Raw genomic sequence first — 144,179 nt, forward strand, 5'->3', positions numbered from 1 at the left:
CCTGAGCTGACAAGGTACAAATCTGTCGTTCTGCCCCCGAACAGGCAGTTAACCCACTGTTCCTAGGCCGTCATTGAAAATAAGAATTTGTTCTTAACTGACTTGCCTAGTTAAATAAAAGGTTATATTAAATAAAAAAAAATTAAAAAAAACTGTCGCTTATTGTTTTGAATAAATTGTTATTATCAGTTATCATTACTGAACGACATTACATTACACGAAACCCTAAATCATGAATCAGCGATATACAAATTGGCTTAATTATTTATTTACTAACTAACTAAATAATCACACAGAATTACATAACAGATAAACAGTGTATATTTGGATTACTGCATGATACAATGACAAAAGTCCCTAGCTGGACGAAGCCGATATGACGGCTTGGTAGACAAAGGAAACGGGTGGGGACTGAGAAAAGAGCGGGAAAGACAACATGGATTCACTACACACAGAGGATAATTGTACTCATGGACATGCTAATACTTTGCACGTGAACGGCCGCTCATTCTGAAAGAAATTGCAATGTACATATTTACGCTTTTATGTCGTCGTTGTTGTCTCTCTGTTGAAACTCTCCGTTGGTTAACTTTCCCAGAAGTCACAATGTCTTTCGTGGTTGTAGGTGGTTAGAATGGGTACTTCAGAGTACCATTCAGAAATGTTCTCATAGGGTAGATGCTTCGGCGGTTGTTGGTATTCTCGTTCTAGGTTTACGTCATTTCTAGCTTCAGACTAGTAATTTGTTTTTTCTAGAATTTATTTTACCTTTATTTAACCAGGCAAGTCAGTTAAGAACAAATTCTTATTTTCAATGACGGCCTAGGAACAGTGGGTTAACTGCCTGTTCAGGGGCAGAACGACAGATTTGTACCTTGTCAGCTCGGGGATTTGAACTTGCAACCTTCCGGTTACTAGTCCAACGCTCTAACCGCCTAGTGATCGATAGTGATTGATAGTCTCAGTTTAAACCTTTCCAGCTGTGTAGCCAAAATTACAGCTGTATGGTCTATAGACTTGTAGCCATTCCAACGTGGGGACTCTGTCCCGGCGTTCTCTGACTTATTTTAGGAAGTGGGTTTTATACTCTGTGGAAAAAAGGGGTGGTTCTATTACACCTGATGTAAAGTCTGGACTCACGGGGGGTGTGGCCACTGACCAGTGAAACTTTATAACTAAACAAGTATCTCGTTTAGAAGGCCAACATGACATTACATCTTCTCACAAATAGTTTCATATGAAATCATATTTTTTACACAACATTCAGGTAGAAAACTAATAACTGAGAAATGTACACTTCCAAAGATACAGTTATTCTGTACTACTTCTTCCTGATGTCACAAAATAAAACAACTTTGACATGATTGTTCTTTAAATACCCACGGACCATTCCCACATTCTCAAAATTAGAAATATTGTTTCATCTTTCAATCTTGGGAAATAGAGGTTAGGTTTATTCCCCCTCTCTTTCTGCATGACCAGGGGGAGAGAGTCTCTGCCAGGAATTTATGACCATAAAACTTGTGGTGGGAGAGAGAGAATGAGAGAGGAGGAGCCACGAAAAACACCCCAAAGGACCAGGTCGTGACCCCCCCCCCCCCCCCCCCCCCCCAGAATGAGAGAGCGGTGGGGAGCCACGATATACACCACAAAGGACCACGTCGTGACCCCCCCCAGAATGAGAGAGGGGTGGGGAGACACGATATACACCCCAAAGGGCCACGTCTTGACAGTGTACTAGTCTTCAAACTAAAGGTGTATGAAAATGTGATGACGTTGTTCTGATAACATTGATAAGAGTTGTTGACATGAAGAAGATGCACTTGCTGCCTCATCGATGTATTAATCCACCATGTCAGAGGAAGAAAACACAGGTGCTGATTGTAAAAAGCATTTGATTGATGCAACATTTTTTTTTTTGTCTGAATAAAAATCAAATGTGGAACGCCGCTAGTACACATTCATTATATACACTGAATTACAAAACATTATGAACACCTGCTCTTTCCATGACACAGCCCACCTACACAAGCTACTTTATATTCGTAAAATATTCCAATCAGATTCCACCATTATACCCATTAGTATACCGTGTATTCAGAAAGTATTCAGACCCCTTGACTTCTTCCCAGATTTTGTTACATCACAGCTAACATTGATTCAATCGTTTTTTTCCATCAATCAAAAAAACACAATACCCTATAATGACATCACAATACCCCATAATGATACCACAATACCCTATAATGACATCACAATACCCCATAATGACAAAGCAAAAGCAGGTTTTTATATAAAAATAAATAAATCCAATATCATATTTACAAAGTATACAGACCTTTACTCAGTACTTTGTTGAAACAACTTTGGCAGTGATTACAGCCTTGAGTCTTCATGGGTATGAGGCTTCAAGCTTGGCACACCTGTATTTGGGAAGTTTCTCCAATTTTCTGCAGATCCTATTCTTCTCTGAAGAGTGGCTGGGCCACTCAAGGACATTCAGAGACCTGTCCCGATTCACAATAAACCCCAGGAAGAGTAGCTGCTGCCTTGGCAGGAACTAATGGGGATCCATAATAAACCCCAGGAAGAGTAGCTGCTGCCTTGGCAGGAACTAATGGGGATCCATAATAAACCCCAGGAAGAGTAGCTGCTGCCTTGGCAGGAACTAATGGGGATCCATAATAAACCCCAGGAAGAGTAGCTGCTGCCTTGGCAGGAACTAATGGAGATCCATAATAAACCCCAGGAAGAGTAGCTGCTGCCTTGACAGGAACTAATGGGGATCCATAATAAACCCCAGGAAGAGTAGCTGCTGAGGAGGGAAAACAATGCTCTAACCACCAGGCGAGTCCTTCTCTGCTGCTGGATTCTGACTTGACTCTAAACCCACCATTGGCTTGTGTTGCCAAGGAGCTCTATGTTCAACCCGATCTCTTAGCGTTTGTATTACATTAAAACAAAAAAATGTTTTCCAACAATATAGCAAAGTATTGGAATTATTTAATTTTTGACAGTCATTTTTTTCCCCTCATCTTTATCAAGGGTGTCAATAACTGTAGGTGTTTATTTTGATCATATCTATGTATCTATGTATTATATCTGAACTAATCAATCAACACTTGTTGCTCTTTGTATGTGTTGATATAATATTCATATTTAATGGAGAGGGAAAAAACGTTTCCCTGAACTGCTTTATAATATAATTCAATGAATAAAAGAAAAAGTTTTCCCTCCTCAACTGCGTTTCCTCCCTCCAGACAGCAGATGGCGATATGTGTCTTTCAGGCGATGTTTCTACTGTGACGTATAATCTAGTGGACGGAACGCTTCTTCAACAACTGCAGCCACCTCGGTAGCTCGCTAGACAACAACGTCGGAACATTCAAGTTCTTTAGACAATTTCCTGGTTTAATTTGCAACTATGTTTTAAACATACTTCTGTGTGAAAGAACTAGTTATCCCAGTTAATTTCATATTGACGTTGTTGCTGTTAGCTGTCTGGTTAAGTTAACACTAGTCTAGTCGCTAATGCTAATGAGCTAACATCCCCGACCATGAGTTTACTAAGCTACACTGAGAATTGCTTGACGGAGAAAGGAAATCTCATGGAAGAGGAGACTGTTACCGTCAAGAAAGAAGTAGAAGGTGAGGCTGTTACAGTGAAAGAAGAAGGGGAAGAGGCTTTCAGCGTGAAAGAGGAGGAGGATGATACAGTGAAGGAAGAGGAAGATACCGTTTTTGTAATGAAGGAGGAGGATGGGGAGATGACTGTCACAGTGAAAGAGGAGGAAGACGTTTTTGGAGTGAAGAAGGAAGAGGGGGAGATTACTGTCACATTGGAGGAGGACGAAGAACAGAAGACTGGAGAACTGATTAACACCAGTAAGTACAGTGAGTACTATCTTATAAAACAGGGACATTGATCTGATTAACACCAGTAATTACAGTGAGTACTATCTTATAAAACAGGGACATTGATCTGATTAACACCAGTAAATACAGTGAGTACTATCTTATAAAACAGGGACATTGATCTGATTAACACCAGTAAGTACAGTGAGTACTATCTTATAAAACAGGGACATTGATCTGATTAACACCAGTAAATACAGAGAGTACTATCTTATAAAACAGGGACATTGATCTGATTAACACCAGTAAATACAGTGAGTACTATCTTATAAAACAGGGACATTGATCTGATTAACACCAGTAAGGACAAACTCTGCAGTTAGTGAAATAATGTGTGGTTTTAAAAGACAATTCTACACTTGAATATGTTGTTCTGTAGGTATTGTTATACATCCTCCAGTGATTTGTTGTTGTTGTAACTTTTCCTGTTGAAAAGCTTTATATAAATGTGAATACAGTAAATTACACAAACAAAAGGGTAAACAAATAAAAAATGTTTCGAGCAAAATTAAGTTAACTTTAACTTAAAGGAGTTGGTCTGATGAGAAATGGTGATGTCATTCTTCATTTGCTTGAGGAACAAATAGAGGAACTTGTGTCACGACTTACCTGGACCACCTGTTGAGATGTCATGACTTACCTGGACCACCTGTTGAGATGTCATGACTTACCTGGGCCACCTGTTGAGATGTCATGACTTACCTGGACCACCTGTTGAGATGCCATGACTTACCTGGACCACCTGTTGAGATATGCCATGACTTACCTGGACCACCTGTTGAGATGTCATGACTTACCCGGACCACCTGTTGAGATGTGCCATGACTTACCTGGACCACCTGTTGAGATGTGCCATGACTTACCTGGACCACCTGTTGAGATGTGCCATGACTTACCTGGACCACCTGTTGAGATGTGCCATGACTTACCTGGACCACCTGTTGAGATGTGCCATGACTTACCTGGACCACCTGTTGAGATGTGCCATGACTTACCTGGACCACCTGTTGAGATGTGACATGACTTACCTGGACCACCTGTTGAGATGTGCCATGACTTACCTGGACCACCTGTTGAGATGTGCCATGACTTACCTGGACCACCTGTTGAGATGTCATGACTTACCTGGACCACCTGTTGAGATGCCATGACTTACCTGGACCACCTGTTGAGATGGCATGACATACCTGGACCACCTGTTGAGATGTGCCATGACTTACCTGGACCACCTGTTGAGATGTGCCATGACTTACCTGGACCACCTGTTGAGATGTGACATGACTTACCTGGACCACCTGTTGAGATGTGCCATGACTTACCTGGACCACCTGTTGAGATGTGCCATGACTTACCTGGACCACCTGTTGAGATGTGCCATGACTTACCTGGACCACCTGTTGAGATGCCATGACTTACCTGGACCACCTGTTGAGATGGCATGACATACCTGGACCACCTGTTGAGATGTCACGACTTACCTGGACCAACTGTTAAGATGTCATGATTTATCTGGACCACCTGTTGAGATGTGTCATTACTTACCTGGACCACCTGTTGAGATGTTTCATTACTTACCTGGACCACCTGTTGAGATGTGTCATTACTTACCTGGACCACCTGTTGAGATGTGTCATTACTTACCTGGACCACCTGTTGAGATGTGTCATTACTTACCTGGACCACCTGTTGAGATGTGTCATGTCATTGACTTACCTGGACCACCTGTTGAGATGTCATGTCACGACTTACCTGGACCGCCTGTTGAGATATGTCATGACTTACCTGGACCACCTGTTGAAATGTGTCATGTCATGACTTACCTGGACCACCTGTTGAAATGTGTCATGTCATGACTTACCTGGACCACCTGTTGAGATGTGTCATGACTTACCTGGACCACCTGTTGAGATGTGTCATGTCATGACTTACCTGGACCACCTGTTGAGATGTGCCTTGTGTTCAGTAAATCAGGTGTTAAAGGAGACTACCGCTATAAAGCTTCCATGAGTTTGATCCTCCAAGAAAACGTTAATGGATTAAATGCTTCCCAATATATATTTTTATGGGCGATTCCATGTAAAAGTCCAACTGAGCATGTGCACATATAAAGTTATTCATTTTCAAATGAAACCACATGCATCGTTATCCTTAAGATCTTGGTCTATATGTTGGAGTTCAGGCAAGTTTAAATAGGACATTGCATAAAAATCTTATATTTGTCTAAATTAAACTGGTTAACTTTTTTATATACAGTACCTGCCAAAAGTTTGGACACACCTGTTAATTGAAATGCATTCCAGGTGACTACCTCATGAAGCTGGTTGAGAGAATGCCAAGTGTGCAATGCTGTCATCAGGACAAAGGGGTGGCTATATGCAGAATCTCAAATATAAAATATATTTTGATTTGTTTAACACTTGTTTTGGTTACTACATTATTCCATATGTGTTATTTCATAGTTTTGATGTCTTCACTATTATTCTACAATGTAGAAAATAGTAAAAATAAAGAAAAACCTTTTAATGAGTAGGTATTCTAAAATGGTTGACCGGTAGTGTATTTACAAAAAATATATAAATTCAAATGCCTCACAAAGAAGGTCACCTATTGGTGTGTTTAACAACAACAAGAAGCAGACATGTAATATCCCTTTGAGCTTGAGGTGAAGTTATTAATTACACTTTAGATTAGGACTGGACGATATGGTCAAAATGTTCTATCATGGTATTTTAACATAAATTGACGGTATTTGACTGAATCGTTTTTTAATAATAAAACTTCTACATTTGCTTTATGAGTAGTGAGTGATATTAGGGTGGCAGCACATATATTCCAAGTGATTTCAATTAGTTTTTCTCCATTCTGATTGGTTTATACTGTTCAATTCAACTTCAACCCCCCCCCCCCCCCCCAAAAAAAAAGTCATCATGTTAACCAATTCCTGCATTTGAGATCATTTCCACACCGCCACGTAGGAATGCTCAATATGGGCTAGATATCTGGGCCTTATTTTTAACCAAATCTTGCAATTTGACTTGCGATTTAGAGCAAAACACTTGGGTTAACTGTTGGAATCATGGGACTAGAATGTCTATTCTAATTATATAGTTAGAATATAATAGTGGGCACTTTGAATACAGCGTTTGACATAACAACGAATGAAAATGCCAGGGACGTTGTGACAGGGTAGGAACTAATGTGTTGATAGGTGTTTCCTAGGGGGACCCTATAATCTTTGGCAACATTGAATGTTTTCTCTTAGCTTCTTCATGTAGCTTATTCTTGCTTTTGCGTTGTACCTCTTTTAATTTAGAAGACACTGTTGCTCGAACAACATGCTGATTTAGGTCTACACCGTCACTGGTGTTATCAGGCTGTATTGCTAATTATAATAACTTCCTTATCATTTGCACTCGCTGTATATAGACTTTTTGTTTTCTTTTGTTCTACTGTATTATTGACTGTATGTTTGTTTTACTCCATGTGTAACTCTGTGTTGTTGTTTGTGGTCTCACTGCTTTGCTTTATCTTGGCCAGGTCGCAGTTGTAAATGAGAACTTGTTAAGCCTACCTGGTTAAATAAAGGTGAAATAAATAACATTACGCTTGCTCTTACTCAGTACATTTATTAGCTAAGTTAGCGATTAGCATTAGCGGCTAACAAGATCGAGGAACAATTTGCTAATAAAAGACAAACTAGCTGTTTGCAGATGCAAGAAACACAAGCTAATAGTGTAAGTATATAAAATGCTAGTAGATTTATATTTAAGAAGCAAAGTGACAACTGCATGGTTGTTATCAACCATTGACCATGCAGACTGAACGCAAGTGTCTCGTTGTTGACGAACATCCAAATGCGCTCCTGTGACAGAGGGACGTGGTCTCTGTGGACGTGGGATGTGGAAAGCCGCATAGAGAGAGAGAGATGAGTCAAGTATCGAACTATAAAAATGGACGTTACACACTGCGTATCACATTTTAACAAACCAAACATTCAAAATACCGGTATAGAAGGTCAAGTTAAAAACCCAAACCGGTCCGCGCTTCAATATCGGTATTTCGCAAAAAACTGTATACCACCCAACCCTACTTTAGATCTATCAATACACCCAGTCACTACAAAGATACTTGCGTCCTACCTAACCCAGTTGCCATAGAGGAAGGAAACTGCTCAGGGATTTCACCATGAAGCCAATGGTGGCTTTAAAACAAAAGTTGAATGGCTGTGATCGGAGCTAGAGTATCTACGCTCAAGTTGGGCAACGTTTATGTCCACGTGTAGCCTTCATCTGTAGGGTACACTTAACAATAAATATAAATGCGACATGTAAAGTGTAGGTCCCATGTTTCAGGAGCTGAAATAAAATATTTCAGAAATGTTCCATATGTATCCAACGCTTATTTCTCTCTAATTTTGTGTTTCCATCCCTGTTAGTGAGCATCTCTCCTTTGCCAAGATAATCCATCCACCTGACAGGTGTGGCATATCAAAAAAGCTGATTAAACAACATGATCATTACACAGGTGCACCTTGTGCTGGGGGACAATAAAAGACCACTGATATGTACAGTTTTGTCACACAACACAATGCCACAGATGTCTCAAGTTTTGAGGGAGCGTGCAATTGGCATGCTGACTGCAGGAATGTCCACCAGAGCTGTTGCTAGAGAATTTAATGTTAATTTCTCTACCATAAGCCGCCTCCAATGTCGTTTTTTTGAGAATTTGGCAGTACATCCAACCGGCCTCATAACTGCCGACCACGTGTGACCAGCCCAGGACCAGCTTCTTCATTTAAGACCAGCCTCCCGGACAGCTGATGAAACAGTGGGTTTGCGCAACTGTAGATTTTCTGCACAAACTGTCAGAAACCGTCTCCGGGATGCTCATCTGCGTGCTCGTCGTCCTCACCGGGGTCTTGACCTGAGATTTCTCTGTCAAATCAGTTAGCTGACAGCAGCTAGCTAGCATAGCTTTGTGATAGAGAGGATACCCAGCTGCAGCTATCACCAAGCTATGCTAGCTAGCTGCTGTCAGCTAACTGATTTGACAGAAATACCACCAAGAGAGCATAGCCAGCTGCAGCTATCACCAAGCTATGCTAGCTAGCTGCTGTCAGCGAACTGATTTGACAGAGAAATATTAACTAGAGAGGATTGCCAGCTGCAGCTACCACCAAGCTATGCTAGCTGCTGTCAGCTTGGCTAAACACAAGGTCTAGCCTTTAGCCTACACGTAGAACTGAATTAGAGATGGTGAGTCAGTGAGAAGGGGAGAAGTCCTCAACTTCAAAACGTTATTCTCTTCAGCAAAACTAGCTTACCTCATTTTACTCACTACTAGACTAGAAGAATGGGGTAATAATGTCTAGATTCTTTTTTCCAGGGGAGATTAGTTTATGAATTTCCTGGCTAGGCTATGGGACAGTGGAGATTAGTTTATAAATTGGCTGTGGGATTGTGGAGATTAGTTTATAAATTGCCTGGCAGGTCCTTGGGACAGTGGTTGTATAGGGATAATTCAAATATAATTGTTAACAGGCATTACCCAGGGATCATCATGAATAACTAACGGCTATTAACCAATCAGTATCCACGATCCAAATGTACTGTTTTATAATGAGGGATCTAGTCTCTAGATTAAACCTCATAGGAAGACAGGTTTTATCATGAGGATATTTCATTCAGGTCTCTCAGTTTAACCAAATACTCTTTGTTTTTGGCAGGAAAGAGACCAGCCTCTCACTCTGACAGACGGAAGAGTCCTTCAGGGGAACCAGACACAGAGACTCCCAAACCAGCGAGACGACATCACTGCTCCCTGTGTAATATGAGTTTTAAGTGGTCATGGAAGCTGAAAGAGCATAAAAGGACACACGTAGGAGAAAAGCCATTCCAATGCTCCCAGTGTGGAAAGAGTTTTACTTTGTTAGGGAGCCTGAACAAACATAAGAGAATACACACAGGAGAAAAGCCTTATCACTGCTCCCAATGTGGAAATAGTTTTATGTGGTTAGGGAGCCTGAACAAACATAAGAGAATACACTCTGGAGAGAAACCGTACCCCTGTTCCCATTGTGGAAAGAATTTTAGGTTGTTAGATACCCTGAAGGAGCACGAGAGGACACACACAGGGGAAAAACCGTACCATTGCTCCCAGTGTGGAAATAGTTTTTCCCAGTTAGGGAACCTAAACAAACACAAAAAAATACACTCTGGAGAGAAACCGTACCCCTGTTCCCATTGTGGAAAGAATTTTAGGTTGTTAGATAATCTGAAAGAGCATGAGAGAACACACACAGGGGAGAAACCTTACCAATGCTCCCAGTGTGGAAAGGATTTTACCCAGTTAGGGAACCTAAAAAAGCATGAGATAATCCACTCTAGAGATAAGCCTTACCACTGCGCCCATTGTGAAAAGAGATTTACCCAGTTAGGGAGCCTGAACAAACATAAGAGAATACACTCTGGAGAGAAGCCTTACCCTTGTTCCCATTGTGGAAAGAATTTTAGGTTGTTAGATAATCTGAAGGAGCATGAGAGGACACACACAGGGGAGAAACCTTACCATTGCGCCCAGTGTGGAAAGGATTTTACCAAGTTAGGGAACCTAAAAGAGCATGAGAGGACACACACAGGGGAGAAGCCTTATCACTGCTCCCATTGTGGAAAGAGTTTTATCCAGCTAGGGAACCTGAATAAACATAAGAGAATACACTCTGGAGAGAAGCCTTACCCCTGTTCCCAGTGCGGAAAGAGTTTTACCCAGTTGGGGAACTTAAACAAACATAAGAGAATACACTCTGCAGAGAAGCCTTAACATTGTTCCAAGTTAGGGAACCTGAAAAGGCATGAGAACATAAACACAGTTTGGATAGAGTTTGGATAGAGTTTTAGTTCGGGAACCTAATTGTGGAAAGACATTTTCCCGGACAGAGAATCTGAAATCACATGAGAGCATAGACAAGGCTAGTGTTCTGGCTTATGTTTGAGTGTTGTTTTTATCAAATCTCCCCCAAAAAGTCCTACTTTAGTTTTTTCCTCTTGAGACATGATTACAATTACAATAAAGTTACAATTTAAAATGTGGATTTGATTTTGGATGAACCCTCAGATGTTAATGATATGATTTGGAAAGTTGTAAAATGTAATTATTAAATGGAGGAATATAAAACAGATCCGTGAGCTGATACATTATATATAATAATCCATTTGACATTTTAAAACAGGTTCTCTGGCAGAAAATGCGTATCCGCTAATTACAATCAGGGATTTACTTGCAGGCTAAATTGAAGCGGTTCTCATCAGATAACATGGCACACGTTACAGCCCTATGCTTGTGTTGGTTACAGGACCAGTACACTGCTGTTTCCTGCTTGTGTTGGTTGCAGGAGCAGTACACTGCTGTTTCCTGCTTGTGTTGGTTATAGGACCAGTACGCTGCTGTTTCCTGCTTGTGTTGGTTACAGGACCAGTACACTGCTGTTTCCTGCTTGTGTTGGTTACAGGAGCAGTACACTGCTGTTTCCTGCTTGTGTTGGTTGCAGGAGCAGTACACTGCTGTTTCCTGCTTGTGTTGGTTACAGGACCAGTACACTGCTGTTTCCTGCTTGTGTTGGTTGCAGGAGCAGTACACTGCTGTTTCCTGCTCGGCAAAGATCTCAGAAAAAGTACAAATGTGTCACATACGAAGTAGATGTAAGCCCACAACTCAAATGTATCACATAAGAAGTAGATGTGAGACAACCCAAATGTATCACATAAGAAGTAGATGTGAGCCCACAACTAAAATGTATCACATAAGAAGTAGATGTGAGCCCACAACCCAAATGTATCACATAAGAAGTAGATGGCGTATCTCACATCTACACAAGTGACAAAGTTGATTATTTTCATAGGTTTGTGATATTCCACACAGTTGTATCTAGCGCGGCAGTGAATGGGGGGGAACCCTGTGATGTATCTCTCCCTGAGTGAGAGAGGTGGGCACTTTGACAGAGTCCAACATTGTGTTCGAGGGGTTAGAGACATTTGACAAATTTGCCAATATTCCCCTTCTAGACTGTTGATTCGAGTCCTCCTGACTCGAGATAAACGTCTTTAAAGAACTGCAATACTGCCATCTGTAGGGTGATAATGAGACTGCCATCTGTAGGGTGATAATGAGACAGCCATCTGTAGGGTGATAATGAGACTGCCATCTGTAGGGTGATAATGAGACTGCCATCTGTAGGATGATAATGAGACTGCCATCTGTAGGATGATAATGAGCCTGCAATACTGCCATCTGTAGGGTGATAATGAGACTGCCATCTGTAGGGTGATAATGATACTGCCATCTGTAGGATGATAATGAGACTGCAATACTGCCATCTGTAGGATGATAATGAGACTGCAATACTACCATCTGTAGGATGATAATGAGCCTGCAATACCACCATCTGTAGGATAATGAGCCTGCAATACTACCATCTGTAGGATGATAATGAGCCTGCAATACTACCATCTGTAGGATGATAATGAGCCTGCAGTGAGCCATCTGTAGGGTGATAATGAGACTGCCATCTGTAGGATGATAATGAGCCTGCAATACTGCCATCTGTAGGGTGATAATGAGACAGCCATCTGTAGGGTGATAATGAGACTGCCATCTGTAGGATGATAATGAGCCTGCAATACTGCCATCTGTAGGATGATAATGAGACTGCCATCTGTAGGATGATAATGAGCCTGCAATACTGCCATCTGTATGATGATAATGAGACAGCCATCTGTAGGATGATAATGAGCCTGCAGTGAGCCATCTGTAGGGTGATAATGAGACTGCCATCTGTAGGATGATAATGCGCCTGCAATACTGCCATCTGTAGGATGATAATGAGCCTGCAGTGAGCCATCTGTAGGATGATAATGAGACTGCCATCTGTAGGATGATAATGAGCCTGCAATACTGCCATCTGTAGGATGATAATGAGCCTGCAGTGAGCCACCTGTAGGATGATAATGAGACTGCCATCTGTAGGATGATAATGAGCCTGCAATACTGCCATCTGTAGGATGATCATGATACTAGAATACTGCCATCTGTAGGGTGATAATGAGACTGCCATCGGTAGGATGATAATTAGCCTGCCATCTGTAGGGTGATAATGAGACTGCAATACTGCCATCTGTAGGACGATAATGAGACAGCCATCTGTAGGGGGATAATGAGACTGCCATCGGTAGGATGATAATGAGACTGCCATCGGTAGGATGATAATGATACTGCAATACTGCCATCTGTAGGATGATAATGAGACTACAATACTGCCATCTGTAGGATGATAATGACTGCCTTCTGTAGGATGATAATGAGACTGGAATACTGCCATCTGTAGGATACTAATGAGACTGCAATACTGCCATCTGTAGGGTGATAATGAGACTGCAATACTGCCATCTGTAGGATGATAATGAGACTGCAATACTGCCATCTGTAGGATGATAATGAGACTGCCATCGGTAGGATGATAATGAGACTGCCATCGGTAGGATGATAATGAGACTGCAATACTGCCATCTGTAGGATGATAATGAGACTACAATACTGCCGTCTGTAGGATGATAATGACTGCCATCTGTAGGATGATAATGAGACTGGAATACTGCCATCAGATGTAGGATGCTAATGAGACTGCAATACTGCCATATGTAGGATGCTAATGAGACTGCAATACTGCCATCTGTAGGATGATAATGAGACTGCAATACTGCCATCTGTAGGATGATAATGAGACAGCCATCTGTAGGATGATAATGAGACTGCAATACCGCCATCTGTAGGGTGATAATGGGACTGCAATACTGCCATCTGTTGGATGATAATGAGACTGCAATACTGCCATCTGTAGGGTGATAATGAGACTGCAATACTGCCATCTGTAGGGTGATAATGGGACTGCAATACTGCCATCTGTTGGATGATAATGAGAGTTAAACCTGTAAACATACCATATTCTAAACATTGGGTTTTAGGCTGGGTTTCTGTACAGCACTTTGAGATATCAGCTGATATAAGAAGGGCCATATAAATAAATACATTTGATTTGATTTGGTTCTTTCCACAATCTGGATATTAGGCAATATCAACGTTGTCGGTCCTACATTTTGGTGTTCCTGTAATATAGTCTATTCAATATGGATATTAGGCAATAGCACTGTGTTTGTGTTTAAGGCTGAAGAAAGAGGTAGTTCCTTATTCAATTCACTCTTCAGTAAATTTAGGATTTTAATTTCCTGATCAGCATTTTGTGCCGGAGAACCTGTTTTTAAAATGGAAACGGTTGCTTATGTTTCGAAAGCATGGACCCAGTGTGTATTTCTTAATTATAACCTTCATGAATTTAGTATTTTGGTTTCATTGAGTTAATTTGTGCACCAGGGCTCTATTCAGTCTGTACAGCTGAAGTGTTACAGATTCCGCTATAAAAATATAAAAGGTCATTTCGGATTGAGCCGACACGTGCAGGGTTTACCTTGAATGCATTGCCTTTACATTTCAATCACGCTGTAAAGCTGAACTTGGGCGTAGTGGATTCAATAGAGCCCTTAGTCTTCAAGCTAAAGTTGTATGAAAATGTGATAACGTAGTTCGGATAACGATGATAAGTTGCTGACAAAAAAAACATTTCCTAGCTACTCCATGAATGTTCCCATTGGTATTATTAAAACATTTCCTAGCTACTTTTTGAATGTTCCCATCAGTGTTATTACAACATTTCCCTGCTACTTCATGAATGTTTCCCATTAGTATCCTAGGGTAGCCTAGTGGTTAGAGTGTTAGTAACCGGAAGGTTGCAAGTTCAAACCCCCGAGCTGACAAGGTACAAATCTGTCTGCCCCTGAACAGGCAGTTAACCCACTGTTCCTAGGCCGTCATTGAAAATAAGAATTTGTTCTTAACTGACTTGCCTAGTTAAAGAAAGGTAAAATAAAAAATATTCAACATTTTTGTATCTGAATAAAGATTAAATGAATATTTTTGAACTATGTTAGCCACTAGTGAACATTCATTATCTACATCTATGTACTTACAGAAATGAGTTATTCTGAATGGAGGGCTGGAAGGTAGATAACGTGTCAGGACAGGTCTGAGTGGGTGAATGGAGGGCTGGAAGGTAGATAACAACGTGTCAGGACAGGTCTGAGTGGGTGAATGGAGGGCTGGAAGGTAGATAACAACATGTCAGGACAGGTCTGAGTGGACTGTATACAGCCACATCTATGGGCAGTGCCATGTTAAATTGCCAGAAATCAGCAGATTGTGGTGTTGAGTTTTCACATGGAGAGTGAATCGAAGAGAGTGAGACAACTTCAACAGGAGAAAGAGCAGAATCAGGAGAAGAACAGAGCATTAGAGGAGAGGATCAGACTGTTGGTGGAGGAGAGGTTGAGGGGGATGGAGGAGAGGGTGAGGGGGATGGAGGAGAGGGTGAGGGGGACGGAGGAGAGGTTGAGGGGGACGGCGTGTGACAGAGAACAACCCACTAGAGAGGTGGCCACCCCCACAGAGAAGCCAGCAGAACAGCCCACCTCAGCACCTGACAAAAGTCTCGACACCACAGCAGAACAGTCCACACCAGACCCTGACCATAGAGTCGACATCACAGCAGAACAGACAAACGAAGAACCACAAGCCCAGCGGCTCTCACCCCCTCTGAACACCCCCCCTGTCAGCCACCCTGATAGCCCTTCTGACAACCCCCTCACACCCACTGAGTACAAACACAAGACACAGATTATACTACTTATGGACTCAAATGGGAAATATATAGAAAAAAAAAACATTTTCACAAACACAGTGTGTCTAAACTCTGGTGTCCAAACACCCAGCGTGCCCTTGACCTTCTGTCTGAGGACCAACTAGGTTCACCCAGCCACATAATAATACACACAGGCACAAACGACCTGAGAGCACAGCAGGAAAGGGTGGCCACAGCACTGAAGGGAGTGATTGAAAAGGCTTCTTCTACTTTCCCCAACGCACAAGTGGTTATCTCCACCCTGCTACCACGAAAAGACTTCCACCCTGCCACAATACATCGGGTAAACGCAAGTATTTCCCGTGACTGTGCCTCAAAACCAAATGTTTTCCTGACCCACCACTCCACCCTGGACTTGAACAGCCTCTATGACCAGGTCCACCTCTACAAGGTAGCAGTGCCCACCTTTGCCCGGACTCTAAAGGACATCGCTCTCAAACGTATCCCCAACACTTCACACAGGAGCAACAGATCAATAGACACCCCACCCAGACCAGCGAGACACCCTCCCAGACCTGCAGGACCCCTCCCTGGACCTACACATAGAGGACCCACGCCAAGAGGAATTACATCCAGACCACAGTACACCCAGACACATCCACACCCCCACCCCAACCAATCAACACCCCCCCCACGTCAACCATGCCCACACCCCATTTAGGCCCCCTCAGATCAGACCTATGCCACTCCTGCCCACCCCATGCACCCCACCCCCGCAAAGAGGGCCTCAACATGGAAGCCACACATACGCCCAGGTAGTGAGCGGGCAAACAGTCCCAACCCCCACTCTCACACTCGCCCAAGCCAATGGCATGTACCAGATGCTCAGCAGGCTCTGCTCACACTTACTGGCCTGAGGCCAAACCACGAGCAACAACATTGGACACTCTATGGAACAAAAAGCCTTCACTATATCATCCTGGAATATCCAAGGCCTGAGGTCATCTGCCTTTGGCCTAAAGAGCAGAAACCCGGACTTCACCAAAGAAATCGGTAATACAGACATTGTCATCCTGCAAGAAACCTGGTATAGAGGAGACGGACCCACTGGTTGCCCTCTAGGTTACAGAGAGCTGGTAGTCCCATCCACCAAACTACCAGGTGTGAAACAGGGAAGGGACTCAGGGGGTATGCTAATTTGGTATAGAGCAGACCTAACTCACTCCATTAAATTAATCAAAACAGGAACATTCTACATTTGGCTAGAAATTCAAAAGGAAATTATCCTAACAGAGAAAAATGGCCTCCTGTGTGCTACCTATATCCCCCCACTAGAATCGCCATATTTTAATGAAGACAGCTTCTCCAACCTGGAGGGGGAAATCAATAATTTCCAGGCCCAGGGATATGTACTAGTCTGTGGCGACCTAAATGCCAGAACCGGACAAGAACCTGACACCCTCAGCACACAGGGGGACAAACACCTGCCTGGAGGTGACAGCATTCCCTCCCACATATGCCCCCCTAGGCACAACTATGACAACATAACCAACAAAAATGGGTCACAACTCCTGCAGCTCTGTCGCACGCTGGGTATGTACATAGTCAACGGTAGGCTTCGAGGGGACTCCTATGGTAGGTACACCTATAGCTCATCTCTTGGCAGTAGTACTGTAGACTACTTTATCACTGAACTCAACCCAGAGTCTCTCAGAGCGTTCACAGTCAGCCCACTGACACCCCTATCAGACCACAGCAAAATCACAGTCTACTTAAACAGAGCAATACTCAATCATGAGGCATCAAAGCCAAAGGAACTGAGTAACATTAAGAAATGCTATAGATGGAAGGAATGCAGTTTGGAAACCTACCAAAAAACAATTAGGCAACAACAAATTCAATCCCTTTTAGACAATTTCCTGGGTAAAACGTTCCACTGTAATAGTGAAGGTGTAAACTTGGCAGTAGAAAATCTCAACAGTATATTTGACCTCTCAGCTTCCCTATCAAATCTAAAAATCTCAAATAGAAAACCAAAGAAAATTAACAATAATGACAAATGGTTTGATGAAGAATGCAAAAATCTAAGAAAGAAATTGAGAAACCTGTCCAACCAAAAACATAGAGACCCGGAAAACCTGAGTCTACGCCTTCACTATGGTGAATCACTAAAACAATACAGAAATACACGACGGAAAAAGAAGGAACAGCAGGTCAGAAATCAGCTCAATGCAATTGAAGAATCCATAGACTCTAACCACTTCTGGGAAAATGGGAAAACACTAAACAAACAACAACACGAAGAATTATCTATCCAAAATGGAGATGAATGGGTAAACCACTTCTCCAATCTTTTTGTCTCTATAACAAAGAATAAAGAGCAAAAACATATACATGATCAAATACAGATCTTAGAATCAACTATTAAAGACTACCAGAACCCACTGGATTCTACAATTACATTGAATGAGTTACAGGACAAAATAAAAACCCTCCAACCCAAAAAGGCCTGTGGTGTTGATGGTATACTTAATGAAATGATCAAATATACAGACAACAAATTCCAATTGGCTATACTAAAACTCTTTAACATCATACTTAGCTCTGGCATCTTCCCCAATATTTGGAACCAAGGACTGATCACCCCAATCCACAAAAGTGGAGACAAATTTGACCCCAATAACTACCGTGGAATATGTGTCAACAGTAACCTTGGGAAAATCCTCTGCATTATCATTAACAGCAGACTTGTACATTTCCTTAATGAAAACAATGTACTGAGCAAATGTCAAATTGGCTTTTTACCAAATTACCGTACAACAGACCATGTATTCACCCTGCACACCCTAATTGACAACCAAACAAACCAAAACAAAGGCAAAGTCTTCTCATGCTTTGTTGATTTCAAAAAAGCCTTCGGCTCAATTTGGCATGAGGGTCTGCTGTACAAACTGATGGAAAGTGGTGTTGGGGGTAAAACATACGACATTATAAAATCCATGTACACAAACAACAAGTGTGCGGTTAAAATTGGCCAAAAACACACACATTTCTTCACACAGGGTCGTGGGGTTAGACAGGGATGCAGCTTAAGCTCCACCCTCTTCAACATATATATCAACGAATTGGCGCGGGCACTAGAAAAGTCTGCAGCACCCGGCCTCCCCCTGCTAGAATCCGAAGTCAAATGTCTACTGTTTGCTGATGATCTGGTGCTTCTGTCACCAACCAAGGAGGGCCTACAGCAGCACCTAGATCTTATGCACAGATTCTGTCAGACCTGGGCCCTGACAGTAAATCTCAGTAAGACCAAAATAATGGTGTTCCAAAAAAGGTCCAGTCACCAGGACCACAAATACAAATTCCATCTAGACACTGTTGCCCTAGAGCACACAAAAAACTATACATACCTTGGCCTAAACATCAGCGCCACAGGTAACTTCCACAAAGCTGTGAACGATCTGAGAGACAAGGCAAGAAGGGCATTCTATGCCATCAAAAGGAACATAAATTTCAACATACCAATTAGGATTTGGCTAAAAATACTTGAATCAGTCATAGAGCCCATTGCCCTTTATGGTTGTGAGGTCTGGGGTCCGCTCACCAACCAAGACTTCACAAAATGGGACAAACACCAAATTGAGACTCTGCACGCAGAATTCTGCAAAAATATCCTCCGTGTACAACGTAGAACACCAAATAATGCATGCAGAGCAGAATTAGGCCGATACCCACTAATTATCAAAATCCAGAAAAGAGCCGTTAAATTCTACAACCACCTTTTTTTATTTTTTTTTATTTCACCTTTATTTAACCAGGTAGGCTAGTTGAGAACAAGTTCTCATTTGCAACTGCGACCTGGCCAAGATAAAGCATAGCAGTGTGAGCATACAACAAAGAGTTACACATGGAGTAAACAATTAACAAGTCAATAACACAGTAGAAAACAAAGGGGGGGTCTATATACAATGTGTGCAAAAGGCATGAGGAGGTAGGCAAATAATTAAAATTTTGCAGATTAACACTGGAGTGATAAATGATCAGATGGTCATGTACAGGTAGAGAGATATTGGTGTGCAGAAGAGCAGAAAAGTAAATAAATAAAAACAGTATGGGGATGAGGTAGGTGAAAAGGGTGGGCTATTTACCAATAGACTATGTACAGCTGCAGCGATCGGTTAGCTGCTCAGCTAGCTGATGTTTGAAGTTGGTGAGGGAGATAAAAGTCTCCAACTTCAGCGATTTTTGCAATTCGTTCCAGTCACAGGCAGCAGAGTACTGGAACGAAAGGCGGCCAAATGAGGTGTTGGCTTTAGGGATGATCAGTGAGATACACCTGCTGGAGCGCGTGCTACGGATGGGTGTTGCCATCGTGACCAGTGAGCTGAGATAAGGCGGAGCTTTACCTAGCATAGACTTGTAGATGACCTGGAGCCAGTGGGTCTGGCGACGAATATGTAGCGAGGGCCAGCCGACTAGAGCATACAAGTCGCAGTGGTGGGTGGTATAAGGTGCTTTAGTGACAAAACGGATGGCACTGTGATAGACTGCATCCAGTTTGCTGAGTAGAGTGTTGGAAGCCATTTTGTAGATGACATCGCCGAAGTCGAGGATCGGTAGGATAGTCAGTTTTACTAGGGTAAGCTTGGCGGCTTGAGTGAAGGAGGCTTTGTTGCGGAATAGAAAGCCGACTCTTGATTTGATTTTCGATTGGAGATGTTTGATATGAGTCTGGAAGGAGAGTTTGCAGTCTAGCCAGACACCTAGGTACTTATAGACGTCCACATATTCTAGGTCGGAACCATCCAGGGTGGTGATGCTAGTCGGGCATGCAGGTGCAGGCAGCGACCGGTTGAAAAGCATGCATTTGGTTTTACTAGCGTTTAAGAGCAGTTGGAGGCCACGGAAGGAGTGTTGTATGGCATTGAAGCTTGTTTGGAGGTTAGATAGCACAGTGTCCAAAGACGGGCCGAAAGTATATAGAATGGTGTCGTCTGCGTAGAGGTGGATCAGGGAATCGCCCGCAGCAAGAGCAACATCATTGATATACACAGAGAAAAGAGTCGGCCCGAGAATTGAACCCTGTGGCACCCCCATAGAGACTGCCAGAGGACCGGACAGCATGCCCTCCGATTTGACACACTGAACTCTGTCTTTTATCGATGGCGGTTATGATATCGTTTAGTACCTTGAGTGTGGCTGAGGTGCACCCATGACCGGCTCGGAAACCAGATTGCACAGCGGAGAAGGTACGGTGGGATTCGAGATGGTCAGTGACCTGTTTGTTGACTTGGCTTTCGAAGACCTTAGATAGGCAGGGCAGGATGGATATAGGTCTGTAACAGTTTGGGTCCAGGGTGTCTCCCCCTTTGAAGAGGGGGATGACTGCGGCAGCTTTCCAATCCTTGGGGATCTCAGACGAGATGAAAGAGAGGTTGAACAGGCTGGTAATAGGGGTTGCGACAATGGTGGCAGATAGTTTCAGAAATAGAGGGTCCAGATTGTCAAGCCCAGCTGATTTGTACGGGTCCAGGTTTTGCAGCTCTTTCAGAACATCTGCTATCTGGATTTGGGTAAAGGAGAACCTGGAGAGGCTTGGGCGAGGAGCTGCGGGGGGGCGGAGCTGTTGGCCGAGGTTGAAGTAGCCAGGCGGAAGGCATGGCCAGCCGTTGAGAAATGCTTATTGAAGTTTTCGATAATCATGGATTTATCAGTGGTGACCGTGTTACCTAGCCTCAGTGCAGTGGGCAGCTGGGAGGAGGTGCTCTTGTTCTCCATGGACTTCACAGTGTCCCAGAACTTTTTGGAGTTGGAGCTACAGGATGCAAACTTCTGCCTGAAGAAGCTGGCCTTAGCTTTCCTGACTGACTGCGTGTATTGGTTCCGGACTTCCCTGAACAGTTGCATATCACGGGGACTATTCGATGCTATTGCAGTCCGCCACAGGATGTTTTTGTGCTGGTCGAGGGCAGTCAGGTCTGGGGTGAACCAAGGGCTGTATCTGTTCTTAGTTCTGCATTTTTTGAACGGAGCATGCTTATCTAAAATGGTGAGGAAGTTACTTTTTAAAGAATGACCAGGCATCCTCAACTGACGGGATGAGGTCAATGTCCTTCCAGGATACCCGGGCCAGGTCGATTAGAAAGGCCTGCTCACAGAAGTGTTTTAGGGAGCGTTTGACAGTGATGAGGGGTGGTCGTTTGACTGCGGCTCCGTAGCGGATACAGGCAATGAGGCAGTGATCGCTGAGATCCTGGTTGAAGACAGCGGAGGTGTATTTGGAGGGCCAGTCGGTCAGGATGACGTCTATGAGGGTGCCCTTGTTTACAGAGTTAGGGTTGTACCTGGTGGGTTCCTTGATGATTTGTGTGAGATTGAGGGCATCTAGCTTAGATTGTAGGACTGGCGGGGTGTTAAGCATATCCCAGTTTAGGTCACCTAACAGAACAAACTCTGAAGCTAGATGGGGGGCAATCAATTCACAAATGGTGTCCAGGGCACAGCTGGGAGCTGAGGGGGGTCGGTAGCAGGCGGCAACCGTGAGAGACTTATTTCTGGAGAGAGTAAATTTCAAAATTAGTAGTTCGAACTGTTTGGGTATGGACCTGGAAAGTATGACATTACTTTGCAGGCTATCTCTGCAGTAAACTGCAACTCCTCCCCCTTTGGCAGTTCTATCTTGACGGAAGATGTTATAGTTGGGTATGGAAACCTAAAAGGAAGCGATTCCCAAACCTTCCATAACAAAGCCATCACCTACAGAGAGATGAACCTGGAGAAGAGTCCCCTAAGCAAGCTGGTCCTGGGGCTCTGTTCACAAACACAAACACACCCTACAGAGCCCCAGGTCAACAGTACAATTAGACCCAACCAAATCACGAGAAAACAAAAAGATAAATACTTGACACATTGGAAAGAATTAACAAATAAACAGAGCAAACTAGAATGCTATTTGGCCCTACACAGAGAGTACACAGTGGCAGAATACCTGACCACAGTGACTGACCCAAACTTAAGAAAAGCTTTGACTATGTACAGACTCAGTGAGCATAGCCTTGCTATTGAGAAAGGCCGCCGTAGGCAGACATGGCTCTCAAGAGAAGACAGGCTATGTGCTCACTGCCCACAAAATGAGGTGGAAACTGAGCTGCACTTCCTAACCTCCTGCCCAATGTATTACCATATTAGAGAGATATATTTCCCTCAGATTACACAGATCCACAAAGAATTCAAAAACAAATCCAATTTTGAAAAACTCCCATATCTACTGGGTGAAATTCCACAGTGTGCCATCACAGCAGCAAGATTTGTGACCTGTTGCCACAAGAAAAGGGCAACCAGTGAAGAACAAACACCATTATAAATACAACCCATATTTATGCTTATTTATTTTATCTTGTGTCCCTTAACCATTTGTACATTGTTAAAACACTGTATATATAATATGACATTTGTAATGTCTTTATTGTTTTGAAACTTCTGTATGTGTAATGTTTACTGTTAATTTTTGTTGTTTTTCACTTTATATATTCACTTTGTATGTTGTCTACCTCACTTGCTTTGGCAATGTTAACACATGTTTCCCATGCCAATAAAGCCCTGGAATTGAATTGAATTGAGTGAGGTTAGGTGGCAGACAACAAAGATGGCAACAACACGTAGTAATTCAAACATGAACTGTATAGCGCCAGGCTGTATGAATTGGCTCCAAACAAAATCCCCGTCGGCTGCTCAAGGACCCACAACGTTTTGAAGACCTGAAGAGGAAGGAAGTGCCAGCTCGAGTTAGCAGGATCTGCAGACAGCACTTCGTGGAGGAAGACTTCGCGACGAAGGGCACTTTCAATGCGGCAACCGGGAGTTTTCCGATTGGAAAGGAGTCATAGGCCTACTTTGAAGCCCTCTGCTGGCGCCTACATTTTAAATGTCGGGGGTTACGGACCGATCAACATCACTATATACTATCGATCACTTTGGGGGAAGCAGGCTGGTGTTCCCTGATATGGAGGAGCAGGCTGGTGTTCCCTGATATGGAGAAGGAGAAGGCTGGTGTTCCCTGATATGGAGAAGGAGAAGGCTGGCGTTCCCTGATATGGAGGAGGAGAAGGCTGGTGTTCCCTGATATGGAGGAGGAGAAGGCTGGTGTTCCCTGATATGGAGGAGGAGAAGGCTGGTGTTCCCTGATATGGAGAAGGCTAGTGTTCCCTGATATGGAGGAGAAGGCTGGTGTTCCCTGATATGGAGGAGGAGAAGGCTAGTGTTCCCTGATATGGAGGAGGAGAAGGCTGGTGTTCCCAGATATGGAGGAGGAGAAGGCTGGTGTTCGCAGATATGGAGGAGGAGAAGGCTGGTGTTCCCTGATATGGAGAAGGCTAGTGTTCCCTGATATGGAGGAGGAGAAGGCTGGTGTTCCCTGATATGGAGGAGGAGAAGGCTGGTGTTCCCAGATATGGAGGAGGAGAAGGCTGGTGTTCCCTGATATGGAGGAGGAGAAGGCTAGTGTTCCCTGATATGGAGGAGGAGAAGGCTGGTGTTCCCTGATATGGAGGAGGAGAAGGCTAGCGTTCCCTGATATGGAGGAGGAGAAGGCTAGTGTTCCCTGATATGGAGGAGGAGAAGGCTGGTATTCCCTGATATGGAGGAGGAGAAGGCTGGTGTTCCCTGATATGGAGGAGGAGAAGGCTAGTGTTCCCTGATATGGAGGAGGAGAAGGCTGGTGTTCCCTGATATGGAGGAGGAGAAGGCTGGTGTTCCCAGATATGGAGGAGGAGAAGGCTGGTGTTCCCTGATATGGAGGAGGAGAAGGCTAGTGTTCCCTGATATGGAGAAGGCTGGTGTTCCCTGATATGGAGGAGGAGAAGGCTGGTGTTCCCAGATATGGAGGAGGAGAAGGCTGGTGTTCCCTGATATGGAGGAGGAGAAGGCTGGTGTTCCCTGATATGGAGGAGGAGAAGGCTGGTGTTCCCTGATATGGAGAAGGCTGGTGTTCCCTGATATGGAGGAGGAGAAGGCTGGTGTTCCCTGATATGGAGGAGGAGAAGGCTGGTGTTCCCAGATATGGAGGAGGAGAAGGCTAGTGTTCCCTGATATGGAGAAGGCTGGTGTTCCCAGATATGGAGGAGGAGAAGGCTGGTGTTCCTTAATATGGAGGAGAAGTCCTGTGTTAACTTAACCGGTCCTGTTGTTTTACCTGTTTCAGCGGATGTGTTGACTTGTCATGTTGTTTTACCCGTGATCATGTTTGTTTTTGGCTCTCTCTCTCTCAATCTATGAATGCTCTGCTATGAAAAGCCAACTGACAGTTGCTCCTGAGGCGTTGAACTGCTGCACCCTCTATAGTTATTATTTTGATGTAAAATACATTTGATTGATTGTTTGCTGTGCTGGATGCTGTGTTTTCACTAACTGTCTGAGTAATGGGACATTTGTATCTATAACATATTTTGGTATGTATTTAATCTGCATCTTGAAACCTCTTAAAGTGTCTATCAGTAGTAGGAACAATATAGTGTCACCTTGTTCCTCTTTCGATAAAAAGCTGAGGGCTGGAGAAATGTAACCACTCTCAAATTCATAGACAGACTAATAGAGGCAAGGACTGATCAATAAGAGGCAAGGACTGATCAATAAGAGGCAAGGACTGACCAATAAGAGGCAAGGACTGACCAATAAGAGGCAAGGACTGATCAATAAGAGGCAAGGACTGATCAATAAGAGGCAAGGACTGACCAATAGAGGCAAGGACTGACCAATAGAAGCGAGGACTGACCAATAGAGGCGAGGACTGACCAATAGAGGCAAGGACTGACCAATAGAGGCGAGGACTGACCAATAAGAGGCGAGGACTGACCAATAGAGGCAAGGACTGACCAATAAGAGGCGAGGACTGACCAATAGAGGCAAGGACTGACCAATAGAGGCAAGGACTGACCAATAAGAGGCGAGGACTGACCAATAGAGGCAAGGACTGACCAATAGAGGCGAGGACTGACCAATAGAGGCGAGGACTGACCAATAGAGGCAAGGACTGACCAATAAGAGGCGAGGACTGACCAATAGAGGCAAGGACTGACCATCCATGAGATCAACATTCTAATCCTGTTTCTAGGATCTGTTTCCACAACCATGTAGCCAGTTTCGCTTTAGATAAAAGGCATCTGCTAAATGGTATATATTATTAAAAGCCTACTTTGACAACTAGCTGTCCAGTGTAGGTACCATTCATTTCCACTAGATGGGAGCCAAAGTTAGTTGAAGTCCCTACTCTAGCGACAGTGACACGGGATTAGTGCGCGTTGAAAGTAATTTAGTCTCCAACGCCAAGTTTATCTGGTTACGCTTGAATCTGTTGTTATAGAGGACACGCTAACTAATAGTAATTTTTACATAAGGCGCAGGCATTAGGTCGATGTCTTGAATAACATTACAGCAGGCTAGATTTACTAAATGAACTGTTTTTTATTCAAACTCACTATGTTAAATTCCTTTGATTCTGGGTATTGCGCGCTTCATAGATGAGACGATACGCAGGGATGACGCGCCGTATACCCCCTTCTCGGATAAACTGCCAGCCGGTACGCTCTGCAAACAAAATCACAACACAAAATTGAGTCTGATACCGAAACTAAATCACAATGTATTTATAATGAGCACGTCCCATTATTTGGTTAGAATGACATTTTATTAATCATGATGCTGTCTGCGATTCCAACTCCGGTCGTCGAATCAAAAAGGTTGACTGTGTTACCAGGACGACAAACAGCACTGGTGACAATGTTTTTACGGTTGTAGTGAAATACTTGTGAAAAACAACTTTTCATTTCTGTATTAAAATATGTAGCCCTTTGGAACCAGAGGACGATGCCCATCCACCAACGTAGAAATAGAAACAGAACAGATTTACCTCTTCTTAGACTAGCTTTCAATGAGAATGACAGATCTATAACACATAGAACAGATTTACCTCTTCTTAGACTGGATTTCAATAAGAATGACATATCTATAACACATATTTCTATGTGAATTTAGTTGTTGCGACCAAAAAAAAGTGCCATTCCAGCTTTGTCTTTCCTAAACTGCGTTTACGACACTCCAGTCAGCAGGAGAGATAGCGGATGTGCGTCTGTGACGTATAATCCAGTGGACGGGGTGTTTCTCCACCGTCATCAACAACAGCCAGTCAGACACCTCGGGAGTTTTCTAGCCGAAACAAAACCGAAACATTAGAGCTCTTGAGACGCTTTCAGTGTATATTATTCACTGTGTTTTAAAACAAATTTCGGTCGTATAGATAGTTACACCCACTTTCCATTTAATTTAATATGTACGTTACTAATAAGCAAGCTGAATAGCTAAAATAGCCTAGCACTAGGCTAGTCGCACATGTTAACTAGCTATTTTGTTTATTTCACCAGGTAGTTAGCTAACATCCCCGAACATGAGCTCACTAAACTTCTCTCCTCCTGTTAAAGAAGAGGAGGATGTCTGCTGGACAGAGAAAGAGGGTCTGTGGCTGAACCATGTCGTGAAAGAGGAGGAAGAAGCTCTGGTCAAAGAGGAGGAGGAAGAGGAGGCTGTTACAATACAAAAACAGGTAGAGGGTGAGACTGTTGCCGTGAAAGAGGAAGAGAAAGACGTTTCAGTTAAAGAAGAGGAAGACGAGTTCAGAGTGAAAGAGGAAGAGGAGGATTTTACGGTAAAAGAAGAGGAGATGAAAGTTACAGTGAAAGAAGAGGAAGACGAGTTCAGAGTGACAGAGGAAGAGGAGAAGGTTACTGAGGAGGAAGAGGAATATGAGTTCAGAATGACAGAGGAGGAGGAGGTTACTAAGGAAGAAGAGGAAGACGAGTTCAGAGTGACAGAGGAGGAGGTTACTGAGGAGGAAGTGGATGCACCATTGAGAGCATCCTGTCGGGCTGTATCACAGCTTGGTACGGCAACGCCCACAACTGCAAGAGGGTGGTGCGGTCTGCCCAACGCATCACCGGGGGCAAACTACCTGCCCTCCAGGACACCTACACCATCCGATGTCACAGGAAGGCCAAAAATATCACCAAGGACAACAGCCACCCGAAACACTGTCTGTTCACCCCGCTATCATCCAGAAGGCGAGGTCAGTACAGGTGCATCAAAGCTGAGAGACTGAAAAACAGCTTGTATCTCAAGGCCATTTGACTGTTCAATAGCCATCACTAGCACATTAGAGGCTGCTGCCCTATAGGCATAGACTAGGAATCCCTGGCCACTTTAATAAATGGAACACTGGTCACTTTAATAATGTTTACACATCTGGCACTACTCATCTCATATGTATATACTGTATTCTATCCTATTCTACTGTATCTCAGTCTATGCATTACTCATCTCATATGTATATACTGTATTCTATCCTATTCTACTGTATCTCAGTCTATGCATTACTCATCTCATATGTATATACTGTATTCTATCCTATTCTACTGTATCTCAGTCTATGCATTACTCATCTCATATGTATATACTGTATTCTATCCTATTCTACTGTATCTCAGTCTATGCATTACTCATCTCATATGTATATACTGTATTCTATTCTACTGTATCTCAGTCTATGCATTACTCATCTCATATGTATATACTGTATTCTATCCTATTCTACTGTATCTCAGTCTATGCATTACTCATCTCATATGTATATACTGTATTCTATCCTATTCTACTGTATCTCAGTCTATGCATTACTCATCTCATATGTATATACTGTATTCTATCCTATTCTACTGTATCTCAGTCTATGCATTACTCATCTCATATGTATATACTGTATTCTATCCTATTCTACTGTATCTCAGTCTATGCATTACTCATCTCATATGTATATACTGTATTCTATCCTATTCTACTGTATCTCAGTCTATGCATTACTCATCTCATATGTATATACTGTATTCTATCCTATTCTACTGTATCTCAGTCTATGCATTACTCATCTCATATGTATATACTGTATTCTATCCTATTCTACTGTATCTCAGTCTATGCATTACTCATCTCATATGTATATACTGTATTCTATCCTATTCTACTGTATCTCAGTCTATGCATTACTCATCTCATATGTATATACTGTATTCTATCCTATTCTACTGTATCTCAGTCTATGCATTACTCATCTCATATGTATATACTGTATTCTATCCTATTCTACTGTATCTCAGTCTATGCATTACTCATCTCATATGTATATACTGTATTCTATCCTATTCTACTGTATCTCAGTCTATGCTGCTCTGACGTCGCTCGTCCATATATTTATATATTCTTAATTCCCTTCCTTTACATTGTGTGTATTGTTAGATATTAGTGCACTGTCAGAGCTAGAAACACAAGCATTTCACTACACCCGCAATAACATCTGCTGAACACCTGTATGTGACAAATAACATCTGCTGAACACCTGTATGTGACAAATAACATCTGCTGAACAGGTGTATGTAACAAATAACATCTGCTGAACACCTGTATGTGACAAATAACATCTGCTGAACACCTGTATGTGACAAATAACATCTGCTGAACACCTGTATGTGACAAATAACATGTGATTTGATTTATAGGATGCAGTGTTTGGAGTGAAGGAGGAGGAGGGAGAGATAACTGGTAAGTTGGTGGAAGAGGAGGAGACCTGAGTAACTCCAGTATGTTCTGTTTTTAAAACAGTTCTGGAACTAGAATAGATTCAACTCCAGGCTGACAACAGAGGAGTGTTTTAGTGGGGAGGATGAGTGTTTTAGTGGGGAGGATGAGTGTTTTAGTGGGGAGGATGAGTGTTTTAGTGGGGAGGAGGAGTGTTTTAGTGGGGAGGAGGAGTGTTTTAGTGGGAGGAGGAGTGTTTTAGTGGGAGGAGGAGTGTTTTAGTGGGGAGGATGAGTGTTTTAGTGGGGAGGATGAGTGTTTTAGTGGGAGGAGGAGTGTTTTAGTGGGAGGAGGAGTGTTTTAGTGGGAGGAGGAGTGTTTTAGTGGGGAGGATGAGTGTTTTAGTGGGAGGAGGAGTGTTTTAGTGGGAGGAGGAGTGTTTTAGTGGGAGGAGGAGTGTTTTAGTGGGGAGGAGGAGTGTTTTAGTGGGAGGATGAGTGTTTTAGTGGGGAGGAGGAGTGTTTTAGTGGGAGGAGGAGTGTTTTTAGTGGGGAGGAGGAGTGTTTTAGTGGGGAGGAGGAGTGTTTTAGTGGGGAGGAGGAGTGTTTTAGTGGGGAGGAGGAGTGTTTAGTGGGAGGAGGAGTGTTTAGTGGGGAGGAGGGAGTGTTTAGTGGGGAGGAGGAGTGTTTTAAGTGGGAGGAGGAGTGTTTTAAGTGGGGAGGAGGAGTGTTTTAAGTGGGGAGGAGGAGTGTTTTAGGTGGGGAGGAGGAGTGTTTTAGTGGGGAGGAGGAGTGTTTTAGTGGGGAGGAGGAGTGTTTTAGAGTGGGGAGGAGGAGTGTTTTAGTGGGGAGGATGAGTGTTTTAGTGGGGAGGAGGAGTGTTTAGTGGGGAGGAGGAGTGTTTTAGTGGGAGGAGGAGTGTTTAGTGGGGAGGATGAGTGTTTTAGTGGGGAGGAGGAGTGTTTTAGTGGGGAGGAAGAGTGTTTTAGTGGGAGGAGGACTGTTTTAGTGGGAGGATGAGTGTTTTAGTGGGAGGAGGAGTGTTTTAGTGGGGAGGAGGAGTGTTTTAGTGGGAGGAGGAGTGTTTAGTGGGGAGGAGGAGTGTTTTAGTGGGAGGAGAGTGTTTTAGTGGGAGGAGGAGTGTTTTTAGTGGGAGGAGGAGTGTTTTTAGTGGGAGGAGGAGTGTTTTAGTGGGGGAGGAGGAGTGTTTTAGTGGGGAGGAGGAGTGTTTTAGTGGGGAGGAGATGTTTTTAGTGGGAGAGAGTGAGTGTTTTAGTGGGAGGATGAGTGTTTTAGTGGGAGGAGGAGTGTTTTATAGTGGGGAGGAGGAGTGTTTTAGTGGGGAGGAGGAGTGTTTTAGTGGGGAGGAGGAGTGTTTTAGTGGGAGGAGGAGTGTTTAGTGGGGAGGAGGATGTTTTAGTGAGGGAGAGTGTTTTAGTGGGGTAGGAGGAGTGTTTTAGTGGGGGAGGAGGAGTGTTTTAGTGGGAGGAGGAGTGTTTTAGTGGGAGGAGGAGTGTTTCGTGGGAGGAGGAGTGTTTAGTGGGGAGGAGGAGTGTTTTAGTGGGAGAGGAGTGTTTTAGTGGGGAGGAGGAGTGTTTTAGTGGGGAGGAGGAGTGTTTAGTGGGGAGGAGGAGTGTTTTAGTGGGAGGAGGAGTGTTTTAGTGGGAGGAGGAGTGTTTTAGTGGGAGGAGGAGTGTTTTAGTGGGAGGAGGAGTGTTTTAGTGGGAGGATGAGTGTTTTAGTGGGAGGAGGAGTGTGTTAGTGGGGAGGAGGAGTGTTTTAGTGGGAGGAGGAGTGTTTTAGTGGGAGGAGGAGTGTTTTAGTGGGAGGAGGAGTGTTTTTAGTGGAGGAGGAGTGTTTTAGTGGGGAGAGGAGTGTTTTAGTGGGAGGAGGAGTGTTTTAGTGGGAGGAGGAGTGTTTAGTGGGAGGAGGAGTGTTTTAGGGGGAGGAGGAGTGTTTTAGTGGGGAGGAGGAGTGTTTTAGTGGGGAGGAGGAGTGTTTTAGTGGGGAGGAGGAGTGTTTTAGTGGGGAGGAGGAGTGTTTTAGTGGGGAGGAGGAGTGTTTTAGTGGGAGGAGGAGTGTTTAGTGGGGAGGAGGAGTGTTTTAGTGGAGGAGGAGTGTTTTTAGTGGGAGGAGGAGTGTAGTGGGAGAGGAGTGTTTTAGTGGGAGGAGGAGTGTTTCTAGTGGGGAGGAGGAGTGTTTTTTTAGTGGGAGGAGGAGTGTTTTAGTGGGGAGGAGGAGGCTGGTTTCTAGTGGGGAGTGAGGACGTGTTTTAAGTGGGGAGGAGGGAGTTGTTTTAGTGGGGAGGAGGAGTGTTTTAGTGGGAGGAGGAGTGTTTAGTGGGGGGAGGAGTGTTTAGTGGGGAGGAGGAGTGTTTGTTAGTGGGGGAGAGGAGTGTTTTCAGTGCGGAGGAGGAGTGGTTTTAGTGGGAGGGAGGAGTGTCTTTAGTGGGCGAGGAGGAGTGTTTTCAGTGGGGAGGAGGAGTGGTTTTCAGTGGGAGGAGGACTGTTTTACGTGGGAGGAGGGAGTGTTTTAGTGGGGAGGAGGATGTGTTTTAGTGGGAGGAGGAGTGTTTTTAAGGTGGGAGGAAGGGAGTGGTTTTACGTGGGAGGAGGGAGTGTTTTAGTGTGAGGAGGCAGTTGTTTCTAGTGGGGAGGAGGAGTGTTTTAGTGGAGGAGGAGTGTTTTAGTGGGAGGAGTGTTTAGTGGGAGGAGGAGTGTTTTAGTGGGAGGAGGAGGTGTTTTAGTGGGAGGAGAGGTGTTTAGTGGGAGGAGGAGTGTTTTAGTGGGGAGGAGGAGTGTTTTAGTGGGGAGGAAGAGTGTTTTAGTGGGGAGGAGTGTTTTAGTGGGAGGAGGAGTGTTTTAGTGGGGAGGAGGAGTGTTTTAGTGGGGAGGAGGAGTGTTTTAGTGGGAGGAGGAGTGTTTAGTGGGGAGGAGGAGTGTTTTAGTGGGGAGGAGGAGTGTTTTAGTGGGAGGAGGAGTGTTTTAGTGGGGAGGAGGAGTTGTTTTAGTGGGGAGGAGTGTTTTAGTGGGAGGAGGAGTGTTTTAGTGGGGAGGAGGAGTGTTTTAGTGGGGAGGAGGAGTGTTTTAGTGGGGAGGAGGAGTGTTTTAGTGGGAGGAGGAGTGTTTAGTGGGGGAGGAGGAGTGTTTTAGTGGGGAGGGATGAGTGTTTTAGTGGGAGGAGGGGTGTGGTTTTAGTGGGAGGAGGAGTGTTTTAGTGGGAGGAGGAGTGGTTTTAGTGGGGAGGAGGAGTGTTTAAGTGGAGGAGGAGTGTTTTAGTGGGGAGGAGGAGTGTTTTAGTGGGGAGGAGGAGTGTTTTAGTGGGAGGAGGAGTGTTTAGTGGGGAGGATGAGTGTTTTAGTGGGAGGAGAGTGTTTTAGTGGGAGGAGGAGTGTTTTAGTGGGGAGGAGAGGTTTTTAGTGGGAGGAGAGTGTTTTAGTCGGGGAGGAGGAGTGTTTTAGTGGGGAGGAGGAGTGTTTTTTAGTGGAGGAGGAGTGTTTTAGTGGGAGGAGGAGTGTTTTAGTGGGGAGGATGAGTGTGTTTAAGTGGGGGAGGATGAGTGTTTTAGTGGGAGGAGGAGTGTTTTAGTGGGAGGAGGAGTGTTTTTAGTGGGAGGAGGAGTGTTTTAGTGGGGAGGATGGAGTGTTTTAGTGGGAGGAGGAGTGTTTTAGTGGGAGGAGGAGTGTTTTTAGTGGGAGGAGGAGTTGTTTTAGTGGGGAGGAGGAAGTGTCTTTAGTGGGAGGAGGATGAGTGTTTTAGTGGGGAGGAGGAGTGTTTTAGTGGGAGGAGGAGTGTTTTAGTGGGGAGGAGGAGTGTTTTAGTGGGGAGGAGGAGTGTTTTAGTGGGGAGGAGGAGTGTTTTAGTGGGGAGGAGGAGTGTTTTAGTGGGAGGAGGAGTGTTTTAGTGGGAGGAGGAGTGTTTTAGTGGGAGGGGGAGTTGTTTTAGGGGGAGGAGGAGTGTTTTAATGGGGAGGAGGAGTGTTTTAGTGGGAGGAGGAGTGTTTTAGTGGGGAGGAGGAGTGTTTTAGTGGGGAGGAGGAGTGTTTTTTAGTGGGAGGAGGAGTGTTTTAGTGGGTAGGAGGAGTGTTTTAGTGGGGAGGATGAGTGTTTTAGTGGGGAGGAGGAGTGTTTTAGTGGGGAGGAGGAGTGTTTTAGATTGGGGAGGGAGGAGTGTTTTAGTGGGGAGGATGAGTGTTTTAGTGGGAGGAGGAGTGTTTTAGTGGGGAGGAAGAGTGTTTTAGTGGGGAGGAGGACTGTTTTAGTGGGAGGATGAGTGTTTTAGTGGGAGGAGGAGTGTTTTAGTGGGGAGGAGGAGTGTTTTAGTGGGAGGAGGAGTGTTTTAGGGGGAGGAGGAGTGTTTTAGTGGGGAGGAGGAGTGTTTTAGTGGGGAGGAGGAGTGTTTTAGTGGGAGGAGGAGTGTGTTTAGTGGGAGGAGGAGTGTTTTAGTGGGAGGAGGAGTGTTTTAGTGGGGAGGAGGAGTGTTTTAGTGGGAGGAGGAGGTGTTTTAGTGGGGAGGAGGACTGTTTTAGTGGGAGGAGGGTGTTTTAGGGGAGGAGGAGTGTTTTAGTGGGGAGGATGAGTGTTTTAGTGGGAGGAGGAGTGTTTTAGTGGGGAGGAGAGGGTTTTAGTGGGAGGAGGGAGTGTTTAGTGGGGAGGAGGAGTGTTTTAGTGGGGAGGAGGAGTGTTTAGTGGGAGGAGGAGTGTTTTAGTGGGGAGGAGGACTGTTTTAGTGGGGAGGAGGAGTGTTTTAGTGGGAGGAGGAGTGTTTTAGTGGGGAGGAGGAGTGTTTTAGTGGGGAGGAGGAGTGTTTTAGTGGGAGGGAGGAGTGTTTTTAGTGGGGAGGAGGAGTGTTTTAGTGGGAGGAGGAGTGTTTAGTGGGGAGGGGGAGTGTTTTAGTGGGAGGAGGAGTTTTAGTGGGAGGAGGAGTGTTTTAGTGGGAGGAGGAGTGTTTAGTGGGAGGAGGAGTGTTTTAGTGGGAGGAGGAGTGTTTAGTGGGAGGAGGAGTGTGTTAGTGGGGAGGAGGAGTGTTTTAGTGGGAGGAGGAGTGTTTTAGTGGGGAGGAGGAGTGTTTTAGTGGGAGGAGGAGTGTTTTAGTGGGAGGAGGAGTGTTTTAGTGGGGAGGAGGAGTGTTTTAGTGGGAGGAGGAGTGTGTTTTTGTGGAGGAGGAGTGTTTTAGTGGGAGGAGGAGTGTTGTGGGGAGGAGGAGGAGGAGTGTTTTAGTGGGAGGAGGAGGAGTGTTTAGTGGGGAGGGGAGGAGTGTTTTAGTGGGGAGAGGAGTGTTTTAGTGGGGAGGAGGAGTGTTTAGTGGGAGAGGAGTGTTTAGTGGGGAGGAGGAGTGTTTTAGTGGGGAGGAGGAGGAGTGTTTTAGTGGGGGAGGAGTGTTTTTTTAGTGGGAGGAGGAGTGTTTTAGTGGGAGGGGAGGTTTTAGTGGGAGGAGGAGTGTTTTAGTGGGGAGGAGGAGGTTTAGTGGGAGGGGGAGGAGAGTGTTTTTAGTGGGGAGAGGAGTGTTTAGTGGGGAGGAGGAGTGTTTTAGTGGGGAGGAGGAGTGTTTTAGTGGGGAGGAGGAGTGTTTTAGTGGGAGGAGGAGTGTTTTAGTGGGGGGAGGAGGAGTGTGTTTGTGGGGAGGGGAGTGTTTTAGTGGGGAGGAGAGGTTTTTAGTGGGGAGGAGGAGTGTGTTTAGTGGGAGGGAGGTTAGGAGGAGTGTTTTAGTGGGAGGAGGAGTGTTTTAGTGGGGAGGAGGAGTGTTTAGTGGGGAGGGGGAGGAGGAGTGTTTTAGTGGGAGGAGGATGTTTAGTGGGAGGAGGAGTGTTTAGTGGGAGGAGGAGTGTTTTAGTGGGAGGAGGAGTGTTTTAGTGGGAGGAGGAGTGTTTTAGTGGGAGGAGAGGAGTGTTTTAGTGGGGAGGAGGAGTGTTTTAGTGGGAGGAGGAGTGTTTAGGGAGGAGGAGTGTTTAGTGGGGAGGAGGGAGTGTTTTAGTGGGGAGGAGGAGTGTTTTAGTGGGAGGAGGAGTGTTTTAGTGGGAGGAGGAGTGTTTTAGTGGGAGGAGGAGTGTTTTAGTGGAAGGAGGAGGAGTGTTTTAGTGGGGAGGAGGAGTGTTTTAGTGGGAGGAGGAGTGTTTTAGTGGGAGGAGGAGTGTTTTAGTGGGAGGAGAGGTGTTTTAGTGGGAGGAGGAGAGTGTTTTAGTGGGGGGAGGAGTGTTTTAGTGGGGGGAGGAGAGGTTTTAGTGGGGAGGAGTGTTTTAGTGGGAGGAGGAGTGTTTTAGTGGGGAGGAGGGTGTTTTAGTGGGGAGGAGGAGTGTTTTAGTGGGAGGAGGAGAGTGTTTAGTGGGAGGAGGAGTGTTTTAGTGGGGAGGAGGAGTGTTTTAGTGGGAGGAGGAGTGTTTTAGTGGGAGGAGGAGTGTTTTTAGTGGGGAGGAGTGTTTAGTGGGAGGAGGAGGAGGAGGTTTTAGTGGGGAGGAGGGTGTTTTAGTGGGAGGAGGAGTGTTTTAGTGGGGAGGAGGAGTGTTTTAGTGGGAGGAGGAGTGTTAGTGGGGAGGAGGAGTGTTTAGTGGGGAGGATGAGTGTTTAGTGGGAGGAGGGGTGTTTGTTGTAGTGGGAGGAGGAGTGTTTTAGTGGGGAGGAGGAGTTTTAGTGGGGAGGAGGAGTGTTTTAGTGGGAGGAGGAGTGTTAGTGGGGAGGAGGAGTGTTTTAGTGGGGAGGAGGAGTGTTTTAGTGGGGAGGAGGAGTGTTTTAGTGGGGAGGATGAGTGTTTTAGTGGGAGGAGGAGTGTTTTAGTGGGAGGAGGAGTGTTTTAGTGGGGAGGAGGAGTGTTTAGTGGGAGGAGGAGTGTTTTAGTGGGGAGGAGGAGTGTTTAGTGGGGAGGAGGAGTGTTTTAGTGGGAGGAGGAGTGTTTTAGTGGGGAGGAGGAGTGTTTAGTGGGGAGGAGGAGTGTTTTAGTGGGAGGAGGAGTGTTTTTAGTGGGGAGGATGAGTGTTTTAGTGGGAGGAGGAGTGTTTTAGTGGGGAGGAGGAGTGTTTTAGTGGGAGGAGGAGTGTTTTAGTGGGGAGGAGGAGTGGTTTAGTGGGGAGGAGGAGTGTTTTAGTGGGGAGGAGGAGTGTTTTAGTGGGAGGAGGAGTGTTTAGTGGGGAGGAGGAGTGTGTTTAGTGGGAGGAGGAGTGTTTAGTGGGGAGGAGGAGTGTTTTAGTGGGAGGAGGAGTGTTTTAGTGGGGAGGAGGAGTGTTTTAGTGGGGAGGAGGAGTGTTTTAGTGGGAGGAGGAGTGTTTTTAGTGGGAGGAGGAGTGTTTTAGTGGGGAGGAGGAGTGTTTTAGTGGGGAGGAGGAGTGTTTTAGTGGGAGGAGGAGTGTTTTAGTGGGGGGAGGAGTGTTTTAGTGGGGAGGAGGAGTGTTTTAGTGGGAGGAGGAGTGTTTTAGTGGGAGGAGGAGTGTTTTAGTGGGAGGAGGAGTGTTTTAGTGGGAGGAGGAGTGTTTTAGTGGGAGGAGGAGTGTTTTAGTGGGGAGGAGGAGTGTTTTAGTGGGGAGGAGGAGTGTTTTAGTGGGAGGAGGAGTGTTTTAGTGGGAGGAGGAGTGTTTTAGTGGGGAGGAGGAGTGTTTTAGTGGGAGGAGGAGTGTTTTAGTGGGAGGAGGAGTGTTTTAGTGGGGAGGAGGAGTGTTTTAGTGGGAGGAGGAGTGTTTTAGTGGAGGAGGAGTGTTTTAGTGGGAGGAGTGTTTAGTGGGAGGAGGAGTGTTTTAGTGGGAGGAGGAGTGTTTTAGTGGGGGAGGAGGAGTGTTTTAGTGGGGAGGATGAGTGTTTTAGTGGGAGGAGGAGTGTTTTCGTGGGAGGAGGAGTGTTTTAGTGGGAGGAGGAGTGTTTTAGTGGAAGGAGAGGAGTGTTTTAGTGGGGAGGAGGAGTGTTTTAGTGGGAGGAGGAGTGTTTTCGTGGGAGGAGGAGTGTTTTAGTGGGAGGAGAGGTGTTTTAGTGGAGGAGGAGGTGTTAGTGGGGAGGAGGAGTTGTTTTAGTGGGGAGGAAGAGTGTTTTAGTGGGGAGGAGTGTTTTTAGTGGGAGAGAGAGTGTTTTAGTGGGGAGGAGGGGTTTTTAGTGGGGAGGAGGAGTGTCCTTTAGTGGGAGGAGGAGTGTTTTAGTGGGGAGGCGGCGTTGCTTTTAGTGGGAGGCGGAGTGTTTTAGTGGGAGGAGGAGTGTTTTAGTGGGAGAGGAGTGTTTTAGTGGGGAGGAGTGTTTTAGTGGGAGGAGGAGTGTTTTAGTGGGGAGGAAGGAGGAGTGTTTTAGTGGGTGAGGAGGAGTGTTTTAGTGGGAGGAGGAGTGTTTTATGTGGGAGGAGGAGTGTTTTAGTGGTGAGGATGAGTGTCTTTAGTGGGGAGGAGAGTGTTTTAGTGGGAGGAGGGGTGTGTTTTAGTGGGAGGAGGAGTTTTTTTAGTGGGAGAGGAGTGTTTTAGGGGGAGGAGGAGTGTTTTAGTGTGGAGGAGGAGTGTTTAGTGGGGAGGAGGAGTGTTTTAGTGGGGAGGAGGAGTGAGTGTTTAGTGGGAGGAGGATGAGTGTTTAGTGGGAGGATGAGTGTTTGTGGGAGGAGGAGTGTTTTAGTGGGAGGAGGCGTGTTTTAGTGGGGGGAGGAGTGTTTTAGTGGGAGGAGGAGTGTTTTAGTGGGAGGAGGGAGGAGTGTTTTTAGTGGGGAGGAGGAGTGTTTTAGTGGGGAGGAGGAGTGTTTTAGTGGGAGGAGGAGTGTTTTAGTGGGGAGGAGGAGTGTTTTAGTGGGAGGAGGAGTGTTTTTAGGGGGAGGAGGAGTGTTTTAGTGGGAGGAGAGGAGTGTTTTAGTGGGAGGAGGAGTGTTTTTAGTGGGGAGGAGGAGTGTTTTAGTGGGAGGAGGAGTGTTTTAGTGGGAGGAGGAGTGTTTTAGTGGGAGGAGGAGTGTTTTAGTGGGAGGAGGAGTGTTTTAAGTGGGGAGGAGGAGTGTTTTAGTGGGAGGAGGATGTTTTAGTGGGGAGGAGGAGTGTTTTAGTGGGAGGAGGAGTGTTTTAGTGGGGAGGAGGAGGAGTGTGTTTAGTGGAGGAGGAGTGTTTTTAGTGGGGAGGAGGAGTGTTTTAGTGGGAGGAGGAGTAGTGTTTTAGTGGGAGGAGGACTGTTTTAGTGGGAGGAGTTTTAGTGGGAGGAGGAGTGTTTTAGTGGGAGGAGGAGTGTTTTAGTGGGGAGGAGGCGTGTTTTAGTGGGGAGGAGGAGTGTTTTAGTGGGAGGTAGGAGTGTTTTAGTGGGGAGGCGGAGGAGTGTTTTAGTGGGAGGAGGAGTGTTTTAGTGGGGAGGAGGAGTGTTTTAGTGGGAGGAGGAGTGTTTTAGTGGGAGGAGGACTGTTTTAGTGGGAGGAGGAGTGTTTTTAGTGGGAGGAGGAGTGTTTTAGTGGGGAGGATGAGTGTTTTAGTGGGAGGATGAGTGTTTTAGTGGGAGAGGAGGAGTGTTTTAGTGGGAGGAGGAGTGTTTTAGTGGGGAGGAGGAGTGTTTTAGTGGGAGGAGGAGTGTTTTAGTGGGGAGGAGGAGTGTTTAGTGGGAGGAGGAGTGTTTTAGTGGGGAGGAGGAGTGTTTTAGTGGGAGGAGGAGTGTTTTAGTGGGGAGGAGGAGTGTTTTAGTGGGGAGGAGGAGTGTTTTAGTGGGGAGGAGGAGTGTTTTAGTGGGAGGAGGAGTGTTTTAGTGGAAGGCGGGGTTAAAGATGTTCTTGAGTGAGAAGGTGTGGTCTCAGGTGTTGTTTCTAAGCAACAACTAATCAGCCTGGAGCATTGTACTTGTTGGATCACTGATTGTGTGGTGTTTTTTAAAATATATTTTTTTATGTTCTTTTGACTTTTTTTTTTTTCATACTAGAGAGAACTCCGGTGCGCTCTGCAGTGCGTTCCTGTCCGCTTTGCCCTAAGGTTGTGGTCGGCTTCAGTCAGCACCTGAGGCACACGCACAATGTGAGGAACACGGAGGAGAGGATCCTCCTTTGTAATTGGCAGTCGGGCCGTGTCAACATCAGGCAGGAGCCGTGCCCAGTGACAGGATGCTCCACCCATGCCAGCCGGCTGGACCGGCACATGGAGTCACACACAGAGCTCGACCGATCGCAGAGGAGACGGGCTTTAGAGGAACTCAGGAGACGGCTGACCATGGAGCGGCTGGCCACGTTGAGGGCGTCCAACCCTGTCGTCCCGCTGGCCACCCATTTGGATATTGTGGAGTGGGAAACAAAGCAGGAAGAGGAGGACAACTCTTTAGATTCACTGCTGTCTCCTTTGGAAGAGGAGGAGGAGGACGTGAGCTGCGGAGATTATTCCTGCCACTGCCAGGCGCCCATCCTGAGGCTACGGAAAGCTTTGCAAGAGCGCGATGAGGCCCTGACCAAGAGAAGTGCGATCATCCAATCCGTTAGAGAGGACAACCTGAAGCTGACCTCGGAACTGAATAGAGCGAGGAAGAGGTATCAGCTACTGAAAAGGCAGAAGACGACGAGTGTCAGGGCGAGGTCAGCGAACGCGAGGTCGGGGAAGACGAGGTCAGCGAAGAGGTCCAGATTTCAGACCGAGCCGTCTCGTCCTGCGTCAGACACAGAACAAGAGGAGCTACAGCAGGACCAAGTCGTAGGTTCAGGAGCCCAGATAGAGGAGGCCACGGCGCTCGGATCTAGCAGCCAAACTCCCTTCCCGGGCTCTGCTCTGAGTAAGTACTGGCTTTAAATAGTATTTTGTATTTGAATAGCCTAAAGGCTTTTTGTTTTGCCTCACTGTTTTTGTGTTCACGTTGTAGAAAAGGGTCCAGCTAATCACAGTCAGAAAGTATTCTTACCCCTTGACTTATTCCACATTTTGTTGCTTCAACTTGAATTCAAAATGGATGAAATAGGTTTCTCTCTACAGGCCCCCATTATGACAAAATCTAAACATGTTTGTGGAAATGTTTGCAAAATTTATTGAAAATTAAATACAGAAATATCTCATTTACTTAAGTATTCACACCCTTGAGTAAATACATTGTAGAAGCACCTTTGGCAGCGATTACAGCTGTGAGTCTGTCTGGGTGAGTCTCTAAAGTTTTTCACACCTGGATTGTGCAACATTTGCCCATTATTCTTTTCAATATTCTTAAAGTTTTGTCAAATTGTTTGTTGATCATTGCTAGACAGCCATTTTCAGGTCTTGCCATAGATTTAAGTCAAACCTGTAAACTTGGCCGCTCAGGAACATTCACTGTCTTGTTAAGCAACTCCAGTGTAGATTTCGCATTGTGTTTTAGGTTATTGTCCTGCTGAAAGGTGAATTCATCTCCCAGTGTCTGGTGGAAAGCAGACTGAACCAGGTTTTCCTCTCGGATTTTGCCTGTGCTTAGTTCCATTCTGTTTATTTTTTATCCTGAAAAACTCCCCAGTCCTTAACAATGACAAGCATAACCTTAACATGATGCAGCCACCACTAAGCTTGAAAATATGGAGGAGTGGTACTCACATTTTTTTTTATACCCATCTACCAATAGGTGCCCTTCTTTACGAGACATTGGAAAACCTCCCTTGTCTTTGTGGTTGAATCTGTGTTTGAAATGCACTGCTCGACTGAGGGACATTACAGATACTTGTATGTGTGAGGTACAGAGATGAGGTAGTCATTCAAAAATAATTTGAAACACTATTATTACACACACAGTGAGTCCATGCTATTTATCTCATACCTGGTCAAATAAGGGTTAAATAAACGTAAGTGCATTTTTACTCCTCGGCGTACCATAACATAAGGGTTTGAAAACTTATTGACTGAGTCACATTCCAGCTTTTCATTTTTAATTCATTTGTAAAAACAAAATATGAAAAACGTAATTCCACTTTGACATTATGGGGTATCGTGTGAAGGCCAGTGACAAACATATCTAGGTTTAATTCTTGTTAAATTCAAGCTGTGACACGACAATAAGTGGAAAAAGTCCTGTAACTTTAGGGTCACTTGTGTTGGGCCTCCGCTGTGTCTGGCCTGCCTCACTCTGCCCCAGACCCCACCCGTCCTCCGCTGTGTCTGGCCTGCTTCACTCTGCCCCAGACCCCACCCGTCCTCCACTGTGTCTGGCCTGCTTCCCAGACCCCACCCGTCCATCGCTGTGTCTGGCCTGCTTCACTCTGCCCCAGACCCCACCCGTCCATTGCTGTGTCTGGCCTGCTTCACTCTGCCCCAGACCCCACCCGTCCTCCTCTGTGTCTGGCCTGCTTCACTCCGCCCCAGACCCCACCCGTACTCCGCTGTGTCTGGCCTGCTTCACTCTGCCCCAGACCCCACCCGTCCTCCGCTGTGTCTGGCCTGCTTCACTCTGCCCCAGACCCCACCCGTCCTCCGATGTGTCTGGCCTGCTTCACTCCGCCCCAGAACCCACCCTGAGTTCACATTGAGTCCACTGGCCTGTCCTCCGCTGTGTCTGGCCTGCTTCACTCCGCCCCAGACCCCACCCGTCCTCCGCTGTATCTGGCCTGCTTCACTCCGCCCCAGACCCCACCCTGAGTTCACATTGAGTCCACTGCCCCGTCCTATTTGTCTGTCCTGACTGTGCAGGTGACTATTCAAGTCTGATTTGATTCATCTGAGGGAATAGAATCAAATGCTTCTTTGTCTTCAAATGATTTGTTTTTGAAACATATTAGAAAAACAGCCTGTCTGATTTATGTTGTGAGATCTGTCTTAAGTCCTAAATGTTATGTGTCCTAAATGTTATGTGTCTTTGATTAGGTGTGTTTATAGAGGGGTTCAGGAAGACCTGTGAAGGCCCCAGTCCTAAATGTTATGTGTCTTTGATTAGGTGTGTTTATAGAGGGGTTCAGGAAGATCTGTGAAGGCCCCAGTCCAAACAATAAGCTGAAGCAAAATTGTGCCGCGAAGCTCAAGAGGGTGCAGCAATTTTTGAAGTTCATGGCGAAGGATGAGAAATATCCATCCACTCTCAGTTTCCTGACAGACCAGGACAACATGAGGAGGTGAGCAGAGATCTGTCTTTCTCTTTAGTCTCATCAGCGTTCATTAACAACACACTAATGGATGTTGTGGTGTGTGTGTGGTGTGTGTGTGTGTGTGTCTGTGTGGTGTGTGTGTGTTTTAGATGGTTTCAGACCCTTCAGCAGAACAAGGCCGTCGCCACGGTCAACATCTACACCTCGACTATCGGTGCATTTCTCCAATACTCCGAGGAGACCCCTCCGCCTGGCTGCCGGCTGACCAAAAACCACTGGAAGGAGATCAACCGGGCAATGAAGGAGATCAACAAGTCCGTGAAAGGAGCCGTCTCCAACAAGGAAGGCAAGGGGGTGTCTACAAAGAGCCTGCTGGAGTGCCAGTCTCTTGCCAAGGTCAAGATCCCCCAAGTGCTGAGTAAGTTTTTCCTCAATCTGGGATGTCACTGTTATTCCACTCTTCTAGACGTCAGAGATGTCTACAGGACATTATGGAAGCTGTCTGTTATTATTATAGATGTCAGAGATGTCCACAGGACATTATGGAAGCTGTCTGTTATTATTATAGATGTTCACAGGACATTATGGAAGCTGTCTGTTATTATTATAGATGTCAGAGATGTTCACAGGACATTATGGAAGTTGTCTGTTATTATTATAGATGTTCACAGGACATTATGGAAGCTGTCTGTTATTATCAGAGATGTCTACAGGACATTATGGAAGCTGTCTGTTATTATAGATGTTCACAGGACATTATGGAAGCTGTCTGTTATTATAGATGTTCACAGGGCATTATGGAAGCTGTCTGTTATTATAGATGTTCACAGGCCATTATGGAAGCTGTCTGTTATTATAGATGTTCACAGGACATTATGGAAGCTGTCTGTTATTATAGATGTTCACAGGACATTATGGAAGCTGTCTGTTATTATAGATGTTCACAGGACATTATGGAAGCTGTCTGTTATTATAGATGTTCACAGGACATTATGGAAGCTGTCTGTTATTATAGATGTTCACGGGACATTATGGAAGCTGTCTGTTATTATAGATGTTCACAGGACATTATGGAAGCTGTCTGTTATTATAGATGTTCACAGGACATTATGGAAGCTGTCTGTTATTATAGATGTTCACATGACATTATGGAAGCTGTCTGTTATTATAGATGTCAGAGATGTTTACAGGACATTATGGAAGTTGTCTGTTATTAAAGATGTTCACAGGACATTATGGAAGCTGTCTGTTATTATTATAGATGTTCACAGGACATTATGGAAGCTGTCTGTTATTATTATAGATGTTCACAGGACATTATGGAAGCTGTCTGTTATTATAGATGTCAGAGATGTTTACAGGACATTATGGAAGTTGTCTGTTATTATAGATGTCTACAGGACATTATGGAAGCTGTCTGTTATTATTATAGATGTTCACAGGACATTATGGAAGCTGTCTGTTATTATTATAGATGTTCACAGGACATTATGGAAGCTGTCTGTTATTATAGATGTTCACAGGACATTATGGAAGCTGTCTGTTATTATAGATGTTCACAGGGCATTATGGAAGCTGTCTGTTATTATAGATGTTCACAGGACATTATGGAAGCTGTCTGTTATTATAGATGTTCACAGGACATTATGGAAGCTGTCTGTTATTATAGATGTTCACAGGACATTATGGAAGCTGTCTGTTATTATAGATGTTCACAGGACATTATGGAAGCTGTCTGTTATTATAGATGTTCACAGGACATTATGGAAGCTGTCTGTTATTATAGATGTTCACAGGACATTATGGAAGCTGTCTGTTATTATAGATGTTCACGGGACATTATGGAAGCTGTCTGTTATTATAGATGTTCACAGGACATTATGGAAGCTGTCTGTTATTATAGATGTTCACAGGACATTATGGAAGCTGTCTGTTATTATAGATGTTCACATGACATTATGGAAGCTGTCTGTTATTATAGATGTCAGAGATGTTTACAGGACATTATGGAAGTTGTCTGTTATTATAGATGTCTACAGGACATTATGGAAGCTGTCTGTTATTATTATAGATGTTCACAGGACATTATGGAAGCTGTCTGTTATTATTATAGATGTTCACAGGACATTATGGAAGCTGTCTGTTATTATTATAGATGTTCACAGGACATTATGGAAGCTGTCTGTTATTATAGATGTTCACAGGACATTATGGAAGCTGTCTGTTATTATTATAGATGTTCACAGGACATTATGGAAGCTGTCTGTTATTATCAGAGATGTTCACAGGACATTATGGAAGCTGTCTGTTATTATTATAGATGTTCACAGGACATTATGGAAGCTGTCTGTTATTATAGATGTTCACAGGACATTATGGAAGCTGTCTGTTATTATAGATGTTCACAGGACATTATGGAAGCTGTCTGTTATTATTATACATGTTCACAGGACATTATGGAAGCTGTCTGTTATTATTATACATGTTCACAGGACATTATGGAAGCTGTCTGTTATTATTATACATGTTCACAGGACATTATGGAAGCTGTCTGTTATTATTATAGATGTTCACAGGACATTATGGAAGCTGTCTGTTATTATTATAGATGTTCACAGGACATTATGGAAGCTGTCTGTTATTATAGATGTTCACAGGACATTATGGAAGCTGTCTGTTATTATTATAGATGTTCACAGGACATTATGGAAGCGGTCTGTTATTATCAGAGATGTTCACAGGACATTATGGAAGCTGTCTGTTATTATTATAGATGTTCACGGGACATTATGGAAGCTGTCTGTTATTATTATAGATGTTTACAGGACATTATGGAAGCTGTCTGTTATTATTATAGATGTCAGAGATGTTCACAGGACATTATGGAAGCTGTCTGTTATTATTATAGATGTTCACAGGACATTATGGAAGCTGTCTGTTATTATTATAGATGTTCACAGGACATTATGGAAGCTGACTGTTATTATTATAGATGTTCACAGGACATTATGGAAGCTGTCTGTTATTATTATAGATGTCAGAGATGTTCACAGGACATTATGGAAGCTGTCTGTTATTATTATAGATGTTTACAGGACATTATGGAAGCTGTCTGTTATTATTATAGATGTTTACAGGACATTATGGAAGCTGTCTGTTATTATTATAGATGTTCACGGGACATTATGGAAGCTGTCTGTTATTATTATAGATGTTCACAGGACATTATGGAAGCTGTCTGTTATTATCAGAGATGTTCACAGGACATTATGGAAGCTGTCTGTTATTATTATAGATGTCAGAGATGTTCACAGGACATTATGGAAGCTGTCTGTTATTATTATAGATGTTCACAGGACATTATGGAAGCTGTCTGTTATTATTATAGATGTCAGAGATGTTCACAGGACATTATGGAAGCTGTCTGTTATTATTATAGATGTTCACAGGACATTATGGAAGCTGACTGTTATTATTATAGATGTTCACAGGACATTATGGAAGCTGTCTGTTATTATTATAGATGTCAGAGATGTTCACAGGACATTATGGAAGCTGTCTGTTATTATTATAGATGTTTACAGGACATTATGGAAGCTGTCTGTTATTATTATAGATGTTCACGGGACATTATGGAAGCTGTCTGTTATTATTATAGATGTTCACAGGACATTATGGAAGCTGTCTGTTATTATCAGAGATGTTCACAGGACATTATGGAAGCTGTCTGTTATTATTATAGATGTTTACAGGACATTATGGAAGCTGTCTGTTATTATCAGAGATGTTCACAGGACATTATGGAAGCTGTCTGTTATTATTATAGATGTCAGAGATGTTCACAGGACATTATGGAAGCTGTCTGTTATTATTATAGATGTCAGAGATGTTCACAGGACATTATGGAAGCTGTCTGTTATTATTATAGATGTCAGAGATGTTCACAGGACATTATGGAAGTTGTCTGTTATTATTATAGATGTCAGAGATGTTCACGGGACATTATGGAAGTTGTCTGTTATTATTATAGATGTTCACAGGACATTATGGAAGTTGTCTGTTATTATTATAGATGTTCACAGGATATTATGGAAGCTGTCTGTTATTATAGATGTTCACAGGACATTATGGAAGCTGTCTGTTATTATAGATGTTCACATGACATTATGGAAGCTGTCTGTTATTATAGATGTCAGAGATGTTTACAGGACATTATGGAAGTTGTCTGTTATTAAAGATGTTCACAGGACATTATGGAAGCTGTCTGTTATTATTATAGATGTTCACAGGACATTATGGAAGCTGTCTGTTATTATTATAGATGTTCACAGGACATTATGGAAGCTGTCTGTTATTATAGATGTCAGAGATGTTTACAGGACATTATGGAAGTTGTCTGTTATTATAGATGTCTACAGGACATTATGGAAGCTGTCTGTTATTATTATAGATGTTCACAGGACATTATGGAAGCTGTCTGTTATTATTATAGATGTTCACAGGACATTATGGAAGCTGTCTGTTATTATCAGAGATGTCTACAGGACATTATGGAAGCTGTCTGTTATTATAGATGTTCACAGGACATTATGGAAGCTGTCTGTTATTATAGATGTTCACAGGGCATTATGGAAGCTGTCTGTTATTATAGATGTTCACAGGACATTATGGAAGCTGTCTGTTATTATAGATGTTCACAGGACATTATGGAAGCTGTCTGTTATTATAGATGTTCACAGGACATTATGGAAGCTGTCTGTTATTATAGATGTTCACAGGACATTATGGAAGCTGTCTGTTATTATAGATGTTCACAGGACATTATGGAAGCTGTCTGTTATTATAGATGTTCACGGGACATTATGGAAGCTGTCTGTTATTATAGATGTTCACAGGACATTATGGAAGCTGTCTGTTATTATAGATGTTCACAGGACATTATGGAAGCTGTCTGTTATTATAGATGTTCACATGACATTATGGAAGCTGTCTGTTATTATAGATGTCAGAGATGTTTACAGGACATTATGGAAGTTGTCTGTTATTATAGATGTCTACAGGACATTATGGAAGCTGTCTGTTATTATTATAGATGTTCACAGGACATTATGGAAGCTGTCTGTTATTATTATAGATGTTCACAGGACATTATGGAAGCTGTCTGTTATTATTATAGATGTTCACAGGACATTATGGAAGCTGTCTGTTATTATTATAGATGTTCACAGGACATTATGGAAGCTGTCTGTTATTATAGATGTTCACAGGACATTATGGAAGCTGTCTGTTATTATTATAGATGTTCACAGGACATTATGGAAGCTGTCTGTTATTATCAGAGATGTTCACAGGACATTATGGAAGCTGTCTGTTATTATTATAGATGTTCACAGGACATTATGGAAGCTGTCTGTTATTATAGATGTTCACAGGACATTATGGAAGCTGTCTGTTATTATAGATGTTCACAGGACATTATGGAAGCTGTCTGTTATTATTATACATGTTCACAGGACATTATGGAAGCTGTCTGTTATTATTATACATGTTCACAGGACATTATGGAAGCTGTCTGTTATTATTATACATGTTCACAGGACATTATGGAAGCTGTCTGTTATTATTATAGATGTTCACAGGACATTATGGAAGCTGTCTGTTATTATTATAGATGTTCACAGGACATTATGGAAGCTGTCTGTTATTATTATAGATGTTCACAGGACATTATGGAAGCTGTCTGTTATTATAGATGTTCACAGGACATTATGGAAGCTGTCTGTTATTATTATAGATGTTCACAGGACATTATGGAAGCGGTCTGTTATTATCAGAGATGTTCACAGGACATTATGGAAGCTGTCTGTTATTATTATAGATGTTCACGGGACATTATGGAAGCTGTCTGTTATTATTATAGATGTTTACAGGACATTATGGAAGCTGTCTGTTATTATTATAGATGTCAGAGATGTTCACAGGACATTATGGAAGCTGTCTGTTATTATTATAGATGTTCACAGGACATTATGGAAGCTGTCTGTTATTATTATAGATGTTCACAGGACATTATGGAAGCTGACTGTTATTATTATAGATGTTCACAGGACATTATGGAAGCTGTCTGTTATTATTATAGATGTCAGAGATGTTCACAGGACATTATGGAAGCTGTCTGTTATTATTATAGATGTTTACAGGACATTATGGAAGCTGTCTGTTATTATTATAGATGTTTACAGGACATTATGGAAGCTGTCTGTTATTATTATAGATGTTCACGGGACATTATGGAAGCTGTCTGTTATTATTATAGATGTTCACAGGACATTATGGAAGCTGTCTGTTATTATCAGAGATGTTCACAGGACATTATGGAAGCTGTCTGTTATTATTATAGATGTCAGAGATGTTCACAGGACATTATGGAAGCTGTCTGTTATTATTATAGATGTTCACAGGACATTATGGAAGCTGTCTGTTATTATTATAGATGTCAGAGATGTTCACAGGACATTATGGAAGCTGTCTGTTATTATTATAGATGTTCACAGGACATTATGGAAGCTGACTGTTATTATTATAGATGTTCACAGGACATTATGGAAGCTGTCTGTTATTATTATAGATGTCAGAGATGTTCACAGGACATTATGGAAGCTGTCTGTTATTATTATAGATGTTCACGGGACATTATGGAAGCTGTCTGTTATTATTATAGATGTTCACAGGACATTATGGAAGCTGTCTGTTATTATCAGAGATGTTCACAGGACATTATGGAAGCTGTCTGTTATTATTATAGATGTTTACAGGACATTATGGAAGCTGTCTGTTATTATCAGAGATGTTCACAGGACATTATGGAAGCTGTCTGTTATTATTATAGATGTCAGAGATGTTCACAGGACATTATGGAAGCTGTCTGTTATTATTATAGATGTCAGAGATGTTCACAGGACATTATGGAAGCTGTCTGTTATTATTATAGATGTCAGAGATGTTCACAGGACATTATGGAAGTTGTCTGTTATTATTATAGATGTCAGAGATGTTCACGGGACATTATGGAAGTTGTCTGTTATTATTATAGATGTTCACAGGACATTATGGAAGTTGTCTGTTATTATTATAGATGTTCACAGGATATTATGGAAGCTGTCTGTTATTATTATAGATGTTCACAGGACATTATGGAAGCTGTCTGTTATTATTATAGATGTTTACAGGACATTATGGAAGTTATCCTGTTTTTATTCTCATGTTCCCACAGAAACCTTGGAAGAAACAATGACACAGAAGAACCAGAACCGGTTTTACGGATTCCTGTGTGCCTATTTCACCTCCATGTACGGCCACAGCCCGGGCCTTTATAGAAACATGATGGTGAAGGAGGTGGAGGACGTCCAGCGTGGCCTGTCTGGGACCTGTCTGATCAACGTAAGTCTATAACCGTACACCTGAACGTGGCCCAGTGGGGCCTGTCTGGGACCTGTCTGATCAACGTAAGTCTATAACCGTACACCTGAACGTGGCCCATTGGGGCCTGTCTGGGACCTGTCTGATCAACATAAGTCTATAACCGTACACCTGAACGTGGCCCAGTGGGGCCTGTCTGGGACCTGTCGGATCAACGTAAGTCTATAACCAACCGTACACCTGAACGTGGCCCATTGGGGCCTGTCTGGGACCTGTCTGATCAACGTAAGTCTATAACCGTACACCTGAACATGGCCCAGTGGGGCCTGTCTGGGACCTGTCTGATCAACGTAAGTCTATAACCGTACACCTGAACGTGGCCCAGTGGGGCCTGTCTGGGACCTGTCTGATCAACGTAAGTCTATAACCGTACACCTGAACGTGGCCCAGTGGGGCCTGTCTGGGACCTGTCTGATCAACGTAAGTCTATAACCGTACACCTGAACGTGGCCCAGTGGGGCCTGTCTGGAACCTGTCGGATCAACGTAAGTCTATAACCGTACACCTGAACGTGGCCCAGTGGGGCCTGTCTGGGACCTGTCTGATCAACGTAAGTCTATAACCGTACACCTGAACGTGGCCCAGTGGGGCCTGTCTGGGACCTGTCTGATCAACGTAAGTCTATAACCGTACACCTGAACGTGGCCCAGTGGGGCCTGTCTGGGACCTGTCTGATCAACGTAAGTCTATAACCGTACACCTGAACATGGCCCAGTGGGGCCTGTCTGGGACCTGTCTGATCAACGTAAGTCTATAACCAACCGTACACCTGAACGTGGTTGGTTGGTTTTGGAAACGACTGCAGGCACCACAGCGTTAATGCCTGTTTTTTTCCTCCATTTTCTAATAGGTGGGAAACGCAAAACAAATGCAAACCAGGATCCAGATGTCGCTGACCAAAGAGGAGTACTCTTGGTTTTCAGACTTCCTGAAATTTAAGCAATGCCTGCCAGGAGGAAAGAAAGCCCAGTACTTCTTTTTCAATTCCACCAACACTGAGATCAAGAACCTGCCCATCTACCTGAGGGAGGCGTGGAAGGAGATGGGCCTGCCTGGAAGGCCTTCCTTCACTGACCTGCGGACTTCCATCTTCAGTCATGTCAGTCAAATGGGATATAAATGAAAAGATCCTACTCCAACGGCTGACCCGAAAACCATCAATGACTAAAATATCATCTTTTATCTGTGTGTCTTGTTTGTGTTCTTACAGGTTAAAAACGTTCTCCCGAATGCCGACGGGGAAACGTTGGCCGACTTCGTGCGCCACGACAGCCGGATGGAAGCCAAACGTTACGCGATGAATCCTTCCAAAGCCGGTGAAACCAGCGCCTTCCTTGAGACGGCGTTGAAGGGAGAAGATACCGCACCACGGGCGCCGCAGAGAACCAGCCATCCACCTCCAGAAAGCAGAAGACGAGAGAGGACGTCTCCGAGCGGAGCACCACCCCTGAAGAGACCGAGGTGCAGTACTAGGAGTCTGACACGTCCCCCGGGGAGGAGGAGCAGGAACGGACGGCCAGACAAACTCTAGGAAAACAAGATATTCAGAGACAACGCATTAGATTACACTTGTACACCATTTAACACTCAAGAACAAACAGATACTCGGGCATGGTGGTCTCCTCCAACTGAATGTCGCCGCTCGCCTCCCACTGTGTCAGGTTATAAAGCCCCAAACAGACTCCAGGAGAAAGAAGGACGAGGAAAGAGGGGGGGTTGACCTCTGACAGTCAGTTTGAAGAGGGGAGCTGTCTTCTGACAGTCAGGTGGAAGAGGGGGGGTTGACCTCTGACAGTCAGGTGGAAGAGGGGGGTTGACCTCTGACAGTCAGGTGGAAGGAGGGGAGCTGTCTTCTGACAGTCAGGTGGAAGAGGGGGGTTGACCTCTGACAGTCAGTTTGAAGAGGGGAGCTGTCTTCTGACAGTCAGGTGGAAGGAGGGGAGCTGTCTTCTGACAGTCAGGTGGAAGGAGGGGAGCTGTCTTCTGAAGAATGTTCGACTTTCTCACATGTATACACACCACTCAGACACACTCAGACAGACACACCACTCAGACACACCACACTCAGACACACCACACTCACACACCACACTCAGACACACCACTCAGACACACTCAGACAGACACACCACTCAGACAGACACACCACTCAGGCACACTCAGACACCACACTCAGACACACCACACAGACACACCACTCAGACACACTCAGACAGACACACCACTAAGGCACACTCAGACAGACACACCACTCAGGCACACTCAGACAGACACACCACTCAGACACACCACTCAGACACACCACTCAGACACACCACTCAGACACCCCACACAGACACACTCAGACAGACACACCACTCAGACACACCACTCAGACACAGACACACTCAGACACACCACTCAGACACACCACACTCAGACACACCACACTCAGACACACCACACTCAGACAGACACACCACTCAGACACACCACACAGACACACTCAGACAGACACACCACTCAGACACACTCAGACAGACACACCACTCAGACACACCACTCAGACACAGACACACTCAGACACACCACTCAGACACACTCAGACAGACACACCACTCAGACACACCACACTCAGACACACCACACTCAGACAGACACACCACTCAGACACACCACACAGACACACTCAGACAGACACACCACTCAGACACACTCAGACAGACACACCACTCAGGCACACTCAGACACCACACTCAGACACACCACTCAGACACCCCACACAGACACACTCAGACAGACACACTCAGACAGATACACCACTCAGACACACCACTCAGACACACCACACTCAGACACACCACTCAGACACACTCAGACAGACACACCACTCAGACACACCACTCAGACACACCACTCAGACACCCCACACAGACACACTCAGACAGACACACCACTCAGACACACCACTCAGACACAGACACACTCAGACACACCACACTCAGACAGACACACCACTCAGACACACCACACAGACACACTCAGACAGACACACCACTCAGACACACTCAGACAGACACACCACTCAGGCACACTACTCAGACACCCCACACAGACACACTCAGACAGACACACTCAGACAGATACACCACTCAGACACACCACTCAGACACACCACACTCAGACACACCACTCAGACACACTCAGACAGACACACCACTCAGACACACCACACTCAGACACACTACACTCAGACACACCACACTCAGACACACCACACTCAGACACACCACTCAGACACACTTAGACAGACACACCACTCAGGCACACTCAGACACACCACTCAGACACACCACTCAGACTCAGACACACCACTCAGACACACCACTCAGACAAACATATTATTAAAAGTCATTTAATGTCATTTCATTTGATTTCTCTTTTAGATTCAATAAAATATTGTTACTAGTTCTCCACTGTTGTTTTCATTTCAGAGGTTGAATGTCAAACAAGATGGAGTGAAGTAACATAGGATCATATCTCAGGGAAAGTCAAACAGGAAGGGAGATTTAAAACAGGATGGGGTGAAGTAACATAGGATCATAACTCAGGGAAAGTCAAACATGAAGGGAGATTTAAAACAGGATGGAGTGAAGTAACATAGGATCATATCTCAGGGATTGTCAAACAGGAAGGGAGATTTAAAACAGGAAGGGAGATTTAAAACAGGATGGAGTGAAGTAACATGATCATATCTCAGGGAAAGTCAAACAGGAAGGGAGATTTAAAACAGGAAGGGAGATTTAAAACAGAACTGAGTGAAGTAACAGCAAATATGTTGAATGAACAACTTCTGAGCATGTAGATCCTCACAAGGTTGACGAAATGACCTCATATCTTTCTGTCTAATACGGCTATTTACTGCTGTTGCTCTCATTAGAGGCTTTCTGTAAGTAGTTAGGCCTAACTGTCCTGTCCAAGTTTAGCTGGAATTTAGCCCCAAAGGATTTAAGAGGATTGGTTGACTACAAGCTTAACTGTCCTGTCCAAGTTTAGCTGGAATTTAGCCCCAAAGGATTTAAGAGGATTGGTTGACTACAAGCTTAACTGTCCTCTCCAAGTTTTGTAAGTATACTGAACAAAAATATAAACACAACAGGGTTGGTCCCATGTTTCATGAGCTGAAATAAAAGATCACAGAATTTTTTTCATACATACAAAACAAGATAATTCAACCACCTGACAGGTGTGGTATATCAAGAAGCTGATTAAACAGCATCATTACACAGGTGCACCTTGTGCTGGGGACAATAAAAAGCCACTCTAAAATGTGCAGTTTTGTGTCACGACACAATGCCACAGATGTCTTAAGTTTTGGGGGAGCGTACAATTGGCATGCTGACTGCAGGAATGTCAAACAGAGATGTTGAATGTTCATTTCTCTACTATAAGCCACCCCCAATGTCTTTTTTGAGAATTTGGCAGTACGTCCAACCGGCTTCACAACCGCAGACCACGTGTAAACACGCCAGCCCCAGGACCTCCACATCCAGCTTCTTCACCTGCGGGAGGGGGTGCTGAGGAGTATTTCTGTATGTAATAAAGCTATTTTGTGGGGGGAAAACAATTTCTGATTGGCTGGGCCTGACTCACAAGTGGGTGAGCCTATACCCTCTCAGCCCCACCCATGGCTGTGCCTCTGCCCAGTCATGTGAAATCCATAGATTAGGGCTTAATGAATTTGTTTCAATTGGTTGATTTTCTTCTATGAACTGTAACTCTGTAAAATCTTTGCATTTGTGTTGCGTTTATATTTTCGGGTCAGTATAGTTAGGCTTAACTGTCGTCTCGAATTTTAGCTGTAATTTAGCGCCGAAAGCATTTAAGAAATGTGATTGGTTGACGATAGGCCTATGCGGAAGACACATTTTGGTTGAATGCATTCAGTTATGCAACTGATTTGAGTATCTCCCCCTTTTCCCAACTTCACGTTGTGCAGTTTGAGCTACTCCAGGAAGTCACGTTACAGATAGCTCAGTGCTGCCCCCTCTCATTGAGGAACTCTAATTGAAGGCCGACCGGGGTACTGCAGGCTTGTATTCGAGACTAAATTATCATTAGAACTTCTGTGTCCGGTTTTAAAATAATTGGTTCAACATCTGGTGTATTAAAAGCAATTATTAGTAAAATAATTGTTTTCGATTTTTATTTTATTTTCCACGAAGATTTACCACAAAGAATGCATTTTTTTCCTTCCCATTCACTATAATTGGGGATCCTGTTTTCTGCCTGTTGAACCGAATTCGGCTTTGAACTTCCGTGGTTCAATAGAAGGGGCGTTCGCTCCCCTCGATTCATATTTACAGTCATTGGTTGGAATCGGCTTTGAACTTCCGTAGTTCAATAGAAGGGGCGGTCGTTCCCCCCTGATTCATATTCACAGTCATTGGTTGGAATCGGCGGTTTGAACTTCCGTAGTTATCACAGTATCGGTTGTATCAGTCTACTCAGTGACAACAACTGGGAAGTTTGTTTTTACCAATATGTCCGTATTGTGGGATTGTGGGAAATCCCATCCCAGTCAGTCTATTGTGTGTATTGGACATTCATATTGCCCTGTACAGCCTTATTCATTTTGTTAACAGGCGGATCAGCTTTAATAATGCAGATAGATTGTAGCTTCCATCCATGTAATTGTCTGCATCATTTCCAATTATATATATATATATATACTGTAAACATATACAGTACCAGTCAAACGTTTGGACACACCTCCTCATTCCAGGGTTTTTTCTTTATTTTTTAAACTATTTTATACATTGTTGAAAAATAGTGAAGACATCAAAAATATGAAATAACACACATGGAATCATGTAGCAACCAAGAAAAATGGATAAACAAGATTCTTCAAAGTAGCCACCCTTTGCTTTGATGACAGCTTTGCACACTCTTGGCATTCTCTCAACCAGTTTCATAAGGTATTCACCTGGAATGCATTTCAAAGAACAGGTGTGCCTTGTTAAAAAGACCATTTGTGGAATTTATTTCCTTCTTAATGCGTTTGAGCCAATCAGTTGCGTTGTGACAAGGTAGGGGTGGTGTACAGAAGATATTCCTATTTGATTCCAGGTGTGTTATTTCACAGTTCTGATCTCTTAACTATAATTTTTAAATGTAGAACATAGTGAAATAAAGAAAACCCCTTGAATGAGTCGGTGTTTCCAAACCTTTGACTGGTACCGTATTAGTAATCACTTTCATTCTTGCCTTGCAGTGTACACAGGCGGTTCCAAGGATCCCATGAAGGGGTTTACTGAAGCAGGTGTATTTATGAGTGGTACCGTATTAGTAATCACTTTCATTCTTGCCTTGCAGTGTACACAGGCGGTTCCAAGGATCCCATGAAGGGGTTTACTGAAGCAGGTGTATTTATGAGTGGTACCGTATTAGTAATCACTTTCATTCTTGCCTTGCAGTGTACACAGACAGTTCCAAGGATCCCATGAAGGGGTTTACTGAAGCAGGTGTATTTATGAGTGTACACAGGCGGTTCCAAGGATCCCATGAAGGGGTTTACTGAAGCAGGTGTATTTATGAGTGTACACAGACGGTTCCAAGGATCCCGTGAAAGAGTTTACAGAAGCAGGTGTATTTATGAGTGTACACAGACAGTTCCAAGGATCCCGTGAAGGGGTTTACTGAAGCAGGTGTATTTATGAGTGTACACAGACGGTTCCAAGGATCCCGAGAAAGAGTTTACAGAAGCAGGTGTATTTATGACTGGTAATCTGATGGGACTGCATCAGTTTAGTGCAGTTTAAGATCAGGAGAGTCAGAACGTGAGGATTTATGGGTAGAAATAAATGACGCTGTTGATTGGCTTACAGAGATACGGTATTGATGTTCAGTTTTATTGGATTTCCGGGCTCTATAACAGGAGTTAATGGACATTATATTGTAGCGATAAGTAGCGATCAAGAGCAGTGCAGGATACACAGGTGGAGTTGTGAGGAAATTAAAACCTTCTGAAAAATAGATTAGATCATTGGCAGAGATACTGGGATGAAAGTACTAAGAGCAAAAACAAATGTTTTATAGTACATTTTTATAGTACATTTTTACATTTGAGTCATTTAATAAAGCAGACAGAGCGACTAGCCGTAGTGAGTGCATTCGTTTTCGTACTGCACCCCCCCTGTTATGGGTGTAAGATGGCACAATGATGCCATCTGTTGGTAAATGTTCATTACTGCAACTCGTGGGTTTTACCGGTGTGCTCGAGATACCCGGTTGGGTTGTGATGTACTGAACAAGACTGGATACTCGCATCAATGCCTCTGTCTCGTCATTTAACATTCAACCCCCCTGCGATACAAGGCAATCTGTACGTACGATCGTGTCGTGGTAACAGAAGGGATGGAGTTATGTGATCTAGGAATAAGATGAGGGCATACGGAATTTAATTCAGAATTTAATTTCTCTTTGGAATTGATAGAGGAACAAGGGCTCTGGAATGGGTAATGGGGCTGTATGGTAGAGGGAATGGGTAATGGGGCTGTATGGTAGAGGGAATGGGTAATGGGGCTGTATGGTAGAGGGAATGGGTAATGGGGCTGTATGGTAGAGGGAATGGGTAATGGGGCTGTATGGTAGAGGGAATGGGTAATGGGGCTGTATGGTAGAGGGAATGGGTAATGGGGCTGTATGGTAGAGGGAATGGGTAATGGGGCTGTATGGTAGAGGGAATGGGTAATGGGGCTGTATGGTAGAGGGAATGGGTAATGGGGCTGTATGGTAGAGGGAATGGGTAATGGGACTGTATGGTAGAGGGAATGGGTAATGGGGCTGTATGGTAGAGGGAATGGGTTGGGGAAATGTAACGATGTAGACAGGGAGAGGTTGTATGACAGAGACGTTTGGACTGGGAATAGGATTGGCTGGTGGTGATGGGAGTAGTTTGGACTGGGAATAGGATTGGGTGGTAGTGATGGGAGTAGTTTGGACTGGGAATAGGATTGGCTGGTGGTGATAGGAGTAGTTTGGACTGGGAATAGGATTGGCTGGTGGTGATGGGAGTAGTTTGGACTGGGAATAGGATTGGCTGGTGGTGATGGGAGTAGTTTGGACTGGGAATAGGATTGGGTGGTGGTGATGGGAGTAGTTTGGACTGGGAATAGGATTGGGTGGTAGTGATGGGAGTAGTTTGGACTGGGAATAGGATTGGGTGGTGGTGATGGGAGACGTTTGGACTGGGAATAGGATTGGGTGGTGGTGATGGGAGTAGTTTGGACTGGGAATAGGATTGGGTGGTGGTGATGGGAGTAGTTTAGTTTGTAGGGAATTATTTTATTTAGTTAGATATGCAGGGTTAGATAAGAGAAGGTTATAGCGGTAGTGATAGGTCGTAACCGGACTCACACTCCAGTACAGTAGGGGGCGGTGTTTGCACCTCTCGGCCGGTTAAATAAAATCTAAAAGAAGAAAGACAACAACAGCTGGTCAGCCATCTCCGTAGCTTGCTAACCAACATAGCGGAACCGTCCCATCTCTTTAGACGCTTTCTGGTATATGAGCCACTCTGTTTTGAACACATTTCTGTCGTTTAGCTAATTATCTCATTTAATTTCCTATTTACCTTGTTATTAGTCAGCTAGCTGGCTTGTTAAGTTAGCATTAGCCTAGCTAGCTAACTGTTAGCTAACATCCCCCGACCATGAGTTCACCAAGCTACTCTCCTCCTGATGAAGAGGAGGGGGTCTGCTGGACGGAGAAAGAGGGTCTGTGGCTGAATGTTGTCGTGAAAGAGGAGAATCAAGAGGAGGCTGTTACAGTAAAACAAGAAGTAGAGGAAGAGGAGGATGTTACAATACAAAAACAAGTAGAGGGTGAGGCTGTTACAGTGAAAGAAGAAGAGAAAGACGTTTCAGTGAAAGACGAGGAAGACCCGATCAGAGTGAAAGAAGAAGAGGAGGATGTGACTGTAAAAAAAGAGGAGGTTGCAGTTTTTGGAGTGAAGGAGGAGAAAGAGGGAGAGATAACTGTCATATTGGAAGAGGAGTCAGGAGATCTGATTAACACCGGTAAGTACTGTCTTAAGGAAGACGGGAGTTCTAGAATCTAGTGAGTTTTTAGGAAGACGAGAGTTCTAGAATCGAGTGAGTTTTAGGAAGACGAGAGTTCTAGAATCTAGTGAGTTTTTAGGAAGACGAGAGTTCTAGAATCTAGTGAGTTTTAGGAAGACGAGAGTTCTAGAATCTAGTGAGTTTTAGGAAGACGAGAGTTCTAGAATCTAGTGAGTTTTAGGAAGACTAGAGTTCTAGAATCTAGTGAGTTTTAGGAAGACGAGAGTTTTAGAATCAAGTGAGTTTTAGGAAGACGAGAGTTCTAGAATCTAGTGAGTTTTAGGAAGACGAGAGTTTTAGAAGCTAGTGAGTTTTCGTATTCTAAAATAAATCAAATTAAAATGAATAAAAGATGAAGGATCTCAGATTGTTATAATGGGGATCAAGTACAGTACCTCATAGTTGACAGTTGACCAATAGACAAACATTATTCCCCATTTGCCTCACTCAATACATTTGTAAAACACAAAACCTAACCCGAGAGGAAATGGTAATACTTACTGAACTAAATTATATTACAGAACAAACAAATGGCTCCTCTTTCTGGGCCAGATTCCCCTAGACCCAGACAGTTTACTTACTGAACTAAATTATATTACAGAACAAACAAATGGCTCCTCTTTCTGGGCCAGATTCCCCTAGACCCAGACAGTTTACTTACTGAACTAAATTATATTACAGAACAAACAAATGGCTCCTCTTTCTGGGCCAGATTCCCCTAGACCCAGACAGTTTACTTACTGAACTAAATTATATTACAGAACAAACAAATGGCTCCTCTTTCTGGGCCAGATTCCCCTAGACCCAGACAGTTTACTTACTGAACTAAATTATATTACAGAACAAACAAATGGCTCCTCTTTCTGGGCCAGATTCCCCTAGACCCAGACAGTTTACTTACTGAACTAAATTATATTACAGAACAAACAAATGGCTCCTCTTTCTGGGCCAGATTCCCCTAGACCCAGACAGTTTACTTACTGAACTAAATTATATTACAGAACAAACAAATGGCTCCTCTTTCTGGGCCAGATTCCCCTAGACCCAGACAGTTTACTTTCAGACAAATGGCTCGTCTTTCTGGGCCAGATTCCCCTAGACCCAGACAGTTTTACTTGTTACCTAAAATCCACAAAGCCTCGGATACTTGGACTGTCCCTTTCCGGTGTTCCATACGGACATCCGATAGTCAGTGATTGTGGCTCAGAGTCCTATAATATAGCAGAGAGTATATAGACTCTTACCCTCTATCTCAGAAACATTCTAGTTATGTTCAAGATACGTACAAATTCCTCAACAAATGGAAGGAAATGAAAATATCCAAGAATACATTTTCTCTCTCTCGTCTATTGATATCGTTTCTCTTTACACTAACATAGAGACTAGACTAGGATTACAAGCAGTTTACACTAACATAGAGACTAGACTAGGGTTAGTGCCAGGTTAATATTCCCATAACCTTAACCTAGACCGTGCCAGGAACGTTCTATAAAGCTATAGGGAACAGCCCCTCTGGGCAAAATTTGTTTGACCAATCAGCAGCAGCTACAGGTTGGGTGGAACAGCCCCTTTTTCTCCTTTTGAAGTTCCTATTTGTTCGTTGTCTAATCATCTTCTGATGAAGCCGAAGGGGGCGAAACTTCAGGCTGTTTTTTTTTGTCAAGACCGCTTTTAAATGATTACCTTCAGGACAATGAAGTCAAGGTATTTGAGTGTCCATCACAAAGCCCTGACCTCAATCATATAGAAAATGTGTGGGCAGAACTGAAAAAGCGTGTGCGAGCAAGGAGGCCTACAAACCTGACTCAGTTACACCAGCTCTGTCAGGAGGAATGGGACAAAATGCCCCCAACTTATTGTGGGAAGCTTTTTGAAGGCTACCTGAAACGTCTGACCCAAGTTAAACAATTTAAAGCCAATGCTACCAAATACTAATTGAGTGTATGAGAAATTTCTGACCCACTGGGAATGTGATAAAATAAATAAAAGCTGAAATAAATCTCTCTACTATTATTCTTAAAATAAAGTGGTGATCCTAACTGTCCTAAAACAGGGATTTTTTTACTAGGATTAAATGTCAGGAATTGTGAAAAACTGAGTTTAAATGTATTTGGCGAAGGTGCATGTAAACGTTCCGACTTCAACTGTAGTTTGTGTTTATAAATAGTTTGTGAAAATGGTGAGTTTCTTTGTTTCGTAGTAAAACAAAGACAGAGGAAGGTTAAGGTGTTTCCAATGACATCATCAACCAATTAGTACGCAAAGCTAGGAGCCTCTTTGGATTCCCAATACCCTGGGTCCATATGTAAACAGCTGCCAACAACGTCTCTCTTCTTACAACCAGCGGGGCAACTGAGAGACCTTTTTGGCAGCTGTTTACATGTAGACCCTGGAATAGGGTGTTGGGAAGCCAAAGAGGCCCCTGGAGCAGCAGAACTTTGGTAATGGTATGAGATTCACTGCTGTCTGAATGTAGAAGGTTCTGGAATGGTCACCCATTAGAGTGGTAGATAGTAAGGTTCTGGAATGGTCACCCTTTAGAGTTGTACATGGTAAGGCTCTGGACTGGTCACCCATTAGAATTGTAAGGCTCTGGACTGGTCACCCATTACAGTTGTAAGGCTCTGGACTGGTCACCCATTAGAGCTGTAAGGTTCTGGACTGGTCACCCATTAGAGCTGTAAGGTTCTAGACTGGTCACCCATTAGAGCTGTAAGGTTCTGGACTGGTCACCCATTAGAGCTGTAAGGTTCTGGACTGGTCACCCATTAGAGCTGTAAGGTTCTGGACTGGTCACCCATTAGAGCTGTAAGGTTCTAGACTGGTCACCCATTAGAGTTGTAGATGGTAAGGTTCTGGACTGGTCACCCATTAGAGTTGTAAGGTTCTAGACTGGTCACCCGTGTGTTAATGTTATGCAAGGTATCCAGTACATGACCGAGATTAATTCACTATCCAACATGAGAATAACCATCTCCTAACTCTGAGACAAAGTGGAAATCAGCTGCATGTGACAAGAAGAAACTGAGCAAAGTGCAAGTTTCCAAGACTTGGTGAGTTTCATTAAGAGAGGCTAGGATAACCTCATATCCTATATTCAGAAACACCCAAAGCATGGTGAGAGACAGGCTAGGATAACCTCATATCCTATATTCAGAAACACCCAAGGCATGGTGAGAGACAGGCTAGGATAACCTCATATCCTATATTCAGAAACACCCCAGGCATGGTGAGACAGGCTAGGATAACCTCATATCCTATATTCAGAAACACCCAAGGCATGGCGAGAGACAGGCTAGGATAACCTCATATTCTATATTCAGAAACACCCAAGGCATGGTGAGAGACAGGCTAGGATAACCTCATATCCTATATTCAGAAACACCCAAGGCATGGTGAGAGACAGGCTAGGATAACCTCATATCCTATATTCAGAAACACCCAAGGCATGGTGAGAGACAGGCTAGGATAACCTCATATCCTATATTCAGAAACACCCAAGGCATGGTGAGTTTCATTAAGAGACAGGCTAGGATAACCTCATATCCTATATTCAGAAACACCCAAGGCATGGTGAGAGACAGGCTAGGATAACCTCATATCCTATATTCAGAAACACCCAAGGCATGGTGAGAGACAGGCTAGGATAACCTCATATCCTATATTCAGAAACACCCAAGGCATGGTGAGTTTCATTAAGAGACAGGCTAGGATAACCTCATATCCTATATTCAGAAACACCCAAGGCATGGTGAGTTTCATTAAGAGACAGGCTAGGATAACCTCATATCCTATATTCAGAAACACCCAAGGCATGGTGAGTTTCATTAAGAGACAGGCTAGGATAACCTCATATCCTATATTCAGAAACACCCAAGGCATGGTGAGTTTCATTAAGAGACAGGCTAGGATAACCTCATATCCTATATTCAGAAACACCCAAGGCATGGTGAGAGACAGGCTAGGATAACCTCATATCCTATATTCAGAAACACCCAAGGCATGGTGAGTTTCATTAAGAGACAGGCTAGGATAACCTCATATCCTATATTCAGAAACACCCAAGGCATGGTGAGTTTCATTAAGAGACAGGCTAGGATAACCTCATATCCTATATTCAGAAACACCCAAGGCATGGTGAGAGACAGGCTAGGATAACCTCATATCCTATATTCAGAAACACCCAAGGCATGGTAAGAGACAGGCTAGGATAACCTCATATCCTATATTCAGAAACACCCAAGGCATGGTGAGTTTCATTAAGAGACAGGCTAGGATAACCTCATATCCTATATTCAGAAACACCCAAGGCATGGTGAGAGACAGGCTAGGATAACCTCATATCCTATATTCAGAAACACCCAAGGCATGGTGAGAGACAGGCTAGGATAACCTCATATCCTATATTCAGAAACACCCAAGGCATGGTGAGAGACAGGCTAGGATAACCTCATATCCTATATTCAGAAACACCCAAGGCATGGTGAGAGACAGGCTAGGATAACCTCATATCCTATATTCAGAAACACCCAAGGCATGGTGAGAGACAGGCTAGGATAACCTCATATCCTATATTCAGAAACACCCAAGGCATGGTGAGAGACAGGCTAGGATAACCTCATATCCTATATTCAGAAACACCCAAGGCATGGTGAGAGACAGGCTAGGATAACCTCATATCCTATATTCAGAAACACCCAAGGCATGGTGAGTTTCATTAAGAGACAGGCTAGGATAACCTCATATCCTATATTCAGAAACACCCAAGGCATGGTGAGAGACAGGCTAGGATAACCTCATATCCTATATTCAGAAACACCCAAGGCATGGTGAGAGACAGGCTAGGATAACCTCATATCCTATATTCAGAAACACCCAAGGCATGGTGAGTTTCATTAAGAGACAGGCTAGGATAACCTCATATCCTATATTCAGAAACACCCAAGGCATGGTGAGTTTCATTAAGAGACAGGCTAGGATAACCTCATATCCTATATTCAGAAACACCCAAGGCATGGTGAGTTTCATTAAGAGACAGGCTAGGATAACCTCATATCCTATATTCAGAAACACCCAAGGCATGGTGAGTTTCATTAAGAGACAGGCTAGGATAACCTCATATCCTATATTCAGAAACACCCAAGGCATGGTGAGAGACAGGCTAGGATAACCTCATATCCTATATTCAGAAACACCCAAGGCATGGTGAGTTTCATTAAGAGACAGGCTAGGATAACCTCATATCCTATATTCAGAAACACCCAAGGCATGGTGAGTTTCATTAAGAGACAGGCTAGGATAACCTCATATCCTATATTCAGAAACACCCAAGGCATGGTGAGAGACAGGCTAGGATAACCTCATATCCTATATTCAGAAACAGCCAAGGCATGGTAAGAGACAGGCTAGGATAACCTCATATCCTATATTCAGAAACACCCAAGGCATGGTGAGTTTCATTAAGAGACAGGCTAGGATAACCTCATATCCTATATTCAGAAACACCCAAGGCATGGTGAGAGACAGGCTAGGATAACCTCATATCCTATATTCAGAAACACCCAAGGCATGGTGAGAGACAGGCTAGGATAACCTCATATCCTATATTCAGAAACACCCAAGGCATGGTGAGAGACAGGCTAGGATAACCTCATATCCTATATTCAGAAACACCCAAGGCATGGTGAGAGACAGGCTAGGATAACCTCATATCCTATATTCAGAAACACCCAAGGCATGGTGAGAGACAGGCTAGGATAACCTCATATCCTATATTCAGAAACACCCAAGGCATGGTGAGTTTCATTAAGAGACAGGCTAGGATAACCTCATATCCTATATTCAGAAACACCCAAGGCATGGTGAGTTTCATTAAGAGACAGGCTAGGATAACCTCATATCCTATATTCAGAAACACCCAAGGCATGGTGAGAGACAGGCTAGGATAACCTCATATCCTATATTCAGAAACACCCAAGGCATGGTGAGTTTCATTAAGAGACAGGCTAGGATAACCTCATATCCTATATTCAGAAACACCCAAGGCATGGTGAGTTTCATTAAGAGACAGGCTAGGATAACCTCATATCCTATATTCAGAAACACCCAAGGCATGGTGAGAGACAGGCTAGGATAACCTCATATCCTATATTCAGAAACACCCAAGGCATGGTGAGTTTCATTAAGAGACAGGCTAGGATAACCTCATATCCTATATTCAGAAACACCCAAGGCATGGTGAGAGACAGGCTAGGATAACCTCATATCCTATATTCAGAAACACCCAAGGCATGGTGAGAGACAGGCTAGGATAACCTCATATCCTATATTCAGAAACACCCAAGGCATGGTGAGTTTCATTAAGAGACAGGCTAGGATAACCTCATATCCTATATTCAGAAACACCCAAGGCATGGTGAGTTTCATTAAGAGACAGGCTAGGATAACCTCATATCCTATATTCAGAAACACCCAAGGCATGGTGAGTTTCATTAAGAGACAGGCTAGGATAACCTCATATCCTATATTCAGAAACACCCAAGGCATGGTGAGTTTCATTAAGAGACAGGCTAGGATAACCTCATATCCTATATTCAGAAACACCCAAGGCATGGTGAGAGACAGGCTAGGATAACCTCATATCCTATATTCAGAAACACCCAAGGCATGGTGAGTTTCATTAAGAGACAGGCTAGGATAACCTCATATCCTATATTCAGAAACACCCAAGGCATGGTGAGTTTCATTAAGAGACAGGCTAGGATAACCTCATATCCTATATTCAGAAACACCCAAGGCATGGTGAGAGACAGGCTAGGATAACCTCATATCCTATATTCAGAAACACCCAAGGCATGGTAAGAGACAGGCTAGGATAACCTCATATCCTATATTCAGAAACACCCAAGGCATGGTGAGTTTCATTAAGAGACAGGCTAGGATAACCTCATATCCTATATTCAGAAACACCCAAGGCATGGTGAGAGACAGGCTAGGATAACCTCATATCCTATATTCAGAAACACCCAAGGCATGGTGAGAGACAGGCTAGGATAACCTCATATCCTATATTCAGAAACACCCAAGGCATGGTGAGAGACAGGCTAGGATAACCTCATATCCTATATTCAGAAACACCCAAGGCATGGTGAGAGACAGGCTAGGATAACCTCATATCCTATATTCAGAAACACCCAAGGCATGGTGAGTTTCATTAAGAGACAGGCTAGGATAACCTCATATCCTATATTCAGAAACACCCAAGGCATGGTGAGTTTCATTAAGAGACAGGCTAGGATAACCTCATATCCTATATTCAGAAACACCCAAGGCATGGTGAGTTTCATTAAGAGACAGGCTAGGATAACCTCATATCCTATATTCAGAAACACCCAAGGCATGGTGAGAGACAGGCTAGGATAACCTCATATCCTATATTCAGAAACACCCAAGGCATGGTGAGAGACAGGCTAGGATAACCTCATATCCTATATTCAGAAACACCCAAGGCATGGTGAGAGACAGGCTAGGATAACCTCATATCCTATATTCAGAAACACCCAAGGCATGGTGAGAGACAGGCTAGGATAACCTCATATCCTATATTCAGAAACACCCAAGGCATGGTGAGAGACAGGCTAGGATAACCTCATATCCTATATTCAGAAACACCCAAGGCATGGTGAGTTTCATTAAGAGACAGGCTAGGATAACCTCATATCCTATATTCAGAAACACCCAAGGCATGGTGAGAGACAGGCTAGGATAACCTCATATCCTATATTCAGAAACACCCAAGGCATGGTGAGAGACAGGCTAGGATAACCTCATATCCTATATTCAGAAACACCCAAGGCATGGTGAGAGACAGGCTAGGATAACCTCATATCCTATATTCAGAAACACCCAAGGCATGGTGAGTTTCATTAAGAGACAGGCTAGGATAACCTCATATCCTATATTCAGAAACACCCAAGGCATGGTAAGAGACAGGCTAGGATAACCTCATATCCTATATTCAGAAACACCCAAGGCATGGTGAGTTTCATTAAGAGACAGGCTAGGATAACCTCATATCCTATATTCAGAAACACCCAAGGCATGGTAAGAGACAGGCTAGGATAACCTCATATCCTATATTCAGAAACACCCAAGGCATGGTGAGTTTCATTAAGAGACAGGCTAGGATAACCTCATATCCTATATTCAGAAACACCCAAGGCATGGTGAGAGACAGGCTAGGATAACCTCATATCCTATATTCAGAAACACCCAAGGCATGGTAAGAGACAGGCTAGGATAACCTCATATCCTATATTCAGAAACACCCAAGGCATGGTAAGAGACAGGCTAGGATAACCTCATATCCTATATTCAGAAACACCCAAGGCATGGTGAGAGACAGGCTGGGATAACCTCATATCCTATATTCAGAAACACCCAAGGCATGGTGAGTTTCATTAAGAGACAGGCTAGGATAACCTCATATCCTATATTCAGAAACACCCAAGGCATGGTGAGTTTCATTAAGAGACAGGCTAGGATAACCTCATATCCTATATTCAGAAACACCCAAGGCATGGTGAGTTTCATTAAGAGACAGGCTAGGATAACCTCATATCCTATATTCAGAAACACCCAAGGCATGGTGAGAGACAGGCTAGGATAACCTCATATCCTATATTCAGAAACACCCAAGGCATGGTGAGTTTCATTAAGAGACAGGCTAGGATAACCTCATATCCTATATTCAGAAACACCCAAGGCATGGTGAGTTTCATTAAGAGACAGGCTAGGATAACCTCATATCCTATATTCAGAAACACCCAAGGCATGGTGAGAGACAGGCTAGGATAACCTCATATCCTATATTCAGAAACACCCAAGGCATGGTAAGAGACAGGCTAGGATAACCTCATATCCTATATTCAGAAACACCCAAGGCATGGTGAGTTTCATTAAGAGACAGGCTAGGATAACCTCATATCCTATATTCAGAAACACCCAAGGCATGGTGAGAGACAGGCTAGGATAACCTCATATCCTATATTCAGAAACACCCAAGGCATGGTGAGAGACAGGCTAGGATAACCTCATATCCTATATTCAGAAACACCCAAGGCATGGTGAGAGACAGGCTAGGATAACCTCATATCCTATATTCAGAAACACCCAAGGCATGGTGAGAGACAGGCTAGGATAACCTCATATCCTATATTCAGAAACACCCAAGGCATGGTGAGTTTCATTAAGAGACAGGCTAGGATAACCTCATATCCTATATTCAGAAACACCCAAGGCATGGTGAGTTTCATTAAGAGACAGGCTAGGATAACCTCATATCCTATATTCAGAAACACCCAAGGCATGGTGAGAGACAGGCTAGGATAACCTCATATCCTATATTCAGAAACACCCAAGGCATGGTAAGAGACAGGCTAGGATAACCTCATATCCTATATTCAGAAACACCCAAGGCATGGTAAGAGACAGGCTAGGATAACCTCATATCCTATATTCAGAAACACCCAAGGCATGGTGAGAGACAGGCTGGGATAACCTCATATCCTATATTCAGAAACACCCAAGGCATGGTGAGTTTCATTAAGAGACAGGCTAGGATAACCTCATATCCTATATTCAGAAACACCCAAGGCATGGTGAGTTTCATTAAGAGACAGGCTAGGATAACCTCATATCCTATATTCAGAAACACCCAAGGCATGGTGAGTTTCATTAAGAGACAGGCTAGGATAACCTCATATCCTATATTCAGAAACACCCAAGGCATGGTGAGAGACAGGCTAGGATAACCTCATATCCTATATTCAGAAACACCCAAGGCATGGTGAGTTTCATTAAGAGACAGGCTAGGATAACCTCATATCCTATATTCAGAAACACCCAAGGCATGGTGAGTTTCATTAAGAGACAGGCTAGGATAACCTCATATCCTATATTCAGAAACACCCAAGGCATGGTGAGAGACAGGCTAGGATAACCTCATATCCTATATTCAGAAACACCCAAGGCATGGTAAGAGACAGGCTAGGATAACCTCATATCCTATATTCAGAAACACCCAAGGCATGGTGAGTTTCATTAAGAGACAGGCTAGGATAACCTCATATCCTATATTCAGAAACACCCAAGGCATGGTGAGAGACAGGCTAGGATAACCTCATATCCTATATTCAGAAACACCCAAGGCATGGTGAGAGACAGGCTAGGATAACCTCATATCCTATATTCAGAAACACCCAAGGCATGGTGAGAGACAGGCTAGGATAACCTCATATCCTATATTCAGAAACACCCAAGGCATGGTGAGAGACAGGCTAGGATAACCTCATATCCTATATTCAGAAACACCCAAGGCATGGTGAGAGACAGGCTAGGATAACCTCATATCCTATATTCAGAAACACCCAAGGCATGGTGAGTTTCATTAAGAGACAGGCTAGGATAACCTCATATCCTATATTCAGAAACACCCAAGGCATGGTGAGAGACAGGCTAGGATAACCTCATATCCTATATTCAGAAACACCCAAGGCATGGTGAGAGACAGGCTAGGATAACCTCATATTCTTATAGGCTTATAGTGTTTTGATTATTGATTGATTATCAATAATTATATTTGGTTGTGATAGTTGCAAAATATTTTTTGGGGGGGATGCAGCAGTTGTTAGCGCAAATGCTAATGCTAGACTGGTAGCAAAGCTTTTAGCTAGAATGCTAACATTTATTGACAAAGGCTGGTAGCAAAGCTGTTAGCTGGAATGCTAACGCTTATTGACATAGGCTGGTAGCAAAGCTAGCCAACGCGCATTTTACTGGTTGAAGTGTTTTTTTAAAGTTGATTTGCGACAACACAAACATTATAGGACATTCAAACGAGCCTTTACAATCCAATAATCCAAAAGTAGTGTGAAATTCACTCACAAGCAACTATTTTTGGTGTCAGCCTATGAGAGAACTCCCCTGAGTTTTCCCCCACGGTGGTGAATTAGTGAATAGAGCTTTTTTTATTTAAATTAGATTTTTTTACCCCTTTTTCTCCCCAATTTCGTGGTATCCAATTGTTGTTTTTAGTAGCTACTATCATGTCTCATCGCTACAACTCCCGTACGGGCTCGGGAGAGACGAAGTTTGAAAGTCATGCGTCCTCCGATACACAACCCAACCAAGCCGCACTGCTTCTTAACACAGCGTGCATCCAACCCGGAAGCCAGACGCACCAATGTGTCATGTTTGTGTTGTCGCAAATCAACTTGGTTAGCCCGGCCCGCCACAGGAGTCGCTGGTGCGCAATGAGACAAGGACATCCCTACCGGCCAACCCTAACCCGGACCTCTAGGCCAATTGTGCGTCGCCCCATGGACCTCCCGGTCGGTTACGACAGAGCCGGTTACGACAGAGCCTGGGCGCGAACCCAGAGTCACAGCTGGCGTTGCAGTACAGTGCCATTAACCGCTGCGCGACCCGGGAGGCCCCTAGACACAGAGCTTAATGTGAGTTTCCTTCAGTAGCACTCCTCATCTTGCACTGTAATATTCAGAATACATCGGGTGGAAGGGTAGCTTAGTGGTTAGAGCTTTGGACTAGTAACCGGAAGGTTGCAAGTCCAAATCCCCAAGCTGACAAGGTCTTTCTGTCCCTGAACAAGGCAGTTAACCCACTGTTCCTAGGCTGTCAATGATAATAAGAATTTGTTAACTGACCTGCATAGTTAAATAAAAGTAAAAAACATTGTGAAAAACTTAGGCTAAAAACAACCTGAGGATTATTAACATTGTTTGAAATGTTTCTATGAATTTTATGGATAATATTTGGATTTTTCATCTGGCTGTTGTGATTGCCTTTGAGTGGATTACTGAACAAAACGCGTGAACAAAACTGAGGTTTTTGGATATAAAAAGAGACGTTATTGAACAAAACTAACATTTATTGAGTAAATGGGAGTATTGTGAGTGCAACGATATGAAGATCATCAAAGGTAAGTGATTCATTTTATTGCTATTTCTGACTTGTGTAACTTCTGTACTTGGCAGGTTACTGTTTGTAATGATTTGTCTGCTGGGCGCTGTTCTCAGATTATCACATGGTAGGCTTTCGCCATAAAGCCTTTTTGAAATCTGACACCGTGGTTGGATTAACAAGAAGTTGATCTTTAAACTTGTATGATTTATGAATTTTTATAATGACTATTTCTGTTTTTGAATTTGGCACTCTGCAATTTCACTGGATGTTAGTCGTGTGCTAGCGTCCCACGTACCCTAGTGAGGTTAAACATTCATTAAAGACGTACATTATTGTACAACTTTTACCTCAAATAAACAGTGGATTTCAGCCTTTAACCGTCTGACTTTGTTGTTCACACAGGAGAGAGACTGAACTATCATGGCTCCTCTGGGGAGCCTCAACAACCTTGTGACGCTGAAGAGGCAGAGACTAGTTTCTCCAGATCAGAACACCTCAAGAAACACCAGCAGAGACCGCCAGGGAAGAAACCTCACCGCTGCTCGGACTGTGGGAAGAGTTTCATCTCTTCTTCAGATCTTAAAATACACCAGAGAATCCATACAGGAGAGAAACCTTACAGCTGCTCCGACTGTGCAAGGAGTTTTACTACACGTAGCCAGATGATATCTCATCGGAGAACACACACAGGAGAAAAACCTTTCAGCTGTGATCGATGTGGGAAGAGTTTTGCTCAGTCAGGCAACCTGACAATTCACCAGAGAACACACACAGGTGAGAAACCTTACCACTGCTCTGACTGTGGAATGAGTTTTACTACCTCAGGTGGACTGATATCACACCAGAGAACACATACAGGAGATCAGTGTGGGAAGAGTTTTCCTGCCGCAAGGAACCTGAATCTAGTTCACCAGAGAGGACACACAGCTGATCTGACTGTGCACCAGAGAAGCTACACTGTAGAGAAACCATACCATTGCTCAGACTGTGGGATGAGTTTTACTACATCAAGTGGACTGATATCACACCAGAGAATCCACACTGGAGAGAAACTATACCACTGCTCAGATTGTGGGATGAGTTTTGCTGGATTAGACAAACTGACTATACACCAGAGGTTACACACAGAGAGGACTTTTAGTTGTGATCAATGTGGGAAAAGCTTTGCTGCAGCAACAAACCTGATAGTTCACCAGAGAACCCACACGGGAGAGAGGCCTTATAGCTGTGATGAATGTGGGAAGAGATTCACTCAGTCAGCACACCTGACTGTACACCAGAGAACCCACACGGGAGAGCAGCCTTATAGCTGCGATCAATGTGGGAAACATTTTGCTTTGCCAGGAAACCTGACTGTACACAAGAGAACACACACCGGAGAGAAACCTTACAGCTGTGATGTATGTGAGGATAGTTTTGCCACCTGGACTGCCCTGGCTACACACAAACGAATCCACACAGGTGAGAAACCGTACCACTGCTCCGACTGTGGAATGAGCTTTACTTCCTCAAGCGACTTGAGAAGACACCAGAGAAAACACACAGGAGAGAAGCCTTATAGCTGTGATCATTGTGGGAAGAGCTTTATTCGATCAGACTCCCTGGCAAAGCACAAGAAAATACATGCAGGAGAGCCACAGAGTGTAGAATGATCTCCAACACCAGACCTGGGTAGTAGAACACAGAGTGTAGAATGATCTCCAACACCAGACCTGGGTAGTAGAACACAGAGTGTAGAATGATCTCCAACACCAGACCTGGGTAGTAGAACACAGAGTGTAGAATGATCTCCAACACCAGACCTGGGTAGTAGAACACAGAGTGTAGAATGATCTCCAACACCAGACCTGGGTAGTAGAACACAGAGTGTAGAATGATCTCCAACACCAGACCTGGGTAGTAGAACACAGAGTGTAGAATGATCTCCAACACCAGACCTGGGTAGTAGAACACAGAGTGTAGAATGATCTCCAACACCAGACCTGGGTAGTAGAACACAGAGTGTAGAATGATCTCCAACACCAGACCTGGGTAGTAGAACACAGAGTGTAGAATGATCTCCAACACCAGACCTGGGTAGTAGAACACAGAGTGTAGAATGATCTCCAACACCAGACCTGGGTAGTAGAACACAGAGTAATGATCTATTTGTAATCTAACTATTGATGTCATAGTGTTTGTGTTCAACTTGTTTCATAATAATAATATAATGTATAATATTGTAAAATCCTACAACTTTTGACAGCTCTAATGTCAAATGATTTTTAATTTTGTAAATGGAACATTTATAGAAAATGTTATAGATGGAGGAACAGGACAATAAATGGGATGTTTTGATGTAGTTGCTCTCCAAAAGCCTGAGGAAGTTCATGTTGGAAAAGTAGGTATGAGACATATCATGTAGCCTCGGCTCCAGGTTTCATTATTGTAATCTGTTTTCACAGCTACTATAAAAATCTAGAATAAACTAAGTGCTCTTTCCAAACATCCCTATGACCACAAGACGTTGACAATACGTCTTATTAATGTATTGTGCTCACTGGGATGTACAGTGTTCTACATGTCATATTGTTGTCATGTTATGATCTCATCTTTTTGTCTGTTTGTTTTATAAAAATGAACACCATAGGGTCAGAGACGGGGGAGAGAGCGAGGGTCAGAGATGGGGGAGTCAGGGGTGGGGGGTCAGGGAGGGAGAGGGTCAGAGAGAAAGCGAGGGTCAGAGGGAGAGAGCGTGTTTTTGGTTGAAAATACTTTCTGCCACTAAATGTCATGTTGTTGTCATGTGTTATGATCTCTTACATTTTTTCTGTTTGTTTTTATAAAAATGAACACCATAGGGTCAGAGAGAGGGGGGGGAGTAGGTCAGAGAGAGGCGGGGGGGGAGTAGGTCAGAGATAGGGGGGGAGTAGGTCAGAGATATGGGGGGAGCGGGAGTCAGAGAGAGGGGGGGAGCGGGGGTCAGAGAGAGGGAGCGAGGGTCAGAGGGAGGGAGGGAGCGAGAGTCAGAGAGGGAGAGCGAGGGTCAGAGAGGGAGCGAGGGAGCGAGGGTCAGAGAGGGAGCGAGGGTCAGAGAGAGGGAGCGAGGGTCAGAGAGAGGGAGCGAGGGTCAGAGGGAGAGAGCGAGAGAGCGAGGGTCAGAGCGAGAGAGCGAGGGTCAGAGAGAGGGAGCGAGGGTCAGAGAGAGGGAGCGAGGGTCAGAGAGAGGGAGCGAGGGTCAGAGAGGGGGAGCGAGGGTCAGAGAGGGAGAGCGAGGGTCAGGGGGAGAGCGAGGGTCAGAGGGAGAGCGGGGGTCAGAGAGCGAGGGTCAGAGAGAGAGAGTGAGGGTCAGAGAGAGAGAGGGAGCGAGGGTCAGAGGGAGGGAGAGAGAGTCAGAGAGGGAGAGCGAGGGTCAGAGGGAGAGCGGGGGTCAGAGGGGGAGCGGGGGTCAGAGGGGGAGTGGGGGTCAGAGGGAGAGCGAGGGTCAGAGAGAGAGAGTGAGGGTCAGAGAGAGAGAGGGAGCGAGGGTCAGAGAGAGGGAGCGAGGGTCAGAGGGAGGGAGGGAGAGAGAGGGAACGAGAGTCAGAGAGGGAGAGCGAGGGTCAGAGATGGAGAGCGAGGGTCAGAGAGGGAGCGAGGGTCAGAGAGGAAGAGAGAGAGAGGGAGCAAGGGTCAGAGGGAGAGAGCGAGGGAGCGAGGGTCAGAGAGCGAGGGTCAGAGAGAGGGAGCGAGGGTCAGAGAGAGGGAGCGAGGGTCAGAGAGCGAGGGTCAGAGAGAGAGAGAGTGAGGGTCAGAGAGAGAGAGAGCGAGGGTCAGAGAGAGAGAGGGAGCGAGGGTCAGCGGGAGGGAGGGAGAGAGAGGGAACGAGAGTCAGAGATGGAGAGCGAGGGTCAGAGATGGAGAGCGAGGGTCAGAGATGGAGAGCGAGGGTCAGAGAGGGAGCGAGGGTCAGAGAGGAAGAGAGAGAGGGAGCGAGGGTCAGAGGGAGAGAGCGAGGGTCAGGGAGCGAGGGTCAGAGAGCGAGGGTCAGAGAGCGAGGGTCAGAGAGCGAGGGTCAGAGAGAGGGAGTGAGGGTCAGAGAGGGAGAGCGAGGGTCAGGGAGCAAGGGTCAGAGGGAGAGCGGGGGTCAGAGGGAGAGCGGGGGTCAGAGGGAGAGCGGAGGTCAGAGGGAGAGCGAGGGTCAGAGAGAGAGAGAGTGAGGGTCAGAGAGAGAGAGCGAGGGTCAGAGAGAGAGAGAGAGAGGAAAAGTATTGTCATGTTTTATTGATTTTCAGAATGCTTTTGATCCATGATGGATTATATTTTTAAAAACACCAATGTGACGTTGGGGGTAAAGTATCATCAAATATATTTACTCAAACAACAGCAATACTATTATTTCTTTTGAATCTTTTGTTTTTATATCGGATAAACGCTCCAAACATCCCTATAAGTGTTTTTGGTTGAATACTTTCTGCCTCTAAATGTCATATTGTTGTCATGTTATGATCTCTTGCCTTTTTGAAATTGACACCATATATACATGTTATGATCTGTCTTCTTGTCTAATGTTTTAAAGTAACACCATATATACATCATGGATCAATTGATTATTATTCATTTTATATCATTGATTGTTGTGACAAGTAGTTTTTTAAAAAGTGTACAGTATGTTAAAGGACCTCTATGAGAGAGAGGGTCAGAGTATAAGGGGTCAGCTGGTGCGCCATGTCTAATATTAAAGAAGTCTCAAGGTATTGCACGCCTGAGGTAGAGTACCTCATGATAAGCTGTAGACCACACTATCTACCTAGAGAGTTTAATCTGTATTATTCGTAGCCTATTTATCACCACAGACCGATGCTGGCACTAAGACCGCACTCAACCAACTCTATGAGGCCATAAGCAAACCGGAAAGTGCTCACCCAGAAGCGGTGCTCCTAATGACTTTAATGCAGGCAAACTTAAATCTGTTTTACCATTTCTATCAGCATGTTAAATGTGCAACCAGAGGGGGAAAACTCTCTCCATACAGAAATGGTTTTTTGAGATCGGTGTGGAAAAACTTGATTTGCCTGCACAGAGCTCTGACCTCAACCCCATCGAACTCCTTTGTGATGAATTGGAAGGCCCGACTGCGAGCCAGGCCTAATCGCCTAACATCAGTGGCCCGATGTTTGCCGAGCAGGTGTCCACATACTTTTGATCACATTAGTATTTGTGATGTAGTTATATGGGGTCATTAATAGTGTTGCTGCCTTGCTATGTTGTTGTCTTAGGTCTCTCTATGGACTCAGGGGAATACGAACTACTACACCATGACAACAACATAGCAAGGCAGCAACACACCATGACAACAACATAGCAAGGCAGCAACACAACATGGTAGCAACACAACATGACAACCACATGGTAGCAACACAGCATGGTAGCAACATGGAAGAAACACAACATGACAACAACATGGTAGCAACACAACATAGCAAGGCAGCAACACAACATGGTAGCATCACAACATAGCAAGGCAGCAACACAAGGCAGAAACACAAGGCAGCAACACAACATAGCAAGGCAGAAACACAACATGGTAGCAACACAACATAGCAAGGCAGCAACACAATACAGCAAGGCAGCAACACAACATAGCAAGGCAGCAACACAACATAGCAAGGCAGCAACACAACAAGGTAGCAACACAACATAGCAAGGCAGCAACACAACAAGGTAGCAACACAACCCAGCAAGGCGGCAAACACAACAAGGTAGCAACACAACCCAGCAAGGCGGCAAACACAAAAAGGTAGCAACACAACATAGCAAGGCAGCAACACAACATGGTAGCAACACAACATAGCAAGGCAGCAACACAACAAGGTAGAAACACAACATGGTAGCAACACAACATGGTAGCAACACAACATAGCAAGTCAGCAACACAACAAGGTAGCAACACAACATGGCAAGGCAGCAACACAACATGGTAGCAACACAACATAGCAAGGCAGCAACACAACAAGGCAGCAACACAACATGGTAGAAACACAACATAGCAAGGCAGCAACACAACATAGCAAGGCAGCAACGACATGGTAGCAACACAACATAGCAAGGCAGCAACACAACATGGTAGCAACACAACATAGCAAGGCAGCAACACAACAAGGTAGCAACACAACCCAGCAAGGCAGCAACACAACAAGGCAGAAACACAACATAGCAAGGCAGCAACACAACATGGTAGCAACACAACATAGCAAGGTAGCAACACAACATGGTAGCAACACAACATAGCAAGGTAGCAACACAACATAGCAAGGCAGCAACACAACATGGTAGCAACACAACATGGTACAAACACAAGAAGGTAGAAACACAACATGGTAGCAACACAACACGGTAGCAACACAACATAGCAAGGTAGCAACACAACATGGTAGCAACACAACATAGCAAGGCAGCAACACAACAAGGTAGAAACACAACATGGTAGCAACACAACATGGTAGCAACACAACATAGCAAGTCAGCAACACAACAAGGTAGCAACACAACATGGCAAGGCAGCAACACAACATGGTAGCAACACAACATAGCAAGGCAGCAACACAACAAGGCAGCAACACAACATGGTAGAAACACAACATAGCAAGGCAGCAACACAACATAGCAAGGCAGCAACGACATGGTAGCAGCACAACATAGCAAGGCAGCAACACAACATGGTAGCAACACAACATAGCAAGGCAGCAACACAACAAGGTAGCAACACAACCCAGCAAGGCAGCAACACAACAAGGCAGAAACACAACATAGCAAGGCAGCAACACAACATGGTAGCAACACAACATAGCAAGGTAGCAAAACAACATGGTAGCAACACAACATAGCAAGGTAGCAACACAACATAGCAAGGCAGCAACACAACATGGTAGCAACACAACATGGTACAAACACAAGAAGGTAGAAACACAACATGGTAGCAACACAACATAGCAAGGTAGCAACACAACATGGTAGCAACACAACATAGCAAGGTAGCAACACAACATGGTAGCAACACAACATAGCAAGGCAGCAACGCAACATGGTAGCAACACATCATAGCAAGGCAGCAACACAATACAGCAAGGCAGCAACACAACAAGGTAGCAACACAACATAGCAAGGCAGCAACACAACTTGGTAGCACCACAACATAGCAAGGCAGCAACACAACATGGTAGAAACAACATAGCAAGGCAGCAACACAACATGGTAGAAACACAACATAGCAAGGCAGCAACACAACATAGTAGCAACACAACATAGCAAGGCAGCAACACAACATAGCAAGGCAACAACACAACAAGGTAGCAACACAACATAGCAAGGCAGCAACACAACAAGGTAGCAACACAACATAGCAAGGCAGCAACACAACAAGGTAGCAACACAACCCAGCAAGGCAGCAACACAACAAGGCAGCAACACAACATAGCAAGGCAGCAACACAACATGGTAGCAACACAACACAGCAAGGTAGAAACACAAAATGGTAGCATCACAACACAGCAAGGCAGCAATACAACAAGGTAGCAACACAACATAGCAAGGCAGCAACACAAAAAGGTAGCAACACAACATAGCAAGGCAGCAACACAAGGTAGCAACACAACATAGCAAGGCAGCAACACAACATAGCAAGGCAGCAACACAACATGGTAGCAACACAACATAGCAAGGCAGCAACACAACATGGTAGCAACACAACATAGCAAGGCAGCAACACAACAAGGTAGCAACACAACCCAACAAGGCAGCAACACAACAAGGCAGCAACACAACATAAGGCAGCAACACAACACAGCAAGGCAGCAACACAACATGGTGGCAACACAAGGCAGAAACACAACATGGTAGCAACACAACATGGTAGCAACACAACATGGTAGTAAGACAACATAGCAAGGTAGCAACACAACATGGTAGCAACACAACATAGCAAGGCAGCAACGCAACATGGTAGCAACACAACCCAGCAAGGCAGCAACACAATACAGCAAGGCAGCAACACAACATGGTAGAAACACAACATAGCAAGGCAGCAACACAACAAGGTAGCAACACAACATAGCAAGGCAGCAACACAACATGGTAGCAACACAACCCGGCAAGGCAGCAACACAACAAGGCAGCAACACAACATAGCAACGCAGCAACAAAACATGGTAGCAACACAACACAGCAAGGTAGAAACACAAAATGGTAGCATCACAACACAGCAAGGCAGCAATACAACAAGGTAGCAACACAACATAGCAAGGCAGCAACACAAAAAGGTAGCAACACAACATAGCAAGACAGCAACACAAGAAGGTAGCAAGGCAGCAACACAACATAGCAAGGCAGCAACACAACATGGTAGCAACACAACCCAGCAAGGCAGCAACACAACAAGGTAGCAACACAACATAGCAAGGCAGCAACACAACAAGGTAGCAACACAACATAGCAAGGCAGCAACACAACATAGCAAGGCAGCAACACAACATGGTAGCATCACAACCCAGCAAGGCAGCAACACAACAAGGTAGCAACACAACATAGCAAGGCAGCAACACAACAAGGCAGCAACACAAGGCAGCAACACAACATGGTAGCAACACAACATAGCAAGGCAGCAACACAACAAAGCAGCAACACAACATAGCAAGGCAGCAACACAAAAAGGTAGTAACACAACACAGCAAGGCAGCAACACAACACAGCAAGGTAGCAACACAACATAGCAAGGCAGCAACACAACATGGTAGCAACACAACATAGCAAGGCAGCAACACAAAAAGGTAGCAACACAACATAGCAAGGCAGCAACACAACATGGTAGCAACACAACATAGCAAGGCAGCAACACAACATGGTAGAAACACAACATAGCAAGGCAGCAACACAACATAGCAAGGCAGCAACACAACATGGTAGAAACACAACATGGTAGCAACACAACATAGCAAGGCAGCAACACAACAAGGCAGCAACACAACATAAGGCAGCAACACAACACAGCAAGGCAGCAACACAACATGGTGGCAACACAAGGCAGAAACACAACATAGCAAGGCAGCAACACAACATGGTAGCAAGACAACATAGCAAGGCAGCAACACAACATGGTAGCAAAACAACATAGCAAGGCAGCAACACAACAAGGCAGCAACACAAAATAGCAAGGCAGCAACACAACATGGTAGCATCACAACATAAGGCAGCAACACAACACAGCAAGGCAGCAACACAACATGGTGGCAACACAAGGCAGAAACACAACATAGCAAGGCAGCAACACAACATGGTAGCAAGACAACATAGCAAGGCAGCAACACAACATGGTAGCAAAACAACATAGCAAGGCAGCAACACAACAAGGCAGCAACACAACATAGCAAGGCAGCAACACAACAAGGCAGCAACACAACATAGCAAGGCAGCAACACAACATAGCAAGGCAGCAACACAACATGGTAGCAACACAACCCAGCAAGGCAGCAACACAACAAGGTAGCAACACAACATAGCAAGGCAGCAACATAGCAAGGCAGCAACGCAACATGGTAGCAACACAACATAGCAAGGCAGCAACACAACATGGTGGCAACACAAGGCAGAAACACAACATAGCAAGGCAGCAACACAACATGGTAGCAAGACAACATAGCAAGGCAGCAACACAACATGGTAGCAAAACAACATAGCAAGGCAGCAACACAACAAGGCAGCAACACAACATAGCAAGGCAGCAACACAACAAGGCAGCAACACAACATAGCAAGGCAGCAACACAACATAGCAAGGCAGCAACACAACATGGTAGCAACACAACCCAGCAAGGCAGCAACACAACAAGGTAGCAACACAACATAGCAAGGCAGCAACACAACAAGGTAGCAACACAACATAGCAAGGCAGCAACACAACATAGCAAGGCAGCAACACAACATGGTAGCAACACAACCCAGCAAGGCAGCAACACAACAAGGTAGCAACACAACATAGCAAGGCAGCAACACAACAAGGCAGCAACACAACAAGGCAGCAACACAACATGGTAGCAACACAACATAGCAAGGCAGCAACACAACAAAGCAGCAACACAACATAGCAAGGCAGCAACACAAAAAGGTAGTAACACAACACAGCAAGGCAGCAACACATAAAGGTAGCAACACAACATAGCAAGGCAGCAACACAAGAAGGTAGCAACACAACATAGCAAGGCAGCAACACAACACAGCAAGGTAGCAACACAACATAGCAAGGCAGCAACACAACATGGTAGCAACACAACATAGCAAGGCAGCAACACAAAAAGGTAGCAACACAACATAGCAAGGCAGCAACACAACATGGTAGCAACACAACATAGCAAGGCAGCAACACAAGGCAGCAACACAACATGGTAGAAACACAACATAGCAAGGCAGCAACACAACATAGCAAGGCAGCAACACAACATGGTAGCAACACAACATAGCAAGGCAGCAACACAACAAAGCAGCAACACAACATAGCAAGGCAGCAACACAAAAAGGTAGTAACACAACACAGCAAGGCAGCAACACAAAAAGGTAGCAACACAACATAGCAAGGCAGCAACACAAGAAGGTAGCAACACAACATAGCAAGGCAGCAACACAACATGGTAGCAAAACAACATAGCAAGGCAGCAACACAACATAGCAAGGCAGCAACACAACAAGGCAGCAACACAACATAGCAAGGCAGCAACACAACATAGCAAGGCAGCAACACAACATGGTAGCAACACAATCCAGCAAGGCAGCAACACAACAAGGTAGCAACACAACATAGCAAGGCAGCAACATAGCAAGGCAGCAACGCAACATGGTAGCAACACAACATAGCAAGGCAGCAACACAACAAGGCAGCAACACAACATAAGGCAGCGACACAACACAGCAAGGCAGCAACACAACATGGTGGCAACACAAGGCAGAAACACAACATAGCAAGGCAGCAACACAACGTGGTAGCAAGACAACATAGCAAGGCAGCAACACAACATGGTAGCAAAACAACATAGCAAGGCAGCAACACAACAAGGCAGCAACACAACATAGCAAGGCAGCAACACAACAAGGCAGCAACACAACATAGCAAGGCAGCAACACAACATAGCAAGGCAGCAACACAACATGGTAGCAACACAACCCAGCAAGGCAGCAACACAACAAGGTAGCAACACAACATAGCAAGGCAGCAACACAACAAGGTAGCAACACAACATAGCAAGGCAGCAACACAACATAGCAAGGCAGCAACACAACATGGTAGCAACACAACCCAGCAAGGCAGCAACACAACAAGGTAGCAACACAACATAGCAAGGCAGCAACACAACAAGGCAGCAACACAACAAGGCAGCAACACAACATGGTAGCAACACAACATAGCAAGGCAGCAACACAACAAAGCAGCAACACAACATAGCAAGGCAGCAACACAAAAAGGTAGTAACACAACACAGCAAGGCAGCAACACAAAAAGGTAGCAACACAACATAGCAAGGCAGCAACACAAGAAGGTAGCAACACAACATAGCAAGGCAGCAACACAACACAGCAAGGTAGCAACACAACATAGCAAGGCAGCAACACTACATGGTAGCAACACAACATAGCAAGGCAGCAACACAAAAAGGTAGCAACACAACATAGCAAGGCAGCAACACAACATGGTAGCAACACAACATAGCAAGGCAGCAACACAAGGCAGCAACACAACATGGTAGAAACACAACATAGCAAGGCAGCAACACAACATAGCAAGGCAGCAACACAACATGGTAGCAACACAACATAGCAAGGCAGCAACACAACATGGTAGAAACACAACATAGCAAGGCAGCAACACAACATAGCAAGGCAGCAACACAACAAGGCAGCAACACAACATAAGGCAGCAACACAACACAGCAAGGCAGCAACACAACATGGTGGCAACACAAGGCAGAAACACAACATAGCAAGGCAGCAACACAACATGGTAGCAAGACAACATAGCAAGGCAGCAACACAACATAGCAAGGCAGCAACACAACAAGGCAGCAACACAACATAGCAAGGCAGCAACACAACATAGCAAGGCAGCAACACAACATGGTAGCAACACAATCCAGCAAGGCAGCAACACAACAAGGTAGCAACACAACATAGCAAGGCAGCAACATAGCAAGGCAGCAACGCAACATGGTAGCAACACAACATAGCAAGGCAGCAACACAACAAGGCAGCAACACAACATAAGGCAGCGACACAACACAGCAAGGCAGCAACACAACATGGTGGCAACACAAGGCAGAAACACAACATAGCAAGGCAGCAACACAACGTGGTAGCAAGACAACATAGCAAGGCAGCAACACAACATGGTAGCAAAACAACATAGCAAGGCAGCAACACAACAAGGCAGCAACACAACATAGCAAGGCAGCAACACAACAAGGCAGCAACACAACATAGCAAGGCAGCAACACAACATAGCAAGGCAGCAACACAACATGGTAGCAACACAACCCAGCAAGGCAGCAACACAACAAGGTAGCAACACAACATAGCAAGGCAGCAACACAACAAGGTAGCAACACAACATAGCAAGGCAGCAACACAACATAGCAAGGCAGCAACACAACATGGTAGCAACACAACCCAGCAAGGCAGCAACACAACAAGGTAGCAACACAACATAGCAAGGCAGCAACACAACAAGGCAGCAACACAACAAGGCAGCAACACAACATGGTAGCAACACAACATAGCAAGGCAGCAACACAACAAAGCAGCAACACAACATAGCAAGGCAGCAACACAAAAAGGTAGTAACACAACACAGCAAGGCAGCAACACAAAAAGGTAGCAACACAACATAGCAAGGCAGCAACACAAGAAGGTAGCAACACAACATAGCAAGGCAGCAACACAACACAGCAAGGTAGCAACACAACATAGCAAGGCAGCAACACTACATGGTAGCAACACAACATAGCAAGGCAGCAACACAAAAAGGTAGCAACACAACATAGCAAGGCAGCAACACAACATGGTAGCAACACAACATAGCAAGGCAGCAACACAAGGCAGCAACACAACATGGTAGAAACACAACATAGCAAGGCAGCAACACAACATAGCAAGGCAGCAACACAACATGGTAGCAACACAACATAGCAAGGCAGCAACACAACATGGTAGAAACACAACATAGCAAGGCAGCAACACAACATAGCAAGGCAGCAACACAACAAGGCAGCAACACAACATAAGGCAGCAACACAACACAGCAAGGCAGCAACACAACATGGTGGCAACACAAGGCAGAAACACAACATAGCAAGGCAGCAACACAACATGGTAGCAAGACAACATAGCAAGGCAGCAACACAACATGGTAGCAAAACAACATAGCAAGGCAGCAACACAACAAGGTAGCAACACAACATAGCAAGGCAGCAACACAACATAGCAAGGCAGCAACACAACATGGTAGCAACACAACCCAGCAAGGCAGCAACACAACAAGGTAGCAACACAACATAGCAAGGCAGCAACACAACAAGGCAGCAACACAACAAGGCAGCAACACAACATGGTAGCAACACAACATAGCAAGGCAGCAACACAACAAAGCAGCAACACAACATAGCAAGGCAGCAACACAAAAAGGTAGTAACACAACACAGCAAGGCAGCAACACAAAAAGGTAGCAACACAACATAGCAAGGCAGCAACACAAGAAGGTAGCAACACAACCCAGCAAGGCAGCAACACAACAAGGTAGCAACACAACATAGCAAGTTAGCAACACAACAAGGTAGCAACACAACATAGCAAGGAAGCAACACAAGAAGGTAGCAACACAACATAGCAAGGCAGCAACACAACACAGCAAGGTAGCAACACAACATCGCAAGGCAGCAACACAACATGGTAGCAACACAACATAGCAAGGCAGCAACACAAAAAGGTAGAAACACAACATAGCAAGGCAGCAACACAAGAAGGTAGCAACACAACATAGCAAGGCAGCAACACAACATGGTAGCAGAACAAAACATGGTACAAACATTATTGGGCACAGACAACACAAAAGGCAAGAAGGTAGAGACAACAATACATCACACAAAGCAGCCACAACTGTCAGTAAGAGTGTGGTAGTATCAGGGTTGTCTGGGATAGCTCTGTGTGTGGTAGTCTCAGGGTTGTCTGGGATAGCTCTGTGTGTGGTAGTCTCAGGGTTGTCTGGGATAGCTCTGTGTGTGGTAGTATCAGGGTTGTCTGGGATAGCTCTGTGTGTGGTAGTCTCAGGGTTGTATGGGCTGTATGTTATACATTAGTAGGGATTTATTTGTTTATTTAATTTGACAAAAAATGGTACAGAATGAAGCAAATCATGATTTGATGGTATCCTCCAGCAGGTGGCAGTATGCACCTTAAAACGTTTGTTTGCTGAGCTCTATTATACTGGAGAAGAAGAAGAAGTTAGCCAGTCGGCCACCTCGGTAGCTTGCCAGACAATATAACCGAACCAGTAAAGCTCTTTAGACGTTTTAATGTATATTAGGCACTGTGTTTTGAACACACTTCTGTCAATCTAGCTAATTATATAATTTCATTGCATATTTACGTTGTTATTGTTATTAGTTAGCTAACGGTAGCTGGCTGGTTAAGTTAGCATTAGCCTTGTTAGCTAACTGTTAGCTAACATCTCCGACCATGAGTTCACCAAGCTGCTCGCCTCCTGATGAAGAGGAGGAGGGGGTCTGCTGGACGGAGAAAGAGGGTCTGTGGCTGAACGTTGTCGTGAAAGAGGAGAAAGAAGAGGAGGATATCACAGTAACAAAAGTAGAGGAAGAGGCTTTTACAGTGAAAGAAGAGGAGGATGAGGCATTTACAGTGAAAGAAGAGGAGGAAGACTCGGTCAGAGTGAAAGAGGAAAAAGAGCCGGAGGAGACGGGAGGTAAAAGATTAACACACCAGTAAATACTAATCTTACAAAACAGGGGGCACAAACTGCAGTTGTTGAACTGATGTGGGGGGTTTAAAGGGGGCGATCTGCAGTTGTTGAACTGATGTGGGGGGTTTAAAGGGGTGATCTGTAGTTGTTGAACTGATGCGGGGGGAGGGGGGGTTTAAATGGGTGATCTGTAGTTGTTGAACTGATGTGGGGGGGGTTAAAGGGGTGATCTGTAGTTGTTGAACTGATGTGGGGGGTTTTAAAAGGGGTGATCTGTAGTTGTTGAACTGATGTGGGGGGTTTTAAAAGGGGTGATCTGTAGTTGTTGAACTGATGTGGGGGGGTTTAAAGGGGTGATCTTTAGTTGTTGAACTGATGTGGGGGGTTTTAAAAGGGGTGATCTGCATCCATATTTGGACTTATATAGCCATTGATACTTGAAGAATAAAACACATGCCTTAGTTCAACTGTCGTATCCCAAACACTGCATAGCCTCAACATGGGAAACACTATGATGTTTAATGTCATGGATGGTCAGTCCTTTGGTCTGTGAATTGGAGTGGATGCAGTTCTCCAGCCACATCTGTCAGGTTTTAAGAACGGGCAATTCCATGGTAAAGAACCCCCCCTCCTCCCCCCAATGTAACTACTTAAAGGACTAGTTGTTACGAACGGGCAATTCCATGGTAAAGTACCCCCCCCTCCTCTCCCCAATGTAACTACTTAAAGGACTAGTTGTTACGAACAGGCAATTCCATGGTAAAGTACCCCCCCCTCCCCTTCTCCCCAATGTAACTACTTAAAGGACTAGTTGTTACGAACAGGCAATTCCATGGTAAAGTACCCCCCCTCCTCTCCCCAATGTAACTACTTAAAGGACTAGTTGTTACGAACAGGCAATTCCATGGTAAAGTACCCCCCCCTCCTCTCCCCAATGTAACTACTTAAAGGACTAGTTTGGACAGAAACACATTTACAGGAAGAGCTGTGCAGATACAAAGCGTGTTAACAGAATTAAACCAAGGGAGACTTTACTGTAGTTCTCTAAAACAAATTGTCATCTGTAGTTTTTTTACAGTAAATGTTTTTTTAATGTACTTAACTAATGTGCTTAATGTTAAAATTTAAATCAAAATTAGTCTCAGTGTAAATCCATGGTTTGTGTTTGGTTATATATTTTACAATAGACTACCACAGTCTCAGTGTAAATCAATGGTTTGTGTTTGGTTATATATTTTACAGTAGACTACCACAGTCTCAGTGTAAATCCATGGTTTGTGTTTGGTTATATATTTTACAATAGACTACCACAGTCTCAGTGTAAATCAATGGTTTGTGTTTGGTTATATATTTTACAGTAGACTACCACAGTCTCAGTGTAAATCAATGGTTTGTGTTTGGTTATATATTTTACAGTAGACTACCACAGTCTCAGTGTAAATCAATGGTTTGTGTTTGGTTATATATTTTACAATAGACTACCACAGTCTCAGTGTAAATCAATGGTTTGTGTTTAGTTACAGTGCCTTGCGAAAGTATTCGGCCCCCTTGAACTTTGCGAACTTTTGCCACATTTCAGGCTTCAAACATAAAGATATAAAACTGTATTTTTTTTGTGAAGAATCAACAAGTGGGACACAATCATGAAGTGGAACGACATTTATTGGATATTTCAAACTTTTTTAACAAATCAAAAACTGAAAAATTGGGCGTGCAAAATTATTCAGCCCCCTTAAGTTAATACTTTGTAGCGCCACCTTTTGCTGCGATTACAGCTGTAAGTCGCTTGGGGTAAGTCTCTATCAGTTTTGCACATCGAGAGACCAAATATTTTCCCATTCCTCCTTGCAAAACAGCTCGAGCTCAGTGAGGTTGGATGGAGAGCATTTGTGAACAGCAGTTTTCAGTTCTTTCGACAGATTCTCAATTGGATTCAGGTCTGGACTTTGACTTGGCCATTCTAACACCTGGATATGTTTATTTTTGAACCATTCCATTGTAGATTTTGCTTTATGTTTTGGATCATTGTCCTGTTGGAAGACAAATCTCCGTCCCAGTCTCAGGTCTTTTGCAGACTCCATCAGGTTTTCTTCCAGAATGGTCCTGTATTTGGCTCCATCCATCTTCCCATCAATTTTAACCATATTCCCTGTCCCTGCTGAAGAAAAGCAGGGCCAAACCATGATGCTGCCACCACCATGTTTGACAGTGGGGATGGTGTGTTCAGGGTGATGAGCTGTGTTGCTTTTACGCCAAACATAACGTTTTGCATTGTTGCCAAAAAGTTCAATTTTGGTTTCATCTGACCAGAGCACCTTCTTCCACATGTTTGGTGTGTCTCCCAGGTGGCTTGTGGCAAACTTTAAACGACACTTTTTATAGATATCTTTAAGAAATAGCTTTCTTCATGCCACTCTTCCATAAAGGCCAGATTTGTGCAATATACGACTGATTGTTGTCCTATGGACAGAGTCTCCCACCTCAGCTGTAGATCTCTGCAGTTCATCCAGAGTGATCATGGGCCTCTTGGCTGCATCTCTGATCAGTCTTCTCCTTGTATGAGCTGAAAGTTTAGAGGGACGGCCAGGTCTTGGTAGAATTGCAGTGGTCTGATACTCCTTCCATTTCAATATTATCGCTTGCACAGTGCTCCTTGGGATGTTTAAAGCTTGGGAAATCTTTTTGTATCCAAATTCGGCTTTAAACTTCTTCACAACAGTATCTCGGACCTGCCTGGTGTGTTCCTTGTTCTTCATGATGCTCTCTGCGCTTTTAACGGACCTCTGAGACTATCACAGTGCAGGTGCATTTATACGGAGACTTGATTACACACAGGTGGATTGTATTTATCATCATTAGTCATTTAGGTCAACATCGGATCATTCAGAGATCCTCACTGAACTTCTGGAGAGAGTTTGCTGCACTGAAAGTAAAGGGGCTGAATAATTTTGCACGCCCAATTTTTCAGTTTTTGATTTGTTAAAAAAGTTTGAAATATCCAATAAATGTCGTTCCACTTCATGATTGTGTCCCACTTGTTGTTGATTCTTCACAAAAAAATACAGTTTTATATCTTTATGTTTGAAGCCTGAAATGTGGCAAAAGGTCGCAAAGTTCAAGGGGGCCGAATAAATCAAATCAAATCAAATTTATTTATATAGCCCTTCGTACATCAGCTGATATCTCAAAGTGCTGTACAGAAACCCAGCCTAAAACCCCAAACAGCAAGCAATGCAGGTGTAGAAGCACGGTGGCTAGGAAAAACTCCCTAGAAAGGCCAATACCTAGGAAGAAACCTAGAGAGGAACCAGGCTATGTGGGGTGGCCAGTCCTCTTCTGGCTGTGCCGGGTGGAGATTATAACAGAACATGGCCAAGATGTTCAAATGTTCATAAATGACCAGCATGGTCGAATAATAATAAGGCAGAACAGTTGAAACTGGAGCAGCAGCACAGTCAGGTGGAAGTTGAAACTGGAGCAGCAGCATGGCCAGGTGGACTGGGGACAGCAAGGAGTCATCATGTCAGGTAGTCCTGGGGCATGGTCCTAGGGCTCAGGTCAGTTGAAACTGGAACAGCAGCATGGCCAGGTGGACTGGGGACAGCAAGGAGTCATCATGTCAGGTAGTCCTGGGGCATGGTCCTAGGGCTCAGGTCCTCCGAGAGAGAGAGAAAGAAAGAGAGAAGGAGAGAATTAGAGAACGCACACTTAGATTCACACAGGACACCGAATAGGACAGGAGAAGTACTCCAGATATAACAAACTGACCCCAGCCCCCCGACACATAAACTATATACTTACGCAAGGCACTGTATATATTTTACAATAGACTACCACAGTCTCAGTGTAAATCAATGGTTTGTGTTTGGTTATATATTTTACAGTAGACTACCACAGTCTCAGTGTAAATCCATGGCCCCACTACAGTGGCAGGTTGACAGCTTTACTGTTTCAACTGCAGATTGATTGATGTGGCTTTTTTTTGAAGGGGCAACCGAGGATTAGAACAGAAACAAAATGGCCGCCCTGTCACATGTTTTGGTAAACAACTGAGGGTTGTGGTGGCTGGAGAAATGTAACCACTCTCGCAAATTCATAGAGAAAGCGATTGTAGCAACCTTAACCCAAAACCTAGTGACCTCGTCAAGAATGACAGAACTCTTGGAGTAACAGTTAGTGATCACATTTTATTGGTCACATGGTCACCCAGAACTCCGCCACGTTCCAGAACCTTGTCACCAGAAACCAAAGGTGCTTGTGTGACCAGTTGAGAACCCAGGATACTGCCTCTGGTAATAGAAGTAGGGAGGTTCGATGGCATAGACGAATAAGAGGGACTATGTACTGTCTGTGAGTTAGAGGAGGTAGAGAATGCATTTTACATTTGGTTGTACTTTTATTTAGTCAGTTAAGAACAAATTCTTATTTTCAATGCCTTGTTCAGGGGCAGAACGTCAGATTTGTACTTTGTCGGCTCGGGGATTCAAACTTGCAACCTTTCGGTTACTAACCGAACGCTCTAACCACTAGGCTACCCTCTTATATGATGATTTGAAAGCTATAATGTTAAAATGTTTGTAAAGTATCAGGAAGTATTCTTGTTTTAGAGATGAAGAAAATGGTGAATGTCTATTTAGGAAAGAAGTATTCCCTGTGTGCAGTTGATCTCTGAAGCTTGGAGGATGAGACGAGATCAGTTGATCTCTGAAGCTTGGAGGGTGAGACGAGATCAGTTGATCTCTGAAGCTTGGAGGGTGAGACGAGATCAGTTGATCTCTGAAGCTTGGAGGATGAGACGAGATCAGTTGATCTCTGAAGCTTGGAGGGTGAGACGAGATCAGTTGATCTCTGAAGCTTGGAGGGTGAGACGAGATCAGTTGATCTCTGAAGCTTGGAGGGTGAGACGAGATCAGTTGATCTCTGAAGCTTGGAGGGTGAGACGAGATCAGTTGATCTCTGAAGCTTGGAGGGTGAGACGAGATCAGTTGATCTCTGAAGCTTGGAGGATGAGACGAGATCAGATGTCATCAGTTGTAAAAAAAGTTTTTTCTCTGCCGTGTAATAAATAAGGGGGTTTTATTGAGGTATTTATTGTATGTTGACTGATGAGGGAAAAAACGATTTAATACATTTCAGAATGAGGCTGTAACGTAACGAAATGTGGAAAGAGTCAAGGGGTCTGAATACTTTCTGAATGCACTATGGATGGATGGATGGATGGGGGTACAGTGCATTCGCAAAGTATTCAGACCCCTTGACTTTTTCCACATTATGTTACGTTACAGCCTTATTCTTACAATGGATGACATTGTGTGTTTTTTCACCCTCTCATCAGTCTCGCGCCAGAAGGGACTAGTGAAGAAGACAGAAACGTGGACGTTAATGAATATTACTATAATATTATAATTCATATAGCCTATATATATATATATATATTAGGCTATATATTATAGGCTATATATTATAGGCTATATATTATAGGCTATATATTATAGGCTATATATTAGGCTATATTATAGGCTATATATTATACGCTATATATTATAGGCTATATATTATAGGCTATATATTATGGACTATATAATAGGCTATATAATATAGGCTATATATTATAGGCTATATATTATGGGCTATATATTATGGACTATATAATAGGCTATATAATATAGGCTATATATTATAGGCTATATATTATGGACTATATATTAGATTATAGGCTATATACTATTGGCTATATATTAGATTATATATTATAGGCTATATATTAGATTATATATTATAGGCTATATATTAGATTATATATTATAGGCTATATATATTAGATTATATATTATAGGCTATATATTATAGGCTATATATTATGGACTATATATTAGATTATATATTATAGGCTATATATATTAGATTATATATTATAGGCTATATATTATAGGCTATATATTATAGGCTATATATTATGGACTATATATTAGATTATATATTATAGGCTATATATTATAGGCTATATATTATAGGCTATATATTATAGGCTATATATTATAGGCTATATATTATAGGCTATATATTATAGGCTATATATTATAGGCTATATATTATAGGCTATATATTAGGGTATATATTATAGGCTATATATTAGGCTATGTATTATAGGCTATGTATTATAGGCTATATATTATAGGCTATATATTAGGGTATATATTATAGGCTATATATTAGGGTATATATTAGGCTATATATTATAGGCTATATATTAGGGTATGTATTATAGGCTATATATTATAGGCTATATATTAGGCTATATATTAGGGTATATATTATAGGCTATATTATAGGCTATATATTATAGGCTATATATTAGGGTATATATTAGGCTATATTATAGGCTATATATTATAGGCTATATATTAGGGTATATATTAGGCTATATTATATTAGGCTATATTATAGGCTATGTATTAGGCTATGTATTATACGCTATATATTATAGGTCTGCTAAAGTGATTCTAGGCCTAGACCACCTGTGCTGTAGATAACCTGTTCAGTAATTTTGTAATCAATGTTCATAAATTCCAATGATCTTTATCTGTCTGAGACCCAGAGGTTGTAAAGTCCTGGTCTGAAATAAAACAGACAGCATTTCCAGGTCACAGTTGATCAGATCCAAGTTTACTTGCGAGAGCTCTGCCGTGCATACACAAATACATTCCTTTTATACCATCCTAACCTACGCACGTTGTAGAAAAGGCCCATGGACTTGGTGGAATAATCCTTTCATTCATTGCCACTTACTCAGCTGGGCCAGGGGAAATTTAATTAGGTCAGGTGGAAATGTCTGACAGATCTCAACTCCATAAAAGGAGGAAATTGCCATCGCCTGATCTCGCTGCTTTCTCTTACTTAACTCCGTCTGATCCAGAAGTTCTGAGTCCATGAATCCACCACAGACTACTCAGTAAATATACCACTTTATGGTGAAAGGAATTCCTGCCTCAGTCTCATCCATTCTTCTGACACGTGACCACATCCTACCTGTCCAGCTTCCCACACAGATTCCACTAATCTTTCACACATACATGCACTCCTTTCTTCCTAGATCTATGCTACATAACCCCTTCCTAATGAACAAACATTCTTTTAGTTATAATTCTACGTTAAATGTATACATAATTTAGTCATTATTCATAAAAAAATCCCAGAACACAACCTTAAAACGAACAGAGACAAAGTTCAAGCAGAATCGGGAATGGGATTTCTTCATTTGAATACGAGACGAATATTTAGTTAATAGATAATAACTTGAATATTAATAATGAAATGCTGCTGATGATTATATATATAAATGCTGATGATTATATACATATATATATCTGATGATTATATATATATATATCTGATGATTATATACATATATATATCTGATGATTATATATATATATATCTGATGATTATATATATATATATCTGATGATTATATATATATATATCTGATGATTATATATATATATATCTGATGATTATATATATATATATCTGATGATTATATATATATATATCTGATGATTATATATATATATATCTGATGATTATATATATATATATATAAATGCTGATGATTATATATATAAATACTGATTATTATATATATAAATACTGATTATTATATATATAAATACTGATTATTATATATATAAATACTGATTATTATATATATAAATACGCTGATGAATATATATATATATATAGATGCTGATGATTTTATATATATAAATTCCTCCTAGAGAGGAACCAGGCTATGTGGGGTGGCCAGTCCTCTTCTGGCTGTGCCGGGTGGAGATTATAACAGAACATGGCCAAGATGTTCAAATGTTCATAAATGACCAGCATGGTCGTATAATAATAAGGCAGAACAGTTGAAACTGGAGCAGCAGCACGGTCAGGTGGACTGGGGACAGCAAGGAGTCATCATGTCAGGTAGTCCTGGGGCATGGTCCTAGGGCTCAGGTCCTCCGAGAGAGAGAGAGAGAGAGAGAGAGAAAGAGAGAATTAGAGAACGCACACTTAGATTCGCACAGGACACCGAATAGGACAGGAGAGGTACTCCAGATATAACAAACTGACCCTAGCCCCCCGACACATAAACTACTGCAGCATAAATACTGGAGGCTGAGACAGGAGGGGTCAGGAGACACTGTGGACCCATCCGAGGACACCCCCAGACAGGGCCAAACAGGAAGGATATAACCCCACCCACTTTGCCAAAGCACAGCCCCCACACCACTAGAGGGATATCTTCAACCACCAACTTACCATCCTGAGACAAGGCTGAGTATAGCCCACAAAGATCTCCGCCATGGCACAACCCAAGGGGGGGGGCGCCAACCCAAACAGGATGACCACATCAGTGAATCAACCCATTCAGGTGACGCACCCCTTCCAGGGACGGCATGAGAGAGCCCCAGTAAGCCAGTGACTCAGCCCCTGTAATAGGGTTAGAGGCAGAGAATCCCAGTTGGAAGAGGGGAACCGGCCAGGCAGAGACAGCAAGGGCGGTTCGTTGCTCCAGAGCCTTTCCGTTCACCTTCCCACTCCTGGGCCAGACTACACTCAATCATATGACCCACTGAAGAGATAAGTCTTCAGTAAGGACTTAAAGGTTGAGACCGAGTTTGCGTCTCTGACATGGGTAGGCAGACCGTTCCATAAAAATGGAGCTCTATAGGAGAAAGCCCTGCCTCCAGCTGTTTGCTTAGAAATTCTAGGGACAATTAGGAGGCCTGCGTCTTGTGACCGTAGCGTACGTGTAGGTATGTACGGCAGGACCAAATCAGAGAGATAGGTAGGAGCAAGCCCATGTAATGCTTTGTAGGTTAGCAGTAAAACCTTGAAATCAGCCCTTGCTTTGACAGGAAGACAGTGTAGAGAGGCTAGCACTAGAGTAATATGATCAAATTGTTTGGTTCTAGTCAGGATTCTAGCAGCCGTATCGTATCGTATGTAACTGAAGTTTATTTAGTGCTTTATCCGGTGATGATTTTATATATATATATATATATATATGCTGATGATTGAATACTGTATAGTATTCATTTTAAAAGTAAAAATTATGCTTTTAATTATGTGATGATTTATTGATTCGTATTTACAATGTTTCTGTCTGTTGTATTATAATTCAGTCCCCTCTATATAATAATACAGTCCCCTTTCTCCCTCTATATAATAATACAGTCCCCTCTATATAATAATACAGTCCCCTCTATATAATAATACAGTCCCCTTTCTCCCTCTATATAATAATACAGTCCCCTCTATATAATAATACAGTCCCCTCTCTCCCTCTATATAATAATACAGTCCCCTCTCCCCCTCTATATAATAATACAGTCCCCTCTATATAATAATACAGTCCCCTCTCTCCCTCTATATAATAATACAGTCTCCTCTCCCCCTCTATATAATAATACAGTCCCCTTTCTCCCTCTATATAATAATACAGTCCCCTCTCTCCCTCTATATAATAATACAGTCCCCTCTCCCCCTCTATATAATAATACAGTCCCCTCTCCCCCTCTATATAATAATACAGTCCCCTCTCTCCCTCTATATAATAATACAGTCCCCTCTCTCCCTCTATATAATAATACAGTCCCCTCTATATAATAATACAGTCCCCTTTCTCCCTCTATATAATAATACTGTCCCCTCTCTCCCTCTATATGATAAACAGTCCCCTCTATATAATAATACAGTCCCCTCTCTCCCTCTATATAATAATACACTCCCCTCTATATAATAATACTGTCCCCTCTCTTCCTCTATATAATAATACTGTCCCCTCTCTCCCTCTATATAGTAATACAGTCCCCTCTCTCCCTCTATATAATAATACAGTCCCCTCTATATAATAATGCAGTCCCCTCTATATAATAATACAGTCCCCTCTATATAATAATACAGTCCCCTCTCTCCCTCTATATAATAATACAGTCCCCTCTCTCCCTCTATATAATAATACAGTCCCCTCTCCCCCTCTATATAATAATACAGTCCCCTCCATATAATAATACAGTCCCCTCTCTCCCTCTATATAATAATACAGTCCCTTCTATATAATAATACAGTCCCCTCTCTCCCTCTATATAATAATACAGTCCCCTCTCTCCCTCTATATAATAATACAGTCCCCTTTCTCCCTCTATATAATAATACAGTCCCCTCTATATAATAATACAGTCCCCTCTCTCCCTCTATATAATAATACAGTCCCCTCTATATTATAATACAGTCCCCTCTCTCCCTCTATATAATAATACAGTCCCCTCTCTCCCTCTATATAATAATACAGTCCCCTCTCTCAGTCCCCTCTCTCCCTCTATATAATAATACAGTCCCCTCTCCCCCTCTATATAATAATACAGTCCCCTCTCTCCCTCTATATAATAATACAGTCCCCTCTCTCAGTCCCCTCTCTCCCTCTATATTATAATACAGTCCCCTCTCTCCCTCTATATAATAATACAGTCCCCTCTCCCCCTCTATATAATAATACAGTCCCCTCTATATAATAATACAGTCCCCTCTATATTATAATACAGTCCCCTCTCTCCCTCTATATAATAATACAGTCCCCTCTCTCCCTCTATATAATAATACAGTCCCCTCTCTCCCTCTATATAATAATACAGTCCCCTCTATATAATAATGCAGTCCCCTCTATATAATAATACAGTCCCCTCTCCCCCTCTATATAATAATACAGTCCCCTCTATATAATAATGCAGTCCCCTCTATATAATAATACAGTCCCCTCTCTCCCTCTATATAATAATACAGTCCCCTCTATATAATAATACAGTCCCCTCTCTCCCTCTATTTAATAATACAGTCCCCTCTCTCCCTCTATATAATAATACAGTCCCCTTTCTCCCTCTATATAATAATACAGTCCCCTCTCTCCCTCTATATAATAATACAGTCCCCTTTCTCCCTCTATATAATAATACAGTCCCCTCTCTCCCTCTATATAATAATGCAGTCCCCTCTATATAATAATACAGTCCCCTCTCTCCCTCTATATAATAATACAGTCCCCTCTATATAATAATACAGTCCCCTCTCTCCCTCTATTTAATAATACAGTCCCCTCTCTCCCTCTATAAAATAATACAGTCCCCTCTCTCCCTCTATATAATAATACAGTCCCCTCTATATAATAATACAGTCCCCTCTATATAATAATACAGTCCCCTCTCTCCCTCTATTTAATAATACAGTCCCCTCTCTCCCTCTATATGATAATACAGTCCCCTCTATATAATAATACAGTCCCCTCTATATAATAATACAGTCCCCTCTATATAATAATACAGTCCCCTCTATATAATAATACAGTCCCCTCTATATAATAATACAGTCCCCTCTCTCCCTCTATATAATAATACAGTCCCCTCTATATAATAATACAGTCCCCTCTCTCCCTCTATATAATAATACAGTCCCCTCTCTCCCTCTATATAATAATACAGTCCCCTCTATATAATAATACAGTCCCCTCTATATAATAATACAGTCCCCACTCTCCCTCTATATAATAATACAGTCCCCTCTATATAATAATACAGTCCCCTCTCTCCCTCTATATAATAATACAGTCCCCTCTATATAATAATACAGTCCCCTCTATATAATAATACAGTCCCCTCTATATAATAATACTGTCCCCTCTATATAATAATGCAGTCCCCTCTCTCCCTCTATATAATAATACAGTCCCCTCTCTCCCTCTATATAATAATACAGTCCCCTCTATATAATAATACAGTCCCCTCTCTCCCTCTATATAATAATACAGTCCCAACTCTCCCTCTATATAATAATACAGTCCCCTCTATATAATAATACAGTCCCCTCTCTCCCTCTATATAATAATACAGTCCCAACTCTCCCTCTATATAATAATACAGTCCCCTCTATATAATAATACAGTCCCAACTCTCCCTCTATATAATAATACAGTCCCCTCTCTCCCTCTATATAATAATACAGTCCCCTCTCTCCCTCTATATAATAATACAGTCCCCTCTCCCCCTCTATATAATAATACAGTCCCCTCTATATAATAATACAGTCCCCTCTATATAATAATGCAGTCCCCTCTCTCCCTCTATATAATAATACAGTCCCCTCTCTCCCTCTATATAATAATACAGTCCCCTCTCTCCCTCTATATAATAATACTGGCCCCTCTCTCCCTCTATATAATAATACAGTCCCCTCTATATAATAATACAGTCCCCTCTATATAATAATACAGTCCCCTCTCTCCCTCTATATAATAATACAGTCCCCTCTCTCCCTCTATATAATAATACAGTCCCCTCTCTCCCTCTATATAATAATACAGTCCCCTCTCTCCCTCTATATAATAATACAGTCCCCTCTCTCCCTCTATATAATAATACAGTCCCCTCTCCCCCTCTATATAATAATACAGTCCCCTCTCTCCCTCTATATTATAATAACCATCATAATATTGGTACCTAAAGTCGTCTGGATCACTGCCTAATGTTTCAGCAACTGTAATAACTCATTGGAAGAATAGAATAGTTGACTAATGTGTGAAAAATGAAGACGAGTAATGACTGTTGTTCACTCGACTGTCTTATTAATGGTAGAAGAAAATGGTAAAAGTTTGTAAAAACATTTAAACATTCACGACAATGCCAAATTACAGTGACTGTCTGACTTTGTTGTTCACACAGGAGAGAGACGTGACTATCGTGGATCCTCTGGGGAGCCTCAACAACATCATGATGCTGAAGAGGCAGAGAAGAGTCTCTCCACATCAGAACTCCTCAAGAAACACCAGCAGAGATCCACAGGGAAGAATCCTCACTGCTGCTCTCACTGTGGGAAGCGTTGCAAATCTTTATCAGAACTTAAAATACACCAGAGAACACACACTGGAGAGAAACCTTATAGCTGTGATCAATGTGGGAGGAGTTTTACTATATCAAGTCATCTGACTTCACACCAGAGAACACACACAGGAGAGAAACCTTATAGCTGTGATCAATGTGGGAAGTGTTTTACTATATCAAGCCATCTGACTTCACACCAGAGAACACACACAGGAGAGAAACCTTATAGCTGTGATCAATGTGGGATGAGTTTTGCTGCATCAAGCAATCTGACTTCACACCAGAGAACACACACAGGAAAGAAACCTTATAGCTGTGATCAATGTGGGATGAGTTTTGCTGCATCAAGCAATCTGACAAGACACCAGAGAATACACACAGGAGAGAAACCTTATACCTGTGATCAATGTGGGAAGTGTTTTACTATATTAAGCTCTCTGACTTCACACCAGAGAACACACACAGGAGAGAAACCTTATAGCTGTGATCAATGTGGGAAGTGTTTTACTATATCAAGCTCTCTGACTTCACACCAGAGAACACACACAGGAGAGAAACCTTATAGCTGTGATCAATGTGGGAAGTGTTTTACTATATCAAGCTCTCTGACTTCACACCAGAGAACACACACAGGAGAGAAACCTTATAGCTGTGATCAATGTGGGAAGTGTTTTACTATATCAAGCCATCTGACTTCACATCAGAGAACACACACAGGAGAGAAACCTTATCTCTGTGATCAATGTGACAAGAGATACTCCGATAAAAGATCTCTGATTAAACATCAGAAAATACATGAAGGAGTTGTTTCATGATATCACTGAAATAATGTCACAATGTAGAATGTTTTAACATTGTAGTAGGAGTGTTCTAATGATGTCACAATGTAGAATGTTTTAACATTGTAGTAGGAGTATTTTAATGATGTCACAATGTGGAGTGTTTTAATGATGTCACAATGTAGGATGTTTTAACATTGTAGTAGGAGTGTTTTAATGATGTTCTACCTTATCGTTTGCCCTGTTCAATTGATTGCAGCATGATATGGATATTAGCCTCATGGGAAAATCCAGGCTCTGAATTGAAAGTATTATTTAACAAAAAGTGAGCTGTGTTACACTTACTGTGTTGGTGACCCACTGTAATCAAAATGTAGAACTTCAAAAAAGAAAATGTTTATTCTTCTTTTTTATATAACCAGGCAAGTCAGTTAAGAACACATTCTTATTTTCAATGATGGCCTGGGAACAGTGGGTTAACTGCCTGTTCAGGGGCAGAACGACAGATTTGTACCTTGTCAGCTCAGGGGTTTGAACTCACAACCTTCCGGTTACTAGTCTAACGCTCTAACCACTAGGCTACCCTGCCGCCCCAATGGGTGGTAGCCAGCTGTTTTCTACAAGTTGAAAAAGCTGCTTGTTTAAAAAAAATACATATAATATGATAATTGTTGCAGATGTTTGGTGGATGGTTGTCACTATCAACTCCATTATAATAAATCTACTGGGGGATGGTTGTCACTATCAACTCCATTATAATAAATCTACTGGTGGAGGGGGATGGTTGTCACTATCAACTCCATTATAATAAATCTACTGGTGGATGGTTGTCACTATCAACTCCATTATAATAAATCTACTGGTGGAGGGGGAAGGTTGTCACTATCAACCCCATTATAATAAATCTACTGGTGGATGGTTGTCACTATCAACTCCATTATAATACATCTACTGGTGGAGGGGGATGGTTGTCACTATCAACTCCATTATAATAAATCTACTAGTATAGGGGGATGCTTGTCACTATCAACTCCATTATAATAAATCTACTGGTGGATGGTTGTCACTATCAACTCCATTATAATAAATCTACTGGTGGAGGGGGAAGGTTGTCACTATCAACCCCATTATAATAAATCTACTGGTGGATGGTTGTCACTATCAACTCCATTATAATACATCTACTGGTGGAGGGGGATGGTTGTCACTATCAACTCCATTATAATAAATCTACTGGTGGATGGTTGTCACTATCAACTCCATTATAATAAATCTACTGGTGGATGGTTGTCACTATCAACTCCATTATAATAAATCTACTGGGGGATGGTTGTCACTATCAACTCCATTATAATAAATCTACTGGTGGAGGGGGATGGTTGTCACTATCAACTCCATTATAATAAATCTACTGGTGGAGTGGGATGGTTGTCACTATCAACTCCATTATAATAAATCTACTGGTGGAGGGGGATGGTTGTCACTATCAACTCCATTATAATAAATCTACTGGTGGATGGTTGTCACTATCAACCCCATTATAATAAATCTACTGGTGGAGGGGGATGGTTGTCACTATCAACTCCATTATAATAAATCTACTGGTGGATGGTTGTCACTATCAACTCCATTATAATACATCTACTGGGGGAAGGTTGTCACTATCAACTCCATTATAATAAATCTACTGGGGGATGGTTGTCACTATCAACTCCATTATAATAAATCTACTGGGGGATGGTTGTCACTATCAACTCCATTATAATACATCTACTGGGGGATGGTTGTCACTATCAACACCATTATAATACATCTACTGGGGGAAGGTTGTCACTATCAACTCCATTATAATAAATCTACTGGTGGAGGGGGATGGTTGTCACTATCAACTCCATTATAATAAATCTACTGGTGGATGGTTGTCACTATCAACTCCATTATAATAAATCTACTGGTGGAGGGGGATGGTTGTCACTATCAACTCCATTATAATAAATCTACTGGTGGATGGTTGTCACTATCAACTCCATTATAATAAATCTACTGGTGGATGGTTGTCACTATCAACTCCATTATAATAAATCTACTGGGGGATGGTTGTCACTATCAACTCCATTATAATAAATCTACTGGTGGAGGGGGATGGTTGTCACTATCAACTCCATTATAATAAATCTACTGGTGGAGTGGGATGGTTGTCACTATCAACTCCATTATAATAAATCTACTGGTGGAGGGGGATGGTTGTCACTATCAACTCCATTATAATAAATCTACTGGTGGATGGTTGTCACTATCAACCCCATTATAATAAATCTACTGGTGGAGGGGGATGGTTGTCACTATCAACTCCATTATAATAAATCTACTGGTGGATGGTTGTCACTATCAACTCCATTATAATACATCTACTGGGGGAAGGTTGTCACTATCAACTCCATTATAATAAATCTACTGGGGGATGGTTGTCACTATCAACTCCATTATAATAAATCTACTGGGGGATGGTTGTCACTATCAACTCCATTATAATACATCTACTGGGGGATGGTTGTCACTATCAACACCATTATAATACATCTACTGGGGGAAGGTTGTCACTATCAACTCCATTATAATAAATCTACTGGTGGAGGGGGATGGTTGTCACTATCAACTCCATTATAATAAATCTACTGGTGGATGGTTGTCACTATCAACTCCATTATAATAAATCTACTGGTGGAGGGGGATGGTTGTCACTATCAACTCCATTATAATAAATCTACTGGGGGATGGTTGTCACTATCAACTCCATTATAATAAATCTACTGGTGGAGGGGGATGGTTGTCACTATCAACTCCATTATAATACATCTACTGGGGGAAGGTTGTCACTATCAACTCCATTATAATAAATCTACTGGGGGATGGTTGTCACTATCAACACCATTATAATACATCTACTGGGGGAAGGTTGTCACTATCAACTCCATTATAATAAATCTACTGGGGGATGGTTGTCACTATCAACTCCATTATAATAAATCTACTGGTGGAGGGGGATGGTTGTCACTATCAACTCCATTATAATAAATCTACTGGGAGATGGTTGTCATTATCAACTCCATTATCATAAATCTACTGGTGGAGGGGGATGGTTGTCACTATCAACTCCATTATAATAAATCTACTGGTGGAGGGGGATGGTTGTCACTATCAACTCCATTATAATAAATCTACTGGTGGAGGGGGATGGTTGTCACTATCAACTCCATTATAATAAATCTACTGGGGGATGGTTGTCACTATCAACTCCATTATAATAAATCTACTGGTGGAGGGGGATGGTTGTCACTATCAACTCCATTATAATAAATCTACTGGGAGATGGTTGTCACTATCAACTCCATTATCATAAATCTACTGGTGGAGGGGGATGGTTGTCACTATCAACTCCATTATAATAAATCTACTGGTGGAGGGGGATGGTTGTCACTATCAACTCCATTATAATAAATCTACTGGTGGAGGGGGATGGTTGTCACTATCAACTCCATTATAATAAATCTACTGGGGGATGGTTGTCACTATCAACTCCATTATAATAAATCTACTGGTGGAGGGGGATGGTTGTCACTATCAACTCCATTATAATAAATCTACTGGGAGATGGTTGTCACTATCAACTCCATTATCATAAATCTACTGGTGGAGGGGGATGGTTGTCACTATCAACTCCATTATAATAAATCTACTGGTGGAGGGGGATGGTTGTCACTATCAACTCCATTATAATAAATCTACTGGTGGAGGGGGATGGTTGTCACTATCAACTCCATTATAATAAATCTACTGGGGGATGGTTGTCACTATCAACTCCATTATAATAAATCTACTGGTGGAGGGGGATGGTTGTCACTATCAACTCCATTATAATAAATCTACTGGGAGATGGTTGTCATTATCAACTCCATTATCATAAATCTACTGGTGGAGGGGGATAGTTGTCACTATCAACTCCATTATAATAAATCTACTGGTGGAGGGGGATGGTTGTCACTATCAACTCCATTATAATAAATCTACTGGGGGATGGTTGTCACTATCAACTCCATTATAATAAATCTACTGGTGGAGGGGGATGGTTGTCACTATCAACTCCATTATAATACATCTACTGGGGGAAGGTTGTCACTATCAACTCCATTATAATAAATCTACTGGGGGATGGTTGTCACTATCAACACCATTATAATACATCTACTGGGGGAAGGTTGTCACTATCAACTCCATTATAATAAATCTACTGGGGGATGGTTGTCACTATCAACTCCATTATAATAAATCTACTGGTGGAGGGGGATGGTTGTCACTATCAACTCCATTATAATAAATCTACTGGGGGATGGTTGTCACTATCAACTCCATTATAATAAATCTACTGGTGGAGGGGGATGGTTGTCACTATCAACTCCATTATAATAAATCTACTGGGAGATGGTTGTCACTATCAACTCCATTATCATAAATCTACTGGTGGAGGGGGATGGTTGTCACTATCAACTCCATTATAATAAATCTACTGGTGGAGGGGGATGGTTGTCACTATCAACTCCATTATAATAAATCTACTGGTGGAGGGGGATGGTTGTCACTATCAACTCCATTATAATAAATCTACTGGGGGATGGTTGTCACTATCAACTCCATTATAATAAATCTACTGGGGGATGGTTGTCACTATCAACTCCATTATAATAAATCTACTGGTGGAGGGGGATGGTTGTCACTATCAACTCCATTATAATAAATCTACTGGTGGAGGGGGAAGGTTGTCACTATCAACCCCATTATAATAAATCTACTGGTGGATGGTTGTCACTATCAACTCCATTATAATACATCTACTGGTGGAGGGGGATGGTTGTCACTATCAACTCCATTATAATAAATCTACTGGTGGATGGTTGTCACTATCAACTCCATTATAATAAATCTACTGGTGGATGGTTGTCACTATCAACTCCATTATAATAAATCTACTGGGGGATGGTTGTCACTATCAACTCCATTATAATAAATCTACTGGTGGAGGGGGATGGTTGTCACTATCAACTCCATTATAATAAATCTACTGGTGGAGTGGGATGGTTGTCACTATCAACTCCATTATAATAAATCTACTGGTGGAGGGGGATGGTTGTCACTATCAACTCCATTATAATAAATCTACTGGTGGATGGTTGTCACTATCAACCCCATTATAATAAATCTACTGGTGGAGGGGGATGGTTGTCACTATCAACTCCATTATAATAAATCTACTGGTGGATGGTTGTCACTATCAACTCCATTATAATACATCTACTGGGGGAAGGTTGTCACTATCAACTCCATTATAATAAATCTACTGGGGGATGGTTGTCACTATCAACTCCATTATAATAAATCTACTGGGGGATGGTTGTCACTATCAACTCCATTATAATACATCTACTGGGGGATGGTTGTCACTATCAACACCATTATAATACATCTACTGGGGGAAGGTTGTCACTATCAACTCCATTATAATAAATCTACTGGTGGAGGGGGATGGTTGTCACTATCAACTCCATTATAATAAATCTACTGGTGGATGGTTGTCACTATCAACTCCATTATAATAAATCTACTGGTGGAGGGGGATGGTTGTCACTATCAACTCCATTATAATAAATCTACTGGTGGAGGGGGATGGTTGTCACTATCAACTCCATTATAATAAATCTACTGGTGGAGGGGGATGGTTGTCACTATCAACTCCATTATAATACATCTACTGGGGGAAGGTTGTCACTATCAACTCCATTATAATAAATCTACTGGGGGATGGTTGTCACTATCAACACCATTATAATACATCTACTGGGGGAAGGTTGTCACTATCAACTCCATTATAATAAATCTACTGGGGGATGGTTGTCACTATCAACTCCATTATAATAAATCTACTGGTGGAGGGGGATGGTTGTCACTATCAACTCCATTATAATAAATCTACTGGGAGATGGTTGTCATTATCAACTCCATTATCATAAATCTACTGGTGGAGGGGGATGGTTGTCACTATCAACTCCATTATAATAAATCTACTGGTGGAGGGGGATGGTTGTCACTATCAACTCCATTATAATAAATCTACTGGTGGAGGGGGATGGTTGTCACTATCAACTCCATTATAATAAATCTACTGGGGGATGGTTGTCACTATCAACTCCATTATAATAAATCTACTGGTGGAGGGGGATGGTTGTCACTATCAACTCCATTATAATAAATCTACTGGGAGATGGTTGTCACTATCAACTCCATTATCATAAATCTACTGGTGGAGGGGGATGGTTGTCACTATCAACTCCATTATAATAAATCTACTGGTGGAGGGGGATGGTTGTCACTATCAACTCCATTATAATAAATCTACTGGTGGAGGGGGATGGTTGTCACTATCAACTCCATTATAATAAATCTACTGGGGGATGGTTGTCACTATCAACTCCATTATAATAAATCTACTGGTGGAGGGGGATGGTTGTCACTATCAACTCCATTATAATAAATCTACTGGGAGATGGTTGTCACTATCAACTCCATTATCATAAATCTACTGGTGGAGGGGGATGGTTGTCACTATCAACTCCATTATAATAAATCTACTGGTGGAGGGGGATGGTTGTCACTATCAACTCCATTATAATAAATCTACTGGTGGAGGGGGATGGTTGTCACTATCAACTCCATTATAATAAATCTACTGGGGGATGGTTGTCACTATCAACTCCATTATAATAAATCTACTGGTGGAGGGGGATGGTTGTCACTATCAACTCCATTATAATAAATCTACTGGGAGATGGTTGTCATTATCAACTCCATTATCATAAATCTACTGGTGGAGGGGGATAGTTGTCACTATCAACTCCATTATAATAAATCTACTGGTGGAGGGGGATGGTTGTCACTATCAACTCCATTATAATAAATCTACTGGTGGAGGGGGATGGTTGTCACTATCAACTCCATTATAATAAATCTACTGGGGGATGGTTGTCACTATCAACTCCATTATAATAAATCTACTGGTGGAGGGGGATGGTTGTCACTATCAACTCCATTATAATACATCTACTGGGGGAAGGTTGTCACTATCAACTCCATTATAATAAATCTACTGGGGGATGGTTGTCACTATCAACACCATTATAATACATCTACTGGGGGAAGGTTGTCACTATCAACTCCATTATAATAAATCTACTGGGGGATGGTTGTCACTATCAACTCCATTATAATAAATCTACTGGTGGAGGGGGATGGTTGTCACTATCAACTCCATTATAATAAATCTACTGGGGGATGGTTGTCACTATCAACTCCATTATAATAAATCTACTGGTGGAGGGGGATGGTTGTCACTATCAACTCCATTATAATAAATCTACTGGGAGATGGTTGTCACTATCAACTCCATTATCATAAATCTACTGGTGGAGGGGGATGGTTGTCACTATCAACTCCATTATAATAAATCTACTGGTGGAGGGGGATGGTTGTCACTATCAACTCCATTATAATAAATCTACTGGTGGAGGGGGATGGTTGTCACTATCAACTCCATTATAATAAATCTACTGGGGGATGGTTGTCACTATCAACTCCATTATAATAAATCTACTGGTGGAGGGGGATGGTTGTCACTATCAACTCCATTATAATAAATCTACTGGGAGATGGTTGTCACTATCAACTCCATTATCATAAATCTACTGGTGGAGGGGGATGGTTGTCACTATCAACTCCATTATAATAAATCTACTGGTGGAGGGGGATGGTTGTCACTATCAACTCCATTATAATAAATCTACTGGTGGAGGGGGATGGTTGTCACTATCAACTCCATTATAATAAATCTACTGGGGGATGGTTGTCACTATCAACTCCATTATAATAAATCTACTGGGGGATGGTTGTCACTATCAACTCCATTATAATAAATCTACTGGTGGAGGGGGATGGTTGTCACTATCACCACCATTATAATAAATCTACTGGGGGATGGTTGTCACTATCAACTCCATTATAATAAATCTACTGGTGGAGGGGGATGGTTATCACTATCAACTCCATTATAATAAATCTACTGGGGGATGTTTGTCACTATCAACTCCATTATAATAAATCTACTGGTGGAGGTGTATGGTTGTCACTATCAACTCCATTATAATAAATCTACTGGGGGATGGTTGTCACTATCAACTCCATTACAATAAATCTACTGGGGGATGGTTGTTACTATCAACTCCATTATAATAAATCTACTGGGGGATGGTTGTCACTATCAACTCCATTATAATAAATCTACTGGTGGATGGTTGTCACTATCAACTCCATTATAATAAATCTACTGGTGGATGGTTGTCACTATCAACTCCATTATAATAAATCTACTGGTGTATGGTTGTCACTATCAACTCCATTATAATAAATCTACTGGTGGATGGTTGTCACTATCAACCCCATTATAATAAATCTACTGGGGGATGGTTGTCACTATCAACTCCATTATAATAAATCTACTGGTGGAGGGGGATGGTTGTCACTATCAACTCCATTATAATAAATCTACTGGTGGAGGTGGATGGTTGTCACTATCAACTCCATTATAATAAATCTACTGGGGGATGGTTGTCACTATCAACTCCATTATAATACATCTACTGGTGGATGGGGATGGTTGTCACTATCAACTCCATTATAATACATCTACTGGTGGAAGGGAATGGTTGTCACTATCAAAACCATTATAATAAATCTACTGGGGGATGGTTGTCACTAACAACACCATTATAATAATGGGGGATGGTTGTCAATATCAACACCATTATAATACTGGGGGATGGTTGTCACTATCAACTCCATTATCATAAATCTACTGGTGGAGGGGGTTGGTTGTCACTATCAACTCCATTATAATAAATCTACTGGGAGATGGTTGTCACTATCAACTCCATTATCATAAATCTACTGGTGGAGGGGGATCGTTGTCACTATCAAATCCATTATCATAAATCTACTGGGAGATGGTTGTCACTATCAACTCCATTATCATAAATCTACTGGTGGAGGGGGATGGTTGTCACTATCACCACCATTATAATAAATCTACTGGGGGATGGTTGTCAGTATCAACTCCATTATAATAAATCTACTGGGGGATGGTTGTCACTATCAACTCCATTATAATAAATCTACTGGTGGATGGTTGTCACTATCAACTCCATTATAATAAATCTACTGGTGGATGGTTGTCACTATCAACTCCATTATAATAATTCTCCTGGTGGAGGGGGATGGTTGTCACTATCACCACCATTATAATAAATCTACTGGGGGATGGTTGTCACTATCAACTCCATTATAATAAATCTACTGGTGGAGGGGGATGGTTGTCACTATCAACTCCATTATAATAAATCTACTGGGGGATGTTTGTCACTATCAACTCCATTATAATAAATCTACTGGTGGAGGTGTATGGTTGTCACTATCAACTCCATTATAATAAATCTACTGGGGGATGGTTGTCACTATCAACTCCATTACAATAAATCTACTGGGGGATGGTTGTTACTATCAACTCCAGTATAATAAATCTACTGGGGGATGGTTGTCACTATCAACTCCATTATAATAAATCTACTGGGGGATGGTTGTCACTATCAACTCCATTATAATAAATCTACTGGGGGATGGTTGTCACTATCAACTCCATTATAATAAATCTACTGGTGGATGGTTGTCACTATCAACTCCATTATAATAAATCTACTGGTGGATGGTTGTCACTATCAACTCCATTATAATAATTCTCCTGGTGGAGGGGGATGGTTGTCACTATCACCACCATTATAATAAATCTACTGGGGGATGGTTGTCACTATCAACTCCATTATAATAAATCTACTGGTGGAGGGGGATGGTTGTCACTATCAACTCCATTATAATACATCTACTGGGGGATGTTTGTCACTATCAACTCCATTATAATAAATCTACTGGTGGAGGTGTATGGTTGTCACTATCAACTCCATTATAATAAATCTACTGGGGGATGGTTGTCACTATCAACTCCATTACAATAAATCTACTGGGGGATGGTTGTTACTATCAACTCCATTATAATAAATCTACTGGGGGATGGTTGTCACTATCAACTCCATTATAATAAATCTACTGGGGTATGGTTGTCACTATCAACTTCATTATAATAAATCTACTGGTGGAGGGGGATGGTTGTCACTATCAACTCCATTATAATAAATCTACTGGTGGAAAGTTGTCACTATCAACTCCATTATAATAAATCTACTGGGGGATGGTTGTCACTATCAACTCCATTATAATAAATCTACTGGTGGAGGTGGATGGTTGTCACTATCAACTCCATTATAATAAATCTACTGGGGGATGGTTGTCACTATCAACTCCATTATAATAAATCTACTGGTGGATGGTTGTCACTATCAACCCCATTATAATAAATCTACTGGGGTATGGTTGTCACTATCAACTTCATTATAATAAATCTACTGGTGGATGGTTGTCACTATCAACTCCATTACAATAAATCTACTGGGGGATGGTTGTTACTATCAACTTCATTATAATAAATCTACTGGGGGATGGTTGTCACTATCAACTCCATTATAATAAATCTACTGGTGGAGGGGGATGGTTGTCACTATCAACTCCATTATAATAAATCTACTGGTGGATGGTTGTCACTATCAACCCCATTACAATAAATCTACTGGGGGATGGTTGTTACTATCAACTCCATTATAATAAATCTACTGGGGGATGGTTGTCACTATCAACTCCATTACAATAAATCTACTGGGGGATGGTTGTTACTATCAACTCCATTATAATAAATCTCCTGGTGGAGGGGGATGGTTGTCACTATCAACTCCATTATAATAAATCTACTGGGGGATGGTTGTCACTATCAACTCCATTATAATAAATCTACTGGTGGATGGTTGCACTATCAACCCCATTATAATAAATCTACTGGGGGATGGTTGTCACTATCAACTCCATTATAATAAATCTACTGGTGGAGGGGGATGGTTGTCACTATCAACTCCATTATAATAAATCTACTGGTGGATGGTTGTCACTATCAACTCCATTATAATAAATCTACTGGTGGATGGTTGTCACTATCAACTCCATTATAATAAATCTACTGGGGGATGGTTGTCACTATCAACACCATTATAATACTGGGGTGGTTCTCACTATCAACTCCATTATCATAAATCTACTGGTGGAGGGGGATGGTTGTCACTATCAACTCCATTATAAAAAATCTACTGTTGGATGGTTGTCACTATCAACTCCATTATAATAAATCTCCTGGTGGAGGGGGATGGTTGTCACTATCACCACCATTATAATAAATCCACTGGGGGATGGTTGTCACTATCAACTCCATTATAATAAATCTACTGGTGGAGGGGGATGGTTGTCACTATCAACACCATTATAATAAATCTCCTGGGGGATGGTTGTCACTATCAACTCCATTATAATAAATCTACTGGTGGATGGTTGTCACTATCAACTCCATTATAATAAATCTACTGGGGGATGGTTGTCACTATCAACTCCATTACAATAAATCTACTGGGGGATGGTTGTTACTATCAACTCCATTATAATACATCTACTGGGGGATGGTTGTCACTATCAACTCCATTATAATAAATCTACTGGTGGAGGGGGATGGTTGTCACTATCAACTCCATTATAATAAATCTACTGGGGGAAGGTTGTCACTATCAACTCCATTATAATAAATCTACTGGGGTATGGTTGTCACTATCAACTCCATTATAATAAATCTACTGGTGGAGGTGGATGGTTGTCACTATCAACTCCATTATAATAAATATACTGGGGGATGGTTGTCACTATCAACTCCATTACAATAAATCTACTGGGGGATGGTTGTTACTATCAACTCCATTATAATAAATCTACTGGTGGAGGGGGATGGTTGTCACTATCAACTCCATTATAATAAATCTACTGGTGGAGGGGATGGTTGTCACTATCAACTCCATTATAATAAATCTACTGGGGTATGGTTGTCACTATCAACTCCATTATAATAAATCTACTGGTGGAGGGGGATGGTTGTCACTATCAACTCCATTATAATAAATCTACTGGGAGATGGTTGTCACTATCAACTCCATTATAATAAATCTACTGGGGGATGGTTGTTACTATCAACTCCATTATAATAAATCTACTGGTGGAGGGGGATGGTTGTCACTATCAACTCCATTATAATAAATCTACTGGTGGAGGGGATGGTTGTCACTATCAACTCCATTATAATAAATCTACTGGGGTATGGTTGTCACTATCAACTCCATTATAATAAATCTACTGGTGGAGGGGGATGGTTGTCACTATCAACTCCATTATAATAAATCTACTGGTGGATGATTGTCACTATCAACTCCATTATAATAAATCTACTGGGGGATGGTTGTCACTATCAACCCCATTATAATAAATCTACTGGTGGAGGGGGATGGTTGTCACTATCAACTCCATTATAATAAATCTACTGGGGGATTGTTGTCACTATCAACCCCATTATAATAAATCTACTGGTGGAGGGGGATGGTTGTCACTATCAACTCCATTATAATAAATCTACTGGGGGAAGGTTGTCACTATCAACTCCATTATAATAAATCTACTGGGGGATGGTTGTCACTATCAACTCCATTATAATAAATCTACTGGTGGATGGTTGTCACTATCAACTCCATTATAATAAATCTACTGGGGGATGGTTGTCACTATCAACTCCATTATAATAAATCTACTGGGGGATGGTTGTCACTAACAACACCATTATAATAAATCTACTGGTGGATGGTTGTCACTATCAACTCCATTATAATAAATCTACTGGTGGATGGTTGTCAATATCAACTCCATTATAATAAATCTACTGGTGGAGGTGGATGGTTGTCACTATCAACTCCATTATATCATCATCATATATCATCATATAACGTTATATAATATTATTTTGGAAATAAAATTCAAACAATCGTTTGAAAGTCCAAATTCTTGTCTGAAAATAAAATAAATTCCTCAACTGTTTTATACACTCCAGTCAGCAGATGGCGATGTGAGTCTTTCAGGCAAGTCTGCCAGAGTGTGACGTATTATTTAGTGGACGGGTTCTTTCACCAACAGCTCGACTTTGTCACTAGTTACCACAGGCACAAAGTCCTAATTATTACTAAAACCTTGCCTATTTCTTCAACTTCTCTTCTTAAAATCTGCTAACGTCATTCCTAACCCTGTCCTTTAAGTTAAAAGACTGAAAATTCAAATGTTTGTTTTCATCTATTTTTTTACCATAGCCAATGCCTTCTTTGTGGCTGTTGTAACTAATGACAACCCAGGTCGGCAGCCACGTTGTTTTATAGTTCAATGAAAAATGGTCAACCACCTCGGTAGCTTGCTCGCCAAAACATTGACTCATTCATGTATAATAGCCTCTGTATTTTAAACTCACTTCTGTCGTCCAGCTAGTTATCCCATTTAATTTAATGTTTACGGTGTTAGTTAGCTGACATCCCCGAATATGTGTTCACTATGCTGTTCACCTCCTGCTAAAGAATCTCTGTGGCTGAATGTTGTCGTGAAAGAGGAGAAGGAAGAGGAGGTTGTTACAGTAAAACAAGAAGTAGAGGGCGAGTCTGTTACAGTGAAACAAGAAGTAGAGGGTGAGTCTGTTACAGTGAAACAAGAAGTAGAGGATGAGTCTGTTACAGTGAAACAAGAAGTAGAGGGTGAGTCTGTTACAGTGAAACAAGAAGTAGAGGATGAGTCTGTTACAGTGAAACAAGAAGTAGAGGGTGAGTCTGTTACAGTGAAACAAGAAGTAGAGGGTGAGTCTGTTCCAGTGAAAGAAGAAGAAGACGCTTTCAGAGTGAAAGAGGAAGAGGATGATGAAGTTTTTGCAGTGAAAGAGGAGGAAGGAGAGATGACTGTCACATCGAAAGAAGAACAAGAAGAGGAGAAGATAAGAAATCTGATTAACACCAGTAAGTACTGAGTGGTTGCTCATGAAACCAGGACCAAAATAATACCATGATTTTCACAAAATTGTATTTTTGGAGCAGTGGCGATTTTGACATGTACATCTTGGTGGGGGGCAAACTGATTTAAAAACAATATGCAGTGGTGATTTTAACAAGTACATCATGGTGGGGGGGGCAAACTGATTAAAAAACAATATGCATGCCTGCAACGCCACTACACAACACTAAACAATACATTAATGAAGTGAGGTAAAGTACTTAAGTAGAAATACTTTAAAGTACTACTTAAGTAGTTTTGGGAGGTTTCTGTACTTTACTTTACTATTTATATTTTTGACTACTTTTACTTCACTACATTCCTAAAAGAAAATAATGTACTTTTTACTCCATACATTTTCCTTGACACCCCAAAGTACTCATTACATTTGAAATGCTTGGCAGGACACGAAAATTGTCAAATTCACGCACTTATCAAGAGAACACAAACCTGGTCATCCCAATTGCCTCTGATCTGGCTGACTCACTAAACACGAATGCATCGTTTGTAAATTATGTTGGAGGGTATCCGTACATTTTTAAAAACAATGAAATGGTGTCGTCTGCTTTGCTTAATACTAGGAATTTTTAATTATTTATACTTTTACTTTTGATACTTAAGTATATTTAGAACCAAATGCGTTTAGACTTTTTCTCATGTAGTATTTTACTCAGTAACTTTCACTTTTACTAGAGTAACTCTCTAAGGTATCTATAATTTTAGTAGAGTAACTATCTATTAAGGTATCTATACTTCTCTATTAAGGTATCTATAATTTTACTAGAGTAACTCTCTATTAAGGTATCTATAATTTTACTAGAGTAACTGTCTATTAAGGTATCTATACTTCTCTATTAAGGTATCTATAATTTTAGTAGAGTAACTATCTATTAAGGTATCTATAATTTTACTAGAGTAACTCTCTATTAAGGTATCTATAATTTTAGTAGAGTAACTATCTATTAAGGTATCTATACTTCTCTATTAAGGTATCTATACTCATACTAGAGTAACTATCTATTAAGGTATCTATACTTCTCTATTAAGGTATCTATACTTCTCTATTAAGGTATCTATACTCATACTAGAGTAACTCTCTATTAAGGTATCTATAATTTTAGTAGAGTAACTATCTATTAAGGTATCTATACTTCTCTATTAAGGTATCTATACTTTTACTAGAGTAACTCTCTATTAAGGTATCTATAATTTTACTAGAGTAACTATCTATTAAGTTATCTATACTTCTCTATTAAGGTATCTATAATTTTACTAGAGTAACTATCTATTAAGGTATCTATACTTTTACTAGAGTAACTCTCTATTAAGGTATCTATAATTTTACTAGAGTAACTATATATTAAGTTATCTATACTTCTCTATTAAGGTATCTAAACTCATACTAGAGTAACTCTCTATAATTTTACTCATGTATGGCATTTGGGTACTTTTCCACCACGCTACACCTGACTATCAGCAGAGTCCCAACAGCAGAGTCCCAACAGCAGAGTCCCAACAGCAGAGTCCCAACAGCAGAGGCCAACATTTTACCACCGCTACACCTGGCTATCAGTGAAGCCTTGTCTGGCAGCAAAACAGTTCATTCAGCCTCATTTACTGACTTTAAATAAAACATAGCTGATGTGGCTGACCTGCTTAATATGGAATAAAGGGAGGACGAGCGGATAAGAGGCAATCCGTCATTTAGATTAAGACATTAATGAGCGGAGGACAGATGTCGCCTAGTGGTTAGAGTGTAGAGGTGGCAGGTAGCCTAGTGGTTAGAGTGTAGAGGAGGCAGATAGCCTAGTGGTTAGAGTGTAGAGGCGGCAGGTAGCCTAGTGGTTAGAGTGTAGAGGCGGCAGGTAGTCTAGTGGTTAGAGTGTAGAGGCGGCAGGTAGCCTAGTGGTTAGAGTGTAGAGGCGGCAGGTAGCCTAGTGGTTAGAGTGTAGAGGAGGCAGGTGCCTAGTGGTTAGAGTGTAGAGGAGGCAGGTGGCCTAGTGGTTAGAGTGTAGAGGAGGCAGGTGCCTAGTGGTTAGAGTGTAGAGGAGGCAGGTGCCTAGTGGTTAGAGTGTAGAGGAGGCAGGTGCCTAATGGTTAGAGTGTAGAGGCGGCAGGTAGCCTAGTGGTTAGAGTGTAGAGGAGGCAGGTGCCTAGTGGTTAGAGTGTAGAGGCGGCAGGTAGCCTAGTGGTTAGAGTGTAGAGGCGGCAGGTAGTCTAGTGGTTAGAGTGTAGAGGCGGCAGGTAGCCTAGTGGTTAGAGTGTAGAGGAGGCAGGTGCCTAGTGGTTAGAGTGTAGAGGAGGCAGGTGCCTAGTGGTTAGAGTGTAGAGGAGGCAGGTGCCTAGTGGTTAGAGTGTAGAGGCGGCAGGTAGCCTAGTGGTTAGAGTGTAGAGGAGGCAGGTGCCTAGTGGTTAGAGTGTAGAGGCGGCAGGTAGCCTAGTGGTTAGAGTGTAGAGGAGGCAGGTGCCTAGTGGTTAGAGTGTAGAGGAGGCAGGTGCCTAGTGGTTAGAGTGTAGAGGAGGCAGGTGCCTAGTGGTTAGAGTGTAGAGGCGGCAGGTAGCCTAGTGGTTAGAGTGTAGAGGAGGCAGGTGCCTAGTGGTTAGAGTGTAGAGGCGGCAGGTAGCCTAGTGGTTAGAGTGTAGAGGAGGCAGGTGCCTAGTGGTTAGAGTGTAGAGGAGGCAGGTGGCCTAGTGGTTAGAGTGTAGAGGAGGCAGGTGCCTAGTGGTTAGAGTGTAGAGGAGGCAGGTGCCTAGTGGTTAGAGTGTAGAGGAGGCAGGTGCCTAATGGTTAGAGTGTAGAGGCGGCAGGTAGCCTAGTGGTTAGAGTGTAGAGGAGGCAGGTGCCTAGTGGTTAGAGTGTAGAGGCGGCAGGTAGCCTAGTGGTTAGAGTGTAGAGGCGGCAGGTAGTCTAGTGGTTAGAGTGTAGAGGCGGCAGGTAGCCTAGTGGTTAGAGTGTAGAGGAGGCAGGTGCCTAGTGGTTAGAGTGTAGAGGAGGCAGGTGCCTAGTGGTTAGAGTGTAGAGGAGGCAGGTGCCTAGTGGTTAGAGTGTAGAGGCGGCAGGTAGCCTAGTGGTTAGAGTGTAGAGGAGGCAGGTGCCTAGTGGTTAGAGTGTAGAGGCGGCAGGTAGCCTAGTGGTTAGAGTGTAGAGGAGGCAGGTGCCTAGTGGTTAGAGTGTAGAGGAGGCAGGTGCCTAGTGGTTAGAGTGTAGAGGAGGCAGGTGCCTAGTGGTTAGAGTGTAGAGGCGGCAGGTAGCCTAGTGGTTAGAGTGTAGAGGAGGCAGGTGCCTAGTGGTTAGAGTGTAGAGGCGGCAGGTAGCCTAGTGGTTAGAGTGTAGAGGCGGCAGGTAGCCTAGTGGTTAGAGTGTAGAGGCGGCAGGTAGCCTAGTGGTTAGAGTGTAGAGGCGGCAGGTAGCCTAGTGGTTAGAGTGTAGAGGCGGCAGGTAGCCTAGTGGTTAGAGTGTAGAGGCGGCAGGTAGCCTAGTGGTTAGAGTGTAGAGGCGGCAGGTAGCCTAGTGGTTAGAGTGTAGAGGCGGCAAGTAGCCTAGTGGTTAGAGCGTTGGACTAGTAACCTGAAAGGTTGCTAGATCGAATCCCCGAGTTGACATGGTACAAAATCTGTCGTGCTGCCCACTGAACAAGGCAGGTAACCCACTGTTCCTAGGCCGTCATTGAAAATAGGAATTTGTTCTTAAATGACTTGCCTAGTTAAATAAAGGTTAAATAAATAAAAAATAAAACTATTTGTTCAGCACTTTTGAAATGTACAGTGACAGAATTCAGAACATGGGCCGTTCTTACAATGTTCACCCTGCACACCAAGTCAGATCTGTAGGATAAATAAAGGGGGAATATAAATAAACAGACAATGAAAGCTCATCCAATATTCGATGATGACATTTCTCTAAAATGGGTTATAGGCTACATTCTCAGCTACAGTATACATCTCCCTGGCATATTACATCATTTATACAGCAGCAAACAAGACATTGTTGGACTCACCTTGTTGTGCTCACTTGAACAGGAAAGTGAGTCCTTCTTGTGGGCTCTTGAAAGAGACCTGAAATCCCGACTTGAAATTCAGAGTTGGATGAGCGTTAAATTATTTTCCGTATTTTCCCAGTCGGAGCTAGTTTTATCAGAGTTCACAGTTGTCTTGAACTCACTGTAGTCTTGAGATTTCCTACTTCAGAGTTTCTAGTTGTTTTGAACGCAGCAGAAGTCATGCTGGATTGACAGGACAATGTATTCAAACTTTTCTGGACGTTACCCCCTTTCTCGTGCTATCCAAATGGTAGTTATGATCTTGTCTCATCGCTGCAATTCCCCTACGGACTCAGCGAAGGTCAGGAGCCAAGCCGCACTGCTTCTTGACACACAGGTGTCAGGTGATTGTGGAGGGCAAGTCATCTGACAGGCAGGTCATCTCCATCACTCTCCTTCTCTGTGAAATAGCCCTTCCACAGCCTAGAGGTGTGTTGGGTCATGGTCCTGTTGAAAAACAAATGATAGTCCCACTAAGCGCAAACTAGATGAGATGTCATATCGCTGCAGAATGTTGTGATAGCCATGCTGGTTAAGTATGCCTTGAATTCTAAATAATTCACAGACAATGTCACCAGTAAAGCAGCCCCACACCATAAAACCTCCTCCTCCATGCTTCACGGTGGGAACCACACATGCTGAGATCATCCGTAAACCTACACTGCATCTCACAATGACACGGCGGTTGGAACCAAAAATCTCAAATTTGGACACATCAGACAAAAGGACCACCGGTCTAATGTCCATTGCTCGTGTTTCTTGGCCCAAGCAAGTCTCTTCTTCCTATTGGTGTCCTTTAGTAGTGGTTTCCTTGCAGCAATTCAACCGTGAAGGCCTGATTCCTGCAGTCTCTGAACAGTTGATGTTGAGATTTGTCTCTTATTTGAACTCTGTAAAGCATTTATTTGGGCTGCAATCTGAGGTTGGTAACTCTAATGAACTTATCCTCTGCAGCAGAGGTAACTCTGGGTCTTCCTTTCCTATGGCGGTCCTCATGACAACTTTCTTGACATTTTCCAGATTGACTCACCTTCATGTCTAAACTTAATGATGGACTGTTGATTCTCTTTGCTTATTTGAGCTGTTCTTGCCATAATATGGCTATCTTCAGTATTCCACCCCTACCTTGTCACAACACAACTGATTTACTCAAACACATTAAGAAGGAAAGAAATTCCAGAAATTAGCTTTTAACAAGGCACACCTGTTAATTGAAATATATTCCAGGTGACTACCTCATGTAGCTGGTTGAGAGAATGCCAAGAGTGTACAAAGCTGTCATCAAGGCAAATGGTGGCTACTTTGAAGAATCTAAAATATATTTAGATTTGTTTAACACTTTTTTGGTTACTACATGATTCCATATGTGTTATTTCATACTTTGAATGTCTTCACTATTATTTTACAATGTAGAAAATAGTAAAAATAAAGAAAAGAAACTCTTGAATGTGTAGGTGTCCTAACTTTTGACTGGTACTGTGTTTTTAAAAATAAATATAACAAATGTTCACCCTCCCAGAGTCCCCGGGTCGTACCTCTTCTGGTATCACCTTACTGCTGGGTCTGAAGAGTGTGTCTGTGAGGCTGGTGGACTGCAGGAAAACACTGAGGCGGAGTGGAACTACAAGAGGAGGACAAGAGGAGGAAGAGGGAGATTTGACACATCAAAGTAAGTTCTGTGGTTTAGTTTGAACAAATGATATATATCTGCCCCCTGGTGTCTGTTTCCAGGACAACCTGCAGAGTCCTGTTAGATAGATAGACTGGTGTCTGTTTCCAGGACAACCTGCAGAGTCCTGTTAGATAGACTGATGTCTGTTTCCAGTAGAGGTCGACCGATTATGATTTTTCAACGCCAATACCGATACCGATTAATTGGGCCAATTTTATTTTTATTTTTATTTGTAATAATGACAAATACTGAATGAACACTTATTTTAACTTAATATAATACATCAATAAAATCAATTTATCCTCAAATAAATAATGAAACATGTTCAATTTGGTATAAATAATGCAAAAACAAAGTGTTGGAGAAGAAAGTAAAAGTGCAATATGTGCCATGTAAGAAAGCTAACGTTTCAGTTCCTTGCTCAGAACATGAGAACATATGAAAGCTGGTGGTTCCTTTTAACATGAGTCTTCAATATTCCCAGGTAAGAAGTTTTAGGTTGTAGTCATTATAGGAATTATTGAACTATTTCCCTCTATACAATTTCATTAACCTTTGACTATTGGATGTTCTTATAGGCACTATAGTATTGCCAGTGTAACAGTATAGCTTCCGTCCCTCTCCTCGCTCCTCCCTGGGCTTGAACCAGGAACAAAACGACAACAGCCACCCTTGAAGCAGCGTTACCCATGCAGAGCAAGGGAAACAACCACTCCAAGGCTCAGAGCAAGTGACGTTTGAAACGCTATTAGCGCGCACTAACTAGCTAGCCATTTCACTGCGGTTACACCAGCCTCATCTCGGGAGTTGATAGGCTTGAAGTCATAAACAGAGCAATGCTTGACGCACAACGAAGAGCTGCTGGCAAAATGCACGAAAGTGCTGTTTGAATGAATGCTTACGAGCCTGCTGCTGCCTACCACCGCTCAGTCAGATACTTGTATGCTTGTATGCTCAGTCAGATTATATGCAATGCAGGACACTAGATAAACTAGTAATATCATCAACCATGTGTAGTTAACTAGTGATTATGATTGATTGATTGTTTTATAAGATAAGTTTAATGCTAGCTAGCAACTTACCTTGGCTTACTACATTCGCGTAACAGGCAGGCTCCTTGTGGAGTGCAACGAGAGAGAGGCAGGTCGTTATTGCGTTGGACTAGTTAACTGTAAGGTTGCAAGATTAGATCCCCCGAACTGGTGAAAATCTGTCGTTCTGCCCCTGACCAAGGCAGTTAACCCACCGTTCCTAGTCCATCATTGAAAATAAGAATGTGTTCTTAACTGACTTGACTAGTTAAATAAAGATTAAATAAAGGTGTAACCAAAAAAACAAAATCGGCCAAATCGGTTTCCAAAAATACTGATTTCCGATTGTTATGCAAACTTGAAATCGGCCCCAATTAATCGGCCATTCCGATTAATCGGTCGACCTCTAGTTTCCAGGACAACCTGCAGAGTTCTGTTATACTGGTATACTGGTTTACTGGTCTGTTATACTGGTTTCCACCACAGATTTTTTTTAAATTAGATAATTATCACGTAAATATGTAAATATACCCAAATCATGAAGTGCTGTGAAAACGACACGTTATAATATTAATCAACAATGTCTCAACAATGTCTCTGGTTGGATTTAGGAAGAAGAAGAAGAAGAAGAAGGTCAAAGTTAACCATCCGTCTGACTTTGTTGTTCACACAGGAGAGAGACGTGACTATCGTGGATACTCTGGAGAGCCTCAACAACCTCATGATGCTGACGAGGCAGAGAAAAGTCTCTCCAGAGAAAGAATCCACACAGGAGAAAAGCCATACCACTGCTCTCAGTGTGGAATGACTTTCTCTGAATCACATTCATTGAAATCACACCTTAGAATTCACACAGGAAATAAATCTTATGGCTGTGATCAATTTGGGAAGAGATTTACTAAGCCAAGCAACATGAAATCACACCAACAGACACACACTGGAGAGAAACCTTACCACTGTTCAGATTGTGGGAAAAGCTTTTCAACGTCAAAGTATTTGAAGCTGCACCAGCGGATACACACAGGACTGAAGCCTTATAGCTGTGATCTATGTGGGAAGAGATTCCTTCGGTTAGCCCACCTGAATGTACACAAGAGAATACACACTGGGGAAAAACCATACCACTGCCCTGACTGTGGGAGTAATTTTGTTCATTCAAGTAGTCTGAAAACACACCAGCTGGCACACAAAGGACAGATGCCAAAACCTTACCACTGCTCCGACTGTGAGAAGAGCTTTTCAACATCACATTATTTAAAGCGGCACCAGAGAACACATACTGGAGAGAAGCCATATGGTTGTGATTGGTGTGAGAAGAGATATGCTTTCACAAGTAGCCTGAGTTATCATAAACAAACCCACATTGGAGAGAAACCGTACCACTGCTCTGACTGTGGCATGAGTTTTACTACCTCACAGAACCTGGACGTACACCAAAGAACACACCATGTATAGAAACCGTACCACTGCTCTGAATGTCATTCAAGTTCTCTGATTTACATTTTTAAAAGATACACACAGGAGAGCTACATGACCTCCAACACCAGACCTGGGTAGTAGAACACAGAGTGTGGAATGATCTCCAACACCAGACCTGGGTTGTAGAACACAGAGTGGAATGGCGCCGGAGAAGAAGGCCCGATTGTGTTTATTTGAATAGTTTATTTAATTGTTTATTTGCATTGTTTGTAACTCTTTAATGTTGCCGCTACCGTCTCTTATGACCGAAAATAACTTCTAGACATCAAGACTGCGATTACTTATGCTTATGTTTACCATGTTTTCATTAATAACATGTATTGTTTACCATGTTTTCATTGATAAATCAGGTTCATTAATAACATGTATTGTTTACCATGTTTTCATTGATAAATCAGGTTCATTAATAACATGTATTGTTTACCATGTTTTCATTGATAAATCAGGTTCATTAATAACATGTATTGTTTACCATGTTTTCATTGATAAATCAGGTTCATTAATAACATGTATTGTTTACCATGTTTTCATTGATAAATCAGGTTCATTAATAACATGTATTGTTTACCATGTTTTCATTGATAAATCCATTAAAAACTACCAGCTCACTAGGAGGATCCTCCTCTGAGTACCAACCCCCTCCCCTCACCCCTACCAGCTCACTAGGAGGATCCTCCTCTGAGTACCAACCCCCTCCCCTCACCCCTACCAGCTCACTAGGAGGATCCTCCTCTGAGTACCAACCCCCTCCCCTCACCCCTACCAGCTCACTAGGAGGGACCTCCTCTGAGTACCAACCCCCCCCCCCAGCTCACTAGGAGGGCCTTCCTCTGAGTACCAACCCCCTCCCCTCACCCCTACCAGCTCACTAGGAGGGCCCTCCTCTGAGTACCAACCCCCTCCCCTCACCCCTACCAGCTCACTAGGAGGGCCTTCCTCTGAGTACCAACCCCCTCCCCTCACCCCTACCAGCTCACTAGGAGGATCCTCCTCTGAGTACCAACCCCCTCCCCTCACCCCTACCAGCTCACTAGGAGGATCCTCCTCTGAGTACCAACCCCCTCCCCTCACCCCTACCAGCTCACTAGGAGGGACCTCCTCTGAGTACCAACCCCCCCCCCAGCTCACTAGGAGGGCCTTCCTCTGAGTACCAACCCCCTCCCCTCACCCCTACCAGCTCACTAGGAGGGCCCTCCTCTGAGTACCAACCCCCTCCCCTCACCCCTACCAGCTCACTAGGAGGGCCTTCCTCTGAGTACCAACCCCCTCCCCTCACCCCTACCAGCTCACTAGGAGGGCCCTCCTCTGAGTACCAACCCCCTCCCCTCACCCCTACCAGCTCACTAGGAGGGCCCTCCTCTGAGTACCAACCCCCTCCCCTCACCCCTACCAGCTCACTAGGAGGGCCCTCCTCTGAGTACCAACCCCCCCCCTCACCCCTACCAGCTCACTAGGAGGACCCTCCTCTGAGTACCACCCTCACCCCTACCAGCTCACTAGGAGGACCCTTTGAGTACCACCCCCCCCTCCCCTCACCCCTACCAGCTCACTAGGAGGACCCTCCTCTGAGTACCCCCCCCCCCCCCTCCCCTCACCCCTACCAGCTCACTAGGAGGGCCCTCCTTTGTGTTGCTGACAAAACTTTGAGGGTGACTTCGGGGACACACCCATCAACTTCAGGACACACCCATCATCTTCGGGGACACGCCCATCAACTTTGGGACACAATCGTGACTTGAATGATTTCTTGCGATCAGTGGGACGCTACTGTCCCACCTTGCCAACTTGGCAGAGCGACAAAGTAAATTCCTATAAATATTAAACTTTCATGGAATCACAAGTGCAATACACCAAAATAAAGCTTAGCTTGTTGTTTATCCAGCCACGGTGTCAGATTTCAAAAAGGCTTTATGGCGAAAGCAAACCATGCTATTATCTGAGGACAGCGCCCAGCACACAAATCCATAACAAATAATTTTCAACCAAGGAGTTGCGACACGAAAGTCAGAAATAGCGATATAATGAATGCCTTTTGAAGATCTTCTTCTGTTGGCACTCCAAAATGTCCCAGTTACATCACAAATTGTAATTTTGTTCGATAAACTCCTTCTTTATATCCATAAAAACTCAGTTTATTTGGTGCGCTTCAGTAATCCACCCAGTTTCCCTCCATCAAAATGCATACAAAATGAATCCCAAACGTTACTGATAAACTTATCCAAACAAGTCAATCAACGTTTAGAATCAGACCTAGTACGCAAATAAACGATAAAATTTAAGACGGAGAATCGTTATTGTCTTTACCGGAGAAAAATACCAAAGAACGCGCTCTCAGTCACGAATGTTGACATCTAGTGGAAGCCCTAGGAACTGCAATCGGGCACAATTTCACCCTATTATAAAAGTGCCAGCCATTGAAATCAGTGGTGGGATGACGTTTTGTTTGGGGGGGATGGTGGTTAGTCCTCTGAGTTTTAACTGCCATTTCAGTTCTGTTGTAGTCACATACATTATTTTAACAGTTTTAGAAACTTTAGAAACTAGAGTGTTTTCTATCCAAATCTACCAATTATATGCAGATCCTATCTTCTGGGCCCGAGTAGCAGGCAGTTTACTCTGGGCACGCTTTTCATCTGGACGTCAAAATACCGCCCCTTAGACCAAAGAGGTTAATTCATGTTCCACTTTTAAGTAATAAAATAAGCATGACATTCAAATTGCCCCCCTGTCGTTTTACAAGATATAAACCCCAGTAACATTTAAAACAATTATTTGGGAGAAAGTTTATCTGTTACAAATGTCAACAACAAAAAATCTGACATGAAGAAATGCACTTAATTTTTATATATAATTAGGAACGATTATTATTATTATTATTATTATTTTCTGTGTGTAAACATCTTACAAAACCCCCTGGCTCTGCGAGAATCAGTCCACTACATGTGTTTAGTGCTGGGGAACAGAATCAGTCCACTACATGTGTTTAGTATTGGGGGGCCTAGGAACAGTGGGTTCATTGCCTGTTCAGGGGCAGAATGACAGATTTCTACCTTGTCAGCTCGGGGATTTGAACTTGCAACCTTTCGGTTACTAGTCCAACGGGGGTGAATGGAGGAATGTGTGTGTGTACTGGTATGTTGCATTAATCAACTCCTTATCCAATCAGAACACACAGTGTGTGTTTTCCTACCTATCAGGTTTGTGTGTGTGTAAAAGATACACATTGTTTCAAGTGATCACCGTGAAAGTGAATTTATCAACTATAAGTATCATTACTATTATACTGTATGTTGTAACGTTATAAAAATAATTGAAAGTGATTCACTTTTGTTGTTGTCTCGATAATGAAATGACCTGGTTTCCCCACTCCATTCAGCGGACGGCGATGTGGATCATTTATTTGGTGTCGCCGGTGTGACGTATAATCTAGTGGACGGGACGCGTCTTCAACAACAACAACACGGCTACTATGGATTTAACTGCCTCGGTAGATTGCTAGCCAAAATTTAAACAACTAAAATATTAAAGCTCTTTACATGGTTTCGGTGTATATTAACCACTGTATTTTAAACACACTTTTTTCGTCTTATCCCGTTTAAATTAACATTTACTCTGTTGTTATTAGTCAGGTAGCCCGGTTTGATAAATTGGCCTAGCACTAGGCGAGTCGCTAATGCTAACTAGCTAGCTATCATCCTTGACCATGAGTTCACTAAACTACTCTCCTCTTGCTAAAGAAGAAGAGGTCTGCTGGACGGAGAAAGAGGGTCTGTGGCTGAATGTTGTCGTGAAAGAGGAGAAGGAAGAAGAGGATGTCACAGTAAAACAAGAAGTAGAAGGTGATGCTGTTACAGTGAAAGAAGAAGAGAAAGACTCGTTCAGAGTGAAAGAGGAGGATGTTACAGTAAAAGAAGAGGAGAAAGAGAAAGAGGAGGATGCGGTTTTTGAAGTGAAAGAGGAGATGACTGTCATATCGAAAAAGGAGGAAGAAGAGGAGGAGGAGACAGGAGACCTGATTAACACCAGTAAGTACTGTCTTAAGAACAGAGTCACAACATCTGCAGTTGAACTGATGTGTGGTGTTAAAGGGTCAATCTGCAGTTTAACTGGTGTGTGATTTCAAAGGGTCAATCTGCAGTTCCTACATCTGTTTTTGGACTATAAATGAATGATGTCATTGATTCTATAAATAGCCGTTGTTTCTTGAAGAATAGAACTTATAAACTTTCTTTAAAAAACTAAAAGAATGTAGGTTATATTATTTAAATTATTTCAAGGCTATAGCCAACAAAGAAATACGCTCAGCATTTTAAACAACATTTCATTCTATTAAATAATTACAGTCTGAACTGTATAGCCTATAGCCTGTGAGTTAAATATAAAATAAATGGGGAAAAAGGACTTAGTGCCTTTGAATTCATTTTCAGAAACACAAGTTTGGCCAGTCTGGGGCTTCAGGCTCATGCGATGGTGGCTGGAGAATATCCTCTCCACACATGCAGAGCCACTGGGGAAGCTAAACACCCTTCAGGCCACTCTTGACAGGCTGGGCAGAGATGCAGAGCCACTGGGGAAGCTAAACACCCTTCAGGCCACTCTTGACAGGCTGGGCAGAGATGCAGAGCCACTGGGGAAGCTAAACACCCTTCAGGCCACTCTTGACAGGCTGGGCAGAGATGCAGAGCCACTGGGGAAGCTAAACACCCTTCAGGCCACTCTTGACAGGCTGGGCAGAGATGCAGAGCCCCTGGGGAAGCTAAACACCCATTTGGTCACTCTTGACAGGCTGGGCAGAGATGCAGAGCCACTGGGGAAGCTAAACACCCTTCAGGCCACTCTTGACAGGCTGGGCAGAGATGCAGAGCCACTGGGGAAGCTAAACACCCTTCAGGCCACTCTTGACAGGCTGGGCAGAGATGCAGAGCCACTGGGGAAGCTAAACACCCTTCAGGCCACTCTTGACAGGCTGGGCAGAGATGCAGAGCCACTGGGGAAGCTAAACACCCTTCAGGCCACTCTTGACAGGCTGGGCAGAGATGCAGAGCCCCTGGGGAAGCTAAACACCCATTTGGTCACTCTTGACAGGCTGGGCAGAGATGCAGAGCCACTGGGGAAGCTAAACACCCTTCAGGCCACTCTTGACAGGCTGGGCAGAGATGCAGAGCCACTGGGGAAGCTAAACACCCTTCAGGCCACTCTTGACAGGCTGGGCAGAGATGCAGAGCCCCTGGGGAAGCTAAACACCCTTCAGGCCACTCTTGACAGGCTGGGCAGAGATGCAGAGCCCCTGGGGAAGCTAAACACCCATTTGGTCACTCTTGACAGGCTGGGCAGAGATGCAGAGCCCCTGGGGAAGCTAAACACCCATTTGGTCACTCTTGACAGGCAGAGATGCAGATTTGAGATTTTTCTATACATAGGCCTAAAGGTTTTTAGGCAAAATTCAAAACGGAAAGCGCTCCTTGAACGTGGGAAAATTCCAGGCCTATTGGGCCAAAAATCAATTATGGCCTATAGTATAGATAATAAAACCAAAATTAACTAACCGTTTAAGAGATCAGATTTTTTTTGTTTATAAATACTTTGCTACAATGACACACTTAGTTATCTACCTACTTTGTTCCATTCTTTTAGCATGTGCATCTAGTAATCTACACTACCATTGTTTTTGGGATACGTGTCTGTTCAGATTATTTAGTTGTGGACAGTCCATCACCACACTCCCTCTCTTGGTCCTCAGTCCATCACCACACTCCCTCTCTTGGTCCTCAGTCCATCACCACACTCCCTCTCTTGGTCCTCAGTCCATCACCACACTCCCTCTCTTGGTCCTCAGTCCATCACCACACTCCCTCTCTTGGTCCTCAGTCCATCACCACACTCCCTCTCTTTCTCTTGGTCCTCAGTCCATCACCACACTCCCTCTCTTGCTCTTGGTCCTCAGTCCATCACCACACTCCCTCACTTGCTCTTGGTCCTCAGTCCATCACCACACTCCCTCTCTTGGTCCTCAGTCCATCACCACACTCCCTCTCTTGCTCTTGGTCCTCAGTCCATCACCACACTCCCTCTCTTGGTCCTCAGTCCATCACCACACTCCCTCTCTTGCTCTTGGTCCTCAGTCCATCACCACACTCCCTCTCTTGGTCCTCAGTCCATCACCACACTCCCTCTCTTGCTCTTGGTCCTCATCTTTGTAAGTCACTTTGATTTTGTACCTGTGTGTTTTATCAGTTTCTATATGTAAAATATTTGAGTGAACTCCATGACAGTAGATTAAGGGGATAATAGAAGCACGTAAATAGACGACAGATGCATGCTGGGCCGGGCCCTGAGCTCGTGAAGTGAAGAGCTACTGGAGCGAAATTGGAGAAAGCCGACGGTCTTCTGGGTAGTTTGGGTGAGACCCAGGTGGTATACCCTCTAGCCTTCTGGGTAGTTTGGGTGAGACCCAGGTGGTTTACCCTCCAGCCTTCTGGGTAGTTTGGGTGAGACCCAGGTGGTATACCCTCTAGCCTTCTGGGTAGTTTGGGTGAGACCCAGGTGGTATACCCTCTAGCCTTCTGGGTAGTTTGGGTGAGACCCAGGTGGTATACGCTCCAGCCTTCTGGGTAGTTTGGGTGAGACCCAGGTGGTATACCCTCTAGCCTTCTGGGTAGTTTGGGTGAGACCCAGGTGGTATACCCTCCAGCCTTCTGGGTAGTTTGGGTGAAACCCAGGTGGTATACCCTCCAGCCTTCTGGGTAGTTTGGGTGAGACCCAGGTGGTATACCCTCCAGCCTTCTAGGTAGTTTGGGTGAGACCCAGGTGGTATACCCTCCAGCCTTCTGGGTAGTTTGGGTGAGACCCAGGTGGTATACCCTCTAGCCTTCTGGGTAGTTTGGGTGAGACCCAGGTGGTATACCCTCTAGCCTTCTGGGTAGTTTGGGTGAGACCCAGGTGGTATACGCTCTAGCCTTCTGGGTAGTTTGGGTGAGACCCAGGTGGTATACCCTCTAGCCTTCTGGGTAGTTTGGGTGAGACCCAGGTGGTATACCCTCTAGCCTTCTGGGTAGTTTGGGTGAGACCCAGGTGGTATACGCTCCAGCCTTCTGGGTCATTTGGGTGAGTCCCAGATGGTTGTATTTTGACCCAGAAGCCAACAACAGCAGTCTCCAGGCAACAATAGACACATAAAAGACCTGCCTTGACTTCCTCATAGTTCTACAACAAAGGCTCTGTGACAGACCTGCCTTGACTTCCTCATAGTTCTACAACAAAGGCTCTGTGACAGACATCGAAATTGAGTTCAGGTGCATCCTGTTTCCATTGGTCATCCTTGAGATGTTTCTACAACTTAATTTGAGTCCCACCTGTGGTAAATTCAATTAATTGAACATGATTTGGAAAGGCACACACCTGTCTATATAAGGTCCCACAGTTGACAGTGCATGTCAGAGAAAAACCCAAGCCATAAGGTAGAAGGAATTGTCTGTAGAGCTCCAAGACAGAATTGTGTCGAGGCACAGTTCTGGGGAAGGTTACCAAAAAATGTCTGCAGCATTGAAGGTCCCCAAGAACACAGTGGCCTCAATCATTATTAAATGGAAGAAGTTTAGAACCACCAAGACTCTTCCTAGATCTGGCTGCCCGGCCAAACTGAGCAATCAGGGGGGAAGGGCCTTGGTCAGAGAGGTGATCAAGAACTCGATGTTCACTCTGATCATCATGTCTGGAGGAAACCTGGCACCATCCCTACGGTGAAGCATAGTGGTGGCAGCACCATGCGGTGGGGATATTTTTCAGCGGCAGGGAGACTCGTAAGAATCGCAGAGCAGCCTGAACTTGAACCCAACCGAACATCTCTGGAGAGAAAGGAAATTAGCTGTGTAGCAAAACTCCCCGTCCAATCTGACAGAGAGGATCCTCGACTTCGGCGATGTCATCTACAAAATAGCTTCCAACACTCTAACTCAGCAAATTTGATGTAGTCTATCACAGTGCCATCCGTTTTGTCACCAAAGCCCCATATACCACCCACAACTGCGACCTGTATGCTCTCGTTGCACCTTCATATTCGTCGCCAAACCCACTGGCTCCAGGTCATCTACAAGTCTCTGCTAGGTAAAGCCCCGCCTTATCTCAGCTCACTGGTCACCATTGCAGCACCCACTCGTAGCACGCGCTCCAGCAGGTATATCTCACTGGTCACATCCAAAGCCAAATCCTCCTTCGGCCGCCTTTCCTTCCAGTTCTCTGCGGGCAATGACTGGAACAAACTGCAAAAATCACTGAAACTGGAGACTCATCTCCCTCACTAGCTTTAAGCACCAGCTGTCAGAGCAGCTCACAGATCACTGCACCTGTACATAGCCCATCTGTAAATAGCCCATCCAACTACCTCATCCCCATACTGTTATTTATTTTATTTATTTTACTCCTTTGCACCCCAGTATCTCTACTTGCACAATCATCTTCTGCACATCCATCACTCCAGTGTTTAATTGCTATATTGTAATTATTTAACCACTATGGCCTATTCATTGCCTTACCTCTCTTATCCTACCTCATTTGCACACACTGTATATAGACATTTTCTATTATATAATAGACTGTATGTTTGTTTGTTCCATGTGTAACTCTGTCTTGTTGTGTTTGTCGAACTGCTTTGCTTTATTCTTGGCCAGGTCGCAGTTGTCAATGAGAACTTGTTCTCAACCAGCCTACCTGGTTAAATAAAGGTGTTCTCAACCAGCCTACCTGGTTAAATAAAGGTGTTCTCAACCAGCCTACCTGGTTAAATAAAGGTGTTCTCAACCAGCCTACCTGGTTAAATAAAGGTGAAATAAATCAAATTAAAATAAATGGACATTACTACTAATGTGAAATGACGAAATATGACTGATGTTCATCACTAGACTGTCTTATTAGTTTAGTACTATTAGTTAATGCTAGCAGATATCATAGACTTCCAGTCATTGTGCTAACGGATTAGCTCGCAAATCTACCGCTAACGTCCTTCAATACTGGACACAGAGACCAAAATGGTATCCGTGAGTTAATCTGACTGGGGAAGTAGGTAAATGGTTCATTAAAGGTTAGAAGAAATGTGTAAAAAAAAAAAAAAGTTTGTAAAATAATTTACATATTCACTATATTGACTTGTGTGACTTTGTTGTTCAAACAGGAGAGAGACGGGACTATCTTGGGTCCTCCGGGGAGCCTCAACAACAACATGATGCTGACGAGGTTGAGAAGAGTCTCTCCACGTCAGAACACATCAAGAAACACCCGCAGAGATTAATCTATTCAACAGAACTTAAAAGACATCAGAGAATCAATACAGGAGAAAAACCTCATAGCTGTGATCAATGTGGGAAGAGTTTTGCTAAGGCAGGAGGCCTGGCAACACACCACAGAATACACACGGGAGAAAAACCTTACCACTGCTCTGACTGTGGAATGAGCTTTGCTACCTCAAGCCAGCTGATAAGACATCAGAAAACACACACAGGAGAAAAGCCTTATTGCTGTGATCAGTGTGGGAAGAGATTCATTCAATCAGCGAACCTGACTGTACACAAGAGAATACACACTGGAGAGAAACCGTACCACTGCTCCAACTGTGGGAAGAGCTTTTCTACTTCAAGCGGATTGATAACACACCAGCGAACACACACAGGAGAGAAGCCTTACCACTGCTCTGACTGTGGAAAGAGCTGTACCACCTCAAGTGCACTGATATCACACCAGCGTACACACACAGGAGAGAAGCATTACCACTGCTCTGATTGCGGGAAGAGTTTTGCTACTTTAAGCAACCTGACACAACACCAGCGAACACACACAGTAGGAAAGCCTCATAGCTGTGATCAATGTGAGAAGAGATACTCCCATCTAATGTCTCTGATTAAACATCAGAAAATACATGAAGAAGATCCAGACCTAGGTAGAAGAACACAGAGTGTAGAATGATCTCCAACACCAGACCTGGGTAGACGAACACAGAGTGTAGAATGATCTCCAACACCAGACCTGGGTAGTAGAACACAGAGTGTAGGATGAACTCCAACACCAGACCTAGGTAGTAGAACACAGAGTGTGGAATGACATCCAACACCAGACCTGGGTAGTAGAACACAGAGTGTGGAATGACCTCCAACACCAGACCTGGGTAGTAGAACACATAATGTGGAATGATCTCCAACACCAGACCTGGGTAGTAGAACACAGAGTGTGGAATGACCTCCAACACCAGACCTGGGTGGTAGAACACAGAGTGTGGAATGACCTCCAACACCAGACCTGGGTAGTAGAACACAGAGTGTGGAATGACCTCCAACACCAGACCTGGGTGGTAGAACACAGAGTGTGGAATGATATCTTTGTGATAACTTTTGATGCAGCTGGTTCAACTTGTTTCATCCTTCAGTATTTCTTAAATAATACTATTGACAGCTCTAATGTCAAATGATCAGATGTCCTAGTTTGTAAATGATCAAACATTTATAGAAACATTTTATAGAATAAACATCAGGGACATATGAAAACACCTGTGGAACGCTTCTCGGTTGCCCCGGCAACAATTCCCATAACATGATGCTGCCACCACTAGACTTGAAAAATACAGAGGGTTTTACTCAGTGTTGTGCTGGATTGGATTTTGACCTAAATTGTCGTTTTTAATTTCGTCCCAAAAAGTTATTTCACCATTATTTAACTAGGCAAGTCAGTTAAGAACAAATTCTTATTTTACAATGACGGCCTACCCCGGCCAAACCCGGACGACGTTGGGCCAATTGTGTGGCTCCCTATGGACTGAACCAGCTAACGGAACATTGAACCAGCTAACAGAACATTGAACCAGCTAACGGAACATTGAACCAACTAACGGAACATTGAACCAACTAACGGAACATTGAACCAACTAACGGAACATTGAATCAGCTAACGGAACATTGAACCAACTAACGGAACATTGAACCAACTAACGGAACATTGAATCAGCTAACGGAACATTGAACCAACTAACGGAACATTGAACCAACTAACGGAACATTGAACCAACTAACGGAACATTGAATCAGCTAACGGAACATTGAACCAACTAACGGAACATTGAACCAACTAACAGAACATTAAACCAGCTGACGGAACATTGAACCAACTAACGGAACATTGAACCAGCTGACGGAACGTTGAGTCAGTTCTACATATTCCTAAACATGTACAGTGTTCCAAATGTCATATTGTTGATAAATATGTAGTTCTCTTATATTTTAGTTGAATCTGTATTTGTTTTATACAAATCACACCGTAATACCTGAGGGTAATCATTTTTATTTTATTCAATTGAGTATTGTAACAAGTATAAAAAGCTAATGTGTTTGAGAATGAGTCAACTGTGTTGGGTGTATTGTGAGGGTCAAAAGAGAGAGGGAGGGTGGGAGAGAGAGGGCGGGTAAGAGAGGAGAGAAATAGACAAATGGAGGGCGAGAGAGAGAGGGCAGGTGGGTAAGAGAGAAGGAGAGAAATAGACACACAGAGAGAAAGGGTGGGTAAGAGAGGAGAGAAATAGACACACAGAGAGAAAGGGTGGGTAAGAGAGGAGAGAAATAGACAGAGAGAGAGGGCAGGTGGGTAAGAGAGGAGAGGAATAGATGGAGAGAGAGGGCAGGTGGGTAAGAGAGGAGAGGAATAGACAGAGAGAGAGGGAAGGAGAGAAGTAGACACACAGAGAGAAAGGGTGGGTAAGAGAGGAGAGGAATAGACAGAGAGAGAGGGCAGGTGGGTAAGAGAGGAGAGAAATAGACACACAGAGAGAAAGGGTGGGTAAGAGAGGAGAGAAATAGACAGAGAGAGAGGGCAGGTGGGTAAGAGAGGAGAGAAATAGACAGAGAGAGAGGGCAGGTGGGTAAGAGAGGAGAGAAATAGACCGAGAGAGAGGGCAGGTGGGTAAGAGAGGAGAGGAATAGACTGAGAGAGAGGGCAGGTGGGTAAGAGAGGAGAGAAATAGACAGAGAGAGAGGGAAGGAGAGAAGTAGACAGATGGAGAGAGAGGGCAGGTGGGTAAGAGAGGAGAGAAATAGACTGAGAGAGAGGGCAGGTGGGTAAGAGAGGAGAGAAATAGACAGAGAGAGAGGGAAGGAGAGAAGTAGACAGATGGAGAGAGAGGGCAGGTGGGTAAGAGAGGAGAGAAATAGACAGAGAGAGAGGGCAGGTGGGTAAGAGAGGAGAGAAATAGACAGAGAGAGAGGGCAGGTGGGTAAGAGAGGAGAGGAATAGACTGAGAGAGAGGGCAGGTGGGTAAGAGAGGAGAGAAATAGACACACAGAGAGAAAGGGTGGGTAAGAGAGGAGAGAAATAGACAGAGAGAGAGGGCAGGTGGGTAAGAGAGGAGAGGAATAGACTGAGAGAGAGGGCAGGTGGGTAAGAGAGGAGAGAAATAGACAGAGAGAGAGGGAAGGAGAGAAGTAGACAGATGGAGAGAGAGGGCAGGTGGGTAAGAGAGGAGAGAAATAGACAGAGAGAGGGGGAAGGAGAGAAGTAGACAGATGGAGAGAGAGGGCAGGTGGGTAAGAGAGGAGAGAAATAGACCGAGAGAGAGGGAAGGAGAGAAGTAGACAGATGGAGAGAGAGGGCAGGTGGGTAAGAGAGGAGAGGAATAGACTGAGAGAGAGGGCAGGTGGGTAAGAGAGGAGAGAAGTAGACAGATGGAGAGGGAAGGAGAGAAGTAGACAGATGGAGAGAGAGGGCAGGTGGGTAAGAGAGGAGAGGAATAGACTGAGAGAGAGGGCAGGTGGGTAAGAGAGGAGAGAAGTAGACAGATGGAGAGAGAGGGAAGGAGAGAAGTAGACAGATGGAGAGAAGTAGACAGATGGAGAGAGGGAAGGAGAGAAGTAGACAGTGGAGAGAGAGGGAAGGAGAGAAGTAGACAGATGGAGAGAGAGGGAAGGAGAGAAGTAGACAGATGGAGAGAGAGGGAAGGAGAGAAGTAGACAGATGGAGAGAGAGGGAAGGAGAGAAGTAGACAGATGGAGAGAAGTAGACAGATGGAGAGAGAGGGAAGGAGAGAAGTAGGACAGATGGAGAGAGAGGGAAGGAGAGAAGTAGACAGATGGAGAGAGAGGGAAGGAGAGAAGTAGACAGATGGAGAGAGAGGAAGGAGAGAAGTAGACAGATGGAGAGAGGGAAGGAGAGAAGTAGACAGATGGAGAGAGGGAAGGAGAGAAGTAGACAGATGGAGAGAGAGGGGAAGGAGAGAAGTAGACAGATGGAGAGAAATAGACCGAGAGAGAGGGCAGGAGAGAGTAGACAGATGGAGAGAGAGGGAAGGAGAGAAGTAGACAGATGGAGAGAGAGGGAAGGAGAGAAGTAGACAGATGGAGAGAGAGGGAAGGAGAGAAGTAGACAGATGGAGAGAGAGGGAAGGAGAGAAGTAGACAGATGGAGAGAGGGAAGGAGAGAAGTAGACAGATGGAGAGAGGGAAGGAGAGAAGTAGACAGATGGAGAGGGAAGGAGAGAAGTAGACAGCTGGAGAGGGAAGGAGAGAAGTAGACAGATGGAGAGAGGGAAGGAGAGAAGTAGACAGATGGAGAGAGGGAAGGAGAGAAGTAGACAGATGGAGAGGGAAGGAGAGAAGTAGACAGATGGAGAGAGGGGAAGGAGAGAAGTAGACAGATGGAGAGAGGGAAGGAGAGAAATAGACAGATGGAGAGAGAGAAGGAGAGAAGTAGACAGATGGAGAGAGAGGGAAGGAGAGAAGTAGACAGATGGAGAGAGAGGGAAGGAGAGAAGTAGACAGATGGAGAGAGAGGGAAGGAGAGAAGTAGACAGATGGAGAGAGGGAAGGAGAGAAGTAGACAGATGGAGAGAGGGAAGGAGAGAAGTAGACAGATGGAGAGAGAGGAAGGAGAGAAGTAGACAGATGGAGAGAGAGGGAAGGTGGGTAAGAGAGAAGGAGAGAAGTAGACAGATGGAGAGAGGGGGAAGGTGGGTAAGAGAGGAGAGAAGTAGACAGACAGAGAGAGAGGGAAGGAGAGAAGTAGACAGATGGAGAGAGGGAAGGAGAGAAGTAGACAGATGGAGGAGAGAGGGAAGGAGAGAAGTAGGACAGTGGAGAGAGAGGGAAGGTGGGTAAGAGAGGAGAGAAATAGACAGAGAGAGAGGGAAGGAGAGAAGTAGACAGATGGGAGAGAAGTAGACAGATGGAGAGAGAGGGAAGGAGAGAAGTAGACAGATGGAGAGAGAGGAAGGAGAGAAGTAGACAGATGGAGGAGAGAGAGAAGGAGAGAAGTAGACAGATGGAGAGAGAGGGAAGGAGAGAAGTAGACAGGTGGAGAGAGGGAAGGAGAGAAGTAGACAGATGGAGAGAGGGAAGGAGAGAAGTAGGACAGATGGAGAGAGCGGGTAGGTGGGTAGAGAGGAGAGAGGGAAGGAGAGAAGTAGACAGATGGAGAGAGGGAAGGAGAGAAGTAGACAGATGGCGAGAGGGAAGGAGAGAAGTAGACAGATGGAAGAGAGGGCAGGTGGGTAAGAGAGAGGAGAGGAATAGACCTGAGAGAGAGGGCAGGTGGGTAAGAGAGAAGGAGAGAAGTAGACAGATGGAGAGAGGGCAGGTGGGTAAGAGAGGAGAGGAATAGACTGAGAGAGAGGGCAGGTGGGTAAGAGAGAAGGAGAGAAGTAGACAGATGGAGAGAGAGGGAAGGTGGGGTAAGAGGGAAGGAGAGAAGTAGACAGATGGAAGAGAGAGGGAAGGTGGGTAAGAGAGAAGGAGAGAAGTAGACAGATGGAGAGAGAGGGAAGGAGAGAAGTAGACAGATGGAGAGAGAGGGAAGGTGGGTAAGAGAGAAGGAGAGAAGTAGACAGATGGAGAGAGAGGGAAGGTGGGTAAGAGAGAAGGAGAGAAGTAGACAGATGGAGAGAGAGGGGAAGGTGGGTAAGAGAGGAGAGAAGTAGACAGATGGGAGAGAGAGGGTAGGTGGGGTCAGAGAGGAGAGAAGTAGACAGATGGAGAGAGAGGAGGAGAGAAGTAGACAGATGGAGAGAGAGGGAAGGAGAGGAATAGACCGAGAGAGAGGGAAGGAGAGAAGTAGACAGATGGAGAGAGAGGGTAGGTGGGGTAAGAGAGAAGGAGGAGAAGTAGACAGATGGAGAGAGAGGGAAGGAGAGAAGTAGACAGATGGAGAGAGAGGGAAGGAGAGAAGTAGACAGATGGAGAGAGAGGGAAGGAGAGAAGTAGACAGATGGAGAGAGAGAGGGAAGGAGGAGAAGTAGACAGATGGAGAGAAGTAGACAGATGGAGAGGAGAGAGGGAAGGAGAGAAAGTAGACAGATGGAGAGAGAGGGAAGGGAGGAAGTAGACAGATGGAGAGAGAGGGAAGGAGAGAAGTAGACAGATGGAGAGAGAGGAAGGAGAGAAGTAGACAGATGAGAGAGGGAAGGAGAGAGTAGACAGATGGAGAGAGGGAAGGAGGAGAAGTAGACAGATGGAGAGGGAAGGAGAGAAGTAGACAGATGGAGAGGAGGGGAAGGAGAGAAGTAGACAGATGGAGAGAGGGAAGGAGGAGAAGTAGACAGATGGAGAGAGGAAGGAGAGAAGTAGACAGATGGAGAGGGAAGGAGAGAAGTAGACAGATGGAGAGAGGGAAGGAGAGAAGTAGACAGATGGAGAGAGGGAAGGAGAGAAATAGACAGATGGAGAGAGAGAAGGAGAGAAGTAGACAGATGGAGAGAGAGGGAAGGAGAGAAGTAGACAGATGAGAGAGAGGGAAGAGAGAAGTAGACAGATGGAGAGAGAGGGAAGGAGAGAAGTAGACAGATGGAGAGAGGGAAGGAGAGAAGTAGACAGATGAGAGAGGGAAGGAGAGAAGTAGACAGATGGAGAGAGGGAAGGAGAGAAGTAGACAGATGGAGAGAGAGGGAAGGTGGGTAAGAGAGAAGGAGAGAAGTAGACAGATGGAGAGAGGGGGAAGGTGGGTAAGAGAGGAGAGAAGTAGACAGACAGAGAGAGAGGGAAGGAGAGAAGTAGACAGATGGAGAGAGGGAAGGAGAGAAGTAGACAGATGGAGAGAGAGGGAAGGAGAGAAGTAGACAGATGGAGAGAGAGGGAAGGTGGGTAAGAGAGGAGAGAAATAGACAGAGAGAGAGGGAAGGAGAGAAGTAGACAGATGGAGAGAAGTAGACAGATGGAGAGAGAGGGAAGGAGAGAAGTAGACAGATGGAGAGAGAGGGAAGGAGAGAAGTAGACAGATGGAGAGAGAGAGAAGGAGAGAAGTAGACAGATGGAGAGAGAGAGGAAGGAGAGAAGTAGACAGGTGGAGAGAGGGAAGGAGAGAAGTAGACAGATGGAGAGAGGGGAAGGAGAGAAGTAGACAGATGGAGAGAGAGGGTAGGTGGGTAAGAGAGGAGAGAGGGAAGGAGAGAAGTAGACAGATGGAGAGAGGGAAGGAGAGAAGTAGACAGATGGAGAGAGGGAAGGAGAGAAGTAGACAGATGGAGAGAGAGGGCAGGTGGGTAAGAGAGAAGGAGAGGAATAGACTGAGAGAGAGGCAGGTGGGTAAGAGAGAAGGAGAGAAGTAGACAGATGGAGAGAGGGCAGGTGGGTAAGAGAGGAGAGGAATAGACTGAGAGAGAGGGCAAGGTGGGTAAGAGAGAAGGAGAGAAGTAGACAGATGGAGAGAGAGGGAAGGTGGGTAAGAGGGAAGGAGAGAAGTAGACAGATGGAGAGAGAGGGAAGGTGGGTAAGAGAGAAGGAGAGAAGTAGACAGATGGAGAGAGAGGGAAGGAGAGAAGTAGACAGATGGAGAAGAGAGGGAAGGTGGGTAAGAGAGAAGGAGAGAAGTAGACAGATGGAGAGAGAGGGAAGGTGGGTAAGAGAGAAGGAGAGAAGTAGACAGATGGAGAGAGAGGGAAGGTGGGTAAGAGAGGAGAGAAGTAGACAGATGGAGAGAGAGGGTAGGTGGGTAAGAGAGGAGAGAAGTAGACAGATGGAGAGAGAGGAGGAGAGAAGTAGACAGATGGAGAGAGAGGGAAGGAGAGGAATAGACCGAGAGAGAGGGAAGGAGAGAAGTAGACAGATGGAGAGAGAGAGGGTAGGTGGGTAAGAGAGAAGGAGAGAAGTAGACAGATGGAGAGAGAGGGAAGAGAGAAGTAGACAGATGGAGAGAGAGGGAAGGAGAGAAGTAGACAGATGGAGAGAGAGGGAAGGAGAGAAGTAGACAGATGGAGAGAGGGAAGGAGGAGAGAGAAGTAGACAGATGGAGAGAAGTAGACAGATGGAGAGAAGTAGACAGAGAGAGAGAGAGGGAAGGAGAGAAGTAGACAGATGGAGAGGGCAGGAGAGAAGTAGACAGATGGAGAGAGAGGGGAAGGTGGGTAAGAGAGAAGGAGAGAAGTAGACAGATGGAGAGAGAGAGGGAAGGAGAGAAGTAGACAGATGGAGAGAGGGAGAAGGAGAGAAGTAGACAGATGGAGAGAGAGGGAAGGAGAGAAGTAGACAGATGGAGAGAGGGAGAAGGAGAGAAGTAGACAGATGGAGAGAGGGCAGGAGAGAAGTAGACAGATGGAGAGAGAGGGCAGGTGGGTAAGAGAGGAGAGAAGTAGACAGATGGAGGAGAGAGGGAAGGAGAGAAGTAGACAGACAGAGAGAGGGAAGGAGAAGAAGTAGACAGATGGAGAGAGGGAAGGAGAGAAGTAGACAGATGGAGAGAGAGAAGGAGCGAAGTAGACAGATGGAGAGAGGGAAGGAGAGAAGTAGACAGATGGAGAGAGGGAAGGAGAGAAGTAGACAGATGGAGAGAGAGGGAAGGAGAGAAGTAGACAGATGGAGAGAGAGGGAAGGAGAGAAGTAGACAGATGGAGAGAGAGGGAAGGAGAGAAGTAGACAGATGGAGAGAGAGGGAAGAGGAGAGAAGTAGACAGATGGAGAGAGGGAAGGAGAGAAGTAGACAGATGGAGAGAGGGAAGGAGAGAAGTAGACAGATGGAGAGAGAGGGAAGGAGAGAAGTAGACAGATGGAGAGAGAGGGCAGGTGGGTAAGAGAGGAGAGAAGTAGACAGATGGAGAGAGAGGGAAGGAGAGAGAAGTAGACAGATGGAGAGAGGAGGGAAGGAGAGAAGTAGACAGATGGAGAGAGGGAAGGAGAGAAGTAGACAGATGGAGAGAGAGGGTGGGTAAGAGAGAAGGAGAGAAGTAGACAGATGGAGAGAGAGATGGAGAGAAGTAGACAGATGGAGAGAGAGGGCAGGTGGGTAAGAGAGAAGGAGAGAAGTAGACAGATGGAGAGAGAGGGCAGGTGGGTAAGAGAGGAGAGAAGTAGACAGATGGAGAGAGAGGGAAGGAGAGAAGTAGACAGATGGAGAGAGGGCAGGTGGGTAAGAGAGGAGAGGAATAGACAGAGAGAGAGAGAAGGAGAGAAGTAGACAGATGGAGAGAGGGAAGGAGAGAAGTAGACAGACAGAGAGAGAGGGCAGGTGGGTAAGAGAGAAGGAGAGAAGTAGACAGATGGAGAGAGGGAAGGAGAGAAGTAGACAGATGGAGAGAGGGAAGGAGAGAAGTAGACAGATGGAGAGAGGGAAGGAGAGAAGTAGACAGATGGAGAGAGGGAAGGAGAGAAGTAGACAGATGGAGAGAGAGGGAAGGAGAGAAGTAGACAGAGAGAGAGAGAGGGCAGGTGGGTAAGAGAGGAGAGAAGTAGACAGATGGAGAGAGAGAGAAGGAGAGAAGTAGACAGATGGAGAGAGGGAAGGAGAGAAGTAGACAGATGGAGAGAGAGGGAAGGTGGGTAAGAGAGTAGAGAAATAGACAGAGAGAGAGAGGGAAGGAGAGAAGTAGACAGAGAGAGAGAGAGGGCAGGTGGGTAAGAGAGAAGGAGAGAAGTAGACAGACAGAGAGAGAGGGTGGGTAAGAGAGAAGGAGAGAAGTAGACAGACAGAGAGAGAGAGACAGAGAGAGAGAGAGAGAGAAGGAGAGAAATAGACAGATGGAGAGAGGGAAGGAGAGAAGTAGACAGATGGAGAGAGAGGGAAGGAGAGAAGTAGACAGATGGAGAGAGAGGGAAGGAGAGAAGTAGACAGATGGAGAGAGGATGGAGAGAAGTAGACAGATGGAGAGAGAGGGAAGGAGAGAAGTAGACAGATGGAGAGAGAGGGAAGGAGAGAAGTAGACAGATGGAGAGAGAGGGAAGGAGAGAAGTAGACAGATGGAGAGAGAGGGAAGGAGAGAAGTAGACAGATGGAGAGAGAGAGGGAAGGAGAGAAGTAGACAGATGGAGAGAGGGCAGGAGAGAAGTAGACAGATGGAGAGAGAGGGAAGGTGGGTAAGAGGGAGAGAAGTAGACAGATGGAGAGAAGTAGACAGATGGAGAGAGAGAGAAGGAGAGAAGTAGACAGATGGAGAGAGGGGGCAGGAGAGAAGTAGACAGATGGAGAGAGAGGGAAGGTGGGTAAGAGGGAAGGAGAGAAGTAGACAGATGGAGAGAGAGGGAAGGAGAGAAGTAGACAGATGGAGAGAGGGAAGGAGAGAAGTAGACAGATGGAGAGAGGGAAGGAGAGAAGTAGACAGATGGAGAGAGAGGGAAGGAGAGAAGTAGACAGATGGAGAGAGGGAAGGAGCGAAGTAGACAGATGGAGAGAGAGGGAAGGAGAGAAGTAGACAGATGGAAGAGAGGGAAGGAGAGAAGTAGACAGATGGAGAGAGAGGGAAGGAGAGAAGTAGACAGATGGAGAGAGAGGGAAGGAGAGAAGTAGACAGATGGAGAGAGGGAAGGAGAGAAGTAGACAGATGGAGAGAGGGAAGGAGAGAAGTAGACAGATGGAGAGAGGGAAGGAGAGAAGTAGACAGATGGAGAGAGAGGGAAGGAGAGAAGTAGACAGATGGAGAGAGAGGGCAGTGGGTAAGAGAGGAGGAGAAGTAGACAGATGGAGAGAGGGAAGGAGAGAAGTAGACAGATGGAGAGAGGGAAGGAGAGAAGTAGACAGATGGAGAGAGAGGGAAGGAGAGAAGTAGACAGATGGAGAGAGAGGGAAGGAGAGAAGTAGACAGATGGAGAGAAGTAGACAGATGGAGCGAAGTAGAGCAGATGGAGAGAAGTAGAAAGATGGAGAGAGGGAAGGAGAGAAGTAGACAGATGGAGAGAAGTAGACAGATGGAGAGAGAAGTAGACAGATGGAGAGAAGTAGACAGATGGAGAGAGGGAAGGAGAGAAGTAGACAGATGGAGAGAAGTAGACAGATGGAGAGAAGTAGACAGATGGAGAGAAGTAGACAGATGGAGAGAGGGAAGGAGAGAAGTAGACAGATGGAGAGAGAAGTAGACAGATGGAGAGAGAGGGAAGGACGAGAAGTAGACAGATGGAGAGAGGGAAGGAGAGAAGTAGACAGATGGAGAGAGAGGGCAGGTGGGTAAGAGAGGAGAGAAGTAGACAGATGGAGAGAGAGGGCAGGTGGGGAGGGAAGGAGAGAAGTAGACAGACAGAGAGAGAGAGAGAGAAGGAGAGAAGTAGACAGATGGAGAGAGAGAGAGGAGAGAAGTAGACAGACAGAGAGAGAGGGCAGGTGGGTAGAGAGGAGAGAAATAGACAGATGGAGAGAGAGGGCAGGTGGGTAAGAGAGGAGAGAAGTAGACAGATGGAGAGAGAGGGAAGGAGAGAAGTAGACAGATGGAGAGAGAGGGTGGGTAAGAGAGGAGAGAAGTAGACAGATGGAGAGAGAGGGAAGGAGAGAAGTAGACAGATGGAGAGAGAGGGTGGGTAAGAGAGGAGAGAAGTAGACAGATTGGAGAGAGAGGGAAGGTGGGTAAGAGGGAAGGAGAGAAGTAGACAGATGGAGAGAGAGGGAAAGGAGAGAAGTAGACAGATGGAGAGAGAGGGAAGGAGAGAAGTAGACAGATGGAGAGAGGGATGGAGAGAAGTAGACAGATGGAGAGAGAGGGAAGGAGAGAAGTAGACAGATGGAGAGAGGGGTAATCATAATAATATTATATACATATACATAAAACCATAATCATTATGCTTAATTCTATGTAAAAAAAATATGTTAATTTTTCTGCATATCTAAGCATACCTCCTGATCTGTCTGTATCCTCCTGACTGGTGGTTCTTTCTGATAAAGAAAATAAATATGCTTCTCTGCATCTCTGCTAAAATCTGGGTAAAAGAGTGACGTGTGAGTCTTATTCAGTACGTTTAGTTATTGTTTGCTTTTCCCAAGTCTACCAGCCTTACCAGCAGACATGTCAGATAGTTAGACATGCTATTCTACCTTGATAGCTAAGATAGAGTAGCTTGTCTATCTTGATAGCTAACATAGTTAGACAAGCTACTCTATCAAGATAGCTAACATAGTTAGACATGCTACTCTTCCTTGATAGCTAAGATGGTTAGACAAGCTATTCTATCTTGATAGCTAGGATAGTTAGACAAGCTACTCTACCTTGATAGCTAAGATGGTTAGACAAGCTATTCTATCTTGATAGCTAAGATAGTTAGACAAGCTACTCTATCTTGATAGCTAAGATAGTTAGACAAGCTACTCTACCTTGATAGCTAAGATGGTTAGACAAGCTATTCTATCTTGATAGCTAGGATAGTTAGACAAGCTACTCTATCTTGATAGCTAACATAGTTAGACAAGCTATTCTACCTTGATAGCTAAGATAGTTAGACAAGCTACTCTATCTTGATAGCTAAGATAGTTAGACAAGCTAACTACTATATCTTGATAGCTAAGATAGTAGACAAGCTAGCTACTCTAACTTGATAGCTAAGATAGTAGACAAGCTAGCTACTCTATCTTGATTGCTAAGATAGTTAGACAAGCTAGCTACTCTATCTTGATAGCCTGAAATGGCATCTTTGGTAGCTAGTTATAATGGTGGGAGATTGGCAACCTATCTGGGCTAATAGCCAACTTCATCAAAACACTAGGTGGCTAGTAGTAACAACAACACAGAAACAACAACAACAACAAACATTTCTTTCTTCGTTTTCGTGTGCCGTACAACAGCATAAAGTAAGTCAGCATACTATACATACATATACATACTATATATACATACTATATATACATATACATACTATATATACATACATATACAACACTAGGTGGCTAGTAGTAACAACAACACAGAAACAACAACAACAACAAACATTTCATTCGTTTTAGTGTGCCGCACAACAGCATAAAGTAGGTCAGCATACTATATATACATATACATACTATATATACATATACATACTATATACACATACTATATATACATATATATATATATATATATACATACTATATATACATATACATACTATATATACATATACATACTATATATACATACTATATATACATA

General features: G+C 43.5%; 4 protein-coding genes across 5 annotated transcripts; all 4 read left to right on the plus strand.

The window, feature by feature from the left end:
• The first annotated feature begins 3,278 nt into the window (after window positions 1-3,278).
• Window positions 3,279-11,092, plus strand: LOC109885888 (zinc finger protein 23-like). 2 transcript variants are annotated; one of them, XM_031820272.1, is made up of 2 exons: window positions 3,279-3,894; window positions 9,641-11,092. In XM_031820272.1, exons 1-2 carry the CDS (start codon window positions 3,558-3,560, stop codon window positions 10,732-10,734), a joined length of 1,431 nt encoding a protein of 476 aa, XP_031676132.1. In that variant the 5' UTR covers window positions 3,279-3,557; the 3' UTR covers window positions 10,735-11,092. The 2 variants fall into 2 exon arrangements, with proteins under 2 accessions (XP_031676132.1, XP_031676133.1); XM_031820273.1 differs by having other exon boundaries at window positions 3,279-3,885.
• A 16,276-nt stretch (window positions 11,093-27,368) lies between these two features.
• Window positions 27,369-51,795, plus strand: LOC109885622 (uncharacterized). The gene is made up of 8 exons (XM_031820266.1): window positions 27,369-27,575; window positions 29,254-29,296; window positions 39,107-39,940; window positions 42,053-42,227; window positions 42,350-42,618; window positions 49,474-49,640; window positions 50,530-50,778; window positions 50,890-51,795. Exons 1-8 carry the CDS (start codon window positions 27,369-27,371, stop codon window positions 51,208-51,210), a joined length of 2,265 nt encoding a protein of 754 aa, XP_031676126.1. The 3' UTR covers window positions 51,211-51,795.
• Window positions 51,796-58,115: 6,320 nt separating this feature from the next.
• On the plus strand, window positions 58,116-73,627 carry LOC116371403 (zinc finger protein 883-like). Its single transcript, XM_031820271.1, has 2 exons — window positions 58,116-58,738; window positions 71,165-73,627. The coding sequence occupies exons 1-2, from the start codon at window positions 58,372-58,374 to the stop codon at window positions 72,412-72,414; spliced, it is 1,617 nt and encodes a 538-aa protein (XP_031676131.1). The 5' UTR covers window positions 58,116-58,371; the 3' UTR covers window positions 72,415-73,627.
• A 16,300-nt stretch (window positions 73,628-89,927) lies between these two features.
• LOC116371402 (gastrula zinc finger protein XlCGF17.1-like) lies at window positions 89,928-99,819 on the plus strand. Its single transcript, XM_031820267.1, has 2 exons — window positions 89,928-89,980; window positions 98,498-99,819. Exons 1-2 carry the CDS (start codon window positions 89,928-89,930, stop codon window positions 99,459-99,461), a joined length of 1,017 nt encoding a protein of 338 aa, XP_031676127.1. The 3' UTR covers window positions 99,462-99,819.
• Window positions 99,820-144,179: the final 44,360 nt, after the last annotated feature.

This window comes from Oncorhynchus kisutch, unplaced genomic scaffold (genome assembly GCF_002021735.2).
Source record: "Oncorhynchus kisutch isolate 150728-3 unplaced genomic scaffold, Okis_V2 scaffold3202, whole genome shotgun sequence".
NCBI lineage: Eukaryota > Metazoa > Chordata > Actinopteri > Salmoniformes > Salmonidae > Oncorhynchus > Oncorhynchus kisutch.

Excerpts from the sequence above, each read along its gene's own strand:
- LOC109885888 (XM_031820272.1), top strand. The coding sequence starts at position 3,558 with ATGAGTTTACTAAGCTACACTGAGAATTGCTTGACGGAGAAAGGAAAT. Across the intron at positions 3,895-9,640 it reads GATTAACACCAGTAAGTACA|GAAAGAGACCAGCCTCTCAC; the intron begins GTGAGTACTATC and ends TGTTTTTGGCAG.
- LOC109885622 (XM_031820266.1), top strand. The coding sequence starts at position 27,369 with ATGAAAGTTACAGTGAAAGAAGAGGAAGACGAGTTCAGAGTGACAGAG. Across the intron at positions 29,297-39,106 it reads GGAGGAGGGAGAGATAACTG|AGAGAACTCCGGTGCGCTCT; the intron begins GTAAGTTGGTGG and ends TTTTCATACTAG. Across the intron at positions 42,619-49,473 it reads CAAGATCCCCCAAGTGCTGA|AAACCTTGGAAGAAACAATG; the intron begins GTAAGTTTTTCC and ends ATGTTCCCACAG.
- LOC116371403 (XM_031820271.1), top strand. The coding sequence starts at position 58,372 with ATGAGTTCACCAAGCTACTCTCCTCCTGATGAAGAGGAGGGGGTCTGC. Across the intron at positions 58,739-71,164 it reads AGGAGATCTGATTAACACCG|GAGAGAGACTGAACTATCAT; the intron begins GTAAGTACTGTC and ends TTGTTCACACAG.
- LOC116371402 (XM_031820267.1), top strand. The coding sequence starts at position 89,928 with ATGGTCACCCAGAACTCCGCCACGTTCCAGAACCTTGTCACCAGAAAC. Across the intron at positions 89,981-98,497 it reads CTTGTCACCAGAAACCAAAG|TGACTATCGTGGATCCTCTG; the intron begins GTGCTTGTGTGA and ends AGGAGAGAGACG.